Genomic DNA, 144,179 nt, shown 5'->3' on the forward strand with positions numbered 1-144,179 from the left:
GAGAACCCCATGAACAGTATGAAAAGGCAATATGATAGGATACCAAAAGAGGAACTCCCCAGGTCATTAGGTGCCCAAAATGCTACTGGAGATCAGAGGAGAAATAATTACAGAAAGAACGAAGGGATGGAGCCAAAGCAAAAACAATACCCAGTTGTGGATGTGACTGGTGATAGAAGCAAGATCCGATGCTATAAGAGCAATATTGCATAAGAACCTGGAATGTCAGGTCTATGAATCAAGGCAAATTGGAAGTGGTCAAATAAGAGATGCCAAGGGTGAACGTCGACATTCTAGGAATCAGTGAACTAAAATGGACTGGAATGGGTATATTTAACTCAGATGACCATTATATCTACTACTGAGGGCAGGAATCCCTTAGAAGAAATGGAGTAGCCATCATGGTCAACAAAAGAGTCCAAAATGCAGTACTTGGATGCAATCTCAAAAACGACAGAATGATCTCTGTTTGTCTCCAAGGCAAACCACTCAATATCACAGTTATCCAAGACTATGCCCCAACCAGTAACACTGAAGAAGCTGAAGTTGAATGGTTTTATGAAGACCTACAAGACCTTTTAGAACTAACACCCAAAAGAGATGTCCTTTTCATTATAGGGGACTGGAATGTAAAAGTAGGAAGTCAAGAAACACCTGGAGTAACAGGCAAATTTGGCCTTGGAATGCAGAATGAAGCAGGGCAAAAACTAATAGAGTTTTGGCAAGAAAATGCACTGGTCATAGCAAACACCCTCTTCCAACAACACAGGAGAAGACTCTACACAAGGACATCACCAGATGGTCAACACCGAAATCAGACTGATTATAATCTATGCAGCCAAAGATGGAGAAGCTCTATACGGTCAACAAAAACAAGACCAGGAGCTGACTGTGGCTCAGATCATGAACTCCTTATCTCCTTATTACCAAATTCAGACTTAAATTGAAGAAAGTAGGGAAACCGCTAGACTATTCAGGTATGACCTAAATCATATCCCTTATGATTATACAGTGGAAGTGAGAAATAGATTTAAGAGCCTAGATCTGATAGATAGATTGCCTGATGAACTATGGACGGAGGTTCGTGACATTGTGCAGCAGACAGGGATCAAGACCATCCCCATGGAAAAAAAAGCAAAAAAGCAAAATGGCTGTCTGGGGAGGCCTTACAAATAGCTGTAAAGAGAAGAGAGGTGAAAAGCAAAGGAGAAACGGAAAGATATAGTCATCTGAATGCAGAGTTCCAAAGAAGAGCAAGAAGAGATAAGAAAGCCTTCTTCAGTGATCAATGCAAAGAAATAGAGGAAAACAACAGATTGGGAAAGACTAGAGATCTCTTCAAGAAAATTGGAGATACTAAGGGAACATTTCATGCAAAGATGGTCTCGATAAAGGACAGAAATGGTATGGACCTAACTGAAGCAGAAGATATTGAAAAGAGGTGGCAAGAATACATGGAAGAACTGTACAAAAAAGATCTTCATGACCCAGACAGTCATGATGATGTGATCACTAATCTAGAACCAGACATCTTGGAATGTGAAGTCAAGTGGGCCTTAGAAAGCATCACTATGAACAAAGCTAGTGGAGGTGATGGAATTCCAATTGAGCTGTTTCAAATCCTGAAAGATGATGCTGTGAAAGTGCTGCACTCAACGTGCCAGCAAATTTGGAAAACTCAGCAGTGGCCACAGGACTGGAAAAGGTCAGTTTTCATTCCAATCCCAAAGAAAGGCAATGCCAAAGAATGCTCAAACTACCACACAGTTGCACTCATCTCACATGCTAGTAAAGTAATGCTCAAAATTCTCCAAGCTAGTCTTCAGCAATACGTGAACCATGAACTCCCTGATGTTCAGGCTGGTTTTAGAAAAGGCAGAGGAATCACAGATCAAATTGCCAACATCCGCTGGATCATGGAAAAAGCAAGAGATTTCCAGAAAAACATCTATTTCTGCTTTATTGACTATGCCAAAACCTTTGACTGTGTGGATCACAGTAAACTGTGGAAAATTCTGAAAGAGATGGGAATACCAGACCACCTGACCTGCCTCTTAAGAAATCTGTATGCAGGTCAGGAAGCAACAGTTAGAACTGGACATGGAACAACAGACTGGTTCCAAATAGGAAAAGGAGTGCGTCAAGGCTGTATATTGTCACCCTGTTTATTTAACTTCTATGCAGAGTACATCATGAGAAACGCTAGACCGGGAGAAACACAAGCTGGAATCAAGATTGCCAGGAGAAATATCAATAACCTCAGGTATGCAGATGACACCATCCTTATGGCAGAAAGTGAAGAGGAGCTAAAAAGCCTCTTGATGAAAGTGAAAGTGGAGAGTGAAAAAGTTGGCTTAAAGCTCAACATTCAGAAAACGAAGATCATGGCATCTGGTCCCATCACTTCATGGGAAATAGATGGGGAAACAGTGGAAACAGTGTCAGACTCTATTTCTTTGGGCTCCAGAATCACTGCAGATTGTGACTGCAGCCATGAAATTAAAAGACGCTTACTCCTTGGAAGAAAAGCTATGACCAACCTAGATAGTATATTCAAAAGCAGAGACATTACTTTGCCGACTAAGGTCCATCTAGTCAAGGCTATGGTTTTTCCTGTGGTCATGTATGGATGTGAGAGTTGGACTGTGAAGAAGGCTGAGCGCCAAAGAATTGATACCTTTGAACTGTGGTGCTGGAGAAGACTCTTGAGAGTCCCTTGGACTGCAAGGAGATCCAACCAGTCCATTCTGAAGGAGATCAGCCCTGGGATTTCTTTGGAAAGAATGATGCTAAAGCTAAAACTCCAGCACTTTGGCCACCTCATGCAAAGAGTTGACTCATTGGAAAAAACTCTGATGCTGGGAGGGATTGGGGGCAGGAGGAGAAGGGGACGACAGAGGATGAGATGGCTGGATGGCATCACTGACTCGATGGACGTGAGTCTGAGTGAACTCCGGGAGATGGTGATGAACAGGGAGGCCTGGTGTACTGCGATTTATGGGGTCACAAAGATTCGGACACGACTGAGTGACTGAACTGAACTGAACTGATAGCCATTAAGTAAAATACTAAGTGCAGAATTCACTTATATAGATTGATCAACTTATATGAGAATGATTAAATGTCTTAAGGTTAGTTCTTTACAGATATTTTGACCAACTAAAGTGCAAATATAAAATAAGTTTAAAGATTAATTAAGTTATATAATACAATGATTTCATTAGAAATTACTTGTGAGGTCTACAGATTTTGAAAATATTAGGATATTAACTTGGGAAAGTATTAATTTTTTAGATTTGAATGTTCATGTATACTTGACTTTTGTATTTATTCTTCTTATTTCAAAACAAAAATAATTTGAACACAATAATGTAAATTTTATTTTTTAGGAAAGTGACACCTTATCAATTCTAATTCCTCAAAATCATTCACCCAACTCATTCAAAATGTGGGAGATTTTCACAGTCATTGCTTGTACAAAAAGTAATAATTTTTGTACTTTCTACAATTTTCAAAGATTTTTTATTTATGTTATTGATATTGAAGTTTAGTTATTTTCCTTATAGAGTTTTACATATTATATGTCAAGTTTCATTCTGTTTCTTAAATTTGGTGAATAATGTTGCTTCATTTCCCTGAAGAGGAATAATCTTGTTTTATATGATTTTGAAATTGATATGGCCCCTAGAATTAAAAATTATTAATTCCTTGAGTATTTGGTCTAAGAAATTTCTTATGAAATCCTTGCAAATTTGCATGTGAGCTAATTGCTCATAAACTCGCTCAATTGTATCATTCTTTAGAGTGAATGAGGCAAAATATAGAATTGAAGGCAAAAGAGATAAATGTCATATTTGAAGATGTGACAATTTTCATCAGTAACTGAAAATACTGTACCTTAATGCACACAAAAAATTAGCAAGAATGAACACTATGCACCAACATGATGAAACATATTTGTAAAATACTGCACCCAAAAACTACAGAATAAGCATCATTTTCCTGGATACATGGAACACTCTCCAAGATAGATTATATATTTATCCACAAAACAATTCTAAAAAATTCTTTAAAAATCAATCATACAAAATGTGTTTTTTAAAAATAGGTTTTAATAGCAATTAAAAGCAGTAAGACATCTAAAATAAAAAAAATCCCCAAATATTTGAAAGTTATACAACATGCCTCCAAATAATACATTAATCAAATGAATTATAATAGATATTACAAAATAATTTAAATTAAATTTTAGTGAGAACATATAACGTTGAGATGCAATTACATTCTTGGAGAAAATTTAAGGACTATATTTTAAAATATATAAAATTAATGATCCGAGTTTCCTTTTTAAGAAATTATGAAACAAGAACAAATTGAAATAAATCAAGCAGAAATTAGAAATAAAATCATAAGTGAAAATCAAGGACATAGGAAATAAGTCAAATATAAAACATCATAGTGTCAAAAACTCACATTTTTAATAAAGTGGATTATTCTCATAAACTTATAGCATGATGTATAAAGGAAAAAAAAATACAGAATGGGAAAACAGAAACTATTAGTCAGGAATGAAATAAGGACAATAGTAAAAATTCTGCAGACAGACAACAATTAGAGAGTATTTAGGGAAATTTTATGCCCGTAAGTTAGACAACTTAAATACAATGGAAACAGTTCTTGAAAAACAACAACAACAACAAATAAGTAGAAGTAAACACTCAAATATATCTATTTAAAAAACTGAATTCATATTCAAATACTTTTGCATAAAGACTAATCAAGGTCCAGATATATAACTGAATTTCATCAATCATATTTAAAAGAAATAATACAAATTATAAATAAAACTTTTACAAAGGTAGAAAGGACTAATTTCTAACTCAATTGGTTTTTACAGAATAACTTTGATATTAAAGATATTACACACAAAAATCAGATAAATTAAACTTTATGAGCATCGATTCAAAATTCTTAACAAAAAGTCAGCATATTGAATCCAACAATATGTAAAAAGGTAGTATATCATGACCAAGTAGAGTTAATCTGGAAATATAATGTTGGCTTAATATCTTCAATCATTATAATTTGTCACATTAAAAGGATAATGATAATTAAAATGTATACAGACAAAAGAATTGAAAAAAATCAATCCGTATTCATATTTATATATAGATAGATGAATAGATGGATAGATAGATATTTAATTCTCAGTAGCTGGAGTTAGAAGAGACTTTCTCAGTCTAAAAAAAGGACTCTATACAAATCTACAGCTAGCATCACAATTAATGGCAAACATCAAATATGTCCCTCTTAAACAAAGGGAATAAGAAAACAAGACTATCTGGTAGGTGCTCATCACTTCTGTTCAATATAGTACTGAAAATTCTCACAAATACAATAAGACAAGAAAACAAATATTTTAGTGTTAAGATTAAACTAAGGAAAAGCTAAAGTTATATATTTTAAAATTATTTGGAACATGCAAAATAGCTATTAGAAATAAGAAATGATATTGGAAAATTGTAGAATATGATTCATATAAGATGGATTTTATTTTATATACAATCAATAAACAAAGAAAATTAGCATAATAGCACTTATGATAGCAACAAAATACTTAAAAATCCCAAAATAAATATAATGAAAATACATATCTCTATGCTGAAATGTATAAAACATTTCTAAATTAAGGAAGATAGGAGTAAATGGCTTCTCAGGTGGTGCTAGTGTTAAAGAATCTGCTTGCCAATCCAGGAGACGTAAGAAAGCTGGTTCAATTCCTGGGTCAGGAAGATCCCCTGGAGAAAGTCTTGGCAGCCCACTCCAGTGTTCTTGCATGAAAAATCCTATAAACAGAGAGGCCTGGTGGGCTACAATCCATGGGGTCACAAAGAGTTAGACAGGACTGAAGTGACTTATGATGGTGATGAGTAAATGGTGAGATAAATGAACTTCATGGATTACAATACTTTACATTTTTGAATACACATTCTCTAAGCTGATTCTACAGATTCAATACAATCACAATCAAAATCCCAGTAGACTTTTAAAAGGAAAATTTGTAAGCTCATTCTAATACTGATATATAAATACAAAGAATCTAAAATAATCTGTTTTGCCATTTAAAAACACAAACAAAGCTGGATGTTTTCTGCTTCCTGATTTCAAGACATACTGTAAAATTATATCAAATAGTATTATATTGGTATAAGGGTAAACACATGGATCAATGGAACAGAATAGGAAGTCTCAATCCACACATATATTACAGTTGACTTTTTACAGAAAAGTACTAAATCAATTTAAAGAGAAAAGGAAGGACTTCGTGTGTGTATTTAACGTTTAACAAATATTAAAACAGCAGGATATTCAAGTTTTAAAAAATAGAAAATAAAGAAAAATAACCTCAACTTCTTTAATCCAGTAAAAGAAAATTGATTTGAAGTGGTATAGACTGGAACATGAAAACCAGAAAAACACAAGCTAGAAGAAATGTAATCATCTTCATGATTGATGAAGATGATTAGATAAAATATTGATCACTTGATAAAATATTTCTTAGAAAATACACATAGACACACATATATGAACACACACATAGTCAGTTGACCTTATCAAAACTAATAATTTCTGCTTTTAAAATACACCATTAAGAAAATAATCTGAAAAGTCACAAATTCAAAGAATGATGAATCCAGTAGCTTCAACAATGAAAAATAAACTCAGTCAAAAAATGGACAAATTAATTGAAAATCACTGAAAAAGAAGATATATAGATGTTCAATACATGTATGAAAGTACAATAGCATTAGTCACTAAAGAAATACAGATTAAACAAATACGAACAAAGCATCATTTTTCCCCTGCGAGAGTGTTTAATATCAAGAAAGATCACAACACTGACAAGACTGATGCAACTGAATCTTATTCATTGCTAAGAGTTTGATTGCATAAATGGTGCAATAGATTTAGAAAACTGGTATTTTCTTTAAAATTACGCTTGTTTTCACACAATGATGAAACAATTCCACTTTGACGTACTTAACTTATACCCACAAAAAAAAATGTATAGGTAACATTAATCACAATCTTTTGCATAATTGTCTTAATAATCAATAGAAGTATGGGTAAATACTTTGAAATATTCATATAGTGGGATACTTATTGAAAATAAATTAGAATAAAATAATGATATATTGAATAACATGGGTAAATCTCTAAAAATTATATCACACAAAAGAAACCAAGTGCAAAAGAATATAATCTCTGTGACTCTATTTATATACAGAACAAGAACAAGAAAACATGTTACAATGAAATTAGAGGTGGGAGGGGACATTTATTTATGCGATATGAGGGGATTTTGTTTGCTGGTAGGTATGTTCTGTATTTTAATTGGAGCAGTTGCTAAATGTGTGCTCAGTTGCTCAGTGGTGTCCAACTCTTTGTGACCCATGGACTGTAGCCCAATAGGCTCCTCTGTCCATGAGATTTCCCAGGCAAGAATACTGGAGTGGGTTGCCATTTGCCCCTCCAGGGGATCTTCCCAACCCAGGTATCAAACCTGCATCTCTTGCATCTTCTGCATCGGCAGGTGGATTCCTTACCACTGGACCACCTGGGAAGCTGCTATGTGAATAGACAGTTGTAATGCACATCAAACTGAGCATTAAAGAAATTACCTATGTAAATTATATGTGAACAATTTAAAAGCTATATAACCAACAAAATACCTAGGTTAATTCTTTATTGCCGATAGGATATATTTCAAATACCTTTAAACATGTACAAGATTCTATATAATTCAAATTTTCTTTCTCCCCTGTTTTCTTTGTTTTCTTACTTCTCTTGCTGCTGCTGCTAAGTCACTTCAGTCGTGTCCGACTCCATGCGACCCCAGAGACAAGGCTCCCCCGTCCCTGGGATTCTCCAGGCTAGAACACTGGAGTGGGCTGCCATTTCCTTCTCCGATGCATGAAAGTGAAAAGTGAAAGAGAAGTCTCTCAGTCGTGTCCAACTCCTAGCGACCCCATGGACTGCAGCCCACCAGGCTCCTCCGCCCATGGGATTTTCCAGGCAAGAGTACGGGAGTGGGGTCCATTGCCTTCTCCATTCTCACTCCTCCTAACTTCCCCTATACTGACCTGCTGCACTTAAAAGTCCTCTTCAATCTTCACACCATTGCACATACTGTTTCTTTTACCCGGATTTCCCCAAATGTCTAACTTCCGAATAAGATTTACTCATCTTTCAGAACTCAGAATGTATTTCATTTTGTTTGAGAAGTACCTTCAAACTTGCGGGTCAATGTATGTATCCTTACTGTGAGCTATCAGAACAACATTCTTTTTATAGTGCTTGTTATCTATTTTGTATTTTTCTATTTGACAGCCTAAACAGGAGCTCCAGTCCAATGAGCAAGGAAAAAGTCCATCTTTTATTTTAATTTATTGCCTTCAAACATTTGATCAGTCTCTAAATAATAATAAAGCCTTTCTATAATGACCCTAAGGAACTTATTTTAAATTATATAAATTATTTACAACTAGCTTTAATAAAATGATAATGATGATGGTGCTAACAATAGCAAATATTAGCAAATATTGAGTGATTGCTCTATACCATATATTGATGCATTTATTTTGCCTCTAATTTCATATACACAAGAGCCTATGCAGTAGTGACTATTGCTAGCCCCATTATACAGATTAGGCAAAATAGATCAAGAGTTTAACTTTTTAACGTGTTCAAATACTGGGAGTGGGTAATTTAAACATAACAATTTAAACAGGATTTATGTGAGAAGCCTTTCTCGTGTAAGCTTAAATTTGAAAATAAATTCAAATTGAAACATCTTAAAATCTAATATATGAAACTCCCCTGGTGGCACAGTGCCTAAGAATCTGCCTGACAATGCAGGAGACAGGCATTCAGTCAATCCTTGGTCCGGGACAACTCCACGTGCCTCGGAGCAACTAAGTCCATGCGTCACAGCTACTGAAGCCAGTGCACCCCAGAGCCTGTGCTCCGCAGTGGGAGAAGCTGCTGCAATAAGAAGTGTGCTCAGTGCAATGAAGAGTAGACCCCGCTCACCGCAACCAGAGAAAACCGAGCAAAGCAATGAAGACCTGGTGCAGCCAAAATCAAATACATAAGTAAATATTTGAAAAATCTAACTGATGTAAGCATGCTCAAGTTTCAAAAGAGAAATAATATCTCATAGCAAGGATTTTCTATTCAATTCTCTCTATATATTATAAATATAGTTACATGAATAGTCAGTCAGCTAAATTTCTATTTTGAGCGGATTGTTCAAATACTGGAATTGGGTGATTAAGACAAAGTAATGTAAAAAAATTTTGTATGAGAAGTTGTTTTTTCATGAAAACTTGAAACTAAATCCAGGCTAAACAACACAGATTTTAAATTAATTAATCTGGTTCTATTTCCAAAAGAGATTTATTAATTCAGAGTAAAGATTCTCTATTCCATCTATATATTATAATATATGTAAACAAATAATCAGTCTGCTTAATTTCAATTTTGAGTAGGTTGCTGAATGTAATGGGTCATTAGTTAAGTGAATTCAAAACTCTTTCTTTATTAGTGCTTGTGCTATTGTGTACGAAACCAATGAAGTAATGACTCATTACTACAAGGTAAAGCTATGCCAAGTTTGTTAGAAAATATGTTTGTCAGCAGAAAAGACAGAATGATATTATGATGAGAAATTTCACAAAATTTCCTGCCGCCACTTATCAATGTGAAAATCAAAACAGTAGTTTTCACTGCTAATATATTCCAACAATTTACTTAATCTATGTCCAAGTGTGATCTCCTTCAAGGGTTAGAAACAGAACTCACAGTATCCCTTTGGTTTTAAATATACACACAGGCAGGTGTGCACACGTATACATACACACACATTTATTTGTCTTTTTTTTGTCTAAATCTCCAGTCACAATGTTTGTTTGTTTTTTAATATTCCTTGCAAATCAGTGGTCAAAAACTATTCTTAACTCAAATTATTCTTTCCAAATGGAATCTCAGCTGACTTTACTCAAAATATTTACTAATTTGAGTGCCTCTAGTGACTTCAGGCTTTCCAAATTTGATAGCATATTGAGTCCAGCATTTTAACAGCATCATCTTTTAGGATTTGAAATAGCTCAGCTGGAATTCCATCACCTCCACTAACTTTGTTCACAGTAATACTTCCTAATGCCACTTGACTTTGCACTGATGCCTGGCTTTAGGTGAGTAACCACACCATTGTGATTATCCAGGTCATTAAGACCTTTTTTGTAGTTTTTCTGTGTATTCATGCCACCTCTTCTTAACATCTTCTGCTTCTGTTAAGTCTTTTCCATTTCTGTCCTTTATTGTGACCATCTTTCCATGAAATGTTCCCTTGGTATCTAATTTTTTTGAAGAGATCTCTAGTCATTCCCATTCTATTGTTTTCCTTTATCTCCTTGCTATTCTTTGGAACTCTGCATTCATTGAGGGTATATCATCTTTCACTTTCTCCTTTGCCTTTCACTTCTCTTCTTTTCTTAGCTATTTGTAAGACCTCCTGATACAATCATTTAGCCTTCTTGCAATTCTTTTTCTTTGGGATGGTTTTAGTCACTGTATCTTGTACAATGTCACACACCTCCATCCATAGTTCTTCAGACACTCCGTCTGTCAGATCTAATCCCTTTAATCTATTTGTCACTTCTCCTGTATAATCATAAGGGATTTCATTTAGGTCATACCTGAATGGCTTGGTGGTTTTATTGACTTTCTTCAATTTAAGTCTGAATTTTGCAATAAGGAGCTCATTATCTGAGCCACAGTCAGCTCCAGGTCTTGTTTTTTTATTTATTTTTTTTTAATTTTTTGACATTATAGAGCTTCTCCATCTTTAGTTGCAAAGAATGCAATGAATCTGATTTAGCTATTGACCATCTGGTGATAGTGACGTATGTGCAGAGTCATCACTTTTGTTGTTGGAGGAGAGTGCTCGCCATGACCAGTGTATTCTCTTGGCAAAAGTCTATTAGCCTTTGCCCTGCTTCATTTTGTAACAATGAAGTTGTTACAAAGTAACAAGTTTGTTACTCCAGCCATCTCCTGACTTCCTATTTTTGCATTCTTATCTGCTATGATGAAAAGGACATCGCTTTTGTGTTATTAGTGCTAGAAAGTCTTGTAGGTCTTCAAAGAACCATTTGACTTCAGCTCTTTGGCATTCGTACTTGGGGCATAGACTGAGATTACTATAATGTTGAATGGTTTGCCTTGGAAAAGAACTGAGCTCATTCTGTTGTTTTAGAGACTGCGCCCAGGTACAGCATTTTGGACTCCTTCGTTGACTATGAGGACTATTCCATTTCTTCTAAGGCGTTCTTGCTCAGTATAGCAAATATAATGGCCCTCTAAATTAAGTTCTCCCATTCTTATCCACTTTACTTTACTGATTCCTAAAATTTTGATGTTCATTCTTGCCATCTCCTGCTTGACAACAACCAATTTACCTTGATTCATGGACCTAATATTCCTGGTTGCTATGCAATATTTACACCACTGGACTTTACTTTCAACAGCAGACACATCCCCAGTTGGAATCAAAATTGCAGGCGAAAATATCAGCAACCTCAGATATGTAAGTAACACCACTGTAATGGCAGAAAGCAAAGAGGAAGTAAAGAGCCTCTTGATGAAGGTGAAAGAGGAGAGTGAAAAAGCTGGCATAAAACTCAGCATTCAAAAATCTAAGATCATGGCATCTAATTCCACCATTTCATGACAAATTGATGGAGAAAAAATGGAAGCAGTGACAGACTTTATTTTCCTAGGCTCCAAAATGACTGAGAATGGTGACTGCAGCCATGAAATTAAAAGATATTTGCTCCTTGGAAGAAGAGCTATGACAAACTTAGAGAGTGTATTGAAAAGCAGATACATCACTTTGCTGATAAAGGTCTGTATAATCAAAGGCATGTGTTTTTCCAGTAGTCATGTATGGATGTGAGAGTTGGACTATAAAGAAAGCTGAAATTGAAAATGTTAATTGCTCAGTCAAGTTCAACTCTTTGTGACCCCATGGACTGTAGCCCCTCAAGCTCCTCTGTCTATGGGATTCTCCAGGTAAGAATGCTGGAGTGGGTTGCCATACCCTTCTCCAGGGGATCTTGCTGACCCAGGGATGGAAGCCTGGTCTCCTGCATTGCAGGCAGATTCTTTACCATCTGAACCACCAGCGAAACCCAAAGAATTGATGCTTTCAAACTGTGGTGCTAGCCAAGATTCTTGGGAGTCCCTTGGACAGCAAGTAGATCAAACCAGTCATTCCTAGAAGAAATTAACTCTGAATATTCATTGGAAGGACTGAAGCTGAAGCAGAAGCTCCAATACTTTGGCCGTCTGATTCAAGTGACATGCAAGTCTCTCAGTCCTGTCTGACTCTTCGGGACCCCGTGGACTATACAGTGTATGGAATTCTCCAGGCCAGAATAGTGGAGTGGGTAGCCTTTCCCTTCTCCGAGGGATCTTCCCAACTCAGGGATAGAACCCATGTCTCCCACATTGCAGGTAGGTTCTTTACCAATTGAGCCACCAGGGAAGCCCAAAATTACTGGAGTGGGTAGCCTATCTTTTCTCCAGCATATCTTCCCAAACCAGGAATCGAACTTGAGTCTCCTGCATTGCAGGCAGATTCTTTACCAATTGAACTATCAGGGAAGCTGACTCATTGGAAAAGAGTCTGATGATGGGAAAGTTTGAGGGCAGAAGGAGAAGGGGACAACAGAGATGAGACGGTTGGATGGTATCTCTCATTCAGTGGACACGAGTTTGAATAAACTCTGGAAGATAGTGAAGGACAGGGAAACCTTTTGTGCTGCAGTTGATGGAGTTGCAAAGAATTGCACACAACTTTGTGACTGAACAACAAAAGTAGGTTTGGGCAATAAACACGAACAAGGGATGTTTCATAAAGTACACAATTAATTAAGCTGTTAAATGAAATAAATTAATATATTTACTCAATAAATGCTAAACAGTAGTGTTTAAAATAAGAAAGAAAAGAATTCAAAGGAGACTTAAATTTGCTTAGTGGGGAGGATAAATAATCTCATAAGGAGACAGCCTCATAGTTTTAGCAAAATTTTCCTTTGTAATGTCAGTGAACAAAATATTTGTGCTATGAGATTTGGTATTTCACAGTAATTGATATACTTCCTTGTAAAGTTTTATTTTTAAAAGCTTATAATATTGTTTTGCTTAGGGGAACTCAAAGATCTGAGAAAAACATATTAAGTTAAAGGCAATTTCAACAAGACAAAAAAATATACAGTAAAGAGCTGACATCATCCCAAAAGATCCTTAGCTTTCATCGACATATTACTTTGATGAAACTATTTAGAAGTCAAGTTGAAGTCATAAAAAGCCTTAGTTGATTCTCAATTTTAAGTGTAGATTATCTCTAGTGTTCCCTTTAATATTTCACAAATTTAATTTCTCCTTTCTGATATTTGAACTCAACATCAGAATATACTACCCACCTTTATAAATAATCGTAAAAATTTTAGATATAAAGTTCTTCATCTTGTCCCTAAAAGGACTTTAAAGGATTGTGCCTCATTTATTTTTGATTTCCTAAAAAAAGTGAATTATTGCTGGCACCTGGTATACATTTTTTAAATGTATTATTTTCTTAATTAAAATAGATATTTTAAAGAAGTCACAGAAAGTTTTCTCTTTATTTTAATTAAAAGTGTTGTATCTTAATTAATGAATAAAATGTATAAACACACAAAATGGAATATTAATCAGTCATAAAAAATTATGAAATAGTGTCATTTGAAGCAACATGGATGAACCTAGAGATTATCAAACTACTGAATCAGACAGAGAAAAACAAATATCATATGATGTCACTTAATATGTGGACTCTAAAAATTGATACAAATGAACTTTCTTATAAAACAGAACTAGAGTCAGATGTAGAAAACAAATTTATAGCTTTCAAAGGGTATAGCAAGGGAGAGGAGAGACAAATTAGAAGTTTGGGATTAACATTTATATGCTATATAAAATAGATAAATAACAAAGACTTGCTGTGTATCACAAGGAAATATACTCAATATCTTGTAATAGCCTTATAACTGAAAAGAATCTGAAAAAGAGTATATATAGATGTTCGTGTGTGTGTATGTGTATAACTAAATCACTGTGCTGTGCATTTTAAACTAACAAAATACTGTAAATTAACTATACTCCAAGAAAAATGTTGGATCTTAAATTTATAAGAAAAAGGACAAAATATATTGCAGTAAGTATTAATAAAATCTCTTTTTAAACCAATTTTGCAGTTTCCTTAAAAAAACTTTTTATTCCATCACTATTTGTTCCTTCTTCCCATCAGTCACTAAATTGCTTCCATTCTTCCAAGGTAGTCAGATTTTCCTTTGTTGTTTGAATGTGAATGAAATTAAAAGAAAGATTAAGGAATGTTTTCTGCCTTACTTATGCTAATTCTCTTCCTTGAAAGATTTGAGGCAGGCTATATATAAGTATCTGGAGAAGGAAATGACAACCCACTCCAGTATTCTTGCCTGGGAAATTCCATGGACAGAGAAAATTGGTAGGCTACAGTTCCTGGGGTCACAAAAGAGTCAGACATGACTTAGCAACTAAACAACAACAATATATAAGCATCAGCTAGCTTCCCTGGTACACGTGCAATGATCCTACCTCAATGGATGCAAAATATCATCATGTGATACTATTTCAGTCCCACAGCCTTAATCAATCAGATTTGTAATCCTGAATTTATAGACATCTCTCAGGAAAATTTTGATGGTTAAGAGTTATGTTATCTCATCAGTTTCCTCCATACCAATTTTTATCATAAGAAGCATGTGTTTCACTAATCTCCTCTTAAGAAAATCTTTGCATCTGACTTGCCTTTGGGGGTAAAGCAGGCTTATTGCTTAAAGTATGGCAAGATTCAAACAGTTCTTCATTCTTCCCAATTAAACATAAAAACAACCTTACTTTTAATACAGTGTATATCCTAAGGGAAATGTATATTGTCTTAAGTTGAAGTATCGTTTGAATGCTTGGATAGACATTAATGAAAACGACATGCAGTTCTGTATTATGAGCACTGCATTTTATGATTAATTTCCAGCTGTGTTATTTTTTCTTTTAAATCAGTTAAATATAGCTGTCTTTGTGTTTCTGACTTTTTGAATCTTCAAAGGCTATAATTTGGAGTTTCAGATAAGCTTTTAATGTGCTTAATTTAGTTAGCAATCTAAATTTCTGTTGGATCCTTCAATAACAATGCAATGATGGGGGTCATCAAACAAAGCTGCATTTAGCCTACATCTAAGAGTTTTGAAGAAATTGCTTGGAAATTAATACCTAGGTTAATAACGATGATGTTGCTACATGCACACTATCTATTAATGCAATCTGACAACTTTTTACTGTTTCTGTGATTACTTGTGACATGTATCAATACATTCAAAGTACAAAAGATATTTCAAGGATAAAAGTGAAGGTCTGAGAAATGCATATCTGGACTCCCTCATTTATTTTTAGTTGAAGTTAGGGAATACTACCACTGTTTCACTTTCTTTTGTTTATAAAACACATGTATTTCACTTATGTGAAATAGCAGTTTTACATGCATTTATTTTCATACTATTTAAAGTTTACTACTGTAATAGTTTCTCCTTTACTATTAGTTTATATTCATAGATAAATATAGTATTACTAAAAATTCTGGTTAAGACCAGATGCATTGCTATTTCTCTAGAATTGTATAAGTGTGGTCTGTTTTACAAATCTTATTTGGGTCTAACAGATGCAAACTATTATATACAGAATGGATAAACAACAAAGTCTTCCTGTATAGTACAGAGAACTGTATTCAATACCCTGTGGTAAAACATTATAGAAAATAATGTGAAAAAGAATATATATATATATGACTGACTGACTGAAGTCACTCAGTCGTGTCCGACTCTTTGCGACCCCATAGACTGTAGCCTAGTAGGCTCCTCTGTCCATGGGATTCTCCAGGTAATAGTACTGGAGTGGATTGCCATTTCCTTCTCCAGGGGATCTTCCCAACCCAGGGCTCGAACCAGGGTCTCCCACATTGTAGACAGACGCTTTACCTTCTGAGCCACCAGGGAAGTCCATATATGTATGTATATGTATATGTATAGCTAACTTTCTATACAGCAGAAATTAACACAATATTGTAAATCAATTATGAAAATGAAAGTGTTAGTCACCCAGTTGTGTCCAACTCTTTGGGACTCCATGGACTGTAGCCCACAAGGCTCCTCTGTCCATGGGGTTCTCCAGGCAAGAATACAGGAGTGGGTTGCCATGCCCTCCTCCAAGGGATCTTTCTGACCCAGGAATAGAACCCAGGTCTTCTACACTGCAGGGAGATTCTTTACAACTGAGCCATATACATCAATAAAATTTTTTTAATTTAAAAAACAAAATCTTATTTATAGATACTGTTTTAGCATCATAGGGCACTTTAACACAATGGGAGGAAATGCCATCTTCAGATTCAAGAAGACAGAACATCAAATTTTGGGTGTGGCTCTTCCTAGCTGAGTGTTACTTAATATCTCTAACCCTGAGAATGTTTCATTTCATTTCTAATGTTTCATTTCATTCCATTGTCTAAGCTTGAAATCTTAGACAATGTATTCATATAATATCAAGTGACTATATTGTGTTTATAGTACACTAATAAATATAAGAGAAATGTTATTTACTTATTTTTAATCAGAAACCTACTTCCACCACTTATTAAGTGATCAATTTTGGCCTCCAGCTCTCAGAACCTTGATTTCCTCATATGTAAAAGAAGAATGTAAATGTTTACCTTGAAGTGATTTAGAGACCATGAAAGTAAAACAAACAGCTAGAACAGCAGAGCACATTAAATGTTCAGTAAGAGAAGACTGCTTTCATAAAACAATGCTTGTATTCTTTTCCACAACAAAAATAATCTGTAGACTCCAGGAACTCCTCTAATTCACTCTATGTATGAAAAGTCATAACTCCTTGCATTGCAAATAATTTCACTGTCATAATTTTATCCCTCAGTTGGCCAATAAACTTGATGAAGGCCTTATTCTAGGATTTATCCCAGTGTTTAGTACTAAATTTGCTTGTAGTAGGATTTCAATAAACTGATCCAGTTGACTTCGATAAAAGCAATTTAAACTTTAAAATGTTTTCCTTTGATTTTTGGAATATACAGAGTCCCCAAGATCATTCTGAGACACAATGATTTGCTACAAGTTTTCGTAAGACTCAGAGAAATGGTTTTCTCAGTGAAAGGATGCAGATTAAAACCAGCAAAAGGAAAATTCAGATGAGACAGAGACTAGAAGAAGCCCTCTGCAAGCTCTTGGTGGTGTTTCCACCCAGTAGAGTTGAAGGACACACCCAGTTATCCCAGCAACATTATATGACCATGTGTGTGATGTGATGGCAGCCACAGAGGCTCAGCCTGGAGCTTGATGTTCAATGATTTATTAAGGCTCAGTCGCCAAGGCATGTAGTACCTACGTGGCTGAACTTAACTCACCAAGGCATGTAGTACCTACGTGGCTGACCTTAATTACTCACATCCCAGTCTTCCCATACCACACTCCTTGAGATAAAGCAACTGTTCATAATAGATGACATTGTTAGGAAAAACTGTATTTGATCAGGTTGTTGTAGAGTGTGAGTCAAGGCATCTTGTATACAAACACAGGTATTTAGCATAAATACAGTGTCACCTAAGGCATCAGTCACAAAAATCATTCTTCTCAGGAAGAATATACCAAAAACTAGGATGCTGCCTCCTGGGAGTCCACCACAGGCCAGTCCTGAAGACAGATCTTTCCTTGAAATGTGCATATTTTAAGTAACTTAGGATAGCTGCACTAAACTTTCCTTGCCCAGTAATACACTCACAAAATGAAAAAAAAAATTAAAACTATAAGAACATTCATGGAAAATTAGTGCTACTAGTGCTTTCTTATTTATCCAGCTAGTTTCCCAAAACATAGAAGAAAATGGTATTTGTTTCTAATGAAATTTTTTCAGCTATGTGTATATATCTTCCTCTTCTAGGTACTATTCTATACAATGTTTGATATCTTAATAATTGATATACTTTCATTACTAGTATATATTAGACATGTTTCCATATGAGCACATAAATAAGCAACCTTGCTGTTTTCTATGACTGCATAATGGTTAATTTTGTGATTTTACCCTAATTAGTTTAACCCATCTTCTCTATGGGTTAAACTTTATTTAGTTTCCAGTATTTTGCCTTAGAAAGAATGATTCAGTGACTGAACTTATACATAAAATATTTTGAAAATATGTATCTGTAGGATAAATTCTTAGAAGCAGAATTTCTTGGTCAATTTTTTGAAGAATTCAATTAATAAGCTTTATGAATAAACACACACAGAAGTCTGGACCCCCAAAGTAGCCTGAACTTCTGCCATGCAAGGCTGCTCACAAAGGGAAAACTACCAAAGCAGACAGCTGCCGTGCCAACATTAGATGGGTACAGAGCAGAGCAGGTGAACCCCAGAGCTTTAGGGAGGATGCTTGAGTCTGCAATCAGCGCTCCCAGATGAGTGAAAAGCACTGGGAGACCTTTTCTGGGTAAATTCTGGCATATATTTCCAAATGGACTTCCAGTAGAGTTTTGCTAATTTGCACTCAAACCAGGTTGTGATTATGATGACATTAACATAAAGGTTACAAGATAGATAATTACAAGTTTCTAAATATCAGCAACATGTAAAGTATAAATATAAAATATCATATTTCAACCAGAAGCAAGTAAACATTAGAAGGGACAATTTAACATGGCATTAAGTATAGTATTAATATGGATATAAACAGTCAAGTGACAGTGACTGGGTGTGTTTTATTTTGTGTTGATTTGTTGAGCTCTATAAATTTGTATGTATCAAAAAACAAGAGCACTGCTATATATATTTTTGTGACAGTGTTACCATTTTGATCTCTCATTAACCCCAGATATGAGTAAGTAAATAAAGTAAGAGATGTAACCAGGTTGGATGACTAGACAAAACAGAATAAATTACCGTGAACTGTAGATTTGCCATTAACTTGGTTGTTGAGATTACAGTTCCATGAACTTATATCAGTTCTTGCCAGGAGAATTTTTCTTTGGAAAAATAATTTTTTTCTCTAAATGAAGCTGAAAATGAAAAAAAGAACTGTTTTAAATAGAGTAGAATCACATTTCAATTAATTTTAGCTAGGGTGTGAACAAAGCATTTCAGGCAGATAAGCTCATACTGTCTTCATTTTGATGACATACTTGGCCGTGTCGTGTGGTCCTAGGGCTTTTGTCCCAGCAATGGATTCTTTTCTCCCTTGTCACCGTCATTTCTGACAAAAGAACAAGATATCAGAATTTTAATATCATGTATATATTTTCAGTGATTTTGGCTATGCTAAATTGCCAGCAGGCTACATTATTGTAATTCTCTCTTTGCATGTCTAACAGCTGCAAGCTTTCTTGTTCATGACAAGTTTCATGAACACATTTCTTCTTGTTTGAGCTTCTTCTAGACTGATGGCTACCAGTGGCATACTTTATAAGTTGTAATGGAAATCATTTAATGGTTTTTATACCTTGAGATTTTTCCACTCTGGTGATTTGTAGTGTCAAGTCTTTTGTACTTTGCTTAAACTAAGCTTTTTGAATTCTAAATAGCTTATCAATAGCAGGCATTTTCTTTTTAGTATTTAATTATATGAGATAGAAGTAACAAAATGTAATACCTCCAGAGCTAGATATTTAATCAAATTAATTATTGTGATTCTTTGCTTTTTAGCTAAAGCATCTGGGAGTACGTTGTTGTCTTCACTTGCAGAGCGCCACTTGTTTTTGATTAGTAGTAAAGGTAAGTGACTTTGAATATTTATTTCCCGCCTACATACCAAATTATTTTCTTTTTTATTTTTTAACTGACATTTCTCTGAATATCTCTTGGAAAAGAAAATTGAGAGTGATGTCTGTTCTTTGATTCAGAGATGAGAAGAACATATTTTAAAACCATTCATTTAAACCCTAGTTGATAAGAGAAGTAAACAAAGGTCTGTATCTTCTCCGAGCATAAGCAAATAGTTATGCTTATGCTTAAACCACAGAAGCTTATTTCTCACAGTTCTAGAGGCTGAGAAGTTCAAGATCAAGACACGGGTAGATATGGTGACTAGTGAGGGCTTGCTTCCTGGTTCATGGATGGCCATGGTCTTGCTTTGTCTTCACACAGCAGAAAGCATGAAGGAGCTCTCTCGGGGGCTTCTTTCACAAGAGAACTAACCCCATTCATTACGGATCCACCATCCTGACCTAATCATCTCCTAAAAGACTCACTTTCCAATATATGAAGGTTCAGATTTCAACCAGTGAATATGATGGGAACGTAAACATCTAGCTTATAGCAAACATCAGTCTTTCTCTTCAAGGATATCATATAGATACGTCAAAAAGTACTGAGAACATAGGAAGCATTTTAAAAATGGTTATTTTCTTGCCCTATTAAATTTTAAGTGAAAACAGAATGAGTCACTGAATCCAGATCATATTTATACTGATATTCTAGTTAATGTTTGGTTTCCAACAACTGAACAAAAACAACAGCCCTGCTTTCTACACTGAAGTTATTTGACGTCTTTCCTGCCAAGGCAATTAGTAGTAGTGATACAGGAAGCTTGGCATTTAAGGAAAGCTGGAAATCCAGAAATTCTCTCCTATTTGCACAAAAAAAAAAAAAAAAAGCCTATAGAGTGGCAGGGCTTTTGTTATAAAGAAAAACCTCTTCTGCTAGTGGCCTATAGAAGTTTGGGGATTTTTTTTTTTTTTTTTGAGGAATGACTCTAACTCTGTTGTGCTGGTTTTCCCTTCTAAAGCCTTTCACGCTTACATATAGCTTCCTTAAAGATTGAGAATGGTAAGGTAACAAGCATATAAAAAGCTTTGATGAAATCACTATTCAAAGAACATTTTTTAAAGGCTAAAGAAATGATAGCATTCCAAAGAAGTAAAAACTTATTTTCTTGGAATAAGTTCCTTTAAGATCACTTCCACTTGTGATAATCAATTCATAAATTATATGTGAATGTAAAGTATAATTAATAATAACAATGATAAATATGAATAATTAAATTAACACATGATCAAAGAGATTGCTGCATTTTTTCCCAAGAGCAGAGCTAAACATGAAAGGCTTATTTTGCTGGGTTTGAGACATAGAATGAGAATAATATTAGGCAGTAGGCTGATACCTCATTTAGGTATACATGAAGTATATATCCTTTCTTGAGTATTTATCATGTGCCAAGAACTGTATGGAAAATGTCCCTTAGAAACATTTTCATTTAGTTCTTTCAATATACTTATGAGATAGGTATAATTATCTATTCATAGTAGAAACATTAAGTAAAATTTCCAGATTTCACTGCAAATACATTTCAAGGACAGAACCTTAATGAAAATCAGCCTGACTCTATAACTAGAATTCTCAGCTCCTTCAAAGCAAAAGCTATCTATTTATTTGAATGAATATGCAAGCCTCTGATCCATGAGCCATGAAAAAGTCTACTACTTTAACCCCACCCTAACAGTAACATGTAGGGACCTCGGTAAGCCCTCTCTCACCTTCCTGGAAAGTTGATGACTGCAGAAGTCTCTCCCCCTTTCAGAATTTAATCGATTTTCCACCTTTCAGGATCTCCACAAATAGTGGTGACCAACATGGTCTTAAAATTCCCCTCAACTTGCCCAAGATTATTCAAGTTCCTTCTCAACCACAGGCCCATGATGTCCCTTTTCTTAGAGCAATTGCTCTATTTATTTTTGGTCACTCCAGTGACTTATGGGATATCAGTTTCCCCTTCAGGGTTTGAACCCAGGCCATGATAGTAAAAGTACCAAATCGAAACCACTGGGTCCCCAGGGAATTCCCTTGATGCATTTAGTTTAGACAAATCACAACTGTAAATTCTCCCTCTGTTCCTTTGATGTGTACGTAAGTTTTTTCCCAGTCTCTTGACAGTTTCCAACCCAGGGAATGTCTTTGTTGTCACTTCAATCATGTCTGACTCTTTGAGACCTACAGACTGTAGCCTACAGGTTCCTCTATCTGTGGGATTCTCCAGGTCTTTCTTGAGGACCTAGGAACTCAGTTGTTACAATCTAAACTTCAAAGGAGATTGTAACCTTATTTCTCTGTCTCTATGGGCAGGTAGGAGCCTAATATATGTAGGATGGGTACTGATTAGCAAATACAGATGGCCTAATCATAGAGTAAAAAAAAAATTGCAAATACAGGACTTAATGTGCTCAACACATCCCACCAATCAACCCCTAGTCCTTACTCCCAAGTACTTTTCTAGTAGCTCATGCCACTCCACTAGAGTGATAAAGTGTATGAGACTGCTTAAATAATCAAAAGTACCTGAAAATATGTAAAACCAGATAGAAATAGTAAATGGTCTAACTACCCAGAGAAAATATCATTATGATTTCAACTAGTTGAGATTTCGCTTAGACCCACTACATCAATTTTTATCCCCACCATTTACATTGTTCCTTTCATAAAGTGGTAATTTAATACATCTGTTTTGAATAAAGTATAGCTGAGAAACCAAGAAACCAATGAAATATATAAAATTATCTCCCAGCTGTAACAAGAGAATAACAAAGAGAAGTAATGACCTTGATTAAGTGTTCTATTGGTTTGACAGCACTGAAATAATTGGTTTACTGGGGCTCAAGGGGACGACAGAGGATGAGATAGCTGGATGGCATCACGGACTCGATGAACGTGAGTCTGAGTGAACTCCAGGAGTTGGTGATGGACAGGGAGGCCTGGCATGCTGCGATTCATGGGGTCGCAAAGAGTCAGACACGACTGAGCGACTGAACTGAACTGAACTATGCCTGAATCTGTCATCTGTGCAACTAGTGTGTCTTGGCTAGGCAGAAGTAGCTATCAATCACATGTATTGATATAGAAACAACTACAGGCGACAAATGGACAATTTTCAAAATGATTAGTATTAGCCTCTTCCTTGGGAGATGCTATGTCTTCAAAAAGGAATCATTGAAAGATAATCTTGCAACAAAAATAATAACTGATTCATCCAGCCTTCCTTTTAGGAGGAATGCATTCCCAGCTGAATTTTGGAAGATAGGTATATGTTTGTGTATGGAAGATATTTTGTGAGCTTTTGAACATACTGTTTTACTAACATATGCATTTGGTGTCCTAAAAGGTAACCAACATATAAAATGTTTTAGTGAATCAAGACAAGAAGCACACCTGAATCCTTTTTTTTTCAGAACATTTTTATTGGCTCATCCAGTAAAACAATGTACCTTGAAGTCACACATTTAATTCTGAAAGTATCAGTTAAGAATGGCCATACTTCCAAGCACTACTTGAGTTTGTTTTACATCTAGGAAGTAATACAGTAATGTTGTTCTATTGCACCAGGGTGCTGTAAGGAATAGCCAGTAAAAATCCCTGTAGCATACGTTTCTAAAAGTAGAAAATGAAAGTCTCTCAGTTGTGTCTGACTCTTTGCAGCTCCTTGGACTGTAGCAAGCCAGGCTCTTCTATCCTTGGAATTCTCCAGGCAAGAATATTTGCATGGGTTCAGTTCAATTCAATTCAGTCATCTGGTCGTGTCTGACTCTTTATGACCCCATGAACTGCAGCACACCAGGCTTCCCTGTCCATCACCGACTCCTGGAACTTGCTCAAATTCATGTCCAATGAGTCAGTGACACCATCCAACCATATCATCCTCTGTCGTCCCCTTCTCCTCCTGCCCTCATTCTTTTCCAGCATCAGGATCTTTCCCAATGAGTCAACACTTCACATCTGTGGCCAAAGTATTGGAGTTTCAGCTTCAACGTCAATCCTTCCAATGAATATTCAGGTCTGATTTCCTTTAGGATTTGACAGTATGATCTCCTTGCAGTCCAAGGGACTCTCAAGACTCTTCTCTAACACCACAGTTCAAAAACATCAATTCTTTGGCACTCAGCTTTCTTTATAGTCCAATTCTCACATCCATATGTGACTACTGGAAAAAACATATCTTTGACTAGATGGACCTTTGTTGGCAAAGTAATATCTCTGCTTTTTAATATGCTGTCTAGTTTGGTCATAACTTTTCTTCCAAGGATCAAGTGTCTTTAATTTCATGGCTCACTCCCCATCTGCAGTGATTTTGGAGCCCAAGAAAATAAAGTCTCTCATTTTTCCATTGTTTCCCCATCTATTTGCCATGAAGGGATGGGACCGGATGCCATGATCTTAGTGTTTTGAATGCTGGATTTTAAGCCAGCTTTTTCACTCTCCTCTTTCACTTTCATCAAGAGGCTCTTTAGCTCTTTGCTTTCTGCCATAGGGGTGGTGTCACCTGCATATCTGAAGTTATTGATATTTCTGCCTGCAATCTTGATTCCAGCTTGTGTTTCATCCAGTCTGGCATTTCACATGATGTAGTCTGCATATAAGTTAAATGAGCAGGGTGACACTATACAGCCTTGATGTATTCTTTCCCCAATTTGGAACCAGTCTGTTCTATCTCCAGTTCTAATTGTTGCTCCTTGACCTACATACAGATTTCTCAGGAGGCAGGTAAGGTGGTCTGGTATTTCCATCTCTTGAAGTATTTTCCAGAGTTTGTTATCATCCAGACATGCTATTCCCTTCTCCAGGGGATCTTCCCAACCCAGGGATCCAACACAGGTCTCCTGAATTGCTGCCAGATTCTTTACCATCTGAGCTACCAGGGAAGCACTATGTAAATGCTAAATAAGGGTTAGGGTCATAAACGCAGACCAGGGCTATGTTCATAACAAAGAATAATACATTTGAATAAATAAACGGCACATATGCCACACAGAAATCAGAGAACCCTTACTTGTTAGGCAGTTTTTAATAATTTTCAAGAGAAATTCCTCTGAGGCTAAAAGATTGATGTGAACTCCTTTCAGAAGATTATTCTAATTGAAAAGGATTTCATCTCTTCCTGATTGCTAATCATGTACTAACTGTAGCCAGAATAAACACTCAGAACTATTAAATTTGGTTCTGAACACTAAGTATCAAATAAACTGTCTAGTGTGTCTTTACTCTCTCATGAATGATCACAAGATTTTGCTCTGCCTCTATCCAGAGAGTAAAATGGAATTGTCCCATTTAATCATAAGCGTCAGTTGCATGGGAAAGATGAGTGTTTTTCCAAGGCCAATGAAGTCTTTCTTGCAATAGCCTACTAAGTTAATTCCTTTAACTTCCTTTTCATTTTTGGATTTAATTTTAGAAAATAGAACTTCTCTATAATACAGTTACGAGCAGCATTACTCTACTTAAGGGAATTTGTATTCAGAGAAGATATGCACTGTAGAAGAGGAGTCTCTCTATGCAGACTGAGGACACAGTGACCTTTGCAAGTTCACCTGTTAGAGGAAGGAGAACTAAATGGCAGTAACCGCCTACACTGCGGACCCTCTCCATAGGTTCAGCATGGTACTTGCTATTGATACTCTATTACTTATTTCTGACAGACATTTACATGGACTCACATTGTGAGGAGAATTTTTGAACAAGTGGAGGTTGTGTGTTCTGGAAAGAGAAATTAGGAAGGAATATCCTTAGCAGTTACTCCCTTAGACAGGTTCTCTGAAGAAATCTTACAAGCAAGTGACTTTCATGCTGCTGCCAAATTGAGCTCAGTATTCCTATATATTCCTGTATTTACCTTGTGTCTTTTGGCTGAGAATCTCAGGATTTTAAATGGCTTTACAAACTTCCATTCTGTATTTCTGCCATGGCTACTAAGAAATAAGGAGGTGACTCTTCTACCTTACCTCTAATATTTTTTTAAACAAGACAGAAAACTTTTCTTTAAAGAATCTTTACTAGGAAGGGCCAATCTGCTCAGAAATAGCTTCCCTGACAGCTTCATGCCTTTTCAGGATTGAACTTAAGCTATATCTTCTCTTTTTCTCTTTTAAAGCCCTAAAATAATTGGAGGAATATTTTTATTGTACCATCCATCTGGAAAAGGAAGGCTGGGATACTCAGAAGGGCTTTTCTTTCTTGTAGTATTTTTGGCGTTGTCTCAGAGTGGGGTATTTGATATGTTGTGAGGAAGATGGCCCTCATTAGATTTCCAGCCCGTTTGCACAGGAACCAGAAGAGCTCAAAGGAGAAAGAGCCGCATTCACCAATAACCTATAAATTTCTATCTTTTGACTTTTAGTTCTAACTAATTCTTATAACAGCATTTTTTTTTTCATTTTGTTAAAATTCTTTTTTTCCCTCTCCTTCTTTCTTGCTCTCTCTCTCTCTTCTTTTTTTTTTTTTGTTGCTGTTTTTTAACACCAAGTTTCATAATAGGCTAACCACATGCTCAGGACCATTTGTTGCTTTATAATAATAGTAATAACTGATGCTTATGCAGACTGGTTTCTTCAACTCTGAGCACTTCATAGATGCCAACCCACTGAACCCAGTAACTTCCCTAATATAATCTTTCTATCATCCTGATTTTTTAGACGAGGAGTTTTTAGATGAGGGATTGAAAAGTTTAGAGACTTGTTCTTATTCATTCTCATCACTACTGCATCTGCTTTACTGTGCAAAAATATAGTGTTATAAACAAACTCAAAATTTAAACAGTGTGACCTTATTATCTCTATTAGTTTCTTTGTAAAAAATAGGTCATTGATTTAGACAGAATTTCATGATACTTTGCTTGTTAATTAGAAGTACTGGTTTCTGTCCATTAATCATTATCTCAGAATAAAGTGCAAAAATTTTGTCTAAATCAGCCTCTTTTTTGAGTTTCCCAATAAACTCAGCTTTGTTTGCAGGACCTACTTACACAGGATGTTAATATACATGAATAAAAATTTAACAGATCCTCAGCAAGTTCACATGTAAATATAAATTATGAACCTTTAACATTTAGAAACAAAGAAATTCATACAACAGTATGTATTTTAGGTTCTGGACCTACCTTGGTAGTGTTTCTGGGCAATTGTTTCTGGGGCTTAGACATGATCATTGATAGAAAATTTGTACCTGAGAACATAAAAAAGATAAACCAGAAATTGGTTAAAGATCATATAACTCATTCAAGTACAAAAGTGGCAATAAAGATGTATTGAGAGCCAGAAGTTGACATATGTTAACATTTCTATTTCGCATTAACTTTTTCTTATAATCCATCTTTTGGCCCTGTTAATGGCCACACTTCTTCTTTGGTCCAACACCTCACCACAGGAAACTAGTATACAGATTAAGAGAGTGGGCCTTGCAGCATCATAGTTTAGCATTAGAATCTACCCCCTCTTTTCTTATGAAGGAGGATGGGCAAGTCATATAACATTTTTGAGTCTTGATTTTCTCCCTGGTAATAAGAGGTTAACAAAAAGCACCACCACACTATGTGGAACTGTAGGATGGATTAAACATATTTGAAAAAATTAACCATGTGTCAGGTATCAAGTCTGTGTTCAATAAACAACGATAATTGTAATATTGCTTTCTTATTCTTTAGTTACTATGTCTTGAGTCCTGCCTTGTGGTCCATTCCCCAGATTGCATTTCAGCCTCTGTGCCAACACTGAATGCATCTAGCATTTGTTCCTCTGAATTTCAGTGAAATCTACTGTGACTTTGTATTATCCTCATGAGGCAAGATGTTTAGTGCATTTGATTGGACTATTAGCTAGATGGATAATCCTTGTAAAGACAATAGCAAGTAAAAAACCAAGTAAAAGCTCCAGATTTTTTCTTTTACCCAGGTTGGCAGTGAGCACATATTTTAAGAAAGAAACTCTTAAGGCCATGCAAGCAGTCATAGAACTTTCAGCTAACTGGTTTTTATCCAGCAGAAACCTAGCTTTTTGGTAATGAAATAATTAAGTCTCAGAAACATTTTGAGGTCATAAATGTGGTATATCAGTTTGAGTTTAGTTAGGAGAGAGAAACTCTCTCTCTCTCTCTCTCTCTCTCTATATATATATATATATATATATATATATATATGTATATGTATATATATGTGTATATATTGCTATATATATATAGCTATATCTATCTATTTATATATAGAGAGAAATATCTATATATATGTATATATATTGCTATATATATATCAGGTCAGTTCAGTTCAGTTCAGTCGCTCAGTCGTGTCTGACTCTTTGCGACCCCATGAATCGCAGCACACCAGGCCTCCCTGTCCATCGCCAACTCCCGGAGTTCACTCAGATTCACGTCCATTGAGTCAGTGATGCCATCCAGCCATCTCATCCTCTGTCGTCCCCTTCTCCTTCTGCCCCCAATCCCTCCCAGCATCAAAGTCTTTTCCAATGAGTCAACTCTTCGCATCAGGTGGCCAAAGTACTGGAGTTTCAGCTTTAGCATCATTCCTTCCAAAGAAATCCCAGGGCTAATCACCTTCAGAATGGACTGGTTTGATCTCCTTGTTGTTAATGGGTTTCTAATAAGCCTATCATTAATATGTTCCTCATCTTTCTTTTTAAAACTTCATTGACAAATATTTTGAGAGTGTGTGCTATGTATTTAGTGTGATCATGGTGCTTTGGAGGGTAGAAAATAGACGTTTTTTTAGGCCCTTACAGAAATTGCATGCATATGACCATAGCTAACTATATAGTAGTATCTAATTTTACTAAGGTCTGAATAAATTCAGCTTTTTCTTTGGATTAGTCCAGTGTCAACATTTGGCTCCCATCTTCCATTGCATATCAGTGTATGATCTAAATCTGATCATAAATACAGTTAAGATAATTCTTTAATGGCTGAACATAGAACTATATACTCTCAAATATTTTTCTTTAAAAAAATTTTAAATAATCAAACACTTGTAGAAAATCCGGAAGTATAGTTCAAAGAAATATTTTTTTTTTTCTGAATTATTTGGGAGTAAGTTGCCAACCTAATGTACTGGTACCCCCAAATACCTTAGTTTGTATTTAGTTATTTCCTAAAGATAAGGATATTTCCATATACAACCACGTGTGCTCAGTTGCTCAATCATGTTCCACTCTTATGGCCTAATGGATTGTAGCCTGCCAGGCTCCTCTGTCCGTGGAATTTTCCAGGCAAGAATACTGGAATGGGTTGCCATTTCCTGTTCCAGGGAATCTTCCCTACTGAGCGATCAAACCACGTCTCTTGCGTCTCCTGCTTTGGCAGGCGGATTTTTTAAAAAATCATTTATACCACCTGGAAAGCCCACGACCACAATATATCTGCTAAATCAGGAAATAACCACTGCCCCCCACTCAGGCTTTGGCAGTTGTGCCACTTGTATGCATCACTTGGAATCCAATTCAAAATCACCCATTACATTTAGTTGTAATACCTCTTTAATCTTCTTCACTAGGGTAAAGTTTCTCAGTCATTCCTTAACTTTTATGACCTGGATATTTTTCGAAGACCATAAGCCAGTTATTTTAAAGATGAGTCTCAATTTTGGCTTTCCTAATGTTTTCTTACACATTTTGGTAAGAATTTCACAGAGGGATGGTGTGTTCTTTTCATTGCATCCTCTCAGATGGTATGTGATTTTGATTTCATCATATTACTGATAATGTTTTGTTTAATCATTTGCTTATGCTAGTGTCTTTCAGACTTTTGTATATACAATTATTCATTTTCCCTTTGTAAAAACTGTTTTGTGGGGAGATATCTTTAAACTATGTGAATATCCCATTCTTCATCAAGCTTTCTTTTATTCATTTATTTATTTACAGGTGTACCTCAGAGGTACTGTGGGTTTAGTTCCAGCTCACTACAGCAAAGCAAGTAATGTGAATTTATTGGTTTTCTAATGCATATATAAGTTAGTTTATACTATACTATACAGTCTGTTAAGTATGTAATAGCATTATGTCTGAAAAACAGTGTACATACATTTATTTAAAAATATTTTATTGCTAAAAGTGCTAAACAGCATCTAAGCCTACAGCAAGTTGTAATCCTTTTGCTGGTGGAGGGTCTTGCTTCGATGTTGATGACTGCTGACTGATCAGGGTGGTGGTTGCTGAAGGTTGTGTGTGTGTGTGTATATATATATATATATATATATGTATATATGTTGCTAACTAGGCACTGAAGAACTGAAGAGTAAAAAAAAACTATCCAGAGATAGTAACTGGGGTGGGGGTGGGGGGAGGCGGAAGCTTCAACCCCTGAGGCAGATAAGAGGCTGAAAGAGGCTGAAATTATTGAAATTTAGAAGATACAGGGAAGAATTTTGCGACTCTGAAGCACAAACTGCTACACAGAAGATGCCATTAAGTCTGTACTAATGTCCATAAGTCCAGAAGTGGAACCCCATGGAAACATTAGCTGGGATTGTTGGCTTGTGCTGGTATTAATATCTCCAAAGCAATGGATCAAGGACACTGTTTTTGCAAATGTTGGAAAAAAACTTTAAACTGGACTCAGCTACTGCCAACTAGAATAAACTGCTATCAACAAGTGAAGACACGTTGCTAGAAGAATCATAACAGGAGAAAGGAGCAAGTTGTTTTCTTCCATCCCCTCCAGGGTCCCTCTCTGGCTGAGCACAAAAAGGAGCCAACTGGGAAAACAAAAATGTGGTTGGCCGTTCCAGCGCCAGCATCACAGATTACTGAACAGTGGGTAAAATCTGATATTCTTTACTAACTGGCACAAACAGTTAGTGAAAAAGTTGGCTGTAGCACCAAATCAGGTAGAATAACTCTGATGGTAGGAGTTGGAAGCAGTGGATGAAATGTGTATCTCCACCTTCAACTCATCTCTCTGTCTCACTACGTGAGGAATGAGAACTCATGTGAGAACTCACACTGAATTTTCCTTTCCCCACATTCTGCTGCTCACATTTATGAGCTTCTCTTCTTCCATATAGTGTATAACAGTTCGCATCTTGACTTCCTCTCATTTGGCCTATTTCATGGTATAGCAATTTTGAAATCAGATATTTATATTCTCCTCCATTGAATACTGGAAATTTGATAAGAGAATGGATTTCAGGTTCTCACCACACATACACCCAAATGTAACTATGCGAGGCAAAGGACAGGTTTATTAAATTGATGACAGTCATGTGTATGTACATCAAATCATTATGTTATACATCTTCAGTATGCGCTGCGCTTAGTCACTTAGTCATGTTCGACTCTTTATGATCCCATGGACTGTAGCCCAACAGGCTCCTCTGTTGATGGGGAAATGAAAATGAGTATACTACCCAAAGTAATCTATATATCCAATGCAATCCCTATCAAGCTACCAACGGTATTTTTCACAGAGCTAGAACAAATAATTTCACAATTTGTATGGAAATACAAAAAAACCTCAAATATCCAAATATCCAAAGCAATCTTGAGAAAGAAGAATGGAACTGGAAGAATCAACCTGCCTGACTTCAGGCTCTACTGAAAAGCCACAGTCATCAAGACAGTATGGTACTGGCACAAAGACAGAAATATAGATCAATGGAAAAAAAACAGAAAACCAAGAGATAAATCCACACACCTGTGGACACCTTATCTTTGACAAAGGAGGCAAGAATATACAATGGAGAAAAGACAATCTCTTTAACAAGAGGTGCTGGGAAAAGTGCTTAACCACTTGTAAAAGAATGAAACTAGAACTCTTTCTAACACCATACACAAAAATAAACTCAAAATGGATTAAAGATCTAAATGTAAGACCAGAAACTATAAAACTTCTAGAGGAGAACATAGGCAAATCACTCTCTGACATAAATCACAGCAAGATCCTCTATGACCCACCTCCCAGAATATTGGAAATAAAATCAAAAATAAACAAATGAGACCTAATTAAACTTAAAAGCTTCTGCACAACAAAGGAAACTATAAGCAAGGTAAAAAGACAGCCTTCAGAATGGAAGAAAATAATAGCAAATGAAGCAACTGACAAAGAATTAATCTCAAAAATATACAAGCAACTCCTGCAGCTCAATTCCAGAAAAATAAACAACCAATCAAAAAATGGGCCAAAGACCTAAACAGACATTTCTCCAATGAAAACATACAGACGGCTAACAAACACATGAAAAGATGCTCAACATCATTCATCAGAGAAATGCAAATCAAAACCGCAATGAGGTACCATTTCATGCCAGTCAGAATGGCTGCTATCCAAAAGTCTACAAGCAATAAATGCTGGAGAGGGTGTGGACAAAAAGGAACCCTTTTACATTGTTGGTGGGAATACAAACTAGTACAGCCACTATGGAGAACAGTGTGGAGATTCCTTAAAAAACTGGAAATAGAACTGTCATACGACCCAGCAATACCTCTGGCGGGGCATACACACCGAGGAAACCAGAAGTGAAAGAGAGATGTGTACCCCAGTGTTCATCGCAGCACTGTTTACAATAGCCAGGACATGGAAGCAACCTAGATGTCCATCAGCAGATGAATGGATAAGAAAGCTGTGGTACACATATACAATGGAGTATTACTCAGCCATTAAAAAGAATATATTTGAATCAGTTCTAATGAGGTGGATGATACTGGAGGCGATTATACAGAGTGAAGTAAGCCAGAAAGAAAAACATCAATACAGTATACTAACGCATGTATATGGAATTTAGAATGATGGTAATGATAACCTTGTATGTGAGACAGCAAAAGAGACACAGATGTATAGAACAGTCTTTTGGACTCTGTGGGAGAGGGTGAGGGTGGGATGATTTAGGAGAATGGCATTGAAATATGTATATTACCATATGTGAAACAGATCGGCAGTCCAGTTTCGATGCATGAGACAGGGTGCTTGGGGCTGGTGCACTGGGATGACTCAGGGAGACAGTATAGGGAGAGAGGTGGGAGGGGGGTTCAGGATGGGGAACACGAGTACACTCGTGGCAGATTCATGTCAATGTATGGCATACCAATACAATATTGTAAAGTAATTAACCTCCAATTAAAATAAATAAATTTATATTTTAAAAAAGAAAGAAAAAAAAAGATTTGCACTGTGGTCAAGTACATGTAATCAGCTGATTCTTACCATAGTTGCCATCATGTAGTGCATTGTTTTAGGTACATTTCAGTAATTATCTATTACCCTAATCTTGTATTTTTGGTCTCAGAGTACTCTAATACAGCTTTAATGAATTAGTGGTTAAAAATGTGGCTTTAGAGCCATGATGCCTGAGTTTAGATCTCAGTTCTTCTACTTACTTTTATTTGACTTTGGAATGAATCTCTGTGTTTCAGTGACCTCATCTATAAAACTCTTGGTTTGTTGTAAGGAATAAACTAGTTAGCACATCTCAAGTGTCTATAACACTTGCCTAGAGCAAATAAGAATACTAGTTATTATTTCACTGGACCACAGTTATCTTCCAAATCCAAGTGGGTGGATTTGTCTTGGTCCTTTTGGCTTGATTATCGTACTAGCTCTCTGACTTTGTAAAAGTTAATCAATCATCTTGAGATTGCATGATGAGTTGCTTTCATGCTCAAAATGTTGCTTGAAATGGAGATAATATCTAACTTATAAGGTGGTTGATAGGATAAACAACAGTTCATAGTTAACAGGTTCACATGTTTGAGTCAGAACTGAGACTTTGATAGACTAGTGAATGTCATCCACAATGACTGTTTCTTAGAAGTCCCCTTAGTCCTCCGTATAGACCAACCACTTGAATGAAATACAAAGTTCTACTATTTCATTAAAATGTCATGGACTGTGTACTTTTACTAAAATATTACCCAGCCACAGTTTTGGCTTTTACAGGGTCTAGGAGCACAGTGTAAAAAGAAGGTGAACTTGTACTTTTTTTTTTTGAACTTCTTTTTAATACTTATCCAATGAACTACTGAAGGAAGTCAGATGAAGGAAAAGAATAAGGAGTGTTACTGAGTCCAAATTCATACTGCTCACTGAAAGGCAAGCCAATAAATTAGGAGACCAGTTATTCAGTTCAGTTGCTCAGTCGTGTCTGACTCTTTGCAACCCCATGAGCTGAGGATGCCAGGCTTCCTTGTCCATCACCAACTCCCAGAGCTTGCTCAAACTCATGACCATTGAGTTGGTGATGCCATCCAGCCATCTCATCCTCTGTCGTCCCTTCTCCTCCTGCCTTCAATCTTTCCCAGCATCAGGTTGTTTTCCAATGAGTCAGTTCTTCACGTCAGGTGGCCAGAGTATTGGAGTTTCAGCTTCAGCATCAGTCCTTCCAATGAATATTCAAGACTGATTTCCTTTAGGCTGGACTGGTTGGATCTCCTTGCAATCCAAGGGATTTTCAAGAGTCTTCTCCAACACCACAGTTCAAAAGCATCAATTCTTTGACGCTCAGCTTGCTTTAGAGTCCAATTCTCACATCCATATATAACAACAGGAAAAACCACAGCTTTGATTACATGGACATTTTTTGGCAAAGTATTGTCTCTGCTCTTTAATATGCCATCTAGGTTGGTCATAACTTTACTTCCAAGGAGTAAGCGTATTTTAATTTCATGGCTGCAGTCACCATCTGCAGTGATTTGGGAGCCCAAAAAAATAAAGTCTCTCACTATTTCCATTGTTTTTCCATCTATTTGCCATGCAGTGGTGGGACCAGAAGCCACAATCTTAGTTTTTTTTTAACTAAGCATTAAGCCAACTTTTTCACTCTCCTCTTTCACTTTAATCAAGAGGCAATCTAGTTCCTCTTCACTTTCTGTCATAAGGGTGGTGTCACCTGTGTATCTGAGGTTACTGACATTTCTCCCAGCAATCTTGATTCTAGCTGGTGCATCAGCCAGCTTGGAATTTCACATAATGTACTGTGCATATAAGTTAAATAAGCAGGGTAACAATATATAGCCTTGACATACTCGTTTCCTGATTTGGAACCAGTCTGTTGTTCCATGTCCAGTTCTAACTGTTGCTTTTTGACCTGCATACAGATTTCTCAGGAGGTAGGTGAGGTGGTCTGATATTCCCATCTCTTGAGGAGTTTTCCACAGTTTACTGTGATCTACATAGTCAAAGATTTTGGCATAATCAATAAAATGAAGTAGATGTTTTTCTGGAATTATCTTGCTTTTTCAATGCTCCAACGGATGTTGGAAATTTGATCTCTTGTTCCTCTGCCTTTTCTAAATACAACTTAAACATCTGGAAGTTCATGGTTCATGTGCTGTTGAAACCTGGCTTGGAGAATTTTGAGAATTACTTTGCTACTGTGTGAGATAACTGCAATTGTGCAGTAGTTTGAACATTCTTTGGCATTGCCCTTCTTGGGATTGGAATGAAAACTTACATTTTCCAGTCCTGTGGAAAACTGCTGAGTTTTCCAAATTTGCTGGCATATTGGGTACAGCACTTTCACAGCATCATCTTTTAGGATTTGAAATAGCTCAACTGGAATTCCATCACCTCCACTAGCTTTGTTCATAGTGATGCTTCCTAAGGCCCACTTGACTTCACATTTCAGGATATCTGGCTCTAGGTGAGTGATCACACCATCGTGGTTATCTGGATCATGAATATCTTTTTTGCATAGCTCTTCTGTGTATTCTTGCCACCTCTTAACATCTTCTGCTTCTGTTAGGTCCATACCATTTCTATCCTTTATTGAGCCCATCTTTTCATGAAATTTTCCCTTGGTATCTCTAATTTTCTTTAAGAGATGAGATCTCCAGTCTTTCTCATTCTATTGCTTTCTTGTATTTCTTTGCCTTGATCACTGAGGAAGGCTTTCTTAACTCTATGTGTTATTCTTTGGAGCTCTGCATTCAAATGGGTATATCTTTCCTTTTCTCCTTTGTCTTTACCTTCTCTTCTTTTCTCGGCTATTTGTAAAGCCTCCTCAGAGAATCATTTGCCTTTCTGTTTCTTGGGGATGGTCTTGATCCCTGCCTCCTGTACAATGTCAGGAACCTCTGTCCATAGCTCTTCAGGCACTCTGTCTATCAGATCTAATCCCTTGAATTTATTTGTCACCTCCATTGTATAATCATAAGAGATTTGATTTAGGTCATACCTGAATGATCTAGTGATTTTCCCTACTTTCTTCAGTTTCAGTATGCGTTTGACAATAAGGAGTTCATGGTCTGTCCAACAGTCAGCTCCTGGTCTTGTTTTTGCTGACTCTATAGAACTTCTTCATCTTTGGCTGCAAAGATATAATCAATCTGATTTCAGTATTGACCATCTGATGATGTCCATGTGTAGAGTCTTCGTTTGTGTTGTTGGGAGAGGGTGTTTGCTATGACCAGTGAATTCTCTTGACAAAACTTTGTTAGCCTTTGTCCTGCTTCGTTTTTTACTCCAAGGCCAAATTTGCCTGTTACTCCAGGTATCTCTTGACTTCTTACTTTTGCATTCCAGTCCCCTATGATGTAAAAGCCATCTTTTTGGGGGTGTTAGTTCTAGAAGGTCTTGTAGGTCTTCACAGAACCATTCAACTTCAGCTTCTTCAGCATTACTGGTTAGGGCATAGACTTGGATTACTGTGATATTGAATGTTTGTCTTGGAAATGAACAGAAATTATTCTGTCATTTTTGAGATTGCATCCACGTACTGCATTTCAGACACTTCTGTTGACTATGAGGGCTGCTCCATTTCTTTTAAGGGATTCTTGCCCACAGTAGTAGATATAACGGTCATCTGAGTTAAATTCATTCCTTACAATCCATTTTATCTCACTGATTTCTAAAATGTCAGTGTTCACTCTTGCTATCTCTTGTTTGACCATGTCTAATTTACCTTTATTCATGAACTTAACATTCCAGATTCCTATGCAATATTGCTTTTTACATCATCAGACTTTACTTCCAATGAGTTGTTAGGGAAAGGAGTTCACTAATATTGCCATTCACAAAAATGACAACTTTATTCACAAAGTCAGCAGATCGAGGAAGTGGTGGACTAGTGTCCCTAAGAGTCATCTTATCCAAGTGAGAATTCAGGTTTCTTTTGTACGAAACGGGGAGGGCATGTGTCTGGTTGTTTGAAACTTCTTGGTGTTGGAATCCTTTGTTCTTGCAGCTGTCCAGGTAGATCTGATCAGTGTCCCTATAAGTTTCCAACAAGAAAATTGCTCTTTTGTGTGCTGCATCTTTTAGTCTCTATAAAGTTTTATACTTTTAATGATCAGAACCTTGAGCATGGGCTATTTTGTATATTTCAGGCTGCTGGCAACATTCTTTTACTGATTGACTAGACAAAGCTGCAGGGTCATCATGACTAAGCACAGGCAACAAAGCACATGAATTAGAGCTAAAGGAATAGATCCAATAAGGAGTCAGGTTTGTTCTCTAGCATAGCTGTCCATAAGTGAGAAAATAATATGGAAATAACATGTGAGAGATGTCTAGAAGAAAGGCCCAGACAGAGCAGTAGGACCTAGAATGATTACAGTTGACATATAAGGGATATGGGCTTTCCAGTTTGCACTAGTGGTAAAGAACCCATCTGCCAATGCAGGAGATGCAAGAGAGGTAGGTTCGATCCTTGAGTCAGGAAGATCTCCTGATGGAGGACATGGCAATCTACTCCAGTGTCCTTGACTGGAGAATCCCATGGACGGAGAGCCTGTGGGCTACAGTCCATAGAGTCACAAAGAGTAGGAGATGACTGAAGTGACTTATCACTTGTAAGGGATACACCTGACCATTCAAACTTAAGATCCACCCACTCCTGTCTATTCTCATCCCCGGTTCTGTTTACTCTGAGAAATGAAGTTTCACAGAGTGAGAGTCCTAATATCTCTGCTCTGGAATACCTTTTGTTTGACGACCACAAGACTTAGGGAATACTTGCCTTCCAGCCACAAGAAAAGAGGAAAGAGCTTATAGAGCAAAATAGACAGATGGTGATAATTAAATTTTCAATACAACATCACAAAGTGATCTAGTAGTTACATATATCTTTGGGGATTCTCAGGCGTACTAGGAAAAAGAACCCTGGAAAAAGATTCAGTTTCCTGAGAAGACAGTGTTTCTGATTTTTTACTTTAAAAAATAAACGTTTTCACTAATGAGTAGTAAATATTCAAATGTAACCATTAGATATATAGTAAAATCTTGCACATGACTTGGCACAACACAGGTGACTAACACCCTTCACTTCCAAAAAGCCATCATAATGATCAATTTCCATCCAAAATAGTCAATTTTCTATTGACACTCCTTTGCTTACATGTTTTTCTTGTTTCTAGAATATCTCCAACCAGTATCTCACAAGTATTATAAGTGCAATTTTATGGTCAAGGGAAGGCTTACTTTTTGAGACCCACTTCAGACAGTTATCCTTTATACCTTCACTGTTCAAAGTTTGGTCCATATAACAGCAAAATTGGCATTACTTTGGAGTTTATTAGGAATGCAGATTCTAGATTCCACAGTAAATCTACTGAAACAGAAGCCGAATTTTATCATGACCTTCCAGAGATAATCATCACTAATCTTTGAGAAACCTGGATTTCTCCTCCAATTTGTGCAGGTCTCATATGTCCTGGTAAATTGAGACTCGAGAAAAGTCTGCACACCTTTGAAAAACTTCATTGCCTAGTGTTTTCTAAACAGAAAAAATGTAATAATACTTATTAAATTGAATTTAAACATTGATCTCATTCACATGAAACCTAACCATTTGTAGCATCTTTTTAAACTTGATCATTTAAATCTAAAATTAGTAATACTTCAGATAAAATGCGATGATCTGGAAAAAAAAAAAAAAGCAGAGTTTGTCATGTTCTCTACTTCCCTTTCTAATAGTGAAATGTTACAGGTTTGTTTCACAGAAATATCTTCACCATAATTATCTAAAAAAGAGAGATCCCTGACTAATACACTTTGTCTGTGTTAATCTTCTTGCCCAGACTAGATCCAAAAATGGTATCCAGTATAATATTTCACATTTTGTTGCAACTTATATGTGAAAATTATATCTCAAATGGAAATCAGAGTGAACATCCCCTCCCCCGCTTAGGACATTATTTTCTTGTTAGCTCAGTTCTTCACACATTCTCTATTCCTTCTTCACTGGATGGATGAATATTGGTGGAATATGAAACAAAAGAAGCATAGCACACCTCATACTATTTTTAATATGAAATCTGTTGACATTTGCATAGAAAAGATAGGTCTTACAAATTTCTCATCACTATCATAATTGCTCCAAAATGGAAGAAACTGGATATTTTCTCTCAAAGTGAAAAATTTCCCTCAAGGTATTGTGCTCCTTCTCCTTCTACCTCAATAACCATTTCCATGAGAGTTTCTCTGAGTGTATTGTTCAGAAAAGAAAACCAAAATTTGTCTGACTGATACACCACACAGTAGTTCAAATGTCTCATTTCACTGTCTATAGGAGTTCTTGGAATCTCGTGTTGATGAAAAATGCTTTACAGGTAGAGGAAAGATTTGTTAGGTTTCCCCTGATACCAGGAGTATTTTATAAGCTTCTTCTCTTGTGAGATTTTAGTAGATTTCCTGCTTATACTACATTCATTTTAATCTCATTGCTGCTACGTTGCTTCAGTCGTGTCCGACTCTGTGCAACCCCATAAATGGCAGCCTGCCAGGCTCCACCATCACTGGAACTCTCCAGGCAAGAACACTGGAGTGGGTGGCCATTTCCTTCTCCAATGCATGAAAGTGAAAAGTGAAAGTGAAGTCACTCAGTCGTGTCTGACTCTTAGCAAACCCATGGGCTGCAGCCTACCAGGCTCCTCCATCCATGGGATTTTCCAGGCAAGAGTACTGGAGTCTCATTAATGTTATACAAAACAAAGGAAATAGACATTAACAGTTCAAAATGCTATTGATTTTATATCCTATAAAAGACAAGCTTACATAACCATTGGTATGAAATTTTCAAGCACTGAAATGTGGAATTAAAACATAAAGCTATTTAATTTTAAGGAAAAGAGGATAATAAGCTGAGTTCTTACAAGAAAAACAATTCAGTGTTCGTGTACATAGAAAACATGCATTTATTTTTTCACAAAATATTCGAGAGGCCACAGTGGGCTCTATCCCACTGGGGATACGTTTGTGAATCAATTTGCCTTCAAGGATCTTACATTCCAGTGAATACATAAACAATAAACAAGTGACAAACACAAAGTATATACTTAAAAATATGTAAGACATTGAAGCAAGCAACTAAGGGCAAGTAAGTAAAAAGAGATTGCTAGGGAAGAATTTTCTGAGGAGGTAGTACTTCAGGTGAGAGGTTGAGAAGTTGAGGTGGGGTACAGTTTTAAAATTGCTAAGATCCCAAAGAAAGTACAAGTGACTCATGAAACAGTATGATATAAGATGGAGTTTTACAGTGGGCCATTGACGGTATCACCCAGGGCCTTGCAAAACATAGCAGTTGGGACTTCATGTGAAGCATAACAGTCAGCTATCAAAGAAGTTTAACAACAAAGTGAAATGATTGAATTTAAGTTTCTAAAGTATTTCCTTGGGTGCTAAGTGGATGTTAGACTGGAGTAGAGCAAAAAGAGAAGGGCAAATAAAAACAGATGACATCTGGGCCAAAGAGAAAAGACACTGTCATGGATAAAGGTGCTGGAAGTCATGATGGAAGCATCTGGGGGAGACTCATTTGGGAAGCATGGACCATGATTTTGCTGGCTGATTAGACAGGGGAAGTAAATTACCTTTAACATGGGGAGAGGGGAGGAAAGGGTGAAATGTATGGAGAGAGTAACATGGAAACTTACATTACCATATGTGAAATAGATAGTCAATGAGAATTTACTGTGTGGCTCAGGAAACTCAGACAGGGGCTCTGTATCAACCTAAGGGGTGGGATAGGGAGGGAGGGAGGTTCAGAATGGAGGGGACATATATATACCTATGACTGATTCATGTTGAGGTTTGAAAGAAAACAGCAAAATTCTGTAAAGCAATTATCCTTCAATAAAAAATAAATTAATTAAAAAAAAAAAAGATGATCATCAAATTAGCCTTTCTTCACCTTAACAGTATGTGATGCTTAGGCATGCAATTGTCTTTAACAAAACATGAATTCAGCTTACCAGTGAAATTAAGCTATTTATATTCAGCATTTTGAATTTTATCCTTTTCCTGTTCTGGATACAAGCAGTAGAAAGTGACCCTATTTAAATAAGCACATAATTAATTGGAAAGATATAAGGGATATTACTATTACAGAGGTAATCTAAGTTTGGGAGAGTTCTGGAAGTTCTAGAAATTTTTAGAGCAGGATTCCCCCCTCCAGTTACTGGGGTACCATAGTTAAAACTCTGATTTTTTCCATCTTCGCATTATTCACTCAAGATTCAGTATCCCGAAAGGGGGTCTGATTATACATTCTTTCACAATAATGGAACTGAAAAGAACGGATTTGTTAAAGGAACTTTCAAGGACTTTTTCAACTGTATATTGAGACCCAATATATGCCTTAGATTACAGTCCAACTATTACTGCATGACATGAGGAGATAATTCTCCCCAAGAAGATGGATGATGGGAAACCACAGAACTAAAATCATCCATGAAAATAACAGAAAAAGTCATCTGCTGACTTCTACTGGTAGGCTGTATAGCTTCAATTTTCAATATTGATCTTACAAATATTTATTTTATTTCATCCATAGAATAGGTTCTAGAAGATAATCCATAAAAGGTAATAGGGAGCGATTTAAAGTACACTGGAGAGAGTGCTTTATTTAGCTGATGAAGTTTATCTACAAGTCTTAGGAATACCTTCTTCCAGCTTTCACCTATAACAGTACTTACTACAGATTTGGTTAGCTATTGATGGTTTTTCAGTAATTTCCTTCTTTACTGAGGAGTTAAGTTCTTTGATTATTTTTATTTTGTTCCATTTATCTTACCTCAGTCTGATTAATCCAGTTCTTCTATTAAAAGCAATAATGATTCAACATATTTTGAACTTTCCCATATGACTTAAATTGCTTTTTACAAATACTAGGAAAATATTATATTGCTGTTGCAGCTGCTGCTGCTGCTAAGTCACTTCAGGCGTGTCCGACTCTGCGCGACCCCATAAACAGCAGCTCACCAGGCTCCCCCATCCCTGGGATTCTCCAGGCAAGAACGCTGGAGTGGGTTGCCATTTCCTTCTCCAATGCGTGAAAGTGAAAAGTGAAAGTGAAGTTGCTCAGTCGTGTCCAACTCTTAGCGACCCCATGGACTGCAGCCCACCAGGCTCCTCCATCCATGGGATTTTCCAGGCAAGAGTACTGGAGTGGGGTGCCATTGCCTTCTCCAATTATATTGCTATGTAACAAAATAACAACAACCAAAAAGCAAGCTTCATTTCATTGCTATACTTGCTTTAAATATATGTCCAGAATGACCAGTTGAAAATCAATATCAAGTAAAATTAAGCCACTTGAGTACTTGTCAAAGAATAAACCCAGTGATCGAACCTGGGTTTCCTGCATTGCAGACAGCTTCTTTACCATCTGAGCCACCAGGGAAGCCCCTTTGTTCTTATTACTTCATGTTAAATCATGAGATATTTTTCCATAAGCCTGATGTCCAAGAGGTGCTTTGTTAAGTAACTTATTTGTGTCTCAAGGAACTGTACCCAAGCCTGGCAATTTAACACTAGCACATGATATTTGGGTGCATTCATGGAAGAAGTATGCTCGAAGAGAAATGGTATTGGGACATTATTGTTGAGGCTTGTCTTTGGTTTCAAACATGGGTTTGGATCTTATTTCTTCCATCTATGACTTTGTGATTTAGAAGAAGTTAATTACTCTAAATGACTTTTTTTTCATGTGAAATGAGAACAAACATACACAGAAGCATTTTTGATGATGAAATTATATTGACATATGTTTTAAATACTTAGTGACTGGTGATGATGAAGACAAGGAGTGGACGAGGTGGAGATGATGAGGATGGTGGTGGGGAGGATATGAAGGAGTACAAGAGGGCAAGAAGAAACCCCTCTGCTGTGAGGGAGCAGCTGCTCAAAGCATCTACCTGAACAAAAGCAAAGAGAAGTAGCAGAAAGTCAGGGAGAATCACAGTACAGGAACATCCTTTCTCAGAAAACCCTTGGAATTGACAGCTAGTGACTGAACTTTAATATTGCTTGACAAAGTTCATTTTATTCCATCATATTAACCTTCTTCCTCCCATCAAAATTACTGAGGCAGGTGGTCGGATTGCTGGCCACGGGATGCTCTTGGTACAGCATAGGACTGTTAGTTCCCAAAGGTATCTGAGGAGAATACACAAGTAGTGCTTTTCTCCCCCTGGTGAATTTCACAGCATGAAATCTCTGATAGTCTTTCCTACCACATCCAACTTCTTTAAAAAAGAAAATAAAATTGCAGACTGCCTTCTTTTTAATGAGAGCGCAGAATGCTGTCCACATCAGAGAGTAATCCTTTTCAGGCAGGAATACTGGATATAATTTTCTACATAAATGGAAAAAAGTAATCTTATCTCTAGTATATTTCTCTCCTGTGTTATGCAGGTTTAGCCAGACTAAAGCTGTTGACAGAAAATTCTCCACTCGGATGAGAAGCAAAGATGAGAAGAGGTATTGGAACGGTGATAGAAAAGCTTTGTATAATGAGACAAATCCCAGCCCCTCTAGGGAACTCATTCCGTATGGAAACTATTTCATGTTTCTTTCATTATGGGAATGATACGCTGTCTATTAAAAGTATAGAAATGAGATTGTCCCGACAGTTAGTTTAATAGGGTGACTTACTTTGTATCGGCATTGGGTTCTGCACACCACAGCGTGTAAGTGTATTTGTCTACAGCACTGTGCTTCAAATAAGTCCAATCTATCATAGGATGGTGGCGTTAGCACCTCTTATTATATAAACCTGTCAGGGCATTACAACATAAACAACACATTCTGCCCAGCTGCAAAACACTTATTCAAGGAGTCCATTTAGTTTCATAAACTTTTTCTAAGTCTCTGACACCTTAAACAAACAATGACAGGCATTTATATTGTATTCCAAACAGGAAGAATAGCTCACTATATAAAATGTATCGAGTGACTACCAACAAAAGAAAGCAGATATGAGATAAAATAAATCTCTAGTGAAAAAATCAGATATATTAATAATTCGGAAGAAAAGATTCAATTTCCTTTTCCTATCTCCAAAGCAGGTCATGACAAAAGATAAAATTGAGCTCAGATGCAGATGTTTTTTTCAACTGTGTTTTACATGATTATTTTCCCACTGGTAGAACTAGTTTCCTTTTGGTGGTGGTATATAGACTCCTGCTCTAGTCCATTCGACATGATGTTATTTAAATACATATATTATAGGTGTAAATATGCATATATATATTATATAATATATAGACATCTATTCTGTGACTGTAAGCGTGTACATAGAGTTGTCTATTCTCCAGAAACCACACTCCCACATGTGAGTGTGAATATATATGTGTGTGTGTGTATATATATATATATAGCAGAAAATAAAATCATGAAGTAAGGTAAACTATTCTAGACTTGTATATCTATTTTATATAGAAAAATCACTCTTTAGTGAACTTCCTAACTGAAATGTGTCCTAAGGCAATTCTGCATCATAGGCTTGTGATTAATAAAACTGGTCCCAATTTCCTCCAACTATACCATTTAGAAGTCTCCCCAAGTATTGACAAGGTGAGTTACAGCCATTCACAGAGGAGAGCAAGCTTATATGAAGAGCGACAAGTATATTTTCAAGGGACTGATTTGAAATATTGATATAGTCACATTAATTGAATTTTTGCCTTGAGAAGTGATTACAAAAATGTTGCTCCAATATTAATTTGTATCTGCTTTGGATAAGATTAACATTCATTTCTTCTCCAGTCCCCATTACTCTTTTATTATTCATTAGCATCTCTCTTTGCATGTGTAAGAGACCTTGATGAAGCATGTTTATTCATAGACTAACCTTTTTAAATAATTCTAACAGCTCTCTAACAGTAACCTTCCTGGCATGCGGAATATCTTCTCTTTGTTTCATTATTCAAGGCTTGCACTCCATCCTCCACTTGAGATGCTGAACATGAATCATACCCCTCATCCTATTGCTCTCGTCCTCCCACTAAAATGTCCTCTGCAGCCCGATCCCACAAGAGAGCTGTGTTCACAAAATACTGCAGCAGAAGCGTCCCTTGGTTGGATCAGGGACACTAAAATTTTGACAGATCTCAAGTGCAATTATCGATTTATATTTTTTTTACAGCTCGTTACATATTTGTTACCATGTTTTAGTTCATTGTTCCTTTACCTTTATGTTAGGATATTTAGTTTGAGTCTGCCTTTGAGGAAAGCTCTGGAGGTGACATTTTATCTTTTCTTTGTGTATGTAAGCTCTCGGGCTTATTTTTCTGAGCAGATAAAATGGACAAAGCTGTGAAAAGGAGAGGGAGAGAAAACTGGAAGAAAAGCAGAATCAGTAATTATATTTTTCTACAAGCTGGGACATCATTGTCTTTAAGTCACATTGGCTGTATGAATACTTAAAAATGAGCAAATTTAATTTTTTATTAGAATTTCAGGTTTAATGTTAAACATCTACCTTATAGTAAAACCTGTAACTACTTGTCACCTTAAAGTCACAGATTTTCTTTCTTTGAGTTAGAGTCATTTTTTTCTTTTCCTTTGGAACAGACCAAAATACATGTTTGGATAGTTCTGGCCTTAAGCATTCTGTTTATGGTACTGAAGGGACAATATGTGTAAAATTTGTAAGGGAAACTATTCTTATTGTTAGTAAAATAATGATTAATTTACTCATTTTAAGAAAGAAAAATATTTAATTTTCCTTAATCATTCAAAAATATGTCTTTACTCAAAGCTTCTTATACTGTGTCACAAAACAAGAAAAAAAAAAAAAAATCAGTAAACTGGCAAACCCCTGAGTTGTCATTTGACAGGTTACAGAAACCATGTAATATTATTTATTATTTTTTGTAAATGCCCTGGATGTAAGTCTAATTTGACAACACCCCACTTTTAAATTTTTTAATATGTTGGGCTTATACTAGGTAATTTATTATAATTTATAAGATTTTTTTCTTTTAACTTTGACAGCCTGCACCTGTACTGTCAGGCTCCAGCAGCAAAGGCAATGCACAGCAAATGTGATTTCTTTTCACCAAACCCATCACAACACCAGGGGAGCCTCATGACAAAGACCACATAAGGCTACAGTGAATCAAAGGTCCTGGTTTGATATAATATTCAAAACAGTCTGGACACCTTTTATAGTTTGTTAGAGCAATATTTAATTCCATTAAATGAATTAGTTAAATTTACTGTTGACTTCATCTCATCCACTAAAATACTATAGACAGTTTCAGACTGAGACCAAACCAACATACACAGACCACACAAACCGGGTGAATGAACTTCTGCAAAGTAAACAGCTGTGGATCTAGAAACCTATTGGATCAGGCAGTGTACGAATGATGGAACAGAGCAAAATCAGAGCAGAAAAGATCGCTCCTTCATTAGAAAGTAAAGAGAGGCTTCTGTCCAGTGACCCCAGTGAGACAGAAGCTTCATTGGGAAGTTGATGTTTTCCTTGACAGAAACCAGATAATGGACTCTAGACATAGCAAGGACTTCACCTGGGAAAGATGGGAGAAAATCCCAATAAAGTGAAGAGACTTGAAGAAGAGGGTTAGCTTCAAATTCTAGAATCACATGGGACTTGATAACTGAATGGATACATGAATGGCCAAAAATCCATGCCAGATTTTCTCATCTCTCTCTCAAGAGACAGAGAAACAGAGACAAAGAGGCAGAGAAAGAAACACGCACACACATACAGAGAGACAGTCCTGGCTTTAAATGGCCTCGTCGTAGATCTTGCTTCATGCAGCATACCTATACAAGTCTGTATTTTATATGTGTGTGCACCTCTGTAAAATGTATATATATACATTTGTGTACTGTAAAAATTTTAGTATACACTGTGAACAGGTTTTCAAGTCAGGTACAGATTTATCTCCTCCATCTTCCCCGCCTCCTCAAACTTAATAATAGTGATATTATCTGTCTGAAATACAACTATATTTTAACCACACCTTTACTGTTGGATATTTAGATTCTTTCCTGTCATTTCTCTTTTTCGTTGTTTTTAAATACATAGTCTTAGCCACACTGAGATGAACAGCTTAAGAGTATATTTTTGTGAAATTTGCAATCATCTCCAAATGAATTATTTGAAATAAAAATTTTATATTGCTTCAAGGAGACTGAAAAGAAAGTCAGAGCCCAAAGGGCATACACAAATGGAACATTTTTTAAACTGACCGATGAACATTTCTCCAGAAAATTTATTCCAGTTGACATTCTGCTTTGGCAGCATTATGAGATAAGCTTTCTCCCAAATCCCTAGCTGTCCTGGATTGGTCCCTGTTCTCATTCACCATTGGTGATACAATACTGACTTTTAAGTGTGTTGTTGTTCAGGCACTAAGTACTGGCCAACTCTTTGCGACCCCATGGGCTGTAGCCCGCCAGTTTAGGAAACTGTTAACATGTAGTAGGCCTGACCATTGTCCTGGAGGAAGACAAGACAGCTGTCTTCCAAGGCTGTTCACTTGTGCTGTTCACTTCAGTCGTGTCTGACCCTTTGAAATTCTGGAGACCGTAGCCCATCAGGCTTCTCTGTCCATGGGATTTCCCAGGCAAGTATACTGGAGCGGGTTGCCATTTCCTTCTACAGGGGATCTTCCCAACCCAGGGATCAGACCCACGTCTCTTACATCTCTTGCATGCAGGCAGATTCTTACCTTGATCCAGTACTTGCCCTACAGTCTTATTATACTTGGATGATTTTTCTGCATATTCTATTGTATTTCATTTACATGTATGGCCATTATTTTTATCACTGTGGCATATTTATAATGATTAATCGTTAATGAATTTAAGTATCTGCTAGTACAAAAGCTACTTTCTTATCTCTTTTCCATGATTTCTTAGCTATTCTATTTTAATTTTTCTGCATAAGGTTATGAATCACTTTTTGACATTTATTTGGACAATTTATTTGAACACTGGAAAGAAAATGGTGTTTTGATTGAAGTAATTGTAAATTTAAAAGTATATTTGAGAAAAGTAAGTTATTTACAACATTAAATTGACTCATCCAGGAAAATTATCTTACTCTATATACTTTTTATAATAGAAAATATAGTTCAGTACATTTTTTCACATAGTACTTCTTGTTCCATTTTTGTATACCTCTAACACTTTTAAAAACATTTTCATAGTTTTAATTATTTTTTACATATAAGCACTATTTAGTTTTGTAAGTATATTTTCAGGTGCATTACTTGTTCTGTTTTTGTGGAAAATGGAAACATTTACATACTATAATTTTTAAACAATCTTTTCTGGGAATGTAGAATAGATACTAACTTTTATATATTGACTTTGTAACTGAATATTTTAGTAAATGCCTTGGGTTCAAAAGATTTTCAATTGATGCATGCTTGTGTGCTTAGTTGCTCAGCCATGTCTGACTCTTTACAACCCATCAAACTGTAGCCTGCCAGGCTACTGATACAACCCATGGACTGTAAGTGCCAGGCTCTTCTGTCCATGGATTTTTCAGGCAAGAATACTGGAGTGGCTTGCCATTTCCTTCTCCAACGGGTCATCTTAACCCCGAGATGGAACCCACATCTGTGTCTTCTGCACTGCAGGCAGATTCTTCACTGGCTGAGCCATCAGGGAAGCCCAATTGACACAATTAGGATTAAATCAATTCTTTAAATTTGAGAACAATAAAAATGTGTTTCTTCTTTACTAATACTTGCTATTTGGTTGTTTCCCGAGCTCACTCTCACTTGTTTCCTTCCTTGCTTTCTTAACTGGATTTCCATGTAGTAAAAAAGAAAACTAAACAACTTTTCTCAACATGAGGATTTTGTCTTATGCCTGACTTCAGTGAATATTTCTGAAAATGGTAACACTTACCATGTTCTACAAGATTTTATTATGCATACTTCTGAAAAGGTACAGTTTACATCATTTATATGAGGGATATTTAGAAAAAAGTCAAACTGATAGAAATCAGTTCAGCTCAGTTCATTCACTCAGTCATATCTGAGTCTTTGTGATCCCATGAATCGCAGCATGCCAGGCCTCCCTGTCCATCACCAACTCCTGGAGTTCACCCAGACTCACATCCATCGAGTCAGTGATGCCATCCAGCCATCTCATCCTCTGTCGTCCTCTTCTCCTCCTGCCCCCAATCCCTCCCAGCATCAAAGTCTTTTCCAATGAGTCAACTCTTTGCATGAGGTGGCCAGAGTACTGGAGTTTCAGCTTCAGCATCATTCTTTCCTAAGAACACCCAGGACTGATCTCCTTTAGAATGGACTGGTTGGATCTCCTTGCAGTCCAAGGGACTCTCAAGAGTCTTCTCCAACACCACAGTTAAAAAGCATCAATTCTTCGGTGTTCAGCCTTTTTCACAGTCCAACTCTCACATCCATACATGACCACAGGAAAAACCATAGCCTTGACTAGACGGACCTTAGTCAGCAAAGTACTGTCTCTGCTTTTGAATATGCTATCTAGGTTGGTCATAACTTTTCTTCCAAGGAGTAAGTGTCTTTTAATTTCATGGCTGCAGTCACCATCTGCAGTGATTCTGGAGCCCGAAAAAATAACGTCTGACACTGTTTCCACTGTGTCCCCATCTATTTCCCATGAAGTGATGGGACTGGATGCCATGATCTTCATTTTCTGAATGTTGAGCTTTAGGCCAACTTTTTCACTCTCCTCTTTCACTTTCATCAAGAGGCTTTTTAGCTCCTCTTCACTTTCTGCCATAAGGGTGGTGGCATCTGCATATCTGAGGTGATTGATATTTCTCCCGGCAATCTTGATTCCAGCTTGTGTTTCTTCCAGTCCAGCGTTTCTCATGATGTACTCTGCATAAAGCCCCCCCAAATAAAGTCTGACACTGTTTCCACTGTTTCCCCATCTATTTCCCATGAAGTAATGGGACCGGATGCCATGATCTTCATTTTCTGAATGTTGAGCTTTAGGCCAACTTTTTCACTCTCCTCTTTCACTTTCATCAAGAGGCTTTTTAGCTCCTCTTCACTTTCTGCCATAAGGGTGGTCATCTGCATATCTGAGGTGATTGATATTTCTCCCAGCAATCTTGATTCCAGCTTGTGCTTCTTCCAGCCCAGCTTTTCTCATGATGTACTCTGCATAGAAGTTAAATAAGCAGGGTGACAATATACAGCCTGACGTCTTCCTTGTCCTATTTGGAACGAGTCTGTTGTTCCAGGTCCAGTTCTAACTGTTGCTTCCTGACCTGCATATAGGTTTCTCAAGAGGCAGGTCCGTCTGGTATTCCCATCACTTTCAGAATTTTCCACAGTTTCTTGTGATCCACACAGTCAAAGGCTTTGACATAGTCAATAAAGCAGAAATAGATGTTTTTCTGGAACTCTCTTGCTTTTTTGATGATCCAGCGGATGTTGGCAATTTGATCTCTGGTTCCTCTGCCTTTTCTAAAATCAGCTTGAACATTTGGAAGTCACAGTTCACATACTGCTGAAGCCCGGCTTGGAGAATTTTGAGCATTACTTTACTAGTGTGTGCGGTAGTTTGAGCATTCTTTGGCATTGCCTTTCTTTGGAATTGGAATGAAAACTGACCTTTTCCAATTCTGTGGCCACTGCTGAGTTTTCCAAATTTGTTGACATATTGAGTGCAGCACTTTAACAGCATCATCTTTCAGGATTTGAAATAACTCCACTGAAATTCCATCACCTTCACTAGTTTTATTCGTAGTGATGCTTTCTAAGGCCCACTTGACTTCACATTCCAGGATGTCTAGCTCTAGGTGAGTGATCACACCATCATGATTATCTGGGTCATGAAGATCTTTTTTTGTACAGTTCTGTGTATTCTTGCCACCACTTCTTAGTATCTTCTGCTTCTGTTAGGTCCATACCATTTCTGTCCTTTATCGAGCCCATCTTTGCATGAAATGTTCCCTTGGTATCTCTAATTTTCTTGACGAGATCTCTAGTCTTTCCCATTCTGTTTTTTCCCTCTATTTCTTTGCATTGATCCCTGAGGAAGTCTTTCTTATTTCTTCTTGCTATTCTTTGGAAAACTGCATTCAGATGATTATATCTTTCCTTTTGTCCTTTGCTTTTTGCTTCTCTTCTTTTCATAGCTATTTTTAAGGCCTCCCCAGACAGCCATTTTGCTTTTTTGCATTTCTTTTCCATGGGGATGGTCTTGATCCCTGTCTCCTGTACAATGTCATGAATCTCCATCCATAGTTCATCAGGTACTCTATCAGATCTAGGCCCTTAAATCTATTTCTCACTTCCACTGTAGAATCATAAGGGATTTGATTTAGGTCATACCTGAATGGTCTAGTGGTTTTCCCTACTTTCTTCAACTTGAGTTTGAATTTGGCAATAAGGAGTTCATGATCTGAGCCACAGTCATCTCCTGGTCTTGTTTTTGTTGACTGTATAGAGCTTCTCCTTCTTTGGCTGCAAAGAATATAATCAGTTTGATTTCAGTGTTGACCATCTGGTGATGTCCTTGTGTAGAGTCTTCTCTTGTGTTGTTGGAAGAGGGTGTTTGCTATGACCAGTGCATTTTCTTGGCAAAACTCTATTAGCCTTTGCCCTGCTTCATTCCGTAATCCAAGGCCAAATTTGCCTGTTACTCCAGGTGTTTCTTGACTTCCTACTTTTGCATTCCATTCCCCTATAATGAAAAGGACATCTTTTTGGGGTGTTAGTTCTAAAAGATCTTGTAGGTCTTCATAGAACCATTCAACTATAGAGAGTAGTAAATATGGCCATGAAGGGTGGAATAAATATGAAGAGGCTAGTGAAAGGGTACAGACTTTCAGCTACAGGATGAACTAAGGTCAGAGGAGCGAATGGAAAACAGGACGACTATGGCTGGTAGCACTGCAAAACATGTCTGTGTCAATGTTTAGTCAAAGTTAAAAATGTCATTTTACTATAGAGTTTCTCAGGTCTTTTTACACAGGAGCAAAAGTGCATCCTCTAAGAATAAATGTGAGATATTTCTTACATGCATTTGAGTAGAGAAATTCTTTTTCCCATATCATATATGTTATATCTTCAAACAGGCAATTTTCTACAGATCTTAGTTGGAAATGCTACATTTATATTTCATTTTAAATATAGTTTGGCTGATTAGCTTTGAAGTTTTAGCACTGCATGTTAAGGATGTATTCTTTTTCCCTGAGTTTGCTAAATATTATCAATAAGGAACAATGACTTTAATTAAACACCATGGGCTACAGTCCATGGAGTTGCAAAAGAGTCAAACATGACTTAGACACTAAACAACAATAACATAAGTTTTTGCTTTGTAAGACTTAATAATTTATGAGTTAAATTGACAGGCTTCCCAATTTTCAACTAATCTACCATCTGTACAATGTGCGTGTGTGTGCAGTAAGTCCTTTCAGTTGTGTCCAACTGTTTGTGACCCTGTGGACTACAGCCTGCCAGGCTTCTTTGTCTGTGGGATTCTCTAGTCAAGAATATTGGAGTGGGTTGCCATGCCCTCCTCCAAGGAATCTTCCTGACCTAGGGGTTGAACCTAAGTCTCTTATGTCTCCTGCACTGGCAGAAGGATTCTTTACCACTAGCACCGCCTGGAAAGGCCATCTATATGTGAATTCATACAAGAAACTAACATTCAAATCCAAGTCATTTGCAAATGAGATTTTGTTTGAAGGATTTCTTTTTTGCAAGTCATTTTTTCATGTTTTCTTACAACTGCAATGCTGACTTCTGTTTTTTTCTTCAGTTGAGGATTTCCAAAAATGCATATGGTTTTTGGGCTTCCCTGGTGGCTCTGTGGTTAAGAATCTGCCTGCAATTCAGGAGACTCAGAAGATGTGAGTTCAATTCCTGGCTTGGGAAAATCCCCTGGAGGAGGGCATGACAACCCAGTGCAGTATTTTTCTTTGCAGAATCCCACGGACAGAGGAGCCTGGAGGGTTACAGTCCACTGGGTCACACAGAGCTGAACACGACTGACGTGACTGAGCACACAGGCATACATATGGTTTTTGCTTTGTGAACGTGCTTCACCTCCCTGTTCATTGAAAAGTGTGTGTTTTTCTCCCATGAAAGGAATAGAGGTGATTCTATTTAGAGGGTTTTGATGATGTTAATTTTCTTTTACTAAGCTTTTTGTGATTAATTGACTATTTTCATTTTCTACTTTTTAAATTAATTTTGCTAATTTATATTTTTCTAAGGAAATTGCTTATTTCAATGTGTCAGGACAGGTTTTCCTAATGTGATGGTTTCACAGTGTTTAAACTATCTGCATCCATAGCTATATGATCAGTTTCATTTTCAATGTTAGAAATTTGCTCTCATATATTTCTCATTATATTAGCTAGAGGAGTTTATTGATCTTTGCAAAGAAGATCTCATTAAGTTACTGATTAACTGTAATTAATTATTGCTTATTTTAGTTGCTTTAACTTACTAATATTTAACTCATACTTTCCTATAATTATGTTATTTTTTAATAAATGATCCTTGTGAGTCTATTTTATTTATATTATTTTATTTCTTATGTCTGGAGAAGGAATTCTAATTTATCAATAAAAGTTTTTCAAAGAAATGTATTTCTTTGAATAGCAGTTTGGTTGCCTCTTACAAATTTTGATACATTTTGTTTTTAAATTAAAAGGTTCTCAGTTTTCAAACAAGTATCTAAACTAACCATTTGTTATACATTTTTTGCTTTAGTTTTGTTCAGAGAATGAGATATGAACAATTTATTCATTTGAAATATTTATTGATTTGTCCCTACACAATTAACTTTTGTATATGTTCTTGGCTAGTAGTTAGGTAATAATTCTAATTTTGTTCTAAATAAGTAAAACAAGTATAAATATACTAATATTTGCATGAGTGTGTGTTAAGTTCCTTCAGTCATGTCTGATTTTTTGTGACCCCATGGACTATAGCCCTTCAGGCTCCTCTGTCAATTGGATCCTCTAGGTAAGAATACTAAAGTGGGTTGCCATTTCCTTCTCCAAGAGATCTTCCTGACCCAGGGATGGAACCAGTTTCTCTTATTTCTTCTGCATTGACAAGTGGGTTCTTTACCAGTAGTGCCACCTGGGAAGCTCCATCAATATTTAAATATTTATTAATATAACTCCTAACACCAAACATAGTACTTGGCACAAGGCTATTTCATGGTGTCTACATAAATCTTTTAAGATACTATTCTGATATACTATATCTCTATTTGGGACTTCCCTTGCAACTCAGTCAGTAAATAATCTGTCTCAATGCAGGAGACCTGGGTTCAATTCCTGGGTCAGGAAGATCCCCTGGAAAAGGAAATGGCAAACCACTCCAGTCTTCTTGCCTGGAGAATCCTATGGACAGAGGAGCCTGGCCGGCTGCAGTCCATGGGGTCTCAAGAGTTGGACACGACTTAGCTACTAAACCACCACCATATCTCTATGTACTTTTTGCCTAGATATCCTTAAGTATATTTACAGTTTACTTTAAATTTTAAACCAGCCTTGCCTCCTTGAAATAACCCATATTAATGATTAATAATATTAAATTTTAGAATGTTGCTTTCTGTACCTTTCATTTTGTCTCCTTCTATATTGCTGTGGATTTATATTTCATATAATTTCTGAGTGACATTTATTTCAAATACTCATGACAACTACATCTTTACTGTGATCTTTCCAATTATTGATATAAATGCCCTTTGGAAATCTAATTAATTTTTATCTAACATAAATATTATAGTTTTATTTGACTTTTCTGCTCTATATATCCTTTTTCGCTTTATGTGTCCTTTAACTTTTAATATTTTGGAAATTGAGTGTGCAATTTATTCATTATAAAAGCAGATGATGCAGAAGATGAAAATTACATTGATAACAGAACTAATGCAGATGGACCATCTACAAAACAGCCAAGACCAACATTTTATCAGTAGCCTTTAAACATTTTAAAGACCACTTTTGAAAAACGATGACACACATAACTGCCAAAATTATTTTTCCAGTCTGCAGAAATACTTACTATCCACATATTTTGATGAAATATCCAATTGGTGAAATTTGAACCATTTTTTACCTGCAAAATAAATATGATTTTATATAGTTCATTCTTATCAATTTGTGACTGGTGAAAAATTTCAAAGTTACCTGGAGTAGAGGGTGATAGATTGGGTAGAGACCATGGACCAAGAATTAGGATAACTATTTGTATCAAATTTTTTCCAGTCAACAACTGGACATTTTACTCAAGCTACAAAACATATCAAGTAGTACTCTAGGAGTGCAAATGGAATAATCTGAACTTCCAAGGAAGATTAAGAAAACATAAGATACTGTTGAAGACATCAAATATAAAGTATTTTACCTAAAAGCAACTGCCTTCAACAGCACTGATTGGAAAGAGCACTAAGATTTTTTTCCAAATTCCACTACTCATATGTGCTGATAAAGAATTAGAGATAGAGAGTAGTGAATTTAGAATGTCCCTTGAGTACTTATCAGGTAGAATTGTCTCTTCTCTCCCTCGGTTCACCTGTACTTGTTTCTAGACTGCCGGCTACCTTCACTCAGTGAGCCAGAACTATGAACTCCAATTTGCTCTATACAAGAGCTTCTGCAATCCATGCTCAAAGAAGTATTTATTCTGAAGATTACAATCCTTCACCTAAACAGTTCCTCTTCTCCCTCTGCTGATGGCTGCAGCTTAATCATTTCTGAACGCTCTGTGTAGCATTAGTGCTTGGAAATCATTTTCCTCTGAATTCTATAAGTATGTCTACATTCTTTTCAAGTATCCACAGTTGCTCTTGAAATGTCAAAAGGCCATTGTGTTTTCCAGTCTTGTAAAGTATGTATGTGTTAGCTGCTCAGTCGTGTCCAACTCTGCGACCCCATGGACGGTAGCCCACCAGGCTCCTCTGTCCATGGGATTCTCCAGGCAAGAAGACTGGAGTGGGCTGACATTCCCTTCTCCAGAGAGTCTTCCCGACCCACGGATCAAACCCAAATCTCCTGCACTGTAGGCAGATTCTTTACTGTCTGAGTCACCAAGTATAGTTTTTATTAGTTTGGTTGTCTGTTGTGTTTTCCTTTTTCTTTTACCTTTGAGTGTTTCTGGTGTCTTCTATCCTCTATGACCATGTCCTTCTGAAGTTTCACAATGACATATATCAGAGCAGGTCTTTTTTCGCTCACACTGGGTGCTCAGTGGATGTCCTTAATCTAGGTGCTCATGGTCTTCAGTTCAAGGAAACTTGATTAAGTTGTCCAGTAATTTTATCTTATAAACTTTAATAGTTATTTCAACCTCTTTTTATAAAAAAATTTTAACAGTTTTATTGAAGCCTAAATGACATATAATGAAATGTGTAAATTTGAGATATATAATTTAAGAAGTTTTGAAATAGATATGCACGTGTGAAAAAACCATCACACTCAAGATAATGAATCACTCTCAAGAGTATTCTCACGACCTTCTGCTGCCTTTCTGATTTTTATTTCATTGATTTCTGCACTGATTCTTATTACTTTTCTTATTATTACGTTGGGTTTTATTTGCTCTTTTTATAGTTTCTGAAGTCAAGGTTTTTGCTTGGAGAACTTTTGTCTTTAATATAGGCATTTAGAACATTAAATTTCATCCACAGTATTGCTTTAGATTCAGCCTACAAATTATGATATATTGGGTCTGCATTTTACATAGATTTAGTGTTCATAGATGTGCCATTAAAATTATGACTCTCTTATTCTTGATCAGCTAATTTTGTTTTCTTCCGTTTTCATGTTGTACATTTTATAGGCCATTTCAGAATAATATTGCATAATATAATTTCTAGCGTATGTGAGAAAATCATTTTCTTGCCTTCACACGTCAGTTACAATACTGGATTTTGATTCTCAATTCACATCCATTGCTCCATTGTCTTCAGTAATTTAGTTTTGTAGATGTGAAATCTCAACCAGTTGGAATTTCCATTCTACTTTATAAACAGTGCATATTCATTTTGATTTTGTTTTCAACCTTCATAGAGATATTTTTATGTTGGGGATTGGTTTTTTTGTAGTGTGATAACTTAAAATATCTGTTGGGACATGTCTATAAATATTTCTGTTTGCAATTAATTTACATGGAAATTTTCACACACAGTTTAGTCTCAGTGCAATTTTGAGGATCCAATTTTTAGTTGCCATACTGTTAAAAGGCATATTTGTAGTAACTCATGAATTTATTTGGCCATAAAATGCACTCAAAATCCGAATAGATTTGTTTCCAGTCAATTCCATGTGCCAATAAAGAAACTAAAACTTCTTCACGAGACACAGTGTTAAAGCCAAATTTATTTGCTTCGTGGCTTACTCATCCTCAACTTTACAGTCAACTAGCAATTTTGGTATGGCTGGTGTTGGAGAAGACTCTTGAGAGTCCCTTGGACTGCAAGGAGAGCCAACCAGTCCATTCTGAAGGAGATCAGCCCTGGGATTTCTTTGGAAGGAATGATACTAAAGCTGAAACTCCAGTACTTCGGCCACCTCATGTGAAGAGTTGACTCATCAGAAAAGACTCTGATACTGGGAGGGTTTAGGGGCAGGAGGAAAAGGGGATGACAGAGGATGAGATAGCTGGATGGCATCACTGACTCGATGGACGTGAGTCTGAGTGAACTCCAGGAGTTGGTGATGGACAGGGAGGTCTGGCATGCTGCGATTCGTGGGGTCACAAAGAGTCGGACACGACTGAGCAATTGAACTGAACTGAAAACAATAGATGAGAAATTCGTACTGTTAATCAACTTTTTGCCACAGGTTCAGTAATTTTGTACATCTGAGCAACTATATCTGGTCCTTGTCTCTCAAAGCTTTTTGAAATCTTCTCTCTTACTTTTGAGGAATCTAGAAATAATCAGTTTTCACCACCATTTTGGGCCCTAGATTCTGAATTTTCTCTATGCCTTTTCAATTTTGCTTGGAAAATGGGCAATTCTTTCCTGAGTTTATCTCTTTCTTAAAATAGCATCAAAAATCAAATGTGAAAACCAACATGTTGACTCTTTCCAACTCTTTCATGCTTGCTCTGCTGGATCAGTAGATACTTGATCTACTTCTCAAGTGCCTCAGGTAACAACCATTTTACCAAATGTCACATCACATGAGTCTCCATCTTTTAATCCTCTAACGTCAGTTTCCTAATCATCTACTCTTTGACCACTAAACAAATGAGATGCAATCTAGTTTTTGTTTTGGCAACACCCCATTTCAACATACAACTCACAAATACTTTAGGCATTGACAGCTGTTTAAAGATATAAACCCAAGATTTCAAAATGTTTATACTGTATAATTTTACTTCTCATTCATACGAAGTTTGCTATATGCTTTCTCTATTGGTTTTAAGTTCTTCTCCAAAAGATAACACAGGGATACAGTTTCTTTCCATTTGTTTATTTCTCATATTTAACTTGGTGGCTTCCAAGATTGCCAGCGATATTTTCCTCAAGAATGTGTTGGCAGGAAAGAAGATTTTGTGTAGGAGGATTTTTGTTATTATCTTCCTTTCTATTGTAGTGAGGACACTTACATGAGAGCTACAGTCTTAACAGATCTTTAAGAGTATAACACAATATTAACTATAGGCACTATATTGTACAGAAAATATTTACAATCTATTTGTCTGATTGAAACTTTATATCTATTACACATGTCCCTATTTTTCCTCTCCTAGCCCTTGGAAAGCACCATTTGAATCTTTACTTTCTCAAGTTTGACTCTTTTATGTATTTCATGTAAGTGAAATCATGTTATTTGTTCTTCTGTGATTGTTAACTAACAGCATAATTTCCTCCAGGTCCATCTATGTTGCATATGTCAGAATTCCCGTATTAAGACCGAATAATCTTTTATTATATGTATACACAAAGTTTTCTTTTTAAATTTATTTTTAATTAGAGGGAAATTGCTTTACAAATATTGTGTTGGTTTCTGCTATACAATAACATGAATCTGCCATAAGTATACATATATCCCTTTCATCCTCTTTTCCATAGTATTTGCACCATTTTACATTCCCATCAATAGTGCAGAATTGTTCCAGTTTCTGCATATTCTCTCCAACACTTAAAAAAAAAATCATACCCATCCTAGCAGGTGTTCAGTTCAGTTCAGTTCAGTTCAGTCGCTCAGTCGTGTCCGACTCTTTGCAACCCCATGAATCACAGCACGCCAGGCCTTCCTGTCCATCACCAACTCCCAGAGTTCCCACAAACTCATGTCCATTGAGTCAGTGATGTCATCCAGCCATCTCATCCTCTGTCATCCCCTTCTCCTCCTGCCCCCAATCCCTCTCAGCATCAGAGTCTTTTCCAATGAGTCATCTCTTTGCATGAGGTGGCCAAAATACTGGAGTTCCCGCTTTAGCATCGTTCCTTCCAAAGAAATCCCAAGGCTGATCTCCTTCAGAATGGACTGGTTGGATCTCCATGCAGTCCAAGGAACTCACAAGAGTCTTCTCCAAGACCACATTTCAAAAGCATCAATACTTCAGCACTGAGCTTTTTTCACAGTCCAACTCCCACATCCATACATGACCACAGGAAAAATCATAGCCTTGACTAGATGGAACTTTTTTGGCAAAGTAATGTTTCTGCTTTTCAACATCCTATCTAGGTTGGTCATAACTTTCCTTCAAAGGAGTAAGCATCTTTTAATTTCATGGCTGCAATCACCATCTGCAGTGATTTTGGAGAACAAAAAATAAAGTGTGACACTGTTTCCCCCTTTTTCCCCATCTATTTGCCATGAAGTGATGGGACCAAATGCCATGATCTTAGTTTTCTGAATGTTGAGCTTTAAGCCAACTTTTTTACTCTCCTCTTTACTTTCATTAAGAGGCTTTTTGTTTCCTCTTCACTTTCTGCCATAAGGGTGGTGTCATCTGCATATCTGAGGTTATTGATATTGCTCCCAGCAATCTTGATTCCAGCTTGTGTTTCTTCCAGTCCAGCATTTCTCATGATGTAGGTGATTTTATCATATTGTAGTTTTGATTTACATTTTCCCAATGATTAGTACCATCAAGCATCTTTATTCATGTACTACTGGTTGGCCATTTGTATGAATTAAAGACATCAGACTTGAAACTGTAAAACTCCTAAAAAAAAAAAATGCATGATGAAAATCTTGATATTGTTCTTAGCAATGATTTGGGGGTTTTTTGGATGCGATATCAAAAGCACAGGCAATAAAACCAAAAGTAGAAAAGTGGGGTTACATCAAACTAAAAATCCTCAGAACAACAAAAGGTATAACCAATAAATGAAAAGGCAACCTGTGGAATAAGAGAAAATATTTGTGAACCCTACATCTGATAAAAAGTTAACATCCAAAATATACACATATTGTCCACAATTCAATAGCAAAAAAATATGTATGTATAAATGAGGGAAGGACTTTCACAGATATTTCTCCATTGATGATATACAAATGATCCACAGGTGTATGAGAAGTGAAGTGAAGTCGCTCAGTCATGTCCAACTCTTGGTACCCCATCCTGTAGTTTATCAGGCTCTTCCATCCATGGGAATTTTCAGGCAAGAGTACTGGAGTGGGTTGCCATTTCCTTCTGCCAGGTAAATGAGAAGGTGCTCAAAAAGCACTATTCAGAGGGAATTTCGTAGGAAGATTTTATAGGTGGCAATAGTTCACTGGTTAATTGGTTATACCTCGAAATGAAATGTTCTTGGTGTTTAAAGAAAAAAACCAATAATAATGTTAAAAAAAAAAAAGGGATACTACTGGAGTGGGTTGCCATTTCCTCTGCCAGGGGATCATCCCAACCCAGGAACCGAACCTGCGTCCCCCGTGTCTCCTACATTGGCAGATGGATTCTTTACTACTGAGTCACCTATCACTAAAACCTATCCCAGCTCCCACTTCAGCTCCTTTACAGGAAGAACAGAATTGGCGTGTGCAGTCACCAAGATGAATCATTGTCTCCCCCTTGTGGCTCCTGGAGGCCATAATCATTTCTGGGCCGACTATTCCATACCCTTAGGTAGGAATTAGACTTCCAGTTTCTGGCCCCCAGGAGGCAAACTTGTCAGGGGTAACAATAAGACACCAGAGCAGAAAGCGACACACATGCTTCCTTGTCCTAAGGTTTTGCTTTGCAGTTTGCATTAAGCAGTGCTCTAAGACAGAGCATTTCAGACAGAGACAAAAACCCGATGAAAGCAACTAAAAAACAGGCTTTCTGCAGTCAAAGCAAAGTCCCAAGGAGAACTTCTTAAGGCACACAAAGCAGCAGAGGGTAGAGACACAGATAAGCCAAATGGCGTGAGTCAAGTTGTCTTGACATGAATGCTAGGATCAGAGGCATTTTCATGTTTAATCCAGCAACCAGAGACCTCCTAATCAACCCACTTACTCTGGGAGGTTCATGATCTGCAGGGTTCTGGAGATTATCAAAGATCTGTAAGAGTAAAACGGAAAGTACACAAGAGATAGGTGACCACTTAAATGCTTATTGCATGTTTGTGTCATTTAGTTGTATCTGACTCTTTGTGACGCTTTGGCCTGTGGCCCACCAGTCCCCTCTATCCATGCAATTTCTCAGGCAAGAACACTGGAGCAGGTTGCCATATCCTCTTCCTGGGGATCTTCCAGACCCAGGGATCAAAGTTGTATCTCTTGCATCTTCTGCATTGACAGGCAGATTCTTTACCTGCTGAGCCATTGGAGCTTCCCTAAATATTTAGAGTATGTCTTTATTCAGGGGAAAATGGAAATATAAGTTCAAAGCCATGTTTGTGCTGCTACGACCAGGGGCATTATCCTATTCTACTAAGGAATAAGCTTTCCAGTGGCCTTTCAGCCAGAAGGACTTGGTCTGCTTTCCTGAGGAAGTGTATCTGCTGCAGCAAGACTGATTTCTGTGACCACTGTCCCTGTTTGCAAAAAAAAAAAAGTTTCTTGTCTCTGAAGTTTGGTTTCATCCCCGGAGTTAAGATGTCACAGAATTAGCATAACCATCAATGCTGTTGAGCGCTTACTCATAGAATGGTTTCAGATGTAAGTTACAGTGGATTTCTATGCTTTTGAGCCCCAGCCTTCCTCGTGAGTAAAATCTTCCAATTTTTTAGGTTGAAAAGAACTGTTTGAATTTTTTGTACACATTCTCTTTCAGCTATCACTGAATTATAGGCCTTTTGTGGCAATGAAAGCCACTCAGGTTTCTACCTATCACTTAAATATCCTCTGAAGATTTCTAATCAGTTTAAATGATTCTCTCAATCAAACACTAAAAACTCAGCTTTCCCCTGGATGAACTCAGTTGTGGTTTAATTGAGAACTGGTCCTCCCTAGATCTATCCTGATGACATATTTGACAGTATTTCCTCTCTAAAGGATTTAAAAGATCCTAGAGCCTGGATGTGAAGTTAAATTGCAGACAATTTTAAAGGACATGGCTAGAGGCAATTTGGTGATTTTTGCTGTTGAGTTTTCAATTGTGCTTACTGCCTAGTCATCCCAATTGATCACTTTATAATTAATCATGAAGCCAGGTTAAAAGATCAAATCAATAGACCTTGACCAAATTGGGTACACTGAGGGGATTTAACTCTGCTTTAACTTTGTTCTTTTTTTAATGTTTATTTTATATTGGAGTAGTTTCAAGTGTACAGCCAAGTTATATTATACATATTATATTCAGTTATAAATATACATGTTTCTATTCTTTTTCAAATTCTTTTCTCCTTTAGATTATCACAGAATATTGCTTTAACTTTGTTCCAAGGACAACTTCATGGTACTACTCACCAAGTAGATACTAATAAAGATTTGATGTGGATGATGCTGCTGGAACTGATTCATTGGAAAAGACCCTGATGCTGGGAAAGATTGAAGGCAAGAGGAGAAAGGGATGACAGAGGATGAGATGGTTGGATGGTATCATTGACTCGATAGACCTGAGTTTGAGCAAGCTTCGGGAACTGGTGATTGATAGGGAAGCCTGGCGTGCTGCAGTCCAGGGGGTTACAGCTGAGCGAATGAACAGAACTGAACTGACGTTCATAGCTATCATTGTAAAAGTAGAAAAATAACGAACAACAAATGAATTTTCAGACAGGCTAACACAGTCTGCCTTTCAAAATAAAAGGATACATTTTCTTGTCTCTGAAGTTTGGATTCACCCCCAAAGTTAAGATGCCACCGAATTAGCATAACCATCAGCCCTGCTGAACACTTTCTCACAGTATGATTTTAGATGTAAGTTACAGTGGATTTCCAACATGGTGAGCCGTGTGATCTGTCACATTAATCTAGGAGCCAGGTGCCTAAACTTTCTCTGGGAGAAAGTATTTATAGAGTTTTTGCTGAAGAAGTCATAAAGAACATATGTGGGAGACGGTAGTCATTTAAGTTAGTAGATGATAGCTATTATGAGCTTTTTTTTAATATTAAAAACACCTACACTGATAGGTTCATATTTTGGATGAAAGAAATTATTTTCAAACCTCATTTTCTCTAATCAAATAGTTGTTTGTTATGGGAACATGGCAAGCTGTCAAATAGTGGAACATCTTTTTCTAATCCTGATTTATTAGTTTAATTTTTCCCATCAAGATACGCTGCAAAAATATCCATGGAAGCTATAATTGGCTAAGAAATGAGACAGTCACCTCTGGCAAAAGAGGTGAAATAGGTTGACTGTTGAAATGCGAAACTCTGTTTTTCATTGTTAGCTCATGTTCCTCCTGCTCACCCCTGTGCGTGGGTGAGGTTAAGCAGCAGCTACATAGTAAGAAGCACCATGGTCCTATGAACTTGTGTTTACTGTGTAAACTTGGGAAAAGGACTTTATTTCTCAAAGTATCAGTTTCCTCATCTGCAGACTGAGAATAATACCACCTTCCTTGTTGAACTTTGTTAAAAAATATTCAGTATAGTATATGAAACTATACTGGCCCCTGGTGGAAAACTGACATTCAATAAATGGTAGTGATTGTTATGAGTTGCTATTTTCTGGGCAATAACAATTTACTTAATTTGAATTGCACAGCAAAAGAGTCCTACCCTCTCTCCCAGAATATGACTACATTTATTTCATGGTCAAAATATTAAATGTCAATTTTAAGCCCAGAGTAAAATTTTATAGCCAGTTATCAGCTCTAGAAAATGGAGGTAGATAATGAAAATGCTGACAGATCTTGTGATGTTTTCAGGAATGTAATGGCTTCTTAAGGAACCGGAGTTGCAAGGTAAGCTGTTTACTCATTTCTGCTAAGGAGGCAATTATGCAGGCTGGTTGGAGAAGTTTATAATATGATTAAACAGTCCAACATTAAATCAAATGGTGATTGAATCCCCAAGAGACTGTTAACCTTCATAGTGCATTTGAGTTACTTAACTGTATTTTCAGATGTCTTTGCTCTGGACAATGGGAAAGAAAATGCCAATGTTTTTAGGACAGTGTTAAAATAAAGATGGATTGATGGGAAAATGACTTAAAAAAACACAGATCCTAATTTTAATATACAATAAATCAGAGAAGTTTCTTCTCTTTTCATTTTTAAAAGTTTTCAAAATAACTAAAATCTAAATAACTGGTCTAGACAATCTATTGAATATTTGCTCCTGTTAATTTGCATCAGATTTATGTTTAATATATTGCAAATCAATTTATGCTAATATGTGTAGCTAACAAAGGTTACACTTTAAATCTGTGTAATACTTCAATTTGCAATTTATTTCTAATATACTAGTTAGTAGTAATTTTACAGACACTATATTATATTAAATATATTGCAGAAGAAGATTCTGTGTATTAGCTTTATAAGATAAAATCCTGGTAAATATTTACCAATCTGTAAATACTATGAGTTCATATTTAACAATGGAGTGATTTATTTAGTCTCATTGTGTCTGCTCAAAATGAAAATCTACAGTCTTCCATCTACTGATATGCATTAAAAATAAATAGTAACCTCTTAATCAGTGAATTGACACTGAATTTTTAAAAAATAAAATTATAAGGAAAAGCACATTCTACTCAAAAACAGATCAGTTCAAATGATATAAGAATTATTTGGAATTGAATAAATCATGTAGCCTCACTAAGCTTCTTAGTGAGTATAAACTGGAAGTTAAATAAGTTAAATAAAACAAAGTGGGATGAGATTTCAAGTTTTACAAAAATGTGCACTGGACATTTGATGACACAGTTGTATTTTAAAAAACAAAATAGCTCTAAGAAGAGTAAGAGGATGTTTATTTAATAGGTAACACAAAGAAGTGGTTAAAAGCATGGAGCACTCTATTACCAGGTACAAATCTCTGCTTTTTCCTAACCGGCTTTGTGATAACAGATAAATTGCTAGACTCCTCTGGGCCTGGCTTATACCTATATGTAAAATGGGAAATAAATAATATAACTTGTTTGTTTTAAGACTTGAAGGCATTAATATATGTAAAGGTCTTCAAACTGTGCCTGGAAAAAGTACTGAATTGCTAGCTGTATATATGTATATATGTGTGTGTACATATATATATATATATGTATATATATATATATAGACGACCGAGGATGAGATGGCTGGATGGCATCACTGACTCAATGGACATGAGTCTGAGTGAATTCCGGGAGATGGTGATGGACAGGGAGGCCTGGCGTGCTGCGATTCATGGGGTCACAAAGAGACACGACTGAGCGACTGAACTGAACTGAACTGATATATATGAAAGCCTGTTTCTCATGGGGCCATTTTCCAAAAATTTCAGATAGATGTTCATAATAAAAACTCACATTCACTTTATTCTGTAGTAGGTATAAGAAGAGTATTACATATTTTTACATCAAATCTCACTGTATTATGAAAAATGAACTCATAATTGGTAGACATTAGATTAATGTTCCCCCAAATTTAATAGCATATAGCAGAATTATGTGGATGACTTGTTAAAACACAGATGCTGGGCTTCACCACCAGAGATTCCTATTCTAGATCCGGGGTGAGGCCTAAGTGTTGCATTTTTCTCAAGCTCCCTAGTGATGTTGATATGTTCCTTTGGGGACCACACTTTGAGAATCATTGCTCAAGTGGACAATTTGGAAAAGGAACCACTTGAACATGGAATGTGTATATATAATAGAATGTATATTTAGAATATGTGTGTGTGTGTGTGTGTGTGTGTGTGTGTGAGATCTACTTACAGAAAGAAAGAAATTCCACTAATGCAGTTTGTGCTAACACTTGACTAGTTAGTTGTCTAGGATGGCTGCTCACATATGCTTAAAAAAAAAAGTATTCAAATGACTTGGATTCTACTTTTTAAGAAGTCCCTGTTGGTCTGGAAATATCTTTAAGCACATCCAGTTAGGGAAAATGCTCGGTCTTTCTGTAGCAGAAGATAACGAACAGAGAACAGGTGGGAAAATGATGAAGACAGTCCCTGATGTATTAGCAACTTGCACTGACAAGCTAATCATATTGCACTTCAAAGCTAAGCAGGGGCCAGCCAAGTCTCCCCACCTCCAGGGCCTGGGACCAAGTGAGTGTCATCTAAGCCATGTTTTAGGAAGATTAATTTTGTGGTAGAAGAGAAAACAATAGACATTAATGTAGGCTGGCAAGAGGCTATGATCATGGAACTCACATGAATGCTGGCTGGAATAAAGAGAGGGAAAGAGAGGGAGGCATCTAGAGGAAGCATTTTATTTATTTTATAACAATCTGACTCTAAACCAACATAGCATGGCTTCAAGGGTAGCCTTTTTTGTTGTCCTGAATCAACCTGGAAGCAAAAATCCTCACTAGTCTCCATGTTTCAAATAAAAAGTACTTTACCAGTGATTAGTTCAACCAAGATTTCATGTTTCACTCTCTTTGTCAGTTTCTCCCCTCTCTCTCAACCTTCCAAGACCTTTCTTCTTTTTTCTTCACTCCCTCAGCCACACCATCTCCTGTGAAACTTGTGGGTAAAAGGATACAGAGCCAAGGTAAACATTCTGATACTGTTATATTTCATTGACTAGTTTTGTTTGCTCTTATCAGACCAGTAGAGAATAAGGATTTGCTATAATACGGAACCAGCTTCCTAGATGGTGCTAGTGGTAAAGAACCTGCCTGCCAATGTGGGGGATATAAGAGATGCAGGTTTGATCCCTGGGTTGGGAAAATCACCTGGAGGAGGATATGGCAACCCACTCCAGTATTCTTGCCTGGAGAATCTCATGGACAGAGGAGCCTGGTGGGCTGCAGTCCATAGGATTGCAAACACTTGGACTGAAGCAACTTGGCATGCATGCAGAATGTGGAACAAGAGAGGATAGAAATGAAGAGAAAGAATGATATTTTAAGAGTGCCCTCTCCAGGGCATATTGCAATTGCTTATCCTTTATCATCTTATTTAGAAAGATGAAGGCAAAGGTCTGTGAGCAGAGATGAAAGGATAAATTCTGGGGCTAGAGATGGAAAAGAAAAAAAAAAAATCTGGAATATAGTAAGGAGAGAGGAAAAGTGCTGACAGGGATACTTAGGGTTACCAACCTCATCACTTGGTCAATCTGGCAGAGAATGTAGTGAAGTTAAGGAGAACCCAAGGTCACTAATCACTTTATCCAGCCATTCCAGCTGTTGCTAAAATGGTAGACACAGTTCTATTATGTAATATCATTATATGCACATTATTTCTGTGGAACACAGTAAGTCAAATGTGAAACGTCGCAGTTACATTGATTCTTTCATTTATAAGAGCTAAGATGTATTGAGTAATGTATTACACGTTTGGCACTGAGCTGCTCTTGTTGCCAATAAACACTATGAAGACAAAGTGTAAAAACAAACGTTTAAAAGCAGAAAGGTAGGAGGAAGTCACTACATCACAAAGCTCTACATATTGGATTTCAAGAAATACTAAAGCTAGTGCATCCATAGATATTTAGCATCTAATTGGAGGATTCTAGTCCCCCTAAATTTGGGAAATCATTTTATAATGAGCACAGCACCTAGGATCCATCTATGTACCATGAGACAATGTCTAAATGACAAAGCTGTCTGCAAATGTCTCCTTCACTTTTGTGTGAGGTATTTTTAGGGGTGAATCTCCATGACACAGTAATGACAGCTGATAGCTTGGTAGTTGCAGGAGCCTTCGGCATGTTGATACCAAATCCATTTTAATGCTTCATGAAATGAAGCATTTAAAGAAACACAGTCCAACAAAATGTGTACATTATTTTTGCCACATGTATTTTCAAAGAGAAAATAATGAGAAGTTGAAAAATATTCTCTTACTCATTATTAAGACGATATTCAATTTTGACGATGTTATAGATACATCTGGGTTGCTCCTTTTTTTTTTTTTTTTTTCCTTTTGTCTTAATTATAAACTAACATCCTGGAGATGCTTAGATCCATAGATAAAAGAGCGGTGAAATGAATTTTCTATTCAGATGGAACTTTTTAAATGTGATTTTTTTTTTTTTTTTTCCGGAGTGGTAGAGAAAGAGATTTAAATAAGAGGGAGGGTAGTCTTCTATCCGGAGAGGGGACTGATATGACAAATGTCACTGGAAGTTACAGAAATAGTAGCTAAAATTTTAACAGCCTTTGGAAGCTTAGAGAGCACAGGCAAGGACAGTCATGAAAACACCAGCATTGGTCTGGGGGGCCTTGTTTCTGCAGCACAACTCATCATACTCCTGGGCAGGACAGATTCCTTACTCGGCCTCTGCCTCTAGTTCAGAAGCAGAGACAGTGAGAGAGGAAGAATAAAAAGAAATTTAGTCCCTATATGATTTTGTGGACTAGAAGGAATGTAAACGCTATTCCAACTATGAGCTTTTGTTATTCAAATATCTTCTTCTGCAAAAGTGCAGAAATTAGGAGGAAAATTATCTTATGCAGAAATGGGAATTTGACAAATTAGTTATCGGCACCCTAGAACAACCAGGGTGCCTTTCCTGGTGTGGCAAATGAACTTCTATTGCAGACAGGGATATTCACTTCTGGCATATTAAACACAAATAAAATGCATGCTAAAAGTGATAGTCAAATACAGCTGATGGGGTAGTATTCTTCAGTGAAAATCTGAATCCATTAGACTGGCCTAAGAACTACCATTCAGAATATCATTCCTGTTGAAAAATATCTTTTGAATTTCAAACAGTTGATTTGCAGATGAGCTTCTGCTACAGTCACAAACTGGGGCCCAAATTTTCCAGAACTGTACAAAGAAGTGGCAAGATATCATTAGCTGAATACATCCGAGTTTGATGAGACCGTAGCCATGCATCCAGAGATAATCTTAAAGAGTCCAGCACTTGCTCAGTCATTTACCTACATTCCGTATCAGCTCTCTTTAACTTTATCCATATCAAGGCCTCTCTCAAGTGCTTATTGATACTCTTATCTGGTCTGCTTAATTAAGCACACTATTGACAAAACCTGGATCTTTATTTAATCTAGCCTAGTAGAAGTCAGAAGCACTCTTTCAATTACTGATGAAACTCAGCCAAAGCGAAAGATAAACCTTGGGGTGACAAGTCAGCCAAGTTAATATTTTGGCATATATTATATGGCAGATGCTGTCCTAAGCCCAGAACAAATATTGTCTATTTAATCCTTCAATCAACCCTATGAGATGAGTATTATTTTTTATCCCCAGTTAACAGATGTGGAAACAAAGACCAAAGTTTCCAAAGCTAAAAGCAGAACCAAGATTTAGATCCAGGAATTTTATTTCAAGAGTTTGCTCTTAATTACTGTGTTGTGTTGATAGCCACTTACATCTGTCTTGAGAGGTGATGCATTCATTCTAATCAAATGGATTTTGCAGCAGAGTTGATTGTCAGTAGGGAAAATCAAAAATTACTGTCTTTTCTCCCTTAAATGATAATAAATTGTTTTTCATGGATTGGTGACTTTAACATGTTTTATTATTTCTCAACCCATTTAAGAGTTTGGCTTTAGTTAGTCATTGATTGACTCAAAACTAATATATATATATATATATATATTATATAGAAATACTTGTGTGTGTGTGTGTGTGTGTATCATATTAGCTTTTTAGGAGAGATATTTCCTATCAAGATGATTAATGATAACACAGTCATCTTTTTTTAGTTTTAATTTTTCTTATTGTATGTGCTTATTTATCAAGAATAACTGATTCCATGTAATTCACTGGATTACTACCTAGAACATTCAACATGCATATGACCCAGGTACTGAACCCGCATCTCTTGCACCTCCTGTATTGCAGGCAGATTCTTTACCACTGAGCCACCAGGAAAGCCCATTAGAAATATCCTCTAAGATTAATTTCAGAATGACATATACTTTTGAAAACGTGCACATTGATAAAAGGCTAAAATATAATTCTAGTTCCATAAGCACTAACTGAAAGGAAACTAACAACTTTTTGAGTCAAGTCTTGTTCTATGTTCTTTACATTCATCTTTTCATTTAACTTTTCTATGACAGAAAGAACTAGCAACATTCCATTTGACAGGTGAGGAAACTGAGATTTGGGGAGGTTAATAAAGTAGTCTGTTATCAGATGGCTGGCTGATGGTTGAACTGGGATTTAAAACTAAGTATGTAGACTCTAGAGCCTTAGGTCTTAAACGCTGCACAACACTTGTTCTCTGCAGTCATAAATTATACACTATATTTTCTTTGATATCTAATTTCTTTGAAGCTTTTCTTCCTTTGGGCCTGCATACTAACCAGTTGTACTACATATTTTGTGACTACAAATTAGGAGAAATGTTCAGATTTTCATCAATAGTATCTTTTTTTAAGAAAAATATCTGATTTTTGTAATGTTTGTTGAGCACATTTTTATCTCGAACATGTTATGCTGAAGAATGTAGGGTTTTCAAGAAGGTTCATCATGAGTCCTTCCTGGGTGATACTATTTTATATGTTGATGTTTCTAAATGAGAATGGAGTGGAAGAGAGGTGGCCCTAGAGAGATACAAACTTATAAGAAGCATTTTTTTAACCTTGTATTTGACACTCCCAAACTTCTTCCTGAGAATATGATATTTCTATCTCCAGTTCAAAAGTGATACAAATATTTTTCCTGGAAAGAACAGAGTGTTTAAAAGCTACCTCCATCTTCGTTGGGACTTTCCTCCTTAGATGTGAGTGAGCGAACATAACATGAGGATTCCTCCCACCTCCTTTAATAGGCTAATTGTGAATAGGGTGATACACAGGAGGAAAGAGGCTAAGAGCAATCTTCTCAGGCCTGTCTGTGGTCTAGATGTAATCTATAGGCACAGCATGTGTTCCTGAGCTCATGGACTGTTAAGTCTACAACATCAAGGAAATAACTCACATGGGATTTAAAATTACAAATCAAAGCAAAGCAGTCCTCCTGAGTGCACTCTGAATCAATTTCTCCTGGGAACTAGAGAAAGTTTACATGTATTCAGAGACCTAAAGGAAATCAGTCCTGAATATTCACTGGAAGGACTGATGCTGAAGCTAAAAACTCCAATACTTTGGCCCCCTGATGTGAAGAACTGACTCACTGGAAAAGACCCTGATGCTGAAAAAGATTGAAGGCGGGAGGAAAAGTGGACGACAGAGGATGAGATGGTTGGATGTCATCACCAACTTGATGCACATAAGTTTGGGTAAACTCCAGGAGTTAGTGGTCGACAGGGATGCCTGGTGTGCTGCAGTCCATGGGTCACAAAGAGTCAGACACAACTGAGCGACTGAACTGAACTGAACTGATTCAGGGGCCATGGCTAGGTTGCTTTCTATTTGAGTAGTAACTGAGTTATAGTATCTCAAGTTTTTAAAGCCCTTTTAAAGTGAGTGGAACAAGGTTATTAAAATTTCCTCATTGGATCCTTATAATATTCCCTGCAAATAAAAGATGTTTTGTTTTACCAGTGGGAGAAAAAGTGACACTCTCTAGAAAACTGAAGATATTAATATAAAAACATAGTGTGTGCTAAACACAGATGTGTTAAATGAACAATAAAAGATGTGCAGGCTGACCTCTATGAGTGTGGTTGCTATGAAGGGAGAGGAGAAATACAAGATAGAGTTTGACTAAGTAAGCAAGCTGGAAAATCACTTGATAGACCAGTCAAGGGGGTGCTATTCCAGTGTAAAAATTCATGCAGTTAATCAAAGATGCAAGTCAAATATGAAAATATTATGTACTATTGAATTAATAAAACTATATTGAAAATTAGTGAAATATGCTTTCATCTATATGTCCCTGTCTATCTGGTTTTAGTTTGTTTCTGATTCAAAAGCAGGTGTTAGAAGTAGTTCTGGATACTGTTCAGAGTATTACAGTCTTCATGATTCCCCAGTCCTGCAAAATCACCCTGTGAAAGTTGTTCAGAAAATACCTAATTACCACTTGACATGTTCATAAGACCATGATAAAAATCAATACATTTTCTTCACAGACAGCAGGCTTTCACTGGAGTCTGAATTCCATTTCTTCTCTCATTTTTAATTTAAAAAGTGAACAGAGAACAGATTTTCTATTTGAATGTTGAGAGGAAATGCCTGAAAATTTACTACATCTTCAGGGCTAACTTTTAAAAGTTCTTTATTTTTAAAATGGCTTTGAATGAACAATTTTTAGTTGGTAGAATTTAATAACCAAAGCAATTGAACATTATCTAAAGTACCTGTGATTTTTACAAACAAAAGCCAAAAGGAAAGAAACAGGCTTTAATATAATTATACTTGCATGTGGAATCAACAGTATAATTAAGTATTTCAATTACTAGAGAAGTGATTTCAATTATGTACCCTCAAACCTTGGGTGTTTGTATTAAAATACAAATAATTCTTACTTTAAAATATATGATGAATTCTACTTTCTTATGCTAATAATAATAAATATCCAGTGTGGCAAATAGTGTAAGATAAAAATGTTTTACAGATTCTTTGGTTTCATGTTATGGTCTTAATGCAACATGATGAAACTTGTGCATTGACCAACACTGTAGTCTTTGAAACATACCATGTCTGGATAAAATATGCTTCATTCTGAAACAGATTGATATAAAAATGCATGCATACTATAAAAGAACAAAGACAAAATGTTTTCTAAAACATTAACTTTCTTATATTCACACATTTGGATATTGATGAAAATAAACATTGAAAGCAATCTAACAAGCTGCCCAAACCTGCACAATCCTTTTGTTTTCTAAGGGAGTGACAGATGTCAGACTGAAGAGTGAGTAATCCCCTTTTGAAGACATATTTACAAAGCCAGCGTTGCCAGAATTTTTATGTACTCTCTCATTGATCAAACCAAAACTAAAATAAAGTTTAAAAACAAAATATGTAGCTGTTCTTAATTTTCTAATACATGCCACCTTGTCACGCAATATCTGTTTGCTTCTTCAATCTGTTAGTATGATTGAATCAATTCTCCTGAGCCTCAAAACACGAAACACACAATTTGGTTCAAATCTGTAAATTTACTCATTAGCATTTCCACAGTCTACCTATAAAGCCTCAAAGTAATCATGCTCTTAAAATAAGTTATGTTTGGCTTAATTTCAGTAGATACAACTGACTTTCCCAATTAAATTTGAATGTAGATACTTCACTGGTATTTGATGCTCAAGTTTAAATTACAATAAGGTTCATCTTCCCATCAGCTCTGTGGTTCTTCATCCTCTCCTTCCCACACCACTTCCCCCAAGACCAGAAGAGGCAGCCCTTTGGGCTTATGATGAAACTCTTCTCTGAATTTAAAGAAGCTTTTACTCTTTCGTGTTTCTTAATACTCCGACTTTTGACCTCATTAATAATAAAAGTCCTATGAAGTTCACAGGATAAGAAATAAATCTAGAATGACTTGAATAGCTGCACTCAAGTATCAATTTGCAATCACTGAGTTCTCAGACAAGATAACTTACCCTGAGTTATTTCTGAACAAAACCATCCAGTGTGGTAAGTGTTAGACTGTCATGCCTAATTCAAACAAAATGGATCATTTGTCCTCCATATCCTTCTTTTACCATTGATTTACTGAGATATAAATTAAACAGAGTAAAATCCGCCATACAAAGGTAAGTAGGTTTGTAAATCTTGAAAACTTATAAAGTCTGGTGACCACCACCACAATCAAGATACAGAATATTTTTATCACCACAGAAAATTCGGTCATACTGCTTTATATTCAGTCCCCTTCTCCCTATTCCTGGTCTTTGGCAAGCACTGATCAGATGGTGATTGCTGCCATGAAATTAAAAGACGCTTACTCCTTGGAAGAAAAGTTATGACCAACCTAGATAGTATATTCAAAAGCAGAGACATTACTTTGCCGACTAAGGTCCATCTAGTCAAGGCTATGGTTTTTCCTGTGGTCATGTATGGATGTGAGAGTTGGACTGTGAAGGAGGCTGAGCACTGAAGAATTGATGCTTTTGAACTGTGGTGTTGGAGAAGACTCTTGAGAGTCCCTTGGACTGCAAGGAGATCCAACCAGTCTATTCTGAAGGAGATCAACCCTGGGATTTCTTTGGAAGGAATGATGCTAAAGCTGAAACTCCAGTACTTTGGCCACCTTATGCGAAGAGTTGACTCATTGGAAAATACCCTGATGCTGGGAGGGATTGGGGGCAGGAGGAGAAGGGGACAACAGAGGATGAGATGGCTGGATGGCATCAAGGACTCAATGGATGTGAGTCTGAGTGAACTCCGGGAGTTGGTGATGGACAGGGAGGCCTGGCGTGCTGTGATTCATGGGGTCACAAAGAGTCGGACACGACTGAGCGACTGAACTGAACTGAACTGATCTGCTTCCTGTCCCTATAAGTTCAGTTCAGTTCAGTCACTCAGTTGTGTCCGATTTTTTCGACCCTATGAACCAGAGCACACCAGGCTTCCCTGTCCATTGCCAACTCTTGGAGTCCACACAAACCCACGTCCATCAAGTCGGTGATGCCATCCAACCATCTCATCCTGTTGTCCGTTTCTCCTCCTGCCTTCGATCTTTCCCAGCATCAGGCTGTTTTCCAATGAGTCAGCTCTTCACATCAGGTGTCCAAAGTATTGGAGTTTCACACAGAGCACCAGTCCTTCCAATGAACATTCAGAACTGATCTCCTTTAGGATGGACTGGTTGTATCTCTTTGCAAACCAAGGGACCCTCAAGAGTCTTCTCCAACACCACAGTTCAAAAGCATCAATTCTTTGGCACTCAGATATCTTTACAATCCAACTTTCACATCCATACATGACCACTGGAAAAACCATAGCCTTAACCAGGGAGACCTTTGTTGGCAAAGTAATGTCCCTGCTTTTTAGTATGCTGGTCATAACTTTTCTTCCAAGGAGCAAGTGTCTTTTAATTTCATGGCTGCAATCACCATCTGCCGTGATTTTGGAGCCCAAGAAAATAAAATCTGCCACTGTTTCCATCGTTTCTCCATCTATTTGCCATGAAGTGATGGGACCAGTTGCCATGATCTTAGTTTTCCGAATGTTGAGCTTTAAACCAACATTTTCACTCTCCTCTTTCACTTTAGGTTTATCTTTTCTAGAATGTCAAATAAATGGAATTTTAAAGAATGTTGTCTTTTTTTTTTCTGGGTCTTTCACTTAGCATAATGTTTTTTTTTTTTTTCTTTTAAAATGATTCTTTTATTTCTAAATTTGATAACTTCTGTAGGATATTTAAATATAATTCATTATATATGACTCATATACAAGTAATATATTTAATATAGTACAATAATATTCATTCTTGATTTTGTACTTTTTAAGATTTTGAATTTGGTAACATTTACTATATATATATTTTTTTTAATTTTATTTTTTATTTATTTATTTATTTTTTTAATTTTAAAATCTTTAATTCTTACATGTGTTCCCAAACATGAACCCCCCTCCCACCTCCCTCCCTATAACATCTCTGTAATGCATCCATGCCATTGCATGTATCAGTAGTTTGCTCCTTTTCTCTTGCTGAGTATCATTTCATTGCATGAATGAACTTCATTTCCTTTTTCCACTCTCCTATTGGTGTCCATTAATTTTGTTTACAGCTTTTGATGATCATGAATAAAGCTGCCTTACAAATTTACCTGTTAGATTTTATCTGAATCTATGTTTTCATTTCACTTGGGGAATAACCTAACAGTGCTGAGTCTCTCATGATAAGAATATTTTTAACTTTATAAGAGAAACTGGAAATCTGTTTTCCAAGTCACCACACCAATTTATATTTCCACCAGAAACATGTAAGGGTTTCAGTTACTTTGAATTCATGATTGTATTTGATATTGTTTGGTTTTGTTTGTTGGTTTTTGATTGGAGTCATTCAAGTATCTAGGTAGTATTTTCTCACTGTGATTTTAATTTCTGTTTTCCTAATGATTAATCATGTTGAATAACCTTATGTGCTTATTGACCATTAATATATATTTTTTGTTGTCTGATCAAATATTTTGCCCATTTTCAAAACCAGGTTGTATTATTACTGAGTTTAAAAGGGCTTTATGTATTCTGGTTTTAATATAACTCTTTGTATACTCTGGTAAGTGAGTTTTTTTTTTCAATTTTCTACATCCTAAGTGGAAATGAATATTATTTATGTGAAGACAACAAATATATTATTTTCAGGTGATACCTATATAAAACTCAAGTGGTCATAAGCTACTTATGACTATCTTGTTTACTGTACACGGGGTCCAAGGTTATACCTCCCATGGTGTAGAAACACACAGACTTTTCTGCTTTTGAAATTGTCTACAAATATAAGAAATAATTATTTATCAAGTAAGTAAATAATTTTTCTTGCTTTTACTCTTTTCTTTTTACACACTCGAGTGATCTTCTGCTTTAATTAGAAATTACTATGTGATAACTGGAATAAAGAAAAATCAAACCTGACACTGAAGTCATTCTAAGGAGATAACATGATTTCATAAAAGCTTCAACTCAATTACTGCAATAGCCAAGTTGTCAAATATCCATCCATGAACCACCTCTAGGTTCATTTTGACTGGATTTTTGCATTAATTTTACTTCCTGAATTTATTTCAATAGAAGGAGACCACTCTACAAAGTTGCTTTAAGAAGCTTCCTTAGTTTTTTCTAAAAGGAGTCTGAGTCAGACTAAACTGTTTGTAAAAGAAAGAGATTCTGGCTCACAGTTTACTTCTTCATATGAAGTTCTAGAAGGAAACAATTAAACCTATTCTAATACTGCTCTAACGATGCAACACATAGAGCAACTTGAATGATACACCATTCTTTAGAACACTCATAGCCTAGGATATGAATGCACTTCACTAAGCATTCCTACTTCATCTTTGATTAAATTTCTCTTCTCTGATATATTACCTTAAAAGAGAGACACAGGAAGAAAAGGATGTAAAAACTGGGGAAGAAAAGGAAGACTGGAAATGAACCAATGTTGATATTTATATACTTTCCCCATTACTTCAGTTCAGTTCAGTTCAGTTCAGTTGCTCAGTCATGTCCGACTCTTTGCGACCCCGTGAATCGCAGCACACCAGGCCTCCCTGTCCATCACCAACTCCCAGAGTTCACTCAGACTCGCGTCCATCGAGTCAGTGATGCCATCCAGCCATCTCATCCTCTGTCGTCCCCTTTTCCCCCTGCCCCCTATCCATCGCAGCATCAGAGTCTTTTCCAATGAGTCAACTCTTCACATGAGGTGGCCAAAATACTGGCGTTTCAGCTTTAGCATCATTCCTTCCCCATTACTTAGTCAGAGATTAAAACTAGTCAAGGATATTCTCCACAAATATTTCAGACCTTCTACTTCAAACTTCTGCCAAACATCTATTGAATAGTTCAATATTCTCTAAATCATCTGTGTTGTAGGACAAAAAAAAAAAAAGAAAAATGAATCTTGGCAGGAATGGCAAGCAGGCAGTGCAATCAGTCCACTGTGGTAATAAGCGTTTGGAACAAGGGGAGTGCCAGCTTTTGAATGTTATGTCTTCAACTTGGAGGATAAGAGGACATGGAAATATAAGATATGACAGGAGTAAATGGTCTCCTGGATCTCATCTGATTATGGGAAGGATGCCCATGGCATCTGCAGGTGTATCTGAGATGTATGTATTCAGCTCGGTTCAGTTCAGTCACTCAGTTGTGTCTGACTCTTTGTGACCCCATGGACTACAGCATGCCAGGCCTCCCTGTCCATCACCAACTCCTGGAGTTTACCCAAACTCATGTCCACTGAGTTGGTGATGCCGTCCAACCATCTTATCCTCTGTCCCCTTCTCCTCCTGCCTTCAATGTTTCGCAGCACCAGGGTCTTTTCCAGTGAGTCAGCTCTTCGCACCAGGTGGCCAAAGTACTGGAGTTTTAGCTACAGCATCAGTCCTTCCAATGAACACTCAGGACTGATTTCCTTTACGATGGACTGGTTGGATCTCCTTGCTGTCCAAGGGATTCTCAAGAGTCTTCTCCAACACCACAGTTCAAAAGCATCAATCCTTTGGCGCTCAACTTTCTTTATAGATGTGTATATGGGAGGAGGTAGATATTGGACCCACTGTTTCCCTCATGTCAGTCAAAGACTTTTTATTCAAAATGGCCTTAAAGGCAAGAAAGATGAAACAAGCCTTCTAACTCCCTTCTCATACTCTTTTAAAAATCCTACTTCAAGAACTTTTTGAATATCAGATAGTATCAGAATGTTTATCAAATAGTGGTTCAGCCTGAAATTCAATATAGCTGTGGAAGGATAATTTTCAGTAAATAGGATTTAGATGCAACTGCAGATTTGGCATTGTATGGGGTCACTTTAAATAATGGACAACTGAAAAGGAGGCTAAGAATGTTCCATTTCAAGCTGAAATCCCTTCCATGGTCTATCAATATAATGAGTTCAGATTTTCAGGCAAACTTGGTACTTAGCAATAAAGGAGAGCTGTTTATCATACATTTTTTAAAAATATACTCAACTCTTTCTTTGCTAAACCAACACAAGTACAACAAATCAAAAGTATCTCACAAAATGTTCTGTACATAAGCTCCGACAGTGAAAACACTACCATATGAATCTTGGATGTTTGGATCTCTTTCCACCTGATTCCCTCCACCATTTAGAGCTTTTGCATAAGAAGAGGTTTTGCCTAGCTGCTGAGAGGACAAGCACATATTTCCAGGGCTCTATCCTAGTGAGTACAGATGGCATAGATGGGTCTTCTTCTCATAAAGGTGTCCCCTCCATGTATAACCATATTCATAGTTTGGATCTTCAGACCCTAAACCCCTAAGACAGATAAGGAAAGGGTCTGGGAAGGTAGAACAGGGATTATTGTGCACTAATTTCTTTGTCTGTGCAATATTTGAAATATTCACTTCTGTCCCCACCTTACCATTTCTCTTTGCCTCCCTCAGACTGAAAAAAAATCAGATGTCATATTCCTTCAATAGGAAAGCATGCAATAGATTGAAAATCCAAACAAACTCTAGGAATCTAGATTAACATGTCAAAAATGCAGATCCTTTGGTAGCCCTGGAAAGTCATAGAATTATTGAGAGGGCTCCAATTCCCGAGAAGCCATGCCAGCAGGAGCTGGGAACACTTTGAAAGACAATTATGATTTTTGAGGTAATAGAATATGATGGATAACGATGGCATTAGCCAACTTGACGATTCAAGCAGCTCCCAACTCCAACAAATCCTTGGCTCTGTGTAACCCCCCTGGAAATCAGAGAACAACCCCTTAAAGATGGGGAACTCCAACAGAATAAAATTTAAATATTATCCTCACGTTTTAGTGGTTTAAAAGAAAATTGAAGTATAAAACCATGTTATTTACACATTTTTGTTAATGGGCTGAGAGTCATACCTGATCATTAAGCTATATTTTGGACAACTAACCCAGTGTATATAGTGGGAACTCCCTTTCTTCAGGGATGACTACTAATCGCTTTGCTTACAGAGATAATTATATCTATGAATAGAATAATAATCTTTGAAAAAATCATTTAAATTAGTGTTAACCTCTATACAAAATCACTGCAGATGGTAATTGCAGCCATGAAATTAAAACACGCTTACTCCTTAGAAGGAAAGTTATGACCAACATAGACAGCATATTAAAAAGCAGAGACATTACTTTGCCAACAAAGGTCCATCCAGTCAAGGCTATCGTTTTTCCAGTGGTCCTGTATGGATGTGAGAGTTGGACTGTGAAGAAAGCTGAGCACTGAAGAATTGAAGCTTTTGAACTGTGGTGTTGGAGAAGACTCTTGAGAGTCCCTTGGACACCAAGGAGATCCAACTAGTCCATTCTAAAGGAGATCAGTCCTGGGCGTTCATTGGAAGGACTGATGCTAAAGCTGAAACTCCAATACTTTGGCCATCTCATGCGAAGAGTTGACTCATTTGAAAAGACCCTGATGCTGGGAGGGATTGAGGGCAGGAGGATAGAGATGGCTCGATGGCATCACTGACTCAATGGACATGAGTTTGAGTAAACTCCGGGAATTGATGATGGACAGGGAGGCCTGGTGTGCTGCGATTCATGGGATCGCAAAGAGTCGGACACAACTGAGCGACTTAACTGAACTGAACTGGACCTCTATACTCACTTCTCCATTTTCTTGAAATATGATGCTTTAAACTTAAAAACCCTAAACAAAATATATGTTTTATAAACACAAAAATCAGGTATGTGTCATCTGGCACAATGGGTCATGAAGCATTAGATGGCACCACATATTAATGAGATACACAAAAAACCCAAGTGCAAATGTGATAGCCAAATTGGAGGGGAAAAAAATTGATTCTAACATAGTTCCCCCAAACTAATTCTTTTTGCTACTGTAATAAAATTAAAATGAGAGTTATTAGAAGGGGTAATTTAATGATAGCAATAAGGAACAATAAATAATTTTTAACTGAGTATTTACTATGTGCCAGGCACTGTGCTATATAATTACAGGCATTACTTGATTTAAACCTTAGTATCTCCAGATCCCATGAGCCTCATTACTCTTCCATATCACTGTTTCTAACCACCAGCAAGCTTTAAAATAAGTTTCCGAAAGAGGAGGAATAGGCAACTTCTAATACATGGAATACAGTACAAACTGAATTCAGTATTCACTTTGAAATGTTAGTGCTACCAGAAACAGAGATGCTATTTTCAGTCCAGCTTTTTAAAGTTTTTCTTGTTTTCCTTGTTTGTTTGTTGTTGTCAATGAAACACTTGTATAAATTTTTTTAACTTTAATAACTGCACAAATGTATAATGAATTATCCAGAGGACATACTCTCTTTTTCACAAGCTTTCAGGCTAATAAAATATAATATCTACTTTCTGCATTTTACCTGGCACGTTGGTTAGCACTTATCTAAACTGATTATGTTAAGGATAGAGAGTTAAGGGTTTCTACTACAGACTTGGATGTATCATATTTGGGAAGGGACATCTCATCAAAACTCTTATTTTTATACTTGAAGAGCAGTTCTTCACATAATCAGAGTAAAAATTCCATCTACAACTTTCTATAGATACAGACTTGGAGCAGAAGCCACAGACCTTTAAAAATGCTTATTTGTTACAAGAAAATACAATACATTTTTAGACCACAAATATTGAACAAGGAAAGACTAGAGAATATAAACTCTATGCCAAGAAGACCTAGTAGAGATTACAAATATTCTATAGAGGGGGAAACAAAAAAAGAGTCAGGAATATTCCTATTGAGTAAACTATCTTATTATTTAGTTTTGACACAACTTAGATATTTTTTTTCTCTATTGTCTCAAACTCAGGGAGATAATTGGTGAGTGGGAGGGCAGAAAACACATAGTGTACATGGCAGGGGCAGAGCTGAAGAGACTGGAAGAAGGCAAGAACAAATTTAACTTTAGGTTCTTTATGCCAAATATATATATATATATATATATATATATATATATATATATATATATATATGACAATTTGTTAAATGAGAGGCAGTTACATACACCTCCAAAATCTCAAATTCTAAGCAGCTGAAATGGCATTTTAAGATATTGAATATGCATTGTAGGCTGTTTCTTCAGAAAGTCATTTTAAAACTCTTCAATCCATTGTCTGTCAAAATGAATGGTAAGCCATTTCTACATTTTTTTCAGTAACATTTTGGTCATTACAAATTCTCCCAAACATGTTTATGTATTTGCTTTCTAAATATAGAATAAAATGTATTTACAGACCAGTATACACTGTGGTGTCATGGGAAATATATGTTGATTGGCTTTCCTTTTCAAATGTTCATGATACCTGATGTCAATATGGAGTAGATACATTTATGAAGATATGAGCCTAATTATTATTTATTTGTATTTGTATCTCCAAACTACATTGCTATTATTTTTATATTGATTCTCTTTTATCTGTACCTATGAGGCTTATGAACTTGAAGAGCCTTCCAGGAGGGAAAAGCTACTTTTGTATGTCCTTTTATGTTTTGTTGTTGTTGTTTTCCAAGAAGGCATTTTACTAGCCCCAAAGGTGTGTATTTTTCAAATAATTTAAGACTATCCTAGGGCTAGTCAACTTCAGCTTCTTCAGCATTACTGCTCAAGAAATAGATGAATTACCGTGATATTGAATGGTTTGCCTTGGAAATGGATAGAGATCATTCTGTTGTTTTTGAGACTGCCACCAAATACTGCATTTCAGACTCTTTTGTTGACTATGATGGCTACTCCATTTCTTCTAAGGGATTCTTGCCCACAGTAGTAGATATAATGATAATCCAAGTTAAATTCACCCATTCCAGCCCATTTTAGTTCACTGATTCCTAAATGTTGATGTTCACTCTTGCCGTCTCTTGTTTGATCTCTTCCAATTTGCCTTGATTCATGGACCTAACATTACATGTTCTTATAATATTGCTCTTTACAGCATCAGACATTTCTTCCATCACCAATCACATCCACAACTGGGTGTTGTTTTTGCTTTGGCTCTGTCTCTTCATTCTTTCTGGAGTCATTTCACCACTGATCTCCAATAGCATATTGGGCACCTACTGACCTGGGAAGTTCATCTTTCAGTGTCCTATCTTTTTGCTTTTTCATACTGTTCATGGGGTTCTAAAGGCAGGTATACTGAATTGGTTCGCCATTCCCTTTTCCAGTGGACCACATTTTGTCAGAACTCTCCATGATGACCTGTCTGTCTTGGGTGGCCCTATATGGCATGGCTCATAGTTTCACTGAGTTAGACAAGGCTGTGGTCCATGTGATTAGATTGGTTAGTTTTTTGTGATTGTGGTTTCCAGTAGTCATGTATGGATGTGAGAGTTGGACTATAAAGAAAGCTGAGCACCGAAGAATTAATGCTTTTGAATTGTAGTGTTGGAGAAGACTCTTGAGAGTCCTTTGGACTGCAAGGAGTTCCAACCAGTCCATCCTAAAAGAAATCAGTCCTAAATCTTCATTGGAAGGACTGATGTTGAAGCTGAAACTCCAATGCTTTGGCCACCTGATGAGAAGAGTTGACTCATTTGAAAAGATCCTGATACTGAGAAAAATCGAAGGTGGGAGAAGGGGACGACAGAGGATGAGATGGTTGGAGAGCATCACTGACTCAATGGACATGAGTTTGAGTAAACTCCGGGAGTTGGTGATGGACAGGGAGGTCTGGTGGGCTGCAGTCCATGGGGTCGCAAAGAGTCGGACATGAGTTAGTGACTGAACTGAACTGAGGGGTAGTCAGTTGTAAACAAGTCTGCTCTATGGAAAAAACTGATGAAAAACTGCAACTCAACATCTTAGAATATGAAAAGGAATTGACTGAAGATGTATTTTATAAGGTTTTTCAATTCATTTTTTAAACCAATATTTCCCAGTGGATTTTTTGAGAGTTAGAAAAGCATTAAATTCTGAACTAATATCATTCAAATGAGATCAAAGATTAAAAATACTTTTCATAATATTTTAAAGGTAATTCTAGTCCTTGAAGAAGTCTGAAATCAACAATTAACCCGTCTACAGTGATGGCTTTGCATATTAGGGGAATAAACTGTATTTGAGTTGATGTTATTTCCCACATTGGAGTGACCACCAAAAGAGTCAAATGACTTATCTAAGAGTTGGCAAACTTTTTTCTGTTAAAGACCAGATGTACGCATTTTTGACTCTGTGGGGCAACTGTTGTAACTCCTGACTTCTCCATTACCATTACAAACAGCCATAGATGATAAACCAATAGGCTTGGCCATGTTTCAATAAAACTTTATTTACAAAAACAGGAAGTGGCTCCATTTGGCCTATGGACCAGAGTCTGACTTTGTTTTAAAACTAAATGATCAGAAATTAATCATTCACTTGAAAAAGTCAGATTCATAGCTAACTTTTTATGAAAACAACTGTTTTACTTCAGATGTTTGTAGAGCATCACAACTAGTCTTTTGCCACATTGTCAACACATCCGATTTTCTGACTGAATTGGTGGCCTAAGATAGTCATAAAAAGTGGTTGTAAAAATAGAGGTTTTAATTTCCTACATGCTTTCATGTCTTTATAATCATCATTATTATTGTTTCAGATTTCTGAGTTACTTACTGCTGTCTGACAGAACAGGTCTGTTTTCCTTCGCTTTCCCGTGATTTGCTTCATCAATCAACAGCTCAATATAAAGCTCAGAGGGACGGAATCCACTCTCAGTGTTTAAAACCTTCCTGGAAAGAGTCTTTACCCACATGAATTATTAAAATACGGGTGCAAACAGAGAAAGCTACTCAAGTACACATGCTCCATGGTGAAGGTATCATACTGAAGTTAATTTACAAAATAAACTATGAAGAACAATTTTGGAAAAAGAAAAGTTCTGTCCTTTGTATATGGTTTTACAGTGTGACATCATTTCATTCACAGCAGTATGCAACCAACAATACATCAACTTTAATGTTTCTGCTTACCTCTTTTCTCCTCTCTTGATATTACTAGGAGGTAGAGGGTCCTTTATTTGCATTTTCAGCTGCATAAAGAGCCTGTTTAGGGCCTTTTACCAGAGAAAGTTGAGAGCTTTAGCTTGTTTCATTGGACGCCTAAATTACCACAGCTTGACACTCTCCTTATGCAGACTGTGACAGTGTTTTCTTTACTTTATCATCTTGTTATCCCTTAAAGTGTACTTTGCCCACTTACATTAGCAGAAACCAATTTCCTTCTTTCACTAACAATAGCAAAACAAATCTATTAAAACTTCTACAAGAGTAAGTAAGGAAGATCTACCAGGTAGCTTAAACTAAGAAAGGCATACTTTTCACTGTTGATTTAAACTCTTCCTTTGCCTACATTTCATTTACCCTCTATGTTGCTGACAAATAAAGAAATATTGGAGAGCACTTTCTGTGTTTCACTTATGGTGCAACACATTCCGTATCCAACTCTAACCCACATCTCAGGATGTCAAATCTACCCAACACCAAGAGGTCCATGCTTTGATCATTAGTTACAAGTCTAATAGAAAAGAGAAACAATGCATCACAATGGCAGAACAGTAAGCACACATAGCTTTAATCATGGAGAAATGACTAAATCCTATTCACCACAGGTGTGTAGGTTTATGTTACTAGCATCTGCTGTGAATCACATCAAGTTATTATTTTCATTCTACAGTATCAATGGGTGTTTATGGAAATAACTGTACACTATAGAATTTTGATTGCACAGAGAGGAAAAATAGTTATTTGGAATGTAATTTGCAATATTTCTTTTTCATTGCCTCTCATTTGGCAGCTTATCCTACTCAGATATTATCATCAATATGCCATACATAAACTTACATTCATCACTGGTACTTAGGCTTATTAACGAAACAGCAATTATATTACTGTAGGAGGATTATGGGAATGAATACAACTGTGTTGCAATGCTTCCTTCTTTATAGCACAATGTGTTTTTTTGTTATTTTTGTTAACAAGAAGCCATAATGTAAACAATCTGTCTGAAAATATAAGTGTCATTGAAGGCTAAAGCAGCATTTTTATGAATATGCCCATTTATAGACATTCTTTTATAAAACTTCGCAACACAGCATGTTCTAACATCAATTTATATTGAACACAAACTCAGCAGAAGATTCAACTATAGTATATACTTTTGCAAATTAATTCTTTGATATAATATAGAACCCCAACTTTATTTTTAAGGCAATTTTTAGAGTTACTAATACTTACTAAAATAGTATATGTATATATATATATATATATATATATATGTATATATATATATATATATATAACTTACCCTCAGACACTAACGATAACTTGTACAGCTTAGTAGTCCTTCCCCTCCCTGTTAAGGCCCCTCCAGAAGGGACCCAGACTCCTTGATTTCAGATCAGCAGGGAGCAGAAGAAAGACAACCAACTTCTCAGCATTACAATACCACATCCTATTGGTAATTCTCTTGATGATGCTCACTCTGTAACAGGGGAAAGTCCATTTTTCCCTTAGGACAAATTTCTGAAGATAGTACAGAGGGACTATCCCTGCCTGCCACCCAAATAACTGATGCCATGCACTGGTTTTTGGAGTCCAGGAGGGACATTTCTCACAGATTGTAACATCATGGTAGACTCGTTCAAATGGACTCCTTAAGGGGCCACATTTTTTCTTTTGGTAAGGACAGAATTGAAAAAGGAAGCCTGAGAGCTATAGTTTATGAAAGTAAAACTAGCCTTTTTTGATGAAAAATTCAATTCCCCAAAGAGCTTCCCAGGTAGCATTAGTGGTAAAGAACCCACCTGCCAATGCAGGAGATATAAGAGACAAAGGTCACAAGATCCATGGGTCAGGAAGAGCCCCTGGAGAAGGAAGTAGCAACACACCTCAGTATTCTTGCCTGAAAAATCCCATGGACAGAGGAGCCTGGCAGGCTAGAGTTCCTGGGGTCACAGAGTCAGACATGACTGATCATGTCCCTAAATTGATACAAATCCCTACCAAATAATTGCACAAGTAAACATAGGATAAGAATCACTTTTGGGGGAAGGAAAAACATAACACTCATGAAATCCTCATCCACTGCTACTATACCTGTAAATAGTAAGTTATAATATTTGACGTTATGGAAGTCACATTAAGTATTTTCACTTGAATTAACTAGGTTTACCGAAATAATTGCCATTCTGGCTTAATGGAAAATATTGAAGGCAGAAGGAGAAGAGGGCGACAGAGGATAACTGTTTGGATAGCATCACCAATTCAATGGACATGAACTTGGGTAAACTCCAGGATATAGTGAGGGACAGGGAAGCCTGGCGTGCTGCAGTCTATGTGGTCGCAGAGAGTCAGGCTAGACTTGGTGACTGAATAACAACAAGGTACTTTTGTATTCACTATATAATGGCTTCATAAAGTAGTATGTTGTGACCCAAAGTGGGACTGGATATTAGGATCAGCCAACAAAGAAACTCCGGCTTTCTTTTCAAGTTTCAAGTTCACTGAATCTGGATAAGTTTTCCAGAGCTGTAATTCCCATCCTAGTGATTCCTCAGAGGAGATCTGAATTTCAGTTCAGATTTTTAATAAATCCTAGGAGTCTTCAAGAGGAAAGTAGGTCTATACAAAATGATAATAAATGTGTATTTTCTCCATTTATATTTAAAAATCATAATTGCAAACTTGCATTTTATTTCAAAAATGTGTCACTGCTGTGTGGTCCAGATGTTGGGCTGATGTTCCCACTATTAGCAAGAAATGATTCATTCTCCACACGTGATATTACAATTCTCAGTCTGTTTACTCTTCGAAAACTGCAAAATCCTGCTGACTTTTCATACTTTTTGAACTGAGAAAGACATATACATGAAAAATAGTTATCACTTCTTAAGGAAGAAATGTAGAATATTGACTCAGAGTAGCTTTTCTCCAGAATGACTTTCCTTCAACTTTAGGCTGAGTTTTCTTTCAGCTCTCAATTAGCAGAATTGATTTAATTTAAAATTAAATAAGCTACTTGAAGAGGACTTAAAAAAAAAAAATAACCCCGGATTGCTTAGATTGTTGAGTGCTCTGCATTTTTATCTTAATAAGTATTACATATCTTTACCTTTTTATTCAGAGATTTCTGCCTTGTGAGCATGCTTAGTCGCTCAGTCATGTCTGACTCTCTGAGACCGTTTGGACTATAGCTCTTTAGGATCCTCAGTCCATGGAATTGTCAAGGCAAGAATATTGAAGTGAGTTGCCCTTTCCTCCTCCAGGGGATCTTCTCCACCCAGGGTTCGAACTTGTGTCTCCTGTGTCTCATGTACTGTAGGTGGATTCTTAACCCACTTTGCCTTCGGAGAAGTCCTCTGCACTTTATGACTCACCAATATTTAAGGAAAAACATAATTTTCTTACTATATTTTCAGTTTTTAATATGTATATATGTATGATACATGAGATTCAATTACTATTTTATGAGTGACTTTCTTCTAAGAAGAAATTCTTTATCTGAAAGCAAGATTTTTGACTCCACACAAATACAAGTTGAAAGTGAAAATGTTAGTCGCTCAGTCATGTCCAGCTTTTTACAACCCTGTAGACTATAGTCCACCAGACTCCTCTGTCTGTGGAATTCTCTAGGCAAGAATACTGGAGTGTGTTGCCATTCCCTTCTCCAGGAGATCTTCCCGACCCAGGGATCGAACCTGGGTCTCCTACATTGCAGGCAGATTCTTTACTATTTGAACCACAATTAGCATATATCTTTGATTCTTAACCTGTGTATTGGTATTATGATTATCTCTACTAATAAATTAGGAAATTGAGTCAGATAGTGGTTGCCAAGACTGTATGACTTGTAATCGAGAAAGCAAGAACTCAAACTAAGGCTCTTAGGCTCCAAAGTCCCTGTTCTCACTCATTCCCTGTGTTGTCCTTCTGGGCTATTGGCCTGAGAATGCAGAGGAAAGTGAAGACCATTTCTTCAAGATGAGGAAAGGTGTGTGTGCTCCGTCTCTTCAGTCATGTCTGACTCTTTGTAACCCTGTGGATTGTAGCCTCCAGGATCCTCTGTCCACGGGATTCTCCAGGCCAGAATACTGGAGTGTGTTGCCATGCCCTCCCCCAGGGGATCTTCCAGACCCAAGGATCGAAACCTCATCTCTTATGTCTCCTGAACTGGCAGGAGGTTTTTACCACTAGTGCTACCTGGGAAGCCAGGACAGGTGTAGGAGGAACAGACTGGTGAGGAGTAGGATGAGGGGAGGAGGAAAGAAAGGAAATGCTTGCATTTAGTTACGCCAGGGTTGAGGGGATGCTATAAACTGAATTGTGACCCCCTCTGAAAGATGCTAAAGCTAAAACCCCAAGTATTTGTGAAAGAGAATTTATTTAGAAACAAATCTTTTGAAGATGATGCAGTTAAGATGAAGTCCTTTCAGTTCAGTTCAGTTCAGTTGCTCAGTCGTGTCTGACTCCTTGCGACCCCATGAATCGCAGAACACCAGGCCTCCCTGTCCATCACCATCTCCCGGAGTTCACTCAGACACACATCCATCAAGTCAGTGATGCCATCCAGCCATCTCATCCTCGGTCGTCCCCTTCTCCTCCTGCCCCCAATCCCTCCCAGCATCAGAGTCTTTTCCAATGAGTCAACTCTTCGCATGAGGTGGCCAAAGTACTGGAGTTTCAGCTTTAGCATCATTCCTTCCAAAGAAATCCCAGGGCTGATCTTCAGAATGGACTGGTTGGATCTCCTTGCAGTCCAAGGGCCTCTCAAGAGACTTCTCCAACACCACAGTTCAATTCTTCGGCACTCAGCCTTCTTCACAGTCCAACTCTCACATCCATACATGACCACAGGAAAAACCATAGCCTTGACAAGACAGATCTTAGTCAGCAAAGTAATATCTTTGCTTTTGAATGAAGTCCTTTAGTTGGGCCCTACCCCAATATAACAGTGATCTTACTAGAAGGAGAAATTTGGACCCAGAGGCACAGAGAGAATGCTATGCAAAGATGAAGTTAGTGTGATACATCTATAGGTAAAGAAACACCCACAAATCCCAGGAAATCATATAAGGCATGGACGAGATACTCTCACAGCCTGCAGAAGGAACTACCCATGTCGACAGCTTGATCTCAAATTGGTGACCTCCAGCACTGTGAGATGCTGTGTCTCTGTTGTTTAAGTCACCAGTGTGGTGCTTGGTTACAGCAACCTTAGGAAATGAATGCAAGGGCCTATACTCCCCAAGTTAAATGAGTTAAAAAAAGAGTTATACATGTGAACCTATGTTCAACAGAGATGCCTGGGCTTGATACTATTTGAATAAGACATATGCAATGAAGTTATGCTAAAATAAGGCACACAAATCTACAGTTATTTTTATGAGATCTTGATTTTTTAATTACAAAATGACCTATATCTGTACATATTTTTTTCTGTGCAAAATTAATCTCCCATTTTTCAAATGAAGGCTACCAATGTACATGCTCAGTCAGTTCAGTCATGTCCAACTCTTTGTGACCCCATGGGCTGTAGCCCTCCAGGCTCTTCTGTCCATGGGCTTCTCCAGGCAGGAATACCAGAGTGAGTTGCCATTTCCTCCTTCCTCCAGGGTATCTTCCCGACCCAAGGATTGAACCTGTGTCTCCTGTGGCTCCTGCATTGCAGGTGGATTCTTTATCACTTGAGCTCATGCATTGTGGGTGGATTCTTTATCACTTGAGCTCATGCATTGTGGGTGGATTCTTTATCACTTGAGCTCATGCATTGTGGGTGGATTCTTTATCACTTGAGCTCCTACATTGCAGGTGGATTCTTTATCACTTGAGCTCATGCATTGTGGGTGGATTCTTTATCACTTGAGCTCATGCATTGTGGGTGGATTCTTTATTACTTGAGCTCCTGCAGTGCAGGTGGATTCTTTATCACTTGAGCTCCTGCATTGCAGGTGGATTCTTTATCACTTGAGCTCATGCATTGTGGGTGGATTCTTTATCACTTGAGCTCATGCATTGTGGGTGGATTCTTTATCACTTGAGCTCCTACATTGCAGGTGGATTCTTTATCACTTGAGCTCATGCATTGTGGGTGGATTCTTTATCACTTGAGCTCATGCATTGTGGGTGGATTCTTTATCACTTGAGCTCCTGCATTGCAGGTGGATTCTTTATCACTTGAGCTCACTGCTGCTGCTGCTGCTAAGTCACTGCAGCTGTGTCCAACTCTGTGCAACCCCATAGATGGCAGCCCACCAGGCTCCCCCGTCCCTGGGATTCTCCAGGCAAGAACACTGGAGTGGGTTGCCATTTCCTTCTCCAATGCATGAAAGTGAAAAGTGAAAGTGAAGTCGCTCAGTCGTGTCCAACTCAGCAACCCCATGGACTGCAGCCTACAAGTCTCCTCCATCCATGGGATTTTCCAGGCAAGAGTACTGGAGTGGGGTGCCATTGCCTTCTCCATTGAGCCCACTAGGGAAGCTCTAAGGCTACCAGAAGCTAGCGTAATTCTGACCTAGCTCACATATCTGTTACCCCCACCTTCCTTGTAAGACCAACATAAAAACTGCTCTGAAAACATATTACTATATACACATAAAAGGATTTAGTATTTGTTGAACATCTTCTACTGTGTTGCATATACTATGTGCATGTTATTGCTTGGTTTTATCATATCACTTAGTAACAAAAGATAAATCAGAATTTTTTGCAGTTATCCAATCTATCACCAATTAAATGAGATTGAATATTAATATGTGGATGTCAAGCATATGGTAGGATTTTCATGTGTGTATGTTTCTTTACCTTTATGAGTGGATTATTCATCATAAGAGCTAATAATATTATCAAAAATATGTCAGTATACCCCAAATCATGACAGGCATGTGTCTATCTTCTGGCACAAGACTGAAGTGTGTGTGTGTGTGTGTGTGTGTGTGTGTGTGTGTGTGTGAGGCTTCTTAGCTATAATCAGCAATTTAATTTTCGATGACAGGAGCGGAAAGGATGCTTATTTATTTTTAATGTGTTTTAAGATAATTAAATAACTAACTAGTTAGTTTTGGCTGGGCCGGATCTTCCTTGCTTTGTGTGGGCTTTCTCTGGTCGCGGCGAGCAGGGAACGCGCATTGTTGCACAGCTCAGGCTTCTCCTGTTGCAGGGCATAGGTTCCAGGTTCATGGGCTTCAATACTCTTCAGGACTTGTGGCACGCGGCCTCAGAAGTTGCATCACACAGGCCTAGCTGTTCCATGGTATGTGAAAGCCTTCCAGACCAGGGATCAAACCTTTGTCCCTTGCATAGGCAGGCAGTTTCCTATCCACAGTGCCATCAGGGAAGTCTAGGAACAGAAAAGATGGTGATTAAAGAACTCTTCAGCTACATTAAATGACAGGAAAACGGTAGAATCAGATCGGTAAAGTCAATGGAATCAGGCTCAACTTATAAAACTATGTTCAAAATTCATCTGAGTAAGAAAGCGACTGTCACCCTTGGCTACCCGTTACCAGGAGTCATGGCTTTCTCCGCTGCTGTGATTTGCATAGTAAACTCAGTTCTGCAGAATTCACCCCTGATGCTTCCCTGCTGGGAGATAGGTCCATGCTTCCTGTTTCTGACATCATTAGCTTCTAGGTCAAAGTGTATCTGAGTCTCTGTTACAATCTGGCATATAGAGCTTTTTTCATAGAGAATATTCTCTTACTCCCAACGGTTTCCTTAAAGTGAAATATTCTCAAATATATCCACATAAAGGACATTTGGGTGGCCCATGATCATAAGAATGACAAGCACATCTGGCAAAGACTGTGTCTTATTCAACTACATAACCCAATATCTAGCCACATCAACCAATTAATAAAATGTAATAGGCTCAGTGGTAAAGAATTCGCCTGCCAGTGCAGGAGACATGGGTTTGATCCCTGGTCTGGGAAGATCCCACATGCCATGGGCCATATGAGTCCGTGTGCCAGAACTACTGAACCTGTGTATAGAGCCCAGGAGCCTTAAATACTCATGTGCTCACGTGCTCACTTGCCCTACAGTTCATGCTCTGCAGCAAGAGAAGCCACCACAACGAGGAGCATGTGCACTACAGCTAGAGAAAGCCCGCCTGGCAACAAAGACCCAACACAGTCAAAGTAAACAAATAAATAATTCAGAAAATAGAAATGCAATGGACCTTTAATTTAATAAAATCAAATAATATGAAACATGAAGAATACTAATACAGATTGAATGAACTTTTTATGATCCACTTCAAGTTATTTATATAATTTGTATTATTTATGCAAACTTTAACCAAGGATCAGTTTTGAAGCCACCTCAAATATCATAACTGGGCTTTTTATAGATGAGATGGTTGGTTCTATTTAATCTAATACTGGACAACCAGTTAGATTGAGAGGTATATTCAAAAATTTAAGTGTTTTCATCATTTAATGAAAAATTGTGGCAAATTTATTAGAAAAATGTCATTATCTGACCCCTGAAACAATGATTTCTCATTTGATTTCAGTTGTCAGGGAGATAAAGCTAAAGCAAAATCAGTGTAACATCACTCACTTAGGATAGAAAGTAATTAATAAGATCTGGGGAAATGTTTTGTCCTAACACTCTGAAGAACTAACCGATTAACAGAGCATCTCACTCTGGTCTCCAAACATCAGTCATTCATTATTCAGTATATATTTATTGAAGAACTAGTGCAACATGCCAGGCATGCTGTTGTAGCTGAAGGTATATCCTGTATAAAAAAGTAAAACAATATCATATATGTGCATGCTGTCTCTTCAGTCACACCTGACCTTGTGCAACCCTATGGACCACAGCCCCTCCCTCAGTCCATTGGTTCCTCTGGGTTCTGTCCATGGGATTCTCCAGGCAAGAATATTGGAGTGGGTTGCCATCCCCTTCTCCAAAGTAATACTACATTGCCCCCCAAAGGGCAAAAAAGTAGAGAAATTCTTCTTCCAGATAAATGCTATTGAAGTTCTAGAATGTTGAGTTAATCAGGCAGCTGTTTTTCTTAAATTATCATCCATGTTTCTTTGTCACTCCAGATGTAATTGTCAAGTACAGTTTGCATTTCTCCACTTTTTGTCATATGCTTTCTTTTGGCCTTTCCTTCCATATGCTTGTCTCTCTCCTGCTTGTGGTTTTCTATTTCTATCTCCCTTTTCAAAAAAAAAAGAAAAAGAAAGAGAGAAAAAAACACACACCACTTTGCCTTCTGTGCACTAAACTGAGTAAGGAAATGATATCCATCAACTTTATCTCTTGGCACCATTCTTTCCTGGTTATATATAGCATGCTACTAATTTTCAGGTGCATAAAATGCCCTTGTCACCTGATTGTGGATATATGGATATAATCTTTCCTTTTGTATGTGTTTTTCACTGCTTTATGGAACTTTCAAACTATAGTACTAGAAAAAGAAGAGAAAATGTAGTCTATCCTTTGTCTTCTTGTCTCCTAAAGGTCAGGAGATTAGAGCATTTGTCCATTGCTCCAGATTGAGGTTATTCTCAATGCCATTAACTCCTCTTTCAGGCTGTATATTTGCAAGACCAAGGAGGACCAGAATTAAAGAATTTGTTGGGGAAGAAAGTGAACCAAATCACTGCTTGAGGTAAGATGCCATATATATACAATGTGTGTCTCAACTCACATGAGTCGTCCTTCACAGAAGCATCAGAAACCAGGTGGGTCAAGGGGAGGTCAAGAACAGATGCTGTGCAAGTTTTTTATGCAGCAGTCAGTTCTAGAATTTCCCTGATAATATCCATCCAGCCAAGAGCCGATTTTGCCAAGCCTGCCTCATTGCTCACTCACAGCAAACTGGGGTGGTGGTGGTATCACAAGCTTGGACACACTAATGAGTTTGAGGTTAGTGATCGTCTTGATAACAGTTTTCAAGTTCTGAAACACTAGAAATCCCATGAGATGAGATCAAAGCAGCACTGGAGGCACCAGACTCAGAAATTTACAGATATTTTCTGTCTACCCTCTGAAGTATTCTTACTCCTATCTGTATGCCAATGGCCAGATGTTATAACATCCCCAACTCTGCACCAAGTGTCGAAAAAAAAAAAAAAAAAAAGAGTGCGGTGTAATTTAGAATCCTGGGTGTCTGAAGCCACCACCAGTTTTGATCCACACTTTATTTACCACTTTTAAGTACAAATTCTGGGGACTAAATGCTGCAGTGTCTTTAGGAGCTAGACAGGCCTCTGTGAGTTGAGGACACGGCCAAACAAGCTCAGCTGTAGGTGGCAATAGCGAGTCAACTCTGACCTAGTACTGCCATGTGGGACCAGAAGGCCCAGCAATAGTGGGTCAATGGCTTTTTCATTTATATTATAAACATAAATCAGAATATTTATGGAAAATTTAAGATGTTTTAAAATGTTTCTAAAACTATCCTAATTTTTAAGGTGTCAGCATAAAATTGTAAAATATTTTAAAGGTGCAAAACAAAACATATGCAAAGGTCAGGTTCTTAACTGCTAAGATGAACATGTTTATTTCCCCTTTTTCAAGCGAGATGTAACTGAACTCCTTATTTTGACTTTTTTGCTTTTCTTTAAAGGAGAGAAGAGAAATATCAGAATTTTAACCTAATCCTTATATCAATGCATGTGCCTTCAATTAAAATCACTGAAATTTCAAAAATTTCTGGTCTGTGTCAGGACAACCAAAATATGTCAACTCTAATTTACTCCTCTGTAATGTCCTTGACACCCTTCAAAGACCCAATTTCTATAATTCTGTGAGCCATTAAGCCAAAAGACAGAAGCTCTCTTTAAGTGCATATATCAAGACTAAGCCAACATTAACAAAGTTTGCAAAATTGCTTCATTTAATCTCAAGAAAATTCAGTTGATATATTTATATATATATATATATTATATTATATTATTGAGTTTAGATACATATTCTTCCCCCTTCAGGTGAGTATAAAAAGCTTTCATATGCCCAGTGTTCCCTTGGAACCTATGATATAGACAAATGCTATTTAAAATTGATAAGTATTTCACTATATTCTGACAACACAATGCTTTCATCTTTATTTCCCCCCCCCCCCCCCCCCCTTGGCTAGCACGTTTTTTTGCTGGCCCTAAATTAATTCAGCCAGAGTTTGCATTTGCTTTTTTTTTTTTCTACTTTTTTTTTTTAATTGAAGGATATTTGCTATATAGAATCTTGTGGTTTTCTGTCACTCATCAACAAGAATCAGCCATAGGTACACCCATGTCCCCTCTCCCAAACTCCCTTCCATCTTCCTCCCCACCCAACCCTTCTAGACTCTCACAGAGCCCATGTTTAAGTTCCCTGAGTCACATAGCAAATTCCCATTGGCTATCTATTTTACATATGGTATTATAAATTTCCATGTTACTCTCTCCATACATCTCACCCTCTCCCTTATCCCTTCCCCCTGTGTCCTTAGGTCTGTATTCTATGTCTGTTTCTCCATTGCTGTCCTAAAAAAAAAAAAAATTCATGGGTACCATCTTTCTAGATTCCATATATATGTGTCAGTATATGATATTTATCTTCCCTGATAGCTCATCTGGTAAAAAATCCACCTGCTTTGCAGAAGCCGGTTTGATTCCTGGGTTGGGAAGATCCACTGAAGAAGGGATAGGCTACCCACTGCAGTATTCTTGGGCTTCCCTTGTGGCTCAACTGATAAAGAATTCACCTGCAATGCAGGAGACCTGGATTCGATCCTTGGGTTGAGAAGATCCCCTGGAGAAGGGTAAGACTACCCGTTCCAGTATTCTGGCCTGCAAAATTCCAGGGACTGTATAGTCCATGGGGTTGCAAAGAGTCAGACACGACTGAGTGATTTTCACCTTCATACAATATTTATATTTCACTTTCTGACTTACTTCACTCTGTAAAATAGGCTCTAGTTTCGTCCACCTCATTAGAACTGACTCAAATGTGTTCCTTTCTATTGATGAGTAGTATCCCATTGTATATATGTACCACAGCTTTGTTATTCATTCATTTGTAGATAAAAAAACTTCTTTTTATTTAAAAACTTTTAGATTTCCTAAATTCATCTAACATTTATATATTTATCTATTTTTTTAATGTCATAGCACTAAACGTATTCTGGATTTTTTGTCTAATAATATTCAAAACAGTAACTATATAATGCACATTATTCATTAGATAATTATACCCACTAAATGATTTTTTTTTTGGTAAAACAATGTTGAAAGAATGTAATAAACCAGGAAAATGTAAAGTAAAAATGACAACTACAACAGACTCTCAGCATTGGTGACACCAATAGATGGGTTATAATGTGTTTAACCTACTATCTCAAGTTTGACTTTGAATCAAATTATCTAGAAATGTGTCCAGTATCATAAATATAATTAGAAAATCTATTGAGTATAAACCACACAATATATTTTTTCAGTAGACTTTGCTCTGCATAGTAACTCAATCATACAGGGAATTCAAAAAAATCAGTGTAGCTCTTTCTAAATCCCAAAATGCCTCTACAACATGATACATCTCTTCATGTGCAATTTACTCCTATTTTACTAAATCATGGATTCATATAACAAAACACAATTTCATGCTTTCTTTCCATCTTTGCTTTTATTAAAATACACAACTTCGTATGTAAATTCTTAGTATCAATTTCCCTTTTTTTGGGAGGGATGGGCCTGAGTACGACTTTATATCAGCAACCCACTACGGTATTCTTGTATGAAGAACCGCATGGACAGAGGAGCCTGGCATGGTGCTCTCCATAGAGTTAGCACAGAATCCCGGATGAGTTGAAGCAACTTAGCACAGCACAGCACAAATGTTTCCAATATGATTTTTACTGTCTGGGTTCAATCCATTGGTTGGAAAGAATCCCTGGAACAGGAAATGGCAACCCACTCCAGTATTCTTGCCTGGAGAATACAATGGACAGAGGAGCCTGGTGGGCTATAGTCCATGGGATCACCAGAGAGTTAGACACGAGTGAGCGACGAACACACGCACAAATACCTGCTAAGTTGTTATTCAGTGTTTACAGCTTGTTACTTTCAGAGTTAATGCCCAAATGGCTACCTGTATAGTCTGGTGGCTATTGCTAAACAATCATGGAAGATAGCACCTTCTAATGCACTTAAATATCATCTTTGATCTAATAAGAAAATAACTGGTTTCAAAGTAACAAAGTCATATTATCTCTAAATTTTTCCTCCTAAAAACTGAAAAAAAATTCAACTTTGGACAACTTGACCTCTATAATATTTCTTTCTTTTCTTTCTTTCTGTATTTCCTTTCTTTTCTTTCTTCCTTCATGTCTTTCTTTTTTTCTTTCTCTCTCTCTCATTTCCAGTTTTATTGAGGATAATCAACAGATATACTTAATAATTAACATAATATATTTAATGTGCACTGTGTGATGATTTGATGTACCTACACATTATGAAAGTTTTCCCCCTTCAAGTTAATTGGTTAATTGACACATCATCCATCAACTCACATATTTTAATCTTTTTTTTTTTTTGGTGAGTACATTTAAGTTCTACTGTATTGAAGTTCTGATTGTCATCATATTGGGCTCCCCAGATGGCTCAGTGGTTAAGAATCTGCTCGCCAATGAAGGAGATGTGGGAAGACTAGAGTTTGATCCCTGGGCCAGGAAGGTTCCCTGGAGGAGGAAATGGCAACTCACTCCAGTATTCTTGCCTGGAGTATCCCATGGACAGAGGAATCTGGAAGACTGTGGTCCATGGGGTCACAAAAGAGTTGGAAATGACGGAGTGATGGAGTACATACAATGATCATATTATCTCTTTAGACCTTACTCATCTTATAACTGAAAGTTTCTAGCTTTTACTGACCTCTCCTGTTTCTTCCACACTCCAGGCCCCTGGAAACTGCTTTTCTACATTTCTATTTCTGTAAGTTTGACTCATTTTTTTTTAAACCTTTCGCATGTAAGCGATACCGTGAAGTATGTGTCTTTGTCTATCTGGCTTCTTTCACTTACTAACACCTTCCAGTTTCATCCATGTAGTCACAAATGCCAGCATTTCCTTCCTTTTTAGGGTTTTATAATATTCCATTATATATGATAAATAATTTTCTTCATTCATCTGTCAGGTATGGAGATAACCTAAATGTCTGTTGAAAGATGCATGCATAGCATTTTAAAAAAAATTTGAGTCCTAACTGCAGGCCTGATTGCTCCCAAACTTGGACTCACCTAGAGAGCTTCAAAAAACACTAATGATTTGGGTTCATCCAATGAGATTGTGGCTTAATTGATTTGTGGAGCGTCCTAAGATTTGGAATGCTTCATAAGGTTCCCAGAGGATTGTAACTGTGCACACAAATTTGGAAACCAAGGCAAATGGTTCAGCCTCATTTTTAGCAGATATTTCCTGAGTACTGGCAATCTTGCTAATTGCCTGCATTTCAGTGCATGTGTGCTCAATTGCTCAGTCGTGTCTGACTCCTTGTGGCCCCATGGACTGTAGTCTGCCAGCTCCTCCATCCATGTAATTTTCCGGGTAAATATACTGGAGTGAGTTGCCTATTCCTATATCTCAGAGAATATGCTAACTGCACAAAGAAGTTTCAAAGTGCCCAGTTCTCCTAAAGGATCATGGCTGAAAGGGCTTCAGAGAAGTAAGTACAAAAAATTTTGCAAAAGAAAAGTGAGAGGGGTATGCCATTCTGAGACACTAGTCCCAGTGAACTCCTGTCTGTTTCATTGAATTTGGAGCCATTAAGATTTCTTCCCTTCTGGATGAAGCCTTAGGCTTATCCACATTATTGTGAGAACAAAACACTAATTCCAATGGACCAATTGAGCACAGTGTTTTGAGAAAATGTAGATAATAGTTCTATAAAGAAATACAGTATTTATAAGAACACTTCATTTAATGGTTTTTAATTTAGATGGCTGTGTACAAGGAGGATAATAATTACATTGGTGCTTAATGTACTGGGAACCACATAACTGCAATTCTATATAAGAAACAAAGTGTTGAAAGAAACAGCTTCGTATGCAGTGTAAGGTAAATGAATATTTTATTGTGCACCCAGGGCGCCTGATAAAAATGGAATTTTTTGGTTATCTTTAGTTCAATACCAAGGATAATGTAATAGGTACTTGTGGGTATCATGTCACAATTGTCTCTTTTTTTTTCTACACAGCTTGAAACTCAGTAAGTAAGGACACAGCTGCTAACAAAGGAAGAATATGATATTTATTCATCATCCATTGCTATTTCGTTTCCCCTCAAACCAGATAAATTATGAGGGGTACTTAAACAACTTCTATTTCAACTAATAATAAGGACGCTACAGTTCAGCACAAAAATGTGTTACATCCAAGGGAACACAGTTATTCACAATAGCTACTATTAGACCCAAACTCTAAACTTTAGGAAGCATATGTACATTTATTTACACATTTTACATTTGAGGAAATGCATCTTGAAAAGAATAATGTAGCTCTGTATTTGATACTGATTTTCTTACCAAGACATACTTCTGTACCTTTTCCAGAGGCCTACTTCTGAGAGCTATCATTCATTTGTAAATATAAACTTTTGTGTGTCTAGTTTACACTATGGAAGGAATTTACACAATTATACCCCACGCATAAATTGCTAATATTCTCAATATTATTTATTTGAAATTGAAAAGTATTTTCAATCATTGTGGCTTTGTGTGATCTGATAGACAGTCAGTGAATCTTTGTCATATGAATGAAATCCTAGAAGATACCAGAGAGCATCTAATTCATTTCTTTCAATTTTTAAATAAGTATATCAAACATAATTCAACATATATGTATTGGACTCCAATGTTAAATGCAGATGTGTTGGGATGGCCAAAAAGTTCTTTTGAGTTTTCCCATATTTTGTTACAAAAGGAGCAAAGGAATTTTTTGGCCCACACAATAGAGGCCAAGGTTCAGAGAACCAAGATGATCCGGTCAAGGGCCAAACTAGTACAAATGATACTTTGTGTCCAGTTCTACACCTGTCACTACCACTGCCTGCACTTGCTACTAGATCAATTTCCCTAAATTACTTTGTTTAGTATTTGGCTGATGGTTTTGAATGTATGGCAAAAGCCACTACAATATTGTAAAGTAATTTGCCTCCAATTAAAATAAATAAATTAATTTACAAAAAAATTCAAATACATTGTTAAACTGAAAGAATTTAAAAGTAAATTTAGCTTCTTCTTCTTCTTCTTCTTTTTTTTTTTTTTTTTTGCCACACCATGCAACTTATGGGATCTTAGTTCCCTGACCAGGGATTGAACCCTGTTCACAGCAGTGAAAGTGCCGAGTCTTAACCACTGAACAACTAGGAAATTCCCTAAAGTAAATTTTAAAGTGGCTATTCAATTCATTTATGTTCTTTGTAGATTTCTACCATTTATAACAATACTAGGTACGGTTGACAGGGAGGAACCTAGCAAAAGCTATCTTTTAAAATATTTCTCTATGCCTTCTCACTGTCTCTGCTGGCCCAAGAAACATCTATTTACCAAGCATTTGCTTTTCTGTCTCCATGCCAATGTCCTGCCTCCCATTTGAAGACTCAAAATCTATCCCCAGCATTCTCTTCAGTTTTTAGCCGAAGACGGTGCTTAACATGAATATTTTAGTCATTTTGATGAATTATTTAGTTTTTCTGGACCTCTTCCATGTATATATGTAATTAAACTTTGTTTGATTTGGTTTAGTTAATCTGTCTTAGGTCAGCTTAATTCTTAGTCTAGCCAGAAGAATCTAGAAAAGAAAAGGAAAATATCTTCCTCCCTGACACTTAGTAGTAGAGTTGTAATATGGTCTTTCCAGGATCCACTCTGCTCTCCCATCCTTCCTCACAATAACTCAATTTGGTTCGGATTCCCTCACTTCCTCACACAAGTGTTGAACCACCTCGCCTCCTTGAAAGTGTCTAGCTGGTCCAAGGTAGCCTGATCCCAGTGAGTATATCAGGAGGCCAATAAAATGCTAAAGGGTTTTTAGCAGAGTTCTTGGATAATTAAGAAGAGATAATGTACACATTTCATTTTTCTTTTACTCTTTGACATGCAAAGAATTGAGAACGGTAACTATTTCAGCTATTTCACTACCAGCCTGAGATTCGCAGGGCTATTAAATCTCAGAGCATCTCAGAAGAATGGGTGTCTGGTTTAAATCAGATGTGAAGCCTGATCTACATCCCAAATTTTTGAATCATATGATGAAACAAATTCAAGACATGTGAATTAGATTTTTGCTGGCAAAATAACTGATAGGAACTTGTAAGATAAAATATGGTGATAGAGATGGAAAGAATCAGGGGGAAAACAACTCATTCAAGGGTATCAGGAAGTGCAAAAAGTCACTGATGTTATTCAGTTATCACAAAAGATGGTATTATCAATGCAATATTAAAAGAAGCCAGTGGGTTTTGAGAGAGACATAGAGGACAAAGTTACATGGCTTAGAAAGGACTAGATTTGTTCAGTCACTCAGTTGTGTCTGACTCTTTGTGACCCCATGAACTGAAACACACCAGGGTTCCCTGTCCATCACCATCTCCCAGAGTTTGCTCAAACTCATGTCCATTTAGTCGATGATGCCATCCAACCATCTCATCCTCTGTTGTCCCCTTCTCCTCCCGCCCTCAATCTTTCCCAGCATCAGAGTCTTTTCCAACGAGTCAACTCTTCACATCAGGTGGCCAAAGTACTGGAGTTTCAGCTTCATCAGTCCTTCCAATGAATATTCAGAACTTATTTTCTTTAAAATGGACTAGTTTGATCTTGCAGTCCAAGGGACTCTCAAGAGTCTTCTCCAACACCACAGTTCAAAAGCATCAATTCTTTAGCACTCAGCCTTCTTTATTGTCCAGCTCTCACATCCATACATGACTACTGGAAAAATGATAGCTTTGACTATATGGACCTTGGTCGCTGAAGTAATATCTCTGCCTTTCAACATGTGGTCTAGGTTTTTCATAACTTTTCTACAAAAGAGCAAGTGTCTTTTAATTTCATGGCTGCAGTAACCATCTGTGGTAATTTTGGAGCCCAAGAAAATAAAGTCTGTCACTGTTTCCACTGTCTCCCCATCTATTTGCCATGAAGTGATGGGACTGGATGCCATGATCTTAGTTTTGTTTTGTTTTGTTTTTTTTTTGATCTTAGTTTTTTTAATGCTGACTTTTAAGCCAGTACAAGGTACTAAAAGCAATTATCAAGAGTTGGGATTTTATTCTATGTTTAATGGGAAAACACTGACAATTCCAACTAAACAGTAAATTAATATCAAATGTGTTTTTAAAATTTCATTCTGGTACCTCTGTGAAGAATTCTTAATAAAGTAAGCCTTGATTACAACAGCATGTAATTGATATTTTTTGATAAATAACTGAGATAACATAATTCTAAGGCAAAATTAACTAGTAAGTGAAGGGAGTCACTTTATACCACTATAAGTATGCTCCACAATATAGGTATGAAAATCATAAATATGTTCTGAATGTTATGACATCAAAATATACAGATTAAAATATGATCAAAATTATGAAGAGGTATTTACAGAATCTCAGTTCCTGCAAGATCAGATGTACAAGACATAAGCTTAGAGATTACTTCGACAATATTACTAATTTTTTTAAGTGATAATATTAGAGAAACCACTAACCAAAACCACCCTCCCTCGCCAGGCAGTACAGTAATTACTTGCATGAGTCATCTTACAACAGGAGGTCCTGGTAAGGAATGTGGAACTAACAAGCTCTCACCAACTGGAACAAGTAAGAAAAGGCCAAAAGGAGAGAGGCAATGCCAGCCTGTATGTCCTAGTTCAGTTCAGTTCAGTTCAGTCACTCAGTCGTGTCTGACTCTTTGCGACCCCAGCATGCCAGGCCTCCCTGTCCATCACCAACTCCCGGAGTTCACTCAGATTCACATCCATCGAGTCTGTGATGCCATCCAGCCATCTCAGCCTCGGTCTTCCTCTTCTCCTCCTGCCCCCAATTCCTCCCAGCATCAGAGTTTTTTCCAATGAGTCAACACTTCGCATGAAGTGGCCAAAGTACTGGAGCTTCAGCTTTAGCATCATTCCTTCCAAAGAAATCCCAGGGTTGATCTCCTTCAGAATGGACTGGTTGGATCTCCTTGCATTCCAAGGGACTCTCAGGAGTCTTCTCCAACACCACAGTTCAAAAGCATGAATTCTTCGGCACTCAGCCTTCTTCACAGTCCAGCTCTCACATCCATACATGACCACAGGAAAAACCACAGCCTTGACTAGACGGAACTTAGTCGGCAAAGTAATGTCTCTGCTTTTGAATATGCTATCTAGGTTGGTCATAACTTTTCTTCCAAGGAGTAAGCGTCTTTTAGTAACCTCCCAGAATCCTTCTCGCTGGAATCCATTTTGGCTGAGTGACATGCAGCCACTAGACCCAGAGTCAGAACGCCTGGCCAGAGACAGCCGGGAGCTGACCCTATTACCTGAGACTGCGAGCTACATGGCAGAGCAGTTCACCTGCATTCTCTTCCACTGCTGCTCTTCGCCTGGGCTCCCCTTCCCAACAAGGTCTCTTGCTTTGTCAGTGCATGCTTCTCTTCAGACAATTCATTTCCAAGTGTTAGAAAAGAGCCCATTCTCCAGCTCTAGAAGCTACCGCCCTTCCTGTAACAATAATACAGTTTTGTTTTTTCTTATGTAAAGGAAGTCTAGAAGGTATCGGGTTAATCTTAGTCTGGTAACTCAGTTATGACTTTAAGGAACCCAGTTTTTCTTTCTCCTGTATTTTCTGTTTTCTGTCTCTCTTCTTAATGGTCACAATTTGGCAGCTGTGCTTTTAGTCATATTTCAGTTCTAGAAGAAGAGAATGGCAAAGAATTAAGGTTACTACATCTGTAGTTGCCAAGGTGTGCATGCACGCTCAGTCGTGTCTGACTCTTTGCAGTCTCACGGACAGTAGTCTTCCAAGCTTCTCTTTCCACGGAATTTTCCAGGCAAGAATACTGGAGCAGGTTGCCATTACCTTCTCCAAGGAATTCTCCAAACCCAGGAATTGAACCTGCATCTCTTGTGTCTCCTATATTGACAGGTGCGTTCTTTACCAGCTGAGCTACCAGGAAATAATTTTCAAACATAAAGGTTTTATCACACACCTCTTAGCAAATGAGAAGGTCACCTCTGGCTGCAAGTAAGCCTGGGAAGTTGATGATCTAGCTTTCCAAGGCATACTGTCTACCTCATGTATGAATTTACAGTAGAGTATTTATCATTTTACTCAATCTAAAAATTTCTGAGTATCTATAGAACACTAACAATAATTATCCATATACCAGACCTTTGCTTTCCACAGTGAAATATGTTTTTAAAATGAAACAAACAAAACGCACAGTTAAAAATATATAAAACCTAAATTCCAGAGTAACATGATTCAAAAAAGAAATCTAAACTATCATAACATGGAACTTTGCCTATCTTCTCTAAGATTTAATGTATTTATATAATCTGAAAAGTTTGAAGACAACTGCCATTTTAAAGTTGCAGGTAGTCATTCCTCCAATTGAGACTTACATTTACTTTTGTGAAAGCAGTTTGAGAGAGTTCTCCAGTTACACAGATGGAGAGAATGGAAAGGATCTTTCCATTGTTCTTGGACAAAACACCACTAAGTGACCGTTTTCTTAAACTCCAGTGTTAAGTGTTCTGGTTTGATAACATAAATTGCTTTGAGAGGCCAAGTGATCACAGCAGTAAATGGCTTCAAGTCCAGATCCCTGAAAATAATCTGATACCTGTTCATTAGAACCTGTGCGATAAGAACCTAAAAAAACTTCTTTATTATACAGAGGCATAGTTCTGGGAGTTCAGGCAAATTTGGTTTGAGAATTTAAAAGAAGGGGGAAAAGATTGCTTACACATAGGCAGGTGAGGCCTATTTGTTGTTGTTCAAGCTGTATTTCATTCTCAAGTACACAGATACTAGAAAATGTGTCATTTTAAAGACAGGACATTTATCTGTCTGGTACATGGATGGAATTCCAGGGCTTGAAACAGTGCTGAGCCCATTACTTAGTGTGAGTATAGTCTGTTAAGTTAATAAATGAATAGATGAACAAGTTCATAAAAAATGAAATAGAAAAGACTATGCCCAAGATTAATGGGGTACAGCCAAAGCTACAAGGAATGGGAAAATCCATAAATTTAAAAGCTATAATTATTTTTTAATTGAAAATCAATGAACTAAGCATTCTGCTTAAATATTAGAACATGATGTGGTCTTAAATAAAAAGTTAAAGTATAAAAATTTGCATAGAAAGATATCTTTATGATACAAAAAATAAGATTTATTCATAAAAATGAACATATGAATAAAATATCATTAAATATAGCAGACCTTAATCATTCATAGAGATCCTATTTCTTGTTTTATCACTCCTGATGAAAGTTTACAAACATTTATATAAACTTTATGATTAAATATATGATTTTTTTTTAATTTAGCATATGAACATGTATTATAGAAATAGAATTTTAGAGATAATTTAAGCCAAATCTCTCATTTGCAAGAAATAAAGATTGTGAAAGTATAAGTATCTTGTTCAAAGTCACATACTGTCTAGAGAAAGAGCTGAGATATTGAATTCAGCAAATGCTCTGTAAGTCTTTGTACACCAGACACCCACGTGGAACAGTGGTAAAGAACCCACTGCCAATGCAGGAGACACAGGAGACTTGGATTCCATTCCTGATTGGGAGGATCTAGAGGAGGAAATGGCAACCCACTTCAGTATTCTTGCCTAGAAAATGCCATGGACAGAGGAGTCTGGCGAGTTACAGCCCATAGGGTCACAAAGACTCAGACATGACTGAGCTTGCATAGTGCACACATGCTCGAACATAGGAGAAGTCAGGGAGCCATAGAAGACCAGGCAAAGGGCCCTTCAGTTCAGTTCAGTCCAGTTCAGTCGCTCAGTCGTGTCCGACTCTTTGCGACCCCATGAATCGCAGCACGCCAGGCCTCCCTGTCCATCACCAACTCCCAGAGTTCACTAAAACTCATGTCCATTGAGTCAGTGATGCCATCCAGCCATCTCAGCCTCGGTCGTCCCCTTCTCCTCCTGCCCCCAATCCCTCCCAGCATCAGAGTCTTTTCCAATGAGTCAACTCTTCCCATGAGGTGGCCAAAGTACTGGAGTTTCAGCTTTAGCATCATTCCTTCTAAAGAAATCCCAGGGTTGATCTCCTTCAGAATGGACTGGTTGGATCTCCTTGCAGTCCAAGGGACTCTCAGGAGTCTTCTCCAACACCACAGTTCAAAAGCATCAATTCTTCTTCGGCGCTCAGCCTTCTTCACAGTCCAGCTCTCACATCCATACATGACCACTGGAAAAACCATAGCCTTGACTAGACGGACCTTTGTTGGCAAAGTAATGTCCCTACTTTTTAATATGGTATCTAGGTTCGTCATAACTTTCCTTCCAAGGAGTAAGTGTCTTTTAATTTCATGGCTGCAATCACCATCTGCAGTGATTTGGGAGCCCAAAAAAATAACGTCTGACACTGTTTCCACTGTTTCCCCTTCTATTTCCATGAATGATGGGACCAGATGCCATGATCTTAGTTTTCTGAATGTTGAGCTTTAAGCCAACTTTTTCACTCTCCTCTTTCACTTTCATCAAGAGGCTTTTTAGTTCCTCTTCACTTTCTGCCATAAGGGTGGTGCCACCTGCATATCTGAGGTGATTGATATTTCTCCTGGCAGTCTTGATTCCAGCTTGTGCTTCTTCCAGTCCAGCGTTTCTCATGATGTACTCTGCATATAAGTTAAATATGCAGGGTGACAATATACAGCCTTGACGCACTCCTTTTCCTATTTGGAGCCAGTCTGTTGTGTGTGTGTGTGTTTGTCACTCAGTCATGTCCGACTCTTTGTGACCCCATGGACTGGAGCCTACCAGTCTCCTCCCTCCCCAGGTCAATAACACGCAAATGTAGGTTAAGTCTTTCAAGCTGATACCAAGCATATATCATAATTTGGTCTATCTTCTTAACATCAACAACTCTTTCCACGAATCAGCTACTCTGAACAAAATCTCTAACCAACAGCCTCTTTCCCATTATCAATGATGCATGGTAGCAATCAGTTGCTTTCCATAACATTTCTGCATGGCACACCACCCCTGTATTCCTTGGCTTACAAAAATAAGCATTTATTTCTTGCTTACATATGTGTGTGTATAGACTGGGGTTTGGTCAGCCTTGGCTAAAACGGACAGGATTTGGTTTAGTCTGCAGGGTGAACCCAGCCTGCTCCATGTTTCTCATGTTTTGGAGACCACCAGCTCTCCGGGAAGCACGATCTTATGAAAAAAGACTGTGGCTGGAGAAACTGAGGTCAACAACACAGCTCTTCTGTGCTCTGTTCTATGATGGTCAGTAAGGGGTGGCCTTGCAAGAGGACAGAGAAGAGGCTCAGGAAAATGATAGTTTGTTATTTCACTCAGGCCAGAATACTGGAGTTGTTTGCCATTTCCTTCTCCAAGAGATCTTCCTGACAGAGGGATTGAACCTGAGTCTCCCACATTGCGAGCAGATTCTTTACCATCTCAGCAGGGAGCCCCCTTATTATTCCACAGGTTCTAGAAAGAAAGAACACACAGCAAGCCACACAGGGCCTCATGGGGGAGCTGGAGGAGGCTCGGAAAGCAGGAAGAAGGGGGAAACCGTGGCTAAGGCACGGTAAACAGTGTAGAACTGCCTAATCTGAATATTCTGACGGGCTCAAAACTATAAGAGTGGTCCCTTTGTGGAGTTAATGGAGAGGAATTTTGCCTCCAAAGTGCCTGGGCCAGAGAGAGAAAGCAGGGGAACTCTGAGCTTGTTCCTTAGCATATCAAAGGAGGCTCCAGGATTGAAGCCTTTCCTCTCTCTAAGAACTGGCTTGTCCATGAAAGGGCAGTCTCTCCCTAGCCAGAAGGAAATTTAAGATGCTAAAATATCATAATATTCAGAAATATTTTTTAAATATAATTAATCATGTCTGTGTGTTCAGTTGTGTTCGACTCTTTGCAACCTCAAGGACTATAATCCACCAGGCTCCTCTGTCCATGGAATTTTCCAGGCAAGAATACTGGAGTAGGGTGCTGTTTCCTTCTCCAAAGTATAAATAATACACAGGCCTATTTTAGAACTCTGCTTGACATGTATCTATCACTGTCTCATTGGCCAAAGCAAGTAACTTATCTGTGTCCACATGTGATGGTAGAAGCACAGTCTATATGACTTCAACAGGGTAATGAAGTCTACTGCTCATCTCAACCCGAAATTCTCAGGCAATTTCCTAAACCGTAACTAAGACACAGTGATGTGATTGTGTCGCAGAAAAGTGTAAAAAGGTGAAAGTTTTCTAATCACCAAATAACCTGATTTCAATAGGTTTATTAGCTTAGCATACTTTGAATATGCAGTCACCTCTTCTCTTTTTATCAACTTTTTCAATCTCCTCACTTCTCTATGACGTTCTTTGAGTCTATCACAATATCTACCCAAGCATAAGGGCTACATAGAAAAACAACTGTGGAAACACAGTCAGGACCAACATTTGATGCCCTTAAATCGTTCACATTGAGGAGACACTGGGCATATCTCTCCCTGGCAGCAGTCTCCAAGGAGCATGTACTCTTTGTGACACCTGGAACACTTTTCAGTTTGTATAAAAGTGACTTTGGCATTCTAGTAGTTGTATTTGGATTGGAACTGAAGAATTGTCCTTCAAGTTATTTTGTTAAAAAAGTATTTCAGTGAGCTTTGGGGGCATAAATATATTTTTTGTCTTATACAAACACTGACTCAAAAACACTGTGTTAAGAGATAAATATGTTCTAGGAACCTGGGACAATAAAAACTAAGGGACATTCCTCTACAAAAATATTAACCAAGTAAATATTCTGGAAGATTGGCTAAACATGTCAATGACCAGAATTGAAATATTTTGTCTATTAATTTTATGTTGATATTAAACATAAAATGAATCATAATGTTGTGTGTGTGCCATGCTCAGTCACTTCAGTCGTGTTCTTTGCAACCTTATGGACTGTACCTGCCAGGCTCCTCTGCCCATGGGATTTTCCAGGAAAGATTACTAGAGCTTGTTGCCATGCCCTACTCCAGGGAATCTTCCCAATCCAGGCATCAAACCCATGTCTCCTGCATCTCCTACATTCTTTCAGTTCAGTTCAGTTCAGTTCAGTCACTTAGTCGTGTCCGACTCTTTGTGATCCCATGGACTGCAGCATGCCAGGCCTCCCTGTCAGTCAACAACTCCCGGAGTTTACTCAAACTCATGTCCATTGAGTCAGTGATGCCATCCAGCCATCTCATCCTCTGTCATCCCCTTCTCCTCCCACCTTCAATCTTTCCCAGCATCAGTCAACTCTTTGCATTAGGTGGCCAAAGTATTGGAGTTTCAGCTTCAACATCAGTCCTTCCAATGAACATTTGGGACTGATTTCCTTTAGGATGGACTGCTTGGATCTCCTTGCAGTCCAAGGGACTCTCAAGAGTCTTCTCCAACACCACGGTTCAAAAGCATCAATTCTTCGGCACTCAGCTTTCTTTATAGTCCAATTCTCACATCCATACATGACTACTGAAAAAACCATAGCCTTAACTAGACGGACCTTTGTTGGCAAAGTAACGTCTCTGCTTTTTAATATGCTGTTTAGGTTGGTCATAACTTTTCTTCCAAGGAGTAAGCGTCTTTTTATTTCATGGCTGCAGTCACCATCTGCAGTGATTTTGGAGCCCAAAAAGATAAAGTCTGTCACTGTTTCCACTGTCTCCCCATCTATTTGCCATGAAGTGATGGGACCGGATGCCATGATCTTTGTTTTCTGAATGTTGAGCTTTAAGCCTGTATTCTTTACATATTCTTTACTGCTGAGCCACCAGGGAAGCCCCTAATATGAAAAGAAAAACACTGTTATGATATCACTGACTGAGTTGGGGATGTTAAAAGGTGAAAAAATACATCCTAAAATCAATGCCCCAAAGTATTGCTGGATTACAGAATACAAAGATAGTGATTGGAAGATATAATGCCATTGATTTGTGTGCATTATGTTCAGTATTGCAAACCAAATACACAAACTAAAACCTGGACTTTAAAACCAAGAGAGATAAAAAAACCACTGGACAGTTCTAAGTGGGAAATTGTCCTGGATAAAATTTTCATTTCAGAAAATGTAATTTTGTTTGCAGTACAAAAATAATAATAAGAAGAAAAGAACAGGGATTCAGGCAAGAGCATGGGGCCATAGCTGAAGGGTTAGTTTCCAGTTAAAAAGCTGAAGGAGTAATCCAGGTGAGAGATGATGGTGGCCTGAAGGAAGAGCATGTTGTGGATTTGGAAAAGAGTTAACAGACTTCAAGATCACATGGGAGGTTAAGTTAAGGCAGGGGCCAGAACTTTCCTTCATTCAACCATTACTGAGGACACTTAGAAAATAAATTTACAATAAAACAAAACACATACTTCTGTTCTGTGAGGAGCTCTCGGTCTGGAGAACCAAACCTAACCTGCATGACTCTTCAGTCAGCCTGTGTTGGACTTCCCTCATGGCCCAGACGGTAAAGAATCTGCCTGCAATGCAAGAGACCTGGGTTCAATCCCTTGGTCGAGAAGTTTCCCTAGAGAAGAGAGTGGCTACCCACTCCAGTATTCTTGCCTGGGAAATCCCTTGGACAGAGGAGCTTGGTGGGCTACAGTCCATCGAGTCACAAAGAGTTGGACATAACTGAAGCAAAGAATTGGACATGATTGAGTGACTAACACTTTCACTTTTTCCAATGTGAGGTTTTAGCTCCCTATTGTTGAGAGAAAAGAGTTTGGGATCTTGACACCTTGCAGGGTAAACAGGAAGGCCTCAGAATCTCTATCACTTTCTCTAAAGTGCTCCTTCCTGGAGCGGCCACTGTCCTCTGACCTTCATATGGGAAATGAATGGAGTGAAAGGTACATTGTCTTCTTTTTGGTCGCCCTTCCCCCGGTGGTAGGTGGAACAAGGTGACTAGAAAGATGCAACACAGCCTCCTCCAGTTCTGGCTTTGGGATCAGCATAGTATTTAAAAGTCTCCATTTGCTCTCTTTATTTTGCATTCTTACTGTCAGTGTTATTGCTATATTAATAACAGAAATAAATGATAGCTTAATTCTAAACAATGGTCCAAGGCTGTGGAAATTCTGAGACAAAATTACATCTCTTACGAGATTAAAATCCTCATCTGATTTCATCAGGCTTCTTTATATTTTCCCCCAGATGGGGTGGGAGAAGGTGGAGTTCAGTTAGTCTGTTATACAGTCTTGCTGTCTGAGATGCAAAGAATGCACTGATTTGTTATTATTCCCTACTGCTTCCTCCTGAGGTGTCTAAAGTTAAATGGGGAAGAGGAGCAGCTGTAGGAAAAGCAGTGGCAATCCCTCTTGTAGACAAATCTAAACATCCCCCCAATAAAAACCCCATTATCCACATGTTCTATAAAATCTTCACTCATCCACCTGCTCCAAAGCAGCTGAATTGGCAGTTTCAGGCCTCCAAAGCTTAAAGGTGAAGGGGAAAAATTACGAAGAGGATAGAAAGAGAGTCATAAGAGAATAAAGCCCAAAATCTCATACGGTGAGTCTCTCTGCATCTGTTTGTGTATCTGGAGGCAGAAAAAAACCTGTGACTAATCTAATTTGATTCATCAGGGGTTCACTAAACACTTAGTAAACCTAGCACTTAGCACTCTCATTTCCACTGAGACCCAGAGGATTGTGGACTACTCAGGATTAAAACTACACCCACCAGGCCCAACATCCAGAGGATTAGAGCAGTGGCCACAAGTTATTCACACAGAAAACAATTTCATGGCTTTTAAGTTGATGATGTTATCCACCATCAAAACATTCTGCCTGATCCAACACGTGTCACTCAGGATCAGTGGAGGGGCAGAAGGATGTAGCATAAATTCTGGTCTATGACTTGCCAAACAGCATAAGGAGTTACTTTTCAAAATAAGAGAATAAAAGAAATAAATACACATTTGCATTGTACCAGGCACTGTTCTAAGCACTTCATGTGTATTATGTCATACAATTCTCACAAAGTCCCTGTGAGGTAGGTAAAATTTTGGAGAAATTAAGGTAAAGGTCAAATAATTCCTTCAGGTCGTACAATTTGCAATCACAGTGTAAACTGATACAGCCTCCATACCACAAAACTGTTCGAGAGAGATCTTTGAAAGATACCCTGAAGTTGTTCATGTTTATGTTTGCCTGACATCAACCTTGGTTTTTAGTTCATGTCAAGCCTCCTGTATGTAAAGCCCTGTAGAGCAGAGATCATTAAGATTGCTTGAATTAATTCATCTATTCATTCATCAGATCTTAGGCAATATTCTTACTGCATGATCTATACTTTCCTAGGGCTTGAAATAAACCAGGGAGCACTAGAATTTCCTTTATATGGTGGCAACACGCTAGTGGAGTGTTGGAAAACTCAATGCAAAAAAAAAAAAAAAATATATATATATATATATATATATATATATATATATATATATAATATTAGTTGTAGTTTAGAAACAAATGTTAAACAGGATTCTTTAGAATAGGGGTGGGAGGGTGAGGAGCTGATTTAGCCCAGGTAATAAGTGCAGGCCTCTTTGTAGAGGTAACATCTGCAGTAACCTTGTCATGAATTATGCACGTTTCTGGGGGATGAGTATTTTAGGTCAAGAAGGAATAACTATTGGCTGCAGAGTGAGAATAGGGTTTATAAGTTCAAGGAACAGCAAGGGAGCAGTGTAGCTGGAGAAAAGTGAACAAAGCCCTGTGAAGTAAGAGAGGTTATGGCACTTACGGCTTTATCACCCTGAGTACTCTAGGCATGGGAAGGTTATTGCCTTTTATGCTAGGTTTCAGAAAAAACGATTGGAAAGATCTGAGTTTTCCTGGTGGCTCAGATGGTGAAGAATTTACTTGCAATTCAGGAGACCTGAATTCAGTCCCTGGGTTGGGAAGATCTCCTGGAGAAGGGAATGACTACCCACTCCAGTATACTGGCCTGGATAACCCCATGGACATAGAAGCCTGGTGAGCTACAGTCCATGGGGTTGCAAAGAGTCGGACATGGCTGAGTGACTAACATCCTTCACCACTGGAGAGATCTAAGTAATGAAAGGATTTGGTTCATGTTTAATAAGATAATTACAATTGCTCTGTGGAGAATAAATTGTAGAAAATGTCACTGAAGCAAAGAACATAATAAAGAGGTTACTGGAAAACTCTAAGCCCTTGATGGTGGTGGCTTGGTCTAGAGCAGCAGAGATGACTGTTAAGAGAAGAGCTGAAATTTAGAATAGATTATAAGTGTAAAGCTGCCAGAATTCGGAGTATAAGAAAAGAAGAAGTTGATAATAACTCCAACGTTCTTGTACTGAGCAACTAGGCCATTTAAGGAGCTCTTATTTGAAGTAAGAGACTCTGGGCAACACAGGTTTGTTCATGTGCAGTTCTGTGCATGCATCGCTGCATGTGCATATGTGGGGGATGTGTTTGGGGGAATCAAGGGCTCTGGTTTAGAACATATTCTGAGACCTATTTTGGCTCCCCAGAATGGAAGCCCCACAGGATGCAAGGACTCCGTTCTACTCATTGTGATATCACATAAAGCAGTGCCTGGCAATTATTAGCAGTTGAAAAAAAAAGTTTGCTGCATGAGAGAATACATAAATAAATGTATGAATGAAAATTGAGATATTGTAAACAACTGAGTCTAAACATTTGAAATTCAGAGGAATTATTTGCATAGAGTTGCTATAAAACCACAGGACTGAATAAGACCCTGTTAAGAGTTCATGTAGTCAGAGGAAAAAAAAAAAGAAATTTCTCCAAAGACTGCTTCATATGGCATCCAATCCAATATTTTCATAGAAATAAGAAGAATAGACAGCAAAGAAAATTAAGAATGTTCATTAACTAAAGTAAATGGAGAATAGTAGAGTGCTGTTTCTCAGAAGCCAGATGAACAAAGGGTTTCAACTGAGAATGGACTTTTTCTACTTGAAAATGTGAGAGCTGTTCTATTTTTAAAAATTCTTTTCTAAATATAACTAGGAAAACATTATTAATATCTTTTATGGTAGCTTAAAAATCTTGTGTTGAAGTTGCATGTAGATTTTTTTTCTCTTTCTTAAAGTACATCTACCTAACTCACTTGTATGTTTCTGAAAGACACATTGACTAGAAAATTATGTGATATATCTCTATTCCCTCTGTCAAGAGCATTTCATTAATTTATCTGATTATCTGGGGTAGGGAGACCCTATGCATTTTTCACAAGCTGTGACGTGTGAAAATGAAAGGAGGAACCATTATTCCCTTTGCCAGGACACCAGACATTTTTTTTTTCCCCAATGAGGAAAAATGAGCTTATTCACAAACAGGCAGCCAGAGGAACTGCACCTTGGATATATAAACTATGGAGGACCATAGACAAACCCACAGGACAAGGAAAGGGAACTTGCTTTTATACAAAAAGTGGAAGTTTAGACGAGACCGTAATAATCAAAAAGTCCATTGATGGAGCCAGGAGGCCAAGTATGGAGGATTCTCATTGGTTGGATGGCTGCAGTCTTTGATTGGCTCGACTGTCCTCCAATGAAGATAAACTGGACAGCAGCCATTCTTCCTGATTTTCTCAGATAAAACAGGATGTGTGGTCATCTGTACCTCTCAGACAGTACAAAGAATTAAGATCCCAGAAGAGCAGTGAAGAGGTACCTTTTCGTGAGGCAGAAATAAATGTCCCAGTCAGCAGGCACCATTCAGGGGGAAGGAAATCAGGTTGAGGAAAGGAGCGGGAGGTCCCAGGCTCTGAAGGAGCAGTATGGTGTGATCTCATATCCAGAGGGAGAAACGGAGGTGCCAACAGAAAGAGCCACAGATGAGCACTCTCAAATGCTAATATGCGTGAAAGTAAACAACCTTGGGTGAATGAAAACAGTGACCTTTTTACAGTTCTGCCATAGCTGGCTTCTTTCTCTGATTATCTTTTATTTATCTTTTACCTCCCAAGAAATTTACATCCAAGAAATGTTCCAAACTGGTTTGCTTTTCAGAACACTAGACAGGGGGTCCAAATATTTATTTTCTCAGCTCCAGTTCAGTTCTGGGATAAATTACGTACGGGATCTTAAGCAAATCACTTGCTGTCTCAAATTTTCAAGTCCTTCTTGTGCAAACCTCAAAGTCAATATGAGTGAGCTCTCTTGTCGGATCATGGTAAGGATCTGGTGACATTATTTGTGGAAACTTCATTATTTATAAAGCCCCTTAAAATTGGGAGCTTTAGTATATTCTAAAATGAATGACTTATTTTGATGTTTCCTAGGCAAAAGACTTCCCAGGTGGTGCATTGGTAAAGAATCTGTCTGCCAATGCAGGAAGCACAAGAGATGCAGGTTTGATGCTCGGGTTGGAAAGATCCCCTGGAGAAGGAAATGGCAGCCTACTCTAGTTTTCTTGCCTAGAAAATCCCATGGATAGAGAAGCCTGACAGGCTACGGTCCATGGGGTTGCAAAAGAATTGGACACGACTGAGCACACACGTGGGCACGTAGACAAAAGCCTAACAGCAACACTTGAGAATGAGTTGTCTATGCTCCAGCTCTTCACATTCCCAGCAATTCTTTAGAGGAATCACAGGACAAATCCCTCTGTGCCTATGAATGGCCCATGCCATGTAAATTTTCAGAAGTTAGCCTTTGAGTTTCCACTTTAAGGCAGAATCCTACTCTGTTTATGAATTTTGGATTTAGAAAGATAAGCATGTTTTGTCATAATGCCTGTCCTAGTGGTACGTTAGCACTGTTACTCCTGCCTGGAATATTCTTCCCTTCTTTCTGTTAATAGCTAGTCAACTCTTATTTATGTACAAAGTCTTAGAGAAAATAATTACCTTTTACCTTGTTAAGACCTACATTTGGGACAAGGGCAATGATATAGTGATATTTGGGGGTGGGTATGGTGTGTATCTCAAAGTTGCTTGTCTTTCCCAATCCCCATGTAGTTTTAGCAGGATGTAGAAGAAAGAATGCTAGCCAATTGTATAGCACCTGGGTGCGTTTTATCCTTGCTAGGTGACTGATTTTTTGATTAGGAGTCAGAACAGCTGGCTACTCATTTTTACTCCATAATTTGCTAACTATGTGGTTATGGACAAACCACTCAGCCACCTCCTTAATAACATGGAAATGATGCCTTTGTATTCCTTAGCATATAACAGATATAAGAATCTCTGTGCCTATGTTTGTGCTCAGTCACTTCAGTCATTTTTGACTCTTTGTGACCCCATGGGTTGTAACCCACCAGGCTCCTCTGTCCATGGGATTCTCCAGGCAAGAATACTGGAGAGGGTTGCCATTGCCTTCTCCAGGGGATCTTCTCCGCCCAGGGATTGAACCTGCCTCTCTTGCTTTGCAGGCAAATTCTTTAACATTGGGCCACTGGGGAAGCCCGTAAGAATCTCTGCTTACCTCTAAATGGGTTAAATCATAATCAGTTGAAATGAAGCATAGATTATTTCTGAGTTGTAACTTTTATAATGTGCTGTATACATTAGAAGTGAGTCTTTTATTTCATCTTTCAGTAAACTTTAGAAATAGAGCAGCATATGACTTGCTGAGGAAAAGCAATTAGAATACATTTCGTTAACTCTTATAAAAAAACTTGGCACATGTCTATTAGAAAACCCACTTTCCACAAAGTACTTCTTTTGCAAAAGGCCAACAGAGAGAGACTGATTAACAGATGTGTGAATTTTTACAACTAGAATGGTGGCAGCAGGGCCAGGCTACACATTTCACTCAGAGACCCACAGGCAGGAGAGAGGTCAAATGGGGGAAAAATAGACCTCTACGGAGTATAGACAACGGGGCATAAAGGTGAAGTTAAATTATGAGAAGTGGTTCTGGAGTGAAGCATTTGCCTATTTTATCTGGACGTGCTGAAAGCATGCTGTAAATAAGTAGGATGCCCAAGTACGAGATGTCATAATGAATCTTGAGAGCCCTCAGGCATCAGATTGGATGTGTGAGATGGTTTAAAGGACGAAGTGGGTCAGAGGGCAAAATATCATAATGTTTAATGCATTCAGCAAAGACAGACATTTTTACGCCAGCTGGGCAGACGCAGACATTAACAAATGGTGAGCAGAAAAAAGACATGGCACTCTGTCCGAACAAAGGCACTCGCCCCAAAGCACAAACCAAGGATAGAGGTGATAAGCTGTTGGAAATAAAAAGAACACCATTGCTGGTTTGGGCTCAAAAGTTGAGAGGCAAGAAGTGTGTCCTCAGGCACTTGTGGAAAGACAAATGCTCAAGGATGCAACGAAACAAAAAAAGAGGACCGGCTTTCTGGGATATAAATAAGAAAGTTTTACCCAAACACCATTGCTCTTTGCCTCTTCTTCCTGAAGAAAAATTCAGGCAGAGACAACAATGTAGACTGTTTGCCTCAGGAAGCACTCCTTTGTTTTAGCCAAAAAATACTCAGATGAAAGGAGAGGAACAAAGATATTGAATGCTGTAAGACCATCATATTCTAGAAAACATCGTTCCTTGTGGTTATTTCTGAGATCCGATTAACTCCAGAGTATCTATTACAATAATAAAGAGATGATATTTTGTGAGGCTGGCCATCAGAGAAAATGGGAGTAGCTTTCACAGTCTTGTTGCATTTGGGTGGTGTGGGGTGTGGGGGTATTTCTGTTGCCATTTGTTTTAGCTTAATTTGCTATTAATGCCCTAAGTCAGCTTTTCTCTGAATCTTCTTTGTGAGTATAAAATTGATGTTCTGTCTCTTACTTTGAAAATCACTATATAAAAGCTTAAACTGGCTTAAGGTGGTTTGCCAAGCAAATTATTTAAATCAGGAGGCCCTTGTGTCTGCTTTTCCAATACACTTCTGCTCTGAAGACCTAGCAGAGCCTTACCAGCCACATTCTTTTGTGGGAATGGAAATTGTATCTTTCATATTAGCCCCAAAGACATCTGCCAAGGCTTCTAAACCTCGCCTTTCAGAACTTCCCAATTTGGCTCTCTCCTGGAGTTCTTTAAGTCCAGACCTCTCCTTCCTGAAACCTGCTTTCCTCTGTTAATTGATCTGCTTTGATGCATTTCATAGGCTCTGGGGTTCCCAAGTTTAGATAGAATGAAAGTCACATAGGAAGTTTGCTAAATACGGATTGCCAGACCTTATCCTGAAACAACTGATTCAAACCATGCAATCTTGGAGGAAATGGGAAACTGCATTTTTGATGTACTTAGTGGTACCATTTAGCCCTCCCTGGAGTTCATTGTCATCAAGCCTTTAGGAATCCAGGAAATAGACTGGCTTCATATCCAGTTACTAAAAATGACTTAATTCTTGCTTTCCTCATATTTTAATGCCAATATATTGCCTGTCACTTAATATGGATTCGGGGAAAAGTGTATGCTATCATTCTTATTCTTATTTCTAAACTATTCACTTAATTTGGGATATCAAGCTAGTTCTTATTTTCTTTCTAAGGAATAGCTATGAGAATTTTCATGAAATCGATAATAGTAATAATAATGGCATATGCATGCTCAGTTACTTCAGTAGTTTCTGACTCTTTGCAACCCTGTGTACTGCAGCGTTCCAGGCTCCTGTCTATGGGGATTCTCCAGGAAAGAATATTGGAGTGGATTGCCATTTCCTCTTCCAGGGCATCTTCCCAACCAGGGATCGAACCCATATATCTTATGCATTGGGGGGTGGATTAGTTACCACTAACACCACCTGGGAAGCCCAAAAATAATGGTAGGCAGCATCCATTGAGATAAGTACATACCAGACACTCTTCAAAGACTGTACATTTAATCTTCACTGTGATCCTATAAGGAAAGTACAGTTATTAACTCCATTTTATAAATGAAAGAATTGAGACTGAGCATTCTCCCCAGGGTATTGAATGTTAGAAGCAGACCTAAAATTCAACCCCTGGGCATCTGAGCCCACTGTGCTGTTAACCATCATCTATGCTGAGGTGAGGTTCATTGCCATAGCACAGAGGTAGAGAATTTTCCCCAAGTTTTCTCTGATGATTCACTGCATAGTCAGTCTCAGGAGTCAAGTCCTACAAAATCTTAATAACAATTATATAATAAAATATCCTAAAAGCATAGAGATGCAAAGAAGGTGACTTGTCCTCACCAGAATATGGTAAGACTAAGTAGTATGGCCTATGGGGAGGATAGATTTATATCTGAGAGTGTGGAGCTAGAATCAAGATTGTATGTGTGTGTGAGTTGCTCGGTCATGTCTAACTCTTTGAAGCTCCGTGAACTGTAGCCTGCCAGGCTCCTCTGTCCCTGGAATTTTCCAGTCAAGAATACTGGAGTGGGTAGCCATCTCCTTCTTCAGGCAATCTTCCCAACCCAAGGATCAAACCTGCATCTGTTGAATCTCCTACACTGGCAAGCAGATTCTTTACCACTAAAGCAACCTGGGAAGCCCAGAATCAAGATTACTTCAGTCTCAATCTTGCCTTTGTCCCTTAACATAACTGTGACTTAATTTAAAATGACTTAATCTCTTTGAGACAGAGTTACTCTGCTAAAAGAGAGATAATGATATATATCTCATAATGTTTTTGTGAAGTGTATGCAGAAGTGCTTAGTAAGTTCTCAATAAATGGAAGTCATCATCATTATCATTATTCTGTATCTTAGAAGACCCGAAAGGACTCTTCAGGCAACTAGCTGCAAATGACACTAAAGAGAGAGACAAAGGGCAGCTTCCCCTTATTTATGCATTCAAACCTAGGAGTATTCATATGGAAACAAGAGGACAGCAACAAAGAAAATGAGAGACAGAAGGCAACATGCTTATTAAAGGAAACCTCATCACCATGCAAATGTATTTAGAGATTCTGCATATCTGTTTCAGAGTGAACGACTTTATTATTAAAAATGTTAATAACCATATAGGAGGGCAATCAAAATGTCCAATAGAAACCTTTAACAGGTCAGTTATATCTAAGTAGTTGTCATTTGATTTCAGTTCAGTTCGGTTGCTCAGTCGTGTCCGACTCTTTGCAACCCCATGAATAACAGCACGACACACCTCCCTGTCCATCACCAACTCCCAGACTTCACTCAAACTCCTGTCCATCGAGTCAGGATGCCATGCACTGTCTCATCCTCTGTTGTCCCCTTCTCCTCCTGCTCCCAATCCCTCCCAGCATCAGAGTCTTTTCCAATGAGTCAACTCTTCACATGAGGTGGCCAAAGTAGCATCAGTCCTTCCAATGAACACCTAGGACTGATCTCCTTCAAAATGGACTGGTTGGATCTCCTTGCAGTCCCAGGGACTCTCAAGAGTCTTCCCCAACACCACAGTTCAAAAGCATCAATTCTTCAGTGCTCAGCTTTCTTCACAGTCCAACTCTCACATCCATACATGACCACTAAACACCATAGCCTTGACTAGATGGACCTGTGTTGGCAAAGTAATGTCTGCTTTTGAATATGCTATCTAGATTGGTCATAACTTTCCTGCCAAGGAGTAAGCATCTTTTAATTTCATGGCTGCAATCACCATCTACAGTGATTTTGGAGCCCCCCAAAATAAGTCCTGCCACTGTTTCCACTGTTTCCCCATCTATTTCCCATGAAGTGATGGGACCAGATGCCATGATCTTAGTTTTCTGAATGTTGAGCTTTAAGCCAACTTTTTCACTCTCCTCTTTCACTTTCATCAAGAGGCTTTTTAGTTCCTTTTCACTTTCTTCCATAAGGGTGGTGTCATCTGCATATCTGAGGTTATTGATATTTCTCCCAGCAATCTTGATTCTAGCTTCTTCTAGCCCAGTGTTTCTCATGATGTACTCTGCATATAAGTTAAACAAACAGGGTGACAATATACAGCCTTGACATACTCCTTTTCCTATTTGGAACCAGTCTGTTGTTCCATGGCCAGTTCTAACTGTTGCTTCCTGACCTGCATATAGGTTTCTCAAGAGGCAGGTCAGGTGGTCTGGTATTCCCATCTCTTTCAGAATTTTCCACAGTTTATTGTGATCCATGTAGTCAAAGGCTTTGGCATAGTCAATAAAGCAGAAATAGATATTTTTCTGGAACTCTCTTGCTTTTTCCATGATCCAGCAGATGTTGGCATTTTGATCTCTGGTTCCTCTGCCTTTTCTAAAACCAGCTTGAATATCTGGAAGTTCATGGTTCATGTATTGCTGAAGTTTGGCTTGGAGAATTTTGAGCATTACTTTATTAGCATGTGAGATGAGTGCAATTATGTGGTAGTTTCAGCAAGTTTTGGCATTGCCTTTCTTTGGGATTGGAATGAAAACTGACCTTTTCCAGTCCTGTGGCCACTGCTGAGTTTTCCAAATTTGCTGGCATATTACTTTCACAGCATCATCTTTGAGGATTTGAAATAGCTCAATTGGAATTCCATCACCTCCTCTAGCTTTGTTCATAGTGATGCTTTCTAAGGCCCACTTGACTTCACATTCCAGGACATCTGACTCTAGGTGAGTGATCACACCATTGTGATTATCTGGGTCGTGAAGATCTCTTTAGTACCATTATTCTGTGTATTCTTGCCACCTCTTCTTAATATCTTCTGCTTCGGTTAGGTCCATACCATTTCTGTCTTTTATCGAGCCCATCTTTGCATGAAACATTTCCTTGGTATCTGTAATTTTCTTGAGGAGCTCTCTAGTCTTTTCCATTCTGTTGTTTTCCTCTATTTCTTTGCATTGATCGTCGAGGAAGGCTTTCTTATCTCTCCTTGCTATTCTTTGGAACTCTGCATTCAGATGCTTATATCTTTCCTTTCCTCCTTTGCTTTTTGCTTCTCTTCTTTTCACAGCTATTTTTAAGGCCTCCCCAGACAGCCATTTTGCTTTTTTGCATTTCTTTTTCATGGCGATGGTCTTGATCCCTGTCTCCTGTACAATGTCACACACCTCCATCCATAGTTCATCAGGCACTCTATCTATCAGATCTAGTCCCTTAAATTTATTTCTCACTTCCACTGTATAATCATAAGGGATTTGATTTAGGTCATACCTGAATGGACTAGCTGTTTTCCCTACTTTCTTCGATTTAAGTCTTAATTTGGCAATAAGGAGTTCATGACCTGAGCCACAGTCAGCTCTCGGTCTTGTTTTTGCTGACTCTATAGAGCTTCTCCATCTTTGGCTGCAAAGAACATAATCAATCTGATTTTGGTGTGACCATCTGGTGATGTCCATGTGTAGAGTCTTCTCTTGTGTTGTTGGAAGAGGGTGTTTGCTATGACCAGTGTATTCTCTTGGCAAAACTCTACTAGCCTTTGCCTTGCTTCATTCTGTATTCCAAGGCCAAATTTGCCTCTTACTCCAGGTGTTTCTTGACTTCCTACTTCTGCATTCCAGTTCCCTAGAATGAAAAGGACATCTTTTTGGGGTATAGGTTCTAAAAGGTCTTGTAGGTCTTCATAGAACCATTCAGCTTCAGTTTCTTTAGCATTACTGGTTGGGGCATAAACTTGGATTACTCTGATATTGAATGGTTTGCCTTGGAAACAGAGATCTTTCTGTCATTTTTGAGATTGCATCCAAGTACTGCATTTCGGACTCTCTTGTTGACCATGATGGCTACTCCATTTCTTCTAAGGGATTCTTGCCCACAGTAGTAGTTATAATGGTCATCTGAGTTAAATTCACCCATTTCAGTCCATTTTAGTTTGCTGATTCCTAGAATGTTGGAGTTCAGTCTTGCAATCTCCTGTTTGACCACTTCCAATTTGCCTTGATTCATGGACCTGACATTCCAGCTTCCTATGCAGTATTGTTCTTTACAGCATCGGACCTTGCTTCTATCACCAGTCACATGTTTTAGTTATGCTAACCTTAATTTTAATTTATAGTAACCTTAATTTTGTGCCTTCCTGTGTAGTTCAAACTGTAAGGAATCTGCATGAAATGCCGGAGACCTGGGCAATCCCTGGGTCTGGAAGATCCCCTGGAGAAGGGCATGGCAACCCACTCCAGTGTTCTTGCCTGGAGAATTTCATGGACAGAGGAGCCAGGTGGGCTACAGTCCATGGGGCTGCAGAGAGTCATATATGACTAAGCAACTAACACACACAACCTTAATTCTACAAATAAGTCTTCATTCTAAAGAACATATTGATAAATACTTTTAACAAAATATTTGCATTTTTTTCCATTTTTTATTTGCTTTTTACACTTAGATGATTAGAATTTGATGGCAGTACTGTTTGACATAAACACATTGATGAGTCATTAATCTAATCATCAAAATCCTATTGAAAAATATTTTAAAAGTCACTTGTAAATAAAATACCTATTTATAAAGCTGAACATCATTAGTCATTTAAATTTAATTTATAGAGTCTTTTAAACATTAGATTTTAAGTCAAAAATGTCAGGCATATTAGAATACTGTCCAGACAGAAGCTCTGAGGGAAAGACAGAGAAACGTTCTCTTTCAGTAGAAGATCAAATAACCCAGGAAGGACTTGGTCTCCTGGGACCACGGCTCTATTTAAACTCTTAGAAGATGGACATTTCTCAGTAATTCCCTACAGCAAGTAATGTGAATTAATCATTGGTTGATATATTAACTTTTAATATTCATGAAATAGTAACTCAGATTTCTAGTTCATATTTACATAAGTAATTCTCTTATTAATGAATTCTTGTTCAAAGAAAATAGAAACAACAAGAGGCAGTGGAGAAAATTTGTTGTTGACCTTTGGATATCAATCTGAGTATTCTGACTGATTTTGCCTTTCTGTATCAAGTGCTATAAATTTTTCTAATAGTAACACATGTAGAGCCCACTGGAGGCCTCAGGTCATTCCTTTCTTCCATGGATCCTACTCTATGGACTTCATTGTAAGGGAAATTCAGAATTCAAAAAGAATTCTGAATAAATATTCTCTCTTGCAATAAACATTGGAGTACATATGTCTTTTTGAATTAGAGTTTTCTGGAGATATATGCCTAGATGTGAGATTACAAGATGTTCACTGCAGCATTAATTACAGTAGCCAAGACAAGGAACCTAAATAAATGTCCTTTGACAGATGAATGGATGAAGAAGATGTGGATAAAGAAGACATATATATATATATATATATATATATAATGGAGTATTACTGAACCATAGAAAAGAATAAAATGATGCCACTTGTGGCAACATAGATGGAATTAGAGGTTATCAAGCTAAGTGAAGAAAGTTAAAAAGAGAAAAACATACTATGTGACATTGCTCATATGAGAAATATTGAATTTAGTTACAAATCAGAAACAGACTCACAGACATAGAAAGCAAATTTATGGTTATCAAAGGGAAAAAGGGGGAAAGGATTAAATTATGAGGTTGAGATTAAAATATAAATAGATGTGTATGCGTGTTAAGTTGCTTTAGTTGTATCCATCTCTTTGTGACCTTATGGACTGTAGCCCACCAGGCTCCTCTATCCATGGGATTCTCTAGGCAAGAATACTGGAGTGGGTTGTCATGCACTTCTCCAGAGGATCTTCCTGATCCAGGGATTAAACTCAGGTCTCTTATGTCACCTGCTTTGTCAGACAGAATTTTTACAATTAGTGTCATCTGGGAACCCCAACAAATACATAGTACTGTATATAGAATAGATAACCTATAGGGACCTACTTTACAGCACAGGGAACTATACTCAATAATTTGGAATAACTTACAAGGGAAAAGAACTTGAAATTAATAGGTGATAAATAGATAATGTAACTGAATCTCTGTTCTGTACATCTGAAACCAACATGACGTTGTGAAAGATTGTAAATTCTTCAGTAGAAAAGCTGTAAAAAAACAACAAAAAATTCACTCTTGGATTATTACTAATCAATGCTTAAGATTTATCAGGGGAGATTTAACGTATCAGAGGAATTTGGGGAGACTCCTCCAGAAAGTTACAACTGAGCTGATTTGTAGGAGCTTGCTTACTTGCTTAGTCGCTCAGCTGCGTCCGACTCTTTGCAACCCTTTGGACTGTAGCCCTCCAGGCTCCTCTTTCCATGGGATTTCCCAGGCAAGAATATGGGAGTGGGTTATAATTTCTTCCTCCAGGGGATCTTCCAGACACAGGAATCAAACCCCCATCTCTTGTGCCTCCTGCATTGCAGGCAAATTCCTTACCCACTGATCCATTGAGGAAGCCCGTAGGAGGATGTATGTGGTGAGAATGACAGAGAAGGTCATTCAAGGCAGTGAAAAACAACACAGTCAAGAGACCTGTGGAGGGAGCAAGACTGGCAAATGCAAACGGCAGGGCAAGGTGAGGGCAGGGGCGCTGCAGGCAGCCAACAGAAGGGCACCTGGTGCACCAAGCTTTGCGAGGAGTAGAGGAAGCAGAGCACCCAGGGCGTAGGAGAGACAAAGGGAATCATTATGATTTTAATAGGCAAGCAAACTGTCAAGTTTGGTCTTTTGAGAGAATCTTTTGGCTGCTGAGTGGAGAATAGATCCTAGGATGCCAAAGTGAATGTGCATTGATTATTCAGGAGGATTTGACAGAGCCTAGGCAGGAAATAATGATGATTCTGACCTTCACAGTGTTGACAATAGAACTTTAGCAATGATGGACATCTAATCTGCAGGGACACAGCTGCCACTAGCTACGTGTGACTATCCAACCCTTAAATGTGGCTAGTGAGACTGAGAAACTGTTTTATTTAATAATAATTATTTTAAATGTATGTTTATCAAGCCACATCACATGTAAAAATAAAAGCCATATGCAGCTAGTGGTTAATGTATTGGGTAGTATTGTTCTAAGGGAGGAGAATCTTGGATATTAAATGATTCCAAAACAGTGTAAAATGTACCAGATCCTATAGTCATGGGAAAGGAAACAGAGATGGTGTTAGCAATGTCATCCTGCAGCCAAATTTGGAAAAGTTAAGATTTTAACCAAATTACTTAGTCTCCAGACCCTACTCTAACTCTTCTTTTTTGTTGATCTTTCTTTTATAAGAGGTCAAAGGTCAAAAAAAGTGACCTTTCCCTACCTGATTAACTTTAGGATGTCCATAAGTTGTGGTATCCCAGGGTAGTGTGGTTTCACATTAGTTATCCCAGAATAATATTAATAGCATCCCTTCACACTTGCAACAGTGTCCTGGTTTGGATGATAAATTATATGGTCATCTTAGCCAACTGCTACTGCAAATGTCAGATTTATTGCACAAAATACATTTGAAAAAAATAAATCTTGGAAAATGAAATATAGCCTCAAATTCCTTGATAAAAGTTTCCACTAGAAAGTTTTAAAACACTGTAGAGTATAACATAAATTATGGTTGTTGAATAATAAACTGTAACATTGTATGAAGTTGATGACTGTTAAAACTACTTGAGTAGTTAAGTTTTGTCAGGTTCTCTTTAGTGATGTCAGTTAAGTGTCTTTCATTAATTCTTATTTGCCTCACTCTTTCTGTAAATAACTTATTAACCACCCACTACTTCTTCTGTGACTGATTAAATGGTTTAAACGTCAAGAAAAACAACATGAATGACACAAATGCCAAGAATCACTTGAAATGTGAAAGTATATTTAATACAACATTCTGTTTATGACTCCTACAAACATACTTAAAGAAGCACACAGTTAAATAGTATCAATAATTAAGTAGGATTGGTAGAATCCTTCCTTTTCTTCATTCTTAAGATATATTTTCAGGAGCTTAATATAGGAAACAAAGTAGGTCCAATGGTCTGTGCAGGTGGCTCAGTGGTTGAGAATCCACTTGCCTAAACAGGTTTAATCCCTGGGTCAGGAAGATCCCCTGGAGAAGGAAATGGCAATCTACTCCAGTATCCTCACCTGGTTAATCCCATGAACAGAGGAGCTTGGTGGGCTACAGTCCATGGGGTCACAAAAGAGTCAGACACAACTTAGCAATGAAACAGCAAGTAGGTCAAACAAACACAGAAACAGGCAATGCACTATCATAGACAGATGTGCTGGTGCCGGACCTGATCTGAAAGACAAGACAGTTCAGAACAGGAGGATGTAAAAGATTGCAGGAGATAATAACGGGAAAGATATGAGGCTCTGACTCAGTTTCAAACGCTGACTGTGTCTTCACTCTTCATTAACCCTTCCTGCATCTGGACACCGGTGACAATTTTTAAAGTGATGAAAAACATTAGTCATTAAATGTTTAAATATTTTCTGTCCAAATATACTTCCTCAATTTGAGAGAAAGTTGAATTTAATAGTCACAAATTGTAGAGCCTACAAATTTAGTAGGCTCATTCTTGTCTAGACAGGGATGTTCGAGGGAGCTACAGAAACACATACAACAATTGGTTATACAAGCTTCCAAAGTATAATGTCTGAACAAACAACTAAAAGACCAAGAGGGAGCAAACAAGCAATTTAGTCCATAGCTGAATCTCTGGAGGCTACGTTTGCTCAGGAGTCACAGGTTGTGACCGTGGGGTAAAGGGCTTCAGTCAAGTGAGGAATACTTCCCTAGCTAGCATCTAGAACAAAAGTGGCTTTCCCACAGAAATCTTCAGTTCAGTTCAGTTCAGTCGCTCAGTCGTGTCTGACTGTTTGTGACCCAATGAATCAAAGCACGCCAGGCCTCCCTGTCCATAAACAACTCCCGGAGTTCACTCAGACTCACGTCCATCCAGTCAGTGATGCCATCCAGCCATCTCAGCCTCTGTCGTCCCCTTCTCCTCCCGCCCCCAATCCCTCCCAGCATCAGAGTCTTTTCCAATGAGTAAACACTTCCCATGAGGTGGCCAAAGTACTGGAGTTTCAGCTTTAGCATCATTCCTTCCAAAGAAATCCCCAGGCTGATCTCCTTCAAATTAGATTGGTTGGATCTCCTTGCAGTCCAAGGGACTCTCAAGAGTCTTCTCCAACACCACGGTTCAAAAGCATCAATTCTTTGGCACTCAGCCTTCTTCACAGTCCAACTCTCACATCCATACATGACTACTGGAAAAACCATAGCCTTGACTAGATGGACCTTAGTCGGCAAAGTAATATCTCTGCTTTTGAATATGCTATCTTGGTTGGTCATAACTTTTCTTCCAAGGAGTAAGCGTCTTTTAATTTCATGGCTGCAATCACCATCTGCAGTGATTTTGGAGCCCCAAAGAATAAAGTCTGACGCTGTTTCCACTGTTTCTCCATCTATTTCCCATGAAGTGATGGGACCGGATGCCATGATCTCCGTTTTCTGCATGTTGAGATTTAAGCCAACTTTTTCACTCTCCACTTTCACTTTCATCAAGAGGCTTTTTAGTTCCTCTTCACTTTCTGCCATAAGGGTGGTGTCATTTGCATATTTGAGGTTATTGACAAAAATCCTGGGTGATAGATAAAACTCCTCCAGTTGATTGGATCACAAGAATAGTTTCTTGTATTTTTATGGGTTTTTGCAGAAGCAAACAGAAGTGAAACCAACTTTTGTAGAACTTAGATTATGGCTCAGATGGTAAAGAATCTGCCTGCAATACAGGAGACCCGGGTTCGATCCCTGGGTCAGGAAGATCCCCTGGAGAAGGGAATAGCAGCCCACTCCAGTATTTTTGCCTGGAGAATTTCTTGGACTGAAGAGCCTGGCAGGCTATAGTCCATGGGGTCAGAAAGAGTTGGACATGACTGAGCAACGAACACTTCACTTCAGATTAATGAAAAGCTTCATTCAGATCTTATTTACATTGGATATAATGCAATGTACATTGGATTACTATGTGTGAATTTGCTGCTCTCGCACCAGATTTGGTATAAATTACTGTGAATTGTAGACTGATGTAAGCCACAGAATAGGGTCTGTACATCACACATATCCAAGGGCAGAAGAAAACCTTGGTGAAAACCACATCAGAAATTACCCTGATACTCATGGCTGTCATTTATCTTCCAATATCTTGACAAGCAGAGATTGGGAATCACTATCAAATCTGCTCTTGGTAATAGCTGTAAATTATTTGTAATCAAGACACATACTTGACTTCAATATTTCAGAAGTTTAAGAGTGATTTCTGCTCATGCAGGTATTGAACTCTGAGCAGTCAGGGTGAGGATGAGGTGTTCAGGCATTTCTGTCAACCTTCCTCAAGACCCAGACCACAATTATTCTGTCAACCAACACATAGCTTTCTAGCTATGATGAGATTTGTTGTTGTTGTTGTTGTTTTTCTTTAGGCTGAGGTTTTCTGAATTTCCTTATTGGTGGCCTAGAGACCACATAGAACTTTGGTTACCAGTATTGCTCAGGACCTATTTCTTATTTACAGTGTGTGATGCTTTTTTTTTTAGTTTTAATTCTACGTGACTCTATAAAGTTTGGTGCCCTGGTCTCATGTGACACATGTCTCAGACTGTTATTTTATATTATTTATTCTCTCTTTGTAATGATGCATTCTTCAGCCACTCAGGGTAAATAAGCAGCATTTCTTATAGAATAGTTTCTGAGCTGTGCCCTTTCCTATTTCAATATGCAACATGCACAGAGAAAGGTGAGGACAAGGAGTAATCTAACGTAAGACTCAGGAGGGCTGATCCGGGACAAGAAATGTTGCTCAAATGTTGATGGGGACTTCCCTGGCCATCCAGTGGTTAAGAATCCACCCTCCAAATCTGAGGATGTGGATTCAATCCCTGGTTGAGGACTGAATCTCCACAGGCAACAGGGCAACAAAGTCCACGAGCCACAACTGAGACCCAGAACAGCCACGTACACACACACACATGCACACAAACACACACACAAGTTGATGAAGAAACTTTTTCATTATATACTATGAATCAGTGGAAAATTAAAATAGTCAGGACTCTGCCTTTTTTTGAATCACAAACTATAACAGGGCTTGTGCAAATACAGTTAAGAGCAGAAATGATTCATTACAATAAGAGAAATACAAACATGTGATGGAAATTTTCAAGGAAATGTGAGCACATAAATTGAAGATTCAAATAAGACTTCAGTCTAATCCTCCAGTATTGGTAGAATTTTGACAGCTCGGTATGAAGTGGAGGAGCATTTCATGTGGAGGGAATAACATTGCAGAGTTGGGGAAGTACCAGTAATGTCAAGTTGTCAGGTTACACAAAAGCGTGGAGATATATATCGAAAAGATGGAATAAAGATTGCAAAGGTATACTGAGACCAGAGCATAGAAGTTATTGAATTCTATGCCAAGACATATGGACTTTTTCAATAAATAATAGGAATCTTTTCATGATGTTTGGCTATGACCAATGATGTGTTTTAAGATGGGGCAGTGACATGTAGAATAGATCAGAGCAAACAGAAAAAGAAAATGGGCAGTCTGGATTAGAGGTAAGAATTAAGATGGAGACTCAAATATGATAACAGTTCTTTTTGTTTTAATTGAAGTATAGTTGATTTACAGTGTTTCAGGTATATGACAAAGTGTGTCAGAATATATATACATGTGTATATATATATATTCTTTTCAGATTATTTTACAAGTTATTATAAAATAATGACTATAGTTTCCTGTGCCATACAGTAGACCTTTATTGCTTATCTATTTTATATATAGTAGTGTGTATCTGTTAATCCCAGATTCCTAGTTTATTCCCTCCTACCTTTACCCTTTGATAACCATAAGTTTACTTTCCATTGCTGTGAGTCATTTTCTGTTTTGTAAAAAAATGTATTTGTATCATTTTTTTTTAGATTCTGCATATAGGAGATATCATATGACATTTGTCTTTTTCTATAACCTTAATATTGGGTTTCACAGTTGGCTCACATGGTAAAGAATGTGCCTGCAATGCAGGGTCAAGAAGATCCCCTGGAGAAGGGAATAGCTACTCACTCCAGTGTTCTTGCCTGAAGATGATAGATCGCAACACCCCAGGGCCTCGGTTTCCATATTGGTAAATGATGTTGGCTGAATTAAGAATAATAGAAAGCAGTTACCCCTGGTTATACGAGGGAGGAAGAGAGAGTGGGATAAAGAGTAATAGATGAAACCCAAACCTTGTTATTGGAACAATGGAACAATCCTTAGTGAAAATAATAGGAGAAATCTGGGCTTTAGGAAACATGGTAATAGAGTGAAATGCCATAGACATTCTAAATTCTAAATTTAGATAGATTCTAAATTCTAATTATTTTTCCAATTTTCTGATGATTTATCAAGTAACAAGAAGTCATGACTTTCAGAGATAGTTAATATGGTTCATAAAAATTTCATGATTTTTTAAACCATGCTCCATTTGTACAGTGATTAAATGAACAGTAACAGAGTTGGAAAATATACAAATGGCAGAAATAGAAAATATCAATTTTAATTAAATAACCCAAACACCTTAATCATTATAAATTCAACATTTTAAGAAAACTGAAAATTGGTGATAAATAAATAAAATATGCCCTCTATTCTGCAAAAACAAAAGCTTATTTGTTTGAGGAAGTCACATGTTTTCCATAAAAATGAACTTACACATGAAAAAGACAACTTCCAAAAAATCATCCTTCTATGATCTTGGCTTAGTTTTTTCTATATGTTGGTTGTTTTAAAATTTTTCTTTGAAAGTCACACACTTAGAAGTCTTATGAAAATCAAAATGTCAACATTGTCACATTGATCATCTTACAGTTCTCGTGATTGCCATTAACAACAGTGTTCATGAAGTACACAACTGCCCACAGTTTTCAGTGGGGCACAATCTCTGGTGACTTTTTTCCAAATAAAGTGTTGCCACATACACTCTATTTAGTTCTCGAGATAATACTTTGAGGTATTCCTCTCTTACAGGTAAAGCAAGTAGTGTTTGACTTCAAGGTGTTAGTTTCCAAACATCACTGAGTTCTTTGTATGATCGAAGGGACTGACTGCTCATCTGCTATGCCTGACAGGTTTACTGTTATTGATGTCAGAAGCTCTTCCTCTAAGGGATCCTCTTGGGTGGTGTAGTGTCACCAAGGCATGACCTTAACATTCTACACAAATTATGGTCACTATAGAGATAACCATGGGCTTCTCCTGTGGAGATGAAATCTGTACACATCTCTGAATCTACCTTAGAAAAAATGGGGCAATCTGAGTACTCTCACAAAAATGCTCTGAACAATGACATTACGATACAGTGAGTACAAGAGAATCGTGACTATCAATCGTCACTGGCTTGTCAATTAAGTTAAAAAAAAAACTGTATATCATGCACACAACTTAGGAACTCTGGGAGAAACTGTAGGAAATGTAGAAATTACAGAGTGAAGTTTGCTAATAACCTTTTTCAAAACCTGGACATCTAGGTTTGACATAAAATCTTATAATGATCATGTTTCCCTGAGGTATCACTTAGCCTTTCAGAGCTTCAGTCTCCTAAACAGTAAAAGAAGACCTTGAATCCACTGATGGTTGGCAATCAATTCTCTATAGATCTCTAGTGTTTCTTCACATCTCGTGAGCAAAGGTACTGACGGCCTTTGTCCCAGACTGTCATTACAATCATGATTTTATAGTGACCATCCAAGGGCTTCACAGGTGGCCCTAGTGGTTAAAAACATAAATAAATAAACATGCCTGGTAACACAGGAGATGTAAGAGATGTGGGTTTGACCCCTGGACTGAGAAGATCCCCTGGAGAAGGGTATGGCAACCCACTCTGGTATTCTTGCCTGGAGAATCCCATGGACAGAGAAGCCTGGTGGGCTATGGTCTCCAGAACTGCAAAGAGTCAGACATGACTGAAGCGAACAGCACAAGCGAACAGCCTTGGAAGACAGCCGTCTTGTCTTCCTCCAGGACAATGGTCAGGCCTACTACATGTTAACAGTTTCCTAAACTCATGGTGCCACTACTGTGTGAACAGCCATCACTTGGCCCTCTTCATGGTGCTCCTTGGGAGCCAGGGCTCAGTGAACTGGCACACGGTCACTATCGCTATTACTGGGAGTAATGAAAGTTTTGCCTCTAACCCATGCATTGTCTTGTCTTTGTCAGTCTTGTCTTTGTCAGTGAAACTGCAGCAGGCTGACTAGCTAGATTGCAAGTACAGTCAATTCTGATTCTTCACAGTTGTTGACAGCGATGTGCATGATCTTCTTGAAGTCTTGTAAAGTTCTATCTACCTCTAACACTCACTTCTCCATAACTGGACAATCCAACTTCTGTCTTAGGCTCCAAGCTCAGTCTTGGTCCTGGTGCCTTCAGCATGTGTAATTGACATGCAAACAATGCTTGGCAGAAAGAAAGTGTAAGGAAGGCCAATAAAATTCTGAATATATGCCTTTTTCCCTGCAGGGTCTTGGGCTTAGTCTGACTGTCGAACGATCCAGCAGCAGTGATTCTAAACCTGTTGAAACTGTCATCAACTCCATTCTTGCCCATCTTTCTGTAGTGCTTCTTCCCAACTCGCCACCTCTGCTCCAGCCCACCGCCAAGTCAAGCTGCCTCTCCGCTGCTGAGTTAATCTGATCTCAGTAGCTTACCTCTCATCACTTGTCTGCGTGTCGCCGCTCTGCTCATCTTGATTAGGACTGCCCCACTGCCTGAACGATGCTGTGTTCACAGTCTGACACAGCTCACATCTCTTTGAGGTAATGCATGATTCAAGGCTCATCTATTTGAGGGAAGAGGTGCATGTCAGCTGCTCCATTTTAAGCGGAAACCCAGATTATGTTCACTTCCAATTATACTAAGTGAGTGTCAGTGGATATTTAATTATGCATTACCACTGGCATATTGAAAAATAGGCATTTCGACAAAAACATTTCAGTTTCTTTTTTTTTCTCCTTAGTATCCTGTCATCAGCCAGTTAAAACCCAATCTTAGATATATCATCATCATGATATTAAAAAAGAACAAGAGTGAGACTTCCCTGGCAGTCCAGTGGTTAGGACTCCACTTTCTTATTGCCAAGGGCCGAGTTCAGTCCTAGTCAGGGAACCAAGATCCCACAAGCCAGATAGCGTGGTCACAAAAAAAAAAAAAAAGCAAGATTTAGAAAAGTGACTTTAAACTTGAGGAAATTTCTAGTAAAACATGATATGATATGGGATGGGAAAGAAAGTTAAAGGACCCTTATTTATAAATGGGTAATAAGCATTCCTAAGTTGTATAAAAAAGACAAATTCTGTCTACATGAATCAGCTGTCAACTAATTTGTATATAATATTTTTGGAGGGAGACAAGCTTATTTAAAGAATGAATTAAACATTTATATATATTATGGTATCTTGTTATTCAGTAGCCTCTCCCCAAGCTAATGCTTTGTCCCCTCCTCCATCCCTTCCTCACTCCTTTCCTTCCTTACTTTATTCTTCTTTCTGTCTCTCTCTCTTTTTTTTTAATAGAAACTTTTTCTATTGAGAAATATTGAAATAGTTTCATGAGCCTAGAGGCACATCCCTATTCTCCCCACCTTGATCTGACCAGGGAAATGTGTTCTAGGTGAGCAGCACTTAGTGGGTAGCATTATGAACTATTGTGGCAGTTTAATATTAATATGATTTATATACATTGCATGATTGAGAAAGACATTTCCATGTTACTCTCTGGAGCACATACTTAGGTCTCTTGCCCCAAAGGAATTGTTTCTTCTGGGATATCTGCTTAGAATATATATGTTATATAGTGTATACATGTGTGTGTGCATGCCTGCTAAGTCACTTCAGTCATGTACGACTCTTTGCAACCCTATGGACTGTAGCCCTCCAGTCTCTCTTGTCCATGGGGTTCTCCAGGCAATAATACTGGAGTGGTTGCCATTTCTTCCTATAGGGGGTCTTCCTTACCCAGAGATCAAACCTGCATCTCCTGCACTGGGAGGCGGATTCTTCACCACTGAGCCACCTGGGAAGCCCATATTATATAGTAGGCATATAATATATATACATGTCCATGGAGAATCCCATGGACAGGGGAGCCTGGGAGGCTATAGTTCATGGGGTCACAAAAAGTCAGACATGACGTAGCAACAAAACAGCAACAATGATATATTCCTCCTTCCATAAGCACTGGCTCTAGTAACTGCCTTGGATTTGAAATAGCTGCCAGACACATTGCTTCAGGCTGCTCAGTACAGCTTTATTTTTCAGTTCCACAACCTTCTCAGAAGCTAAGTTTTCAGGACAGGATGAAGTCTCCCCAAAGTCAAGCCAGAAATCATTCCCAGCCCAAATGCTTTCCTTTCCTGAAGGAATGCCTGCTTCAGAGCAGGAGTCAGCCCAGCCTCTAGGCCAGGAGTGTTTTCCTGTTCCCATGAGCCATGTGTTTGGAAAAGCTATCACCCCATTGGCTGCCTAGCTGACAGCAGCAATGTGGCTCAACAATCAGAGCTTGGTTTCTGACAAAACCATCTAAGGTTGCCAAAGGAGAAAGGAGTCACAGCCAAACTTCACCCTCCTCAAGCTATCTGGCCTTTAATATTATTTTCATGTCCTGAATTATCTTGGTTAGTCCTGTTCTTGGTTGGAGGATGTCAACATCATGAGGGTCGAGTTTGGGTTCTCCCTGGCATCTCCAGGACATTTCTCTGTAGGCTTCTCTGTCTTGTCTGCGTCAATTTTTTTTTTTTTTTGCTGGAATTACCTCTCTGTGACCCCCAAAAGGAAACAGTGTTCCACTTGCTTCTTTATAGGCGATCTGAGATCTGTAGCTCCCTTGGCCCTATGAGTCCCCAGAGCATTGATCTGGCCCACGCCTTTGGCCATGAGGGAAGACAACAGTCCTCAGCCTCCCAGAGGCCCCGAGAAGCTACCTTGTTGAGAGCCATCACCTGTGACTTCCACATGGGAAGAAGAGGCCAGGAAGGGAGGAGCCCACTGGCCTCACCAGCTGTACTATTGCCAGATAAACTGTGCCCATCGAGAGGCTCGTGACAATTGGGCCAGCTCTATATAGGCCTGAACAACTTCATTCATTTTTTCATGTGATCCCAAGTCATCTCCATTAAAAAAATAAAATTCTAGCTGTAGAAAGCTCACAGCTTTCAAAAGTTCCTGCTTTCCTTGCTGACAGTAACTGAAAAGAGCTGTCAGACTGTTCGGGGTGACATGGCCCCAGCTCTGACTTATTAATTGCGTGATCTTGAATAAGTCAAGCAGCAACTCTGACCTCAAGTTCCTCCCTTACATTTGAATAAAAATAGCAACTTCTTCACCTTAAAAGTCACCTCTAAAAATCATATCCCCCAGATTCAAAACTACACATCAAGAAATTCACCATAAAGGGAGACTAGAAACTCCCCACCCAACTAGATTGTACTTTTTTTACTCCCCAGATCAAGCTAATTTCCAAATCTTGCCAAATCTGCTTCTGCAAGACTCTTCAACTCACTCACATGTCTCCCTTCCTGTTGCCCATTGCAGCTACCCGCTCACCTTTTCTTCTGATCTAAAATATCCCTGACTGATTTCTATCCCTCGCTCCTCTCCAGATCACTTCATATATAAGGAGATTCTCATCGAAAATGCAAAGATAGAACTCACCTATTTAAACTCCTTCTGGTTTCTCAATTTCCTTTGACACAAAGTTCAGTTTCCTTCATGTAAATTCAGAGTTTTTCATGACTGAATCCTGCCCCCCTCCCTGTGTGTGTTCTCAGTCACTCAGTTGTGTCTGATATTTTGCGACCCCATGAACTGTACCCTGCCAGGCTCCTTTGTCCCTGGGATTCTCCAGGCAAGAATACTGGAGCAGGTTGCCATTTGCTCTTCTGGGGCATCTTCCCGACCCAGGAATCAAACTCAAATCTCTTGGCCACTCTCTCTGCTGCTGCTACTGCTGCTGCTAAGTCGCTTCAGTTGTGTCCGACTCTGCGACCCCATGGACGGCAGCCCATCAGAATCCCCCATCCCTGGGATTCTCCAGGCAAGAACATTGGAGTGGGTTGCCAGTTCCTGCTCCAATGCATGAAAGTGAAAAGTGAAAGTGAAGTTGCTCAGTTGTGTCCGACTCTTCGCGACCCCATGAACTGCAGCCCACCAGGCTCCTTTGCCCTTGGGATTTTCCAGGCAAGAGTACTGGAGTGGGGTGCCATTGCCTTCTCCAGGCCACTCTCTCTAGCCCTCCCCAAATTATTCCTGAACAAAGGCCTTGTTTTCTCAGCACAAGAACAAAGAGAGTTGTCCCAGACCTAAGAAAGAGAACAGGCATAGTTGCAGAAGCCTTCTATGGGTTAGTGTGGTTGGGGTGCACAAGCAATGCCTCTGTGTGACTTGAAGCGACAGGTGAAAGAATGAAACAAAAGGAAAACCAAAGAAGCTGCATGCAGGTTGAAAAGGCACAGATTATAGTAGTAGACTGTGGACTTCCCGGCAAGCTGTCATGAGTCCTCGACCCCTGACCACTAGGACACTGTTATGATTAGAACTGCATTTGAGAATGTTTACTCCAGGAGACACACAGTGCACACATGGAGGTAGTGACCTGGGACCCACCAGAGAAGTCACAGTGAAATGACAATCTCTGTGAAAGAGATCATCCTCCAACAAAGGCCATGAGAGCGACGATGGAAAGAGAGTAAGAGATTTCAGAGACATTTTGAAAACTGTAGGGAATTAGAACAGGGGGAGCATCCTCAATGACACAGGGGTACCAGTTTAGGTGAGTAGGTGGATAATGTTGGAAAAAGTAGAGAACAAAGAGATTTCACAGAGATGAGAGTTGAACACTTTTTTTTTTTTTTTTCTGAAAGCATTCTGAAAACTGTAAACACCTTGCTGTGTAGGCTATTGTCATCATTATTATCAAGCAGGGCCGTTTTAATAGCCCTTTGGGTCTAGAGTTTGAATGATGGGTGCTTCATGTTCTTGAAAGAAACTGCATCACAAGTAATCCAGGTGGATATTACGTCTCCTGGTTTAAGATCCTCCTGGGATGAGCCACCAAACCAAGTCCAAGAAAGCCCCTATTCCTAGCAACTACAAATCCTTCCAGATGTCTTATCCCTGGCATCACCCCCTCTATGTATGGCAGAGTCCACTTGGACAATTTTTAAAGGATTTGTGACATTCAGATATAAGAGAATGAGGATTTTTGGAACCCTTTAAAATTCAAATATAGGAAAAAAGTAAGTCTTCTGTTTGATCACAAAAGCTATAAAGATACAAAGAGAGAAAAGTCTGTCCTAGCATTATAATAATATCTGTTTTTACTGGAAACCTGAGCTGACTTTAATTATCTATGCTTCATTCTGAGCCAATATCTCAGAAAGCTGTAAGTATGGTGCATGCTCTCACACTAATACAAACCCTTTTAGAAATTTTCCCCAGAATATGCAAAGACTTATTTTCTCTGTCTCTTTATTTCTGTCTCTTGTCTCACTTTGTCTCTCTCTCTCTGGCACACACACACACACACACACACACACACACACACACACACGGGTATCTTTACTCAATTTCTTTCACTGTAGACACGATAAATATCTTTCAGTTAACACAGTATGTTTCATGTTAAAAGTGTTTTACCCATTAAAGATATTTAAATGTAATGGATTAGTTCAATCAATACTTATAAATTGCAGATTTAGAGCAGATAATAGAGAAGTGCAACAAGAAAGGAGGAGAGAGCCCTGTGTCTCTGTCCTTTCTGTGAGGTTGAAGAAACAAAATAAGGGCATGCAGAACAGGACAAGTCAACACTCTCTGACATATGAAAACAGCACCCACTACTGCTCCATTCAGAAAGATCACTCGCAAATTTTTTCAATTGTATTTATTTTGTGTGTTGGCGTCAGAACACAGAGCACTTTCTTACTTAGTTTTCCCCCAAAAAATATTTTAAATATAAGAAAAAAACCCCTTTCCACTTAACAAAAAAAATTCCTTATCTATCACTTTCATGCTTAAATGACCATCCAGTCTGACGTTACTTTCATTGAGAATAATAAGTCTCAATAGAACTTCTATTATCTAGCCTACCGTGACTATGCAGCACTTAAGCTGAAGGAAGATTATTTCATCTTCATCTTTTCTGGAACACCAGAGAAAAAGCTCAAGCATTGTCCCATTTCATTTGCAGGTAAACCTGTATTCATCTTAGGTTAACTGGTTACCACTACTCACTTTTCACCTAATGGTTCCATATTTCTTCTTATAGAGCAATGTCTACTTTTATTTCAAGATGAATCATTTGTGGCTATTTGACTTTTTATGGCTCATGGATTCCTAATGAATATCCAGATTGTATTTGCATTATCCAGTATACAATCCTTTCTAAGCGGCAAGATTTTCATTTTACATGTGTAGCTTGATTCCCTTGCTTAAATATTGGTAGGGGATGTCTCCTTGGCTTACTCATGAACTGAGTGATAGAGTGTCCACAAGCATGTATACTTGATGTCTGTATTCAACTTCTTTTAATTGAAGGTTTTACTATTCTGTGAGTTAAAATAAAATGTGGTAGAAAAGAACCTTCTTATTGGTTTTATGTACATTTTGTTTCTATTTTATATTTTTTATTGAACTATAATTGATTGAGAATATTGTGTTAGTTTCCAGTGTACAGCAGAGTAATTCAGTTATGTATGTATGCATGTGTATATATATGTGTGTGTGTGTATTTAAATATGTATGTATATACACACCCATATATATGTATACACACATATGTATACATGTGTATATATTCTTTTTTAGATTTTTTTTTCCTTTATAGGTTAGTACGAAATATTGAGTCTACCTCCGTGTGCTATCTGATAGATCCTTGCTGGTTATCTATTTTATATATAGTACTTTGTATCTGTTAATTCCAACTCCTAATATATCCCTCCCCATCCTCCCTCTTTGGCAACCACATGTTTGCTTACTGTGTCTGTGTATTTATTTCTGTTCTGTATATAAGTTCATTGGTATCATATTTTTAGATTCCACATATAATTAATACCATATTTGTCTTTCTCTATCTGACTTACTTCACTTAGTATGATAATCTTTAGGTCCATCCATGTTGCTGAAAATGGCATTATTTAATTCTTTTTAAAGATTAAGTAATATTTTATTTCACATTTTTATCTTGCTTACAGAATAGTATCTGAATGTGATTCTCTACAAATAAAAGTTCAAAAAAAATTAGAAAAAAGACATACTGTTCTCAAGATAAAGTAATATATACAGATTCCTGCTTACATAAAAGTTGTTAGAGTGAAATAAACTGATAACCAAAAAGGATAAGTGCTTCCTTATATTTTTAAAAATGTTCTAAAGATTTAAGCAGTGGAGTATCGTCAGAAGCATTTATAGGAACATGGCAAGGGAAGAATTTTCAGTTGCTCAGTCGTGTTGGACTCTGTGACCTCGTGGACTGCACGCAGCACACCAGGCTTCCCTGTCTTTCACTATCTCCCTGAGTTTGCTCAAACTCATGTCCATTGAGTCAATGATGCCATCCAATCATCTCATCTTCTGTTTCACCTTCTTCTCCTGCCCTCAATCTTTCTGCCCAGCATCAGGATCTTTTCCAGTGAGTCAGATCTTTGTATCAGGTGGCCAAAGTATTGAAGCTTCAGCTTCAGCATCAGTCCTTCCAATGAATATTCAGGGTTGCTTTCCTTTAGGATTGACCGGTTTGATCTCCTTGAAGTCCAAGGGACTCTCAAGAGTCTTCTGTAGCATCACAGTTCAAAAGTATCAATTCTTTACTGCTCACCCTTCTTTATGGTCCAGCTCTAACATCTGTACATGATTACTGGAAAAAACATGACTTTGACTATATGGACATTTGTCAATAAGGAGTCAAGGGAAGACTAGTAATAGCAAATCATTAAAAATAGCAAGAAAGGGAAATAAAATACTTAGGTCACAGTTCCATAAAGGATACAGTATTATTTCTAAATTTTAGATAACTTTCACTGATCAAGTACTACCACTTTTGAGGGCAGACATGTAAATTATACAACTTTAGAGGTACAATTTCACACTGATATCCAGTCCTTTACTTCTAAAACAGATTACCCACAGAATGTATTTACCTAGACATGAGCTACTGACTTTATCTGCTGATGTTGTTTTCATATTCCTAGATTTAAATTTGAGAATATCTGTATACAGAGAAGCATGACATACTGGGTATTTAATCACATTTTCTTAATCTAGTTAATTCCAGATACGAATTCGCTGGGTTCTAGCAAGATACATTGATGATGCAATCTTTGTTTATTGTGTGTGTTTGCATAAGTACTGAAGCAAATGTTCAAAATTTGAGCTGATAGTTTCTTGATGAACAAAACAATTGGATTTGCTTTGGTAAGCATTTTTGTATTTTCCTTTAGATTATGCTTTCTTCTTTCGTTCAGTAGGAAGATGTTTTCCTGTTTCACTGACTCAATTATTTCCCAGTTTCTCATTTACCTTTCCCTATCATGGGACTGGGGGTGGGAGGGAACAGGAATTTTTCATTGCCAACCAAGGCTCGAGAGGGAAAGAAATACCAGAATGACTTGCTTCTATTCTTCCTCATTTATCCTACTCAGAAGCATAACAAAACCAAATCTCAATAGTAAGTATTTACCTTGCACTAAATAGATCAATCTTTTTCCATTAGATTTGTCACATGAGACATGAACTTGACTGTAATTGATTTCAAAGTCATGTGGCACAAAAGCCACTATAGTATTTTCCTATGGTAGTCTCAATCAATAGGCCTAGCAGCTTAACAAAAATAATTATATCAACATATCTGATTTCCTGACACCATTTTGTTCTCAGTTGTTAGAAACAGTCTTGTATTAGAAGAAATCCAATAAGCAAGAAGCAAGAAGGCTGAGTCTGGTATCTAAGTACTCACACCTCCTGGGCTCCAGTGAAACTGATTCCCTCATTTTCTGAATCTTTTCACAGCTCACAGCACCATCCATCAGTTTTACATGCAGTTCTAATAGTTCCTGGATTTGGAGTTTGATGCAGGCTTTGTATGAGCAGATGCTTATATAAAAGCTAAAATAGGCAGGTATTAAAAGGATTAAGTGATTCAGTAGAGTATCTCAGCCAGCCATAATTCAAGACACAATAGTTCAAATCTTTCATTGCTGTTTTCTTTGATAAAACGTAGGTTTTAACCTTTGGGGAAGTCTTTTTCTACAGTGTCAGCAGCAACTCCAGACCTGTCAACTCAATAATACTTTACAACGAATGCTTTTCACAATGTTTGAGGCAGAGAAAGGAGTTGCAACAATAGGGCCTAGGATTCTGTGAGATTGGAAATGTAGTATCATACATTGGCTATTTACTTTATGTATGGAAATAGGCAGTGACATGAAGAGGAGGAAAATGCATGCCATAAAAAATCAAGTCATAGGAAAGAATAAAAGTGTTCTATCAAGGGATATCGAAGACTTGCACATGCCATGTCTGAATTAAAATGATAATCTATTAGCATGTCATTTTAGTGCTTATCTGTAGAGTTTCCAAAGACTAATTTTTGTTTGTATTAAAGTCGCAAATATTAGTCACTAAAAGCTTGGAAATCATCTGTGATTTGGGTGTTTCTGTTTAGACCAATCATTGATTCATTTTCAGATGCCTGTTTCCTTCTGTTAACCTCAGAGGCTGTGAGTATCAGTTGATTTTAATTTTACTCATTCACTATGCAAACCCTCAATTTGCATATTTGTTTTGCCTGAGCCAAAACATACTTTCATTGACCAAAAGAAGGATATTTTGCATAGAACTGTGTTGGCTCGAGTTTTGCTTTATTTCTGAGGTCTGACCCTACGCTCTTCCAACAAGCATTTATTGAGTTGGTGTTACCTTGCAGCTATTGTATTAGATACAATGGTGAGCAGACATGGTCTCTTCTGAGAAGAGGCAGATATCACTTAGGGCAGAAAAACAAACAAACAAAAAACTTGGTATGAGAAGTGATTTGAAAACAGATGAATAAATTTTCTAGTTCTAATGGTGAGAATAAGCAAACAAGTAGGAGGCAAACGTAATTTAAACCAGCTCTTAAGTGGAAGC

The sequence above is a fragment of the Budorcas taxicolor genome, chromosome 12, assembly GCF_023091745.1.
Source record: "Budorcas taxicolor isolate Tak-1 chromosome 12, Takin1.1, whole genome shotgun sequence".
Classification (NCBI taxonomy): Eukaryota; Metazoa; Chordata; class Mammalia; order Artiodactyla; family Bovidae; genus Budorcas; species Budorcas taxicolor.